The sequence below is a fragment of the Castor canadensis genome, chromosome 11 (assembly GCF_047511655.1).
Source record: "Castor canadensis chromosome 11, mCasCan1.hap1v2, whole genome shotgun sequence".
In the NCBI taxonomy this organism is placed as follows: domain Eukaryota; kingdom Metazoa; phylum Chordata; class Mammalia; order Rodentia; family Castoridae; genus Castor; species Castor canadensis.
In genome coordinates this window covers 23,028,991-23,173,169 of record NC_133396.1, presented here as the reverse complement: position 1 = coordinate 23,173,169, position 144,179 = coordinate 23,028,991, and the positions used below count along the sequence as shown (strand labels likewise).

The 144,179-nt window shown below is 40.2% G+C and overlaps 1 protein-coding gene, 1 non-coding gene and 2 pseudogenes across 2 annotated transcripts; 1 reads left to right on the top strand and 3 right to left on the bottom strand.

The window, feature by feature from the left end:
- Window positions 1-10,910: 10,910 nt before the first annotated feature.
- Window positions 10,911-22,156, bottom strand: LOC141413618 (RAD52 motif-containing protein 1-like; annotated as a pseudogene).
- A 3,060-nt stretch (window positions 22,157-25,216) lies between these two features.
- LOC109693879 (uncharacterized) lies at window positions 25,217-67,395 on the bottom strand. Its single transcript, XM_074045856.1, has 14 exons — window positions 59,276-67,395; window positions 56,273-56,344; window positions 55,321-55,392; window positions 51,554-51,625; window positions 50,901-50,981; window positions 46,186-46,257; window positions 45,611-45,685; window positions 33,505-33,620; window positions 29,842-31,622; window positions 29,414-29,518; window positions 27,156-27,205; window positions 25,771-25,822; window positions 25,548-25,690; window positions 25,217-25,448 (listed from the first exon to the last, which is right to left on the bottom strand). Exons 1-14 carry the CDS (start codon window positions 67,300-67,302, stop codon window positions 25,304-25,306), a joined length of 10,863 nt encoding a protein of 3,620 aa, XP_073901957.1. The 5' UTR covers window positions 67,303-67,395; the 3' UTR covers window positions 25,217-25,303.
- Window positions 51,701-51,834, top strand: LOC141414447 (small nucleolar RNA SNORA42/SNORA80 family). Its single transcript, XR_012439476.1, has one exon. It is a non-coding gene; the product is annotated as a small nucleolar RNA SNORA42/SNORA80 family (small nucleolar RNA).
- Window positions 67,396-69,976: 2,581 nt separating the features above from the next.
- On the bottom strand, window positions 69,977-140,187 carry LOC109693880 (RAD52 motif-containing protein 1-like; annotated as a pseudogene).
- Between the last annotated feature and the right edge of the window lie 3,992 nt (window positions 140,188-144,179).

Genomic DNA, 144,179 nt, shown 5'->3' with positions numbered 1-144,179 from the left:
GCCATTTTAACCTCTGGGGCGAGGTGACCATTCTCTGGTCTCACTCCCCCAAATAACATTCCTCAATTTCATTTTTTTCTGTTTTACTGTTGCACTCATTATCTCGCATTATCTCCCTTCCCCCTCCTGCCTTCCTCCCACAGTCCCTTCTTTGATGCTTGGACCCACTTCTGGGTCAAAGAGCATCATCTTGATTTAGAGGTTTATATTTTCACAGTATTATTACATGGCCAACAGTTGTCTTCCTGGCACATATACTTATCATTTGACATATAAGTTTTTTCCCAGGACAGGCCTCTGCAGGTATTTCCAATACACTGAAGTTGATAGGCAGAGTTTTTATAATTTTCTTTATTTATTTTTATTTTTTCTTTTATTCATATTAGGCAGAGTTTTTAGCTATTACAGTGTACACATAAAAGTATATAGAAATTGGCTTTTTGAGGTTGTAAACCTATGCCCGGCTAATACACACCCCAATGCTGGTGAAGCTTTGGACCTCTAACCATTGCTCTCAAGGGTGATAGATGGGGTTAAAACAAGTATACTGACCATCAAAAGAGCACACTGGTATGGTGTATGGTTGTGGTATGGTTGTGGGTGCATGACCCAACAACTGTGCCTGCACAATAATAATAAGGATGGAAAACCAGAGTTTTGGTAACAACACTTCCTGCTCGGGTAGTATGCATACGTGAGTCACAGTCCAAGGCCTGGGGGTCCCCAGGTAGAGAGCTGACCAAGATTAGCAAGAAGAAAACACAGAAGGGATTCATCCTCAAAGGTGAAATGGGTGGCTCTTCAAGCTTCCATTATGCATAGACTAGTCAGCTTCTGGAGTGACTAGGGCAGGGCTGACATCTTGTCATTTGTGGCATTTTGTTGTCTCCTGGTAAGCAGGGTCCTTCTGGGGAAGGGTGCAGGCATTCCAGAGGGTGATCTTGCATGGTGAGGGTGAGTCAGGAATGCACTCCCACTTGAGGGAAGCCAGCTTCACTTGGCTGTGGCAGATCTAGGGAATGATCTCTGCTACCTTGACTGTGGTGGGGATGGATAAAACAAGAACAAAGGGGCCCCTTCAGTGGGGCTTTAGTGGTTAAACATTCCATAAGAGTCAAAACAGGGTGGGGAACTTGGACTGTGAGTTTTTGTCTCAAAGTAAGTTTATCTGCTTCAGCTACCAAGATGGCTGTGGCCTCCAGGGTGCACAGTCAGGGCAGTCAGCCTCGGAAAGTGCATCAAGTTGCTTTGATAAATAGGTCACTGGGTGGTGCCAAGAACCTAGCAGCTGGGACAAGACTCCTACAGTTGTCCCCATCTCTCATGTATATGTAGGTAGAAGAGCTTCATCACATCTGGCAAGCCCAAAGCAGGGGTATTTGTGAGTACCCTCTTAATTTATTTAAGGTCCTTTTCTTGCTCTTTTCTGCATACCATGAGTTCCTGTTATCCCCCCTTTGTGGCTTCATAAGGGGGTTTTGCCAAGAGAGAGTACTTGGGGAGCCAGATCTGGCAGAAACCTGCAGCCCTAGAAATTCTCTAATCTGTTGATGGGTCTTGGGGACTGGAATGGAACAGATGGTCTGTTTTCTCTCAGGGTCCAGTCTACATTGTCCTTGAGACAGGTGAAACCTGAGGTATTTGACAGTATCTTGGCAAATCTGAACTTTCTTTCAGGAAATCTTATATCCTGCCTTCCACAAAAGGGAGAGGAGGTGAATTCCTTCCATACAATCCTCCTGAGTTGGTCCAGCCAACAGAAGGTCATCTAGATACTGGAGGAATATGCAGCCATGTTGGTCAGCCAAGAAAGCCTTTAGGTTGGACATCAAGGCAGTTCCAAAGATACTGGGAGAGTTTTTGAAGCCCTGTGGCAACTGAGTCCAAGTCAATTGTCCCTTTCTCTCCAGTACTAGAACTTTTCCATTGGAAGGCAAAGATGGGTTGGCTCTGTGGGGCCAGGCAGATGCAGGAAAATGTGCCCTTAAAGTCCAGGCAGGTAAAGAGCTTTGCCTCAGCTGGGATAAAAAGATACAAAAGAGTGTATGGGTTTGGTACCACAGGGTGTAGAGTAACAGTTGCTGAGTTGACTGCATGGAGGTCCTGAACTGGCCTTAAGTCTTCAGTCCCTGGTTTTTGAACGGGAGTAAGGGAGTATGGGCTGAAGGAATCCATACTTTAGGAGTCTGTCAAGATGTTTTTGGATCCCAATTTGGGTCTTGTGAGGAAGTAGTATTGCCTCTGGCTAACAGGAATGGCTCCCAGCTTTAATTCTACCACCACAAGAGGTATTTTCTGAGCCACTCTGGGGGGTTGTCCTCAGCCGATACTCCTGAAATATTAAAGGGAAGCTCAGGCATCTCAGGAACCTCTTTCTTAAAGGCACAGATTTGCCATTCCTCCTCCTGTGCAACCGTGAGAGTTAGAATCTTGGCTTCAGACACTCTCAGCTTTAAGCCTGCCATGCCATCAGTCAAAAGTTATCTGTGCCTTTAGTTTGCACAGGGCAATCAGGAAAGGTGGAAGAACTCATGCCTTACTTCATGCTTTCCAAGATTGTATCTGGAGTCAGAAGAAGCTGTTGGCAGTCTGTTTGGGGGGGGGCTTATGAGTTTGGATGATGGAGTGCATTAGATCAATCAAACCTGAGCCTTTTCTGTGAAGGAGGGGGTACAGTGGCACATAAGGGGGCATGGTCTCTGGTTTTTTACATTTTTCCCTGCACTTGGAATCTGCTGACACCCTGGCTACCAAGACCCTACATGCTTCCTCTAGGTGGGGCTTTAGCCACATGGGCCAACTGAAGACTGCATCCTGCCAGCAATCAATATGAGGAAACTGATCTGGGTGTCCGACTCCACTACACCATTTCAAAAACTCTACTGACTATGAGCTTATCTAATGACAACCTCCAAGGGCCACCGTACACCAAAATCGGCCAGTCTATTTCACAGAAGTTCCTAAGCTTCTCAGAGTCAGCTTGACTCTGTAATCTCCATTAAATCCCTTTTTAAAGTTCTTAAGCATGCAACCCAGGGAGGTGTTCTTACTTTGACCTCCTCTCATTCCTCCCATTTACCAGATGTCAAGACAGAGACAGAAAGGGAAGGGATGAGGGTTGTGGAGAGGAAGAAAGGGGTCCTCCTTTGCAACACACAGTTGAAAACAAGTAACACCTCTTGCGTCATCTGTCTCCTGCTGCCCCTAAATCCTGCAGGGATTTAGGTTTCTCTTAGCTGTAGTGAGTTCATATAAGCCCCGGACCAAAGACCCTGTTAGGGCTCAACCTACACGATAAGAATTCATCACAGACCCGTGGGCTGGAACTCCATACTTGCTTTGTAGCTGGGCCATGTCTCAGGCTTGCACTTTCACACCCTCTCACACAGCACAGTACTTTCACTCCACTCCCTGAACCTTAGAGACACTGTTTCACCCCAAAAGGGGGTTACTCAGGTGTCTCTGCTGGGAATTGATCAGATTCTCCTTCTGCCTCCTAAGGCAGGCCTAAATTCAAACCTAGGTTCTTACTAGTCTGATGAGTGGGGCTCCCAAGTTAGTTCCTAAGCCTTTCTGAGTTCCTTTCTGTGACCAAAACTCGCCTCCTCAGTTTGCCAGGAGGGAGGATATGTCCCCTCAGATCAACACATTTGGTGGTGCCTGGCAGGGACAGCCCTCCTGGCAGGCTGGGGATACTGAGCTAGTGACAAGGAGGTGAACACACTGCTTCAAATCCCAGATGAGCCCCATAAATATTGTAGGAAGGCTCAGACAGAGAGATGGGGCACCAAAGTTTTTGGGAAGCAAGTTTATTAAGCAGGTTGGCAGTGACTCAGCAGATTTGCATCCAAAGGCTGAGCCCCAGAGATTCCAAGATGGTGGCTAGAGTGATTTCCTACAGTGAAATCTTGGAGAAATGCTGGAGACACACCTTGCAGGCAAGGCCACTGAGAAGAGGCAAAACTTTGACCCCTCCACACCTCCAGCCTGCACAGAGCATCTCCACTTCATGTTGAACAGAGAAACCAGGAGGGACCCCAGGCCACCAGTCGCCCACACTCAGACAGCTTGGGAAGATGCAGACAAGGTGAGCTAAGCAGTATGCAGTACTCTCACAGACAATCCACAGATCAGCATAGCCCCTTGGACAGACCGACCCCCACCCAGGGAAAACAGAGAGACTGAGTAATAAGCAATAAAAACAATAAAGACACATTGCAAAGAGGTGGGGCGCACTGAGCGCCAAAGTGGGGGGAGGGGAACCCTTCCTGGAACTGTAAATTTTTAAACAAGCTGAGCCTGGCTGGAGAGGCTCCAGCAGGAGTGGGCGCGTGCCCAGCAACCAGGAGCGGGAAAGCTTCGGAGAGTGGCAGAGGGAAGAAAACTCCACAGGAGAAGGGGGAAGACCCACCTCCCACGTGAGCTGTAAACAAACATGCTGGCCAGCAGGAGCAGGAGCAGCACTGCCCAGCAATCAGGAGCAGGAAAGCTTGTAAAAGTGGTTGTGGGAGGAAAACTACACAGGAGAGGGGGAAGACCCACTTTCCACATGAGCTGTAAATAAACACGCAGGCCTGAGAAAGTGGGTGCAGTGTCACCTCCCCCAGTGTGCTTGGAAAGGGGAAAGCTTGTAGCAGTGGCTCACACACAGGAGAACTCTGAGTAAACAAAGCCAGTGGGGCCAGGTGAGTGTTAAGCTCACCCCTGAGATCTGCATAAATAACGCCTCCAGCTACAGCAGGCTGACAGCAGCGGGCAGGCAAGCCACAGCCACAGATACCATTCACAGACCTGTCTCCAGACTCTTTTTTTCTCTCTCCCTACCTTTGATGAGAAAACAACCGAACTACACCTGCATGCTGAAAAACTTACTGAAACTGAATTGCATTTGAACTTGTGACACTTGGTGGGCTTTTTTTTTTTTTTTGTGCAATTTTGTTCTACTTTATGTCTCCCCTTTGATGAGACAACTACAGAACAACATCTGAGGCACCATCTCCAAGACTGCAGGGTGAGGGACAAACACCAAAATTATTAAGACTGAAATGTCATTGCATTTGAACTTGGAGCTTTTTGTTTTATTTTATTATATATTATATATATTATATGTAATATATATATTTCTTTCATTTACTTATTCTTTAAGTTTTATTCTAATCGCTACACTTTTTATTTTTTATTTTCAAACCTCTCTCTGTCTCTCTAATGCCTTTTCAGCTTACGGTTGATTAGTACACTGTCTCTCCCTGTTTATATCTTTGAAACTTTTTTTGTTTCTTTGTTTTGTTTTCTTTTCTACTTGATTATTTGTTTTTCCCATTTCCTTTAACTTCTTTGCTTTCCATTCCCTCTCACCTTTCCATTCTAGATATCACTACTGCTATTATTACAAGCCAGAAAATACTTAATTGCACACAGTACAGGGACAAAAACAACGTCAAGGGCAATGATGGGAAGACAGAAAAAACAGGGAAACCAGTTTCCCAACAGCAAAAAATTAGTACAGGAACCAGAGGGAAATGAAGAAAACAGACACTCAGGTCCAGACTCCAACAAAATGAAGATAAACTATGCCAAAGAACCCAATGAAGCCCACAAGAATAATTTCAAAGAAGACATACTACAGGTACTCAATGAGAATTTTATAGAGATGATACTGGATATGGTCAACCAAAATGTACAGGAGACACTCAAGAAATTCCAAGACAACAGAAATAGAGAATTTGAAAAAGCAAAAGAAGAAATAAAGGGAACCAAAGAAGCACTGAATAAACACCAAAGTGAAACAGAGAACATGATTAATAAACAGATAAATGAACTCAGGAAAAAATAGACAACATTAAAGAGGAAAGGACCCAGGATATGGAAAACATCAGAAAAAAGAATGAAACAGAATTGCAAAACAAAACAGAAGGCCAATCCAGCAGAATAGAACAAACAGAAGACAGAATCTCAGAACTTGAAGATGAAATGGTAATTAAAGGAAAAACTGAAGAACTATTAATTAAACAACTCAAGACTGTGAAAAGAAAATGCAAGAACTCATCAACTCCATCAAAAGACCAAACTTGAGAATCATGGGCATCGAAGAAGGAGAAGAGGTGCAAGCAAAGGGAATGCACAATATATTCAACAAAATAATAACAGAAAAATTCCCAAATCTATAGTAACATATTCCCATACAGATGCAAGAGGCCTCCAGGACACCAAACAGACCATATCAAAATAGAACTATCCCACGGCATATCATCATTAAAACAACAAGTTCAGAAAGTAGGGAAAGAATATTGAAGGCTGTAAGACAGAAAAAACAAATAACTACAAAGGTAAACCAATCAAAATCACAGCAGACTTCTCAACAGAAACATTAAAAGCAAGAAGAGCCTGGGGTGAGATCTTCCGGGCAATGAATGAAAATAATTTCAACTCCAGGATACTCTACCCAGCAAAACTATCATTCAAAATAGATGGAGCAATAAAAGTCTTCCATGATAAGCAGAAACTAAAACAATATGTGACCACAAGGCCACCACTACAAAAGATTCTTCAAGGGATTTTGCACACAGAAAGTGAAACCCAACATAACCATGAAAGGACAGGCAGCACCAAACTACAGGAAAAGAAAAAGCAAGAAAGTAGAGAGTAACCTCAACTTAGGTACACACAATCAAACCTCCAAACAACTAAGACAACTAAATGACAGGAATCACCACATACCTATCAGTATTAACACTTAATGTTAACGGATTTAATTCACCCATCAAAAGGCACTGCTTGATGAAATGCATTAGAAAGGAAGATCCAACAATTTGTTGCTTACAGGAGACCCATCTCACCGAGAGAAATAAGCATAGGCTTAGGATGAAAGGTTGGAAGAAGATTTACCAAGACAATGGCCCCCCAAAACAGGCAGGAGTAGCAATACTTATCTCTGACAAAGTAGACTTCAAACCTACATTGATCAAACAAGATAAAGAAGGACATTCCATACTAATAAAAGGGGAAATAGACCAAAAGGAAATAATAATTATCAACCTATATGCACCCAATGTCAATGCACCCAATTTCATCAAACATACCCTGAAAGACCTAAAAGCATACATTAACTCCAACAGTGGTTGTGGAAGACATTAACACCCCATTATCATTAATAGATAGGTAATTCAAACAAAAAATCAATAAAGAAATCCAAGATCTAAAATATACAATAGATCAAATGGGCCTACTTGAGGTCTACAGAACATTTCATCCTACTTCTACACAATATACATTCTTCTCAGCAGCCCATGGAACCTTCTCCAATATAGATCATATCCTAGCACACAAAGCAAGCCTCAGCAAATATAAGAAAATAGAAATTATACTGTGCCTACTATCTGATCACAATGCAATAAAACTAGAACTCAACAACAAAAGTAAAGACAAAAAACTTGCAAACAGCTGGAAACTAAATAACTCATTACTTAATGAACAATGGGTCATTGATGAAATAAAAGAGGAAATTAAAAAGTTCCTGGAAGTCAATGAAAATAAAAACACAACCTACCGGAACCTATGGGACACAGCAAAGGCTGTCCTGAGGAAAGTTTATAGCCATGAGTGCATATATTAAAAAGACTGAAAGATCCCAAATCGATGACCTAATGATACATCTCAAACTCCTAGAAAAACAAGAACAAGCAAATCCCAAAACAAATAGAAGGAGAGAAATTATAAAAATAAGAGCTGAAATCAACGAAATAGAAACCAAAAAAAAAAAAACCACACAAAGAATTAATGAAACAAAAAGCTGGTTCTTTGGAAAAATAAACAAGATCGAGAGACCTCTGGCAAACTTGACTAAAATGAGGAGAGAAAAAACCCAATTAAGTAGAATCAGGAATGCAAAAGGGGAGATAACAACAAACACCATGGAAGTCCAGGAAATCATCAGAGACTACATTGAGAACATATATTCAAATAAATTTGAAAATCTTGAAGAAATGGACAAATTTCTAGATACTTATGATCATCCAAAACTGAACCAAGATGACATTAAACACCTGAATAGATCTATAACACAAATGAAATTGAAGCAGCAATCAAGAGTCTTCCCAAAAAGAAAAGTTCAGGACCTGACGGATTCTCTGCTGAATTTTATCAGACCTTTAAAGAAGAACTGATACTAACCCTCCTTAAACTGTTACACGAACTAGAAAGGGAAGGAAAACTGCCTAACACATTTTATGAAGCCAGTATTATACTTATCCCCAAACCAGGCAAAGACACCTCCAAAAAGGAGAACTATAGGCCAATCTCCTTAATGAACATTGATGCAAAAATCCTCAATAAAATAATGGCAAACCGAATTCAACAACACATCAAAAAGATCATTCACCATGACCAAGTAGGCTTCATCCCAGGAATGCAGGGGTGGTTCATCATATGAAAATCAATAAAAGTAATAAACAACATTAACAGAAGTAAAGACAAAAACCACTTGATCATCTCAATAGATGCAGAAAAAGCCTTTAATAAGATCCAACACCATTTCATGATAAAAGCTCTAAGAAAACTAGGAATAGAAGGAAAGTACCTCAACATTATAAAAGTTATATATGACAAACCTACAGCCAGCATTATACTTAAGGGAGAAAACCTGAAACCATTCCCTCTAAAATCAGGAACTAGACAAGGATGCCCACTATCTCCACCCCTATTCAACATAGTACTGGAATTCCTATCCAGAGCAATTAGGCAAGAAGAAGGAATAAAAGGAATACAAATAGGTACAGAAACTGTCCAAAATATCCCTATTTGCAGATGTCATGATCCTATACCTTAAAGACCCAAAAAACTCTACTCAAAAGCTCCTAGACACCATCAATAGCCATAGCAAGGTAGCAGGATATAAAATCAACACAGAAAAATCATTAGCATTTCTATACACTAATAATGAACAAAGTGAAAAAGAATACATGAAAACAATTCCATTTACAATAGCCTCAAAAAAAGAATCAAATACCTATGTATAAACCTAACAAAGGATGTGAATGACCTCTACAAGGAAAACTATAAACTTCTGAAGAAAGAGATTGAGGAAGACTATAGAAAGTGGAGAGATCTCCCATTCTCATGGACTGGTAGAATCAACACAGTAAAAATGTCTATACCCCCAGAAGTAATCTATATGTTTAATGCTATTCCTGTGAAAATTCCAATGACATTCATTAAAGAGATTGAAAAATCTACCGTTAAATTTATATGGAAACACAAGAGGCCACAAATAGCCAATGAAATACTCAGTCAAAAGAACAATGCTGGAGGTATCATGATACCCGACTTCAAACTATATTATGAAGTAATAACAATAAAAACAGCATGGTACTGGCACAAAAACAGACATGAAGACCAGTGGAACAGAATAGAGGACCCAGATATGAAGCCACACAACTATAACCAACTTGTCTTTGACAAAGGCGCTAAAAAATATACGATGGAGAAATAGCAGCCTCTTCAACAAAAACTGCTGGGAAAATTGGTTAGCAGTCTGCAAAAAAAATGAAACTAGAACCATGTATACCACCCTATACCAATATAAACTCAAAATGGATCAAGGATCTTAATATCAGACTCCAAACTCTAAAGTTGGTACAGGAAAGAGTAGGAAATACTCTGGAATTAATAGCTATAGGTAAGTACTTTCTCAAAGGAACCCCAGCTACACAGCAACTAAGAGATAGCATAGATAAATGGGACTTCATAAAACTAAAAAGCTTCTGCTCATCAAAAGAAATGGTCTCTAAACTGAAGAAAACACCCATAGAGTGGGTGAAAATATTTGCCAGCTACACATCAGACAAAGGACTGATTTAGTTAAAAAAACTAAATTCTCCTAAAATTAATGAACCAATAAATGGGCAAGTGAACTAACAGAACTTTCTCAAAAGAAGAAATTTAAATGGCCAAAAAACACATGAAAAAATTCTCATCATCTCTAGCAATAAAGAAAATGCAAACCACACTAAGATTCCACCTCACCCCTGTTAGAATAGCCATCTTTAGCAACACCACCAACAACAGGTGTTGGCGAGGATGAGGGGAAAAAGGAACCCTCTTACACTGTTGGTGGGAATGTAAACTAGTACAACCACTCTGGAAAAAAATTTGGAGGCTACTTAAAAAGCTAAACATTGATCTACCATATGATCCAGCAATACCACTCTTGGGGATATACCCAAAAGACTGTGACACAGGTTACTCCAGAGGCACCTGCACACCCCTGTTTATTGCAGCACTATTCACAATAGCCAAGTTATGGAAACAGCCAAGATGCCCCACTACTGACGAATGGATTAAGAAAATGTGGTATTTATACACAATGGAATTTTATGCAGCCATGAAGAAGAATGAAATGTTATCATTCGCTGGTAAATGGATGGAATTGGAGAACATCATTCTGAGCGAGGTTAGCCTGGCCCAAAAGACCAAAAATCATATGTTCTCCGTCACATGCGGATATTAGATCAAGGGCAAACACAACAAGGGGATTGGATTTTGAGCACATGATAAAAGCGAGAGCACACTTGGGAGGTATGAGGATAGGTAAGACACTCAAAAAACTAGATAGCATTTGTTGCCCTCAATGCAGAGAAACTAATGCAGATACTTTAAAGTGACAGAAGCCAATAGGAGAAGGGGACCAGGACCTACAGGAAAGGTAAGTTCGAGATGAATTAATTTAGAAGGTAACACACATGCACAGGAAAGCAATGAGAGTCAACTCCCTGTATAGCTATCCTTATCTCAACTAGCAAAAACCCTTGGTCCTTCCTATTATTGCTTATACTCTCTCTTCAACAAAATTAGAGATAAGGGCAAAATAGTTTCTGCTGGGTAGCAAGGGGGTGGGGGGAAAGGGGGGGGGTAAGGGAGGGGGTGGGGGATGGAGGGAGAAATGACCCAAACAGTGTATGCACATATGAATTAAAAAAAAAGAAACTGCTTAAGTGCTTCAAGGACAATTAAGAAAGTCTTATCTAAAACTACAATAGTGAGTTTCTAGAAGGCATCTGACAAGCCCTCTGAATAGCCACCTTCTGTGCTTTCCTTTTCCTAAGGAATGATGAGGATCCTATATTTAATCAAACAGACGATATAAAATATCTGAGTGATAACTGACCTATATAAAAAAATAATACACCCACAATTCTCAGATGATTAGTTCGTAATTGTAAGTAGATAGGGCAGGGTTTAGCTGTATGGCTGTGCTGTAGGTACATCCTTAAGGGTCTATTTTCAGTGCCTCAATCTATTCTAGAAGGTCCTGATGTACCAAAAGGGGGATTTAACCCGGGAACTTGGCACAAGTTTCACACCATCCACAGATTTCAAATTGACAAGTGGAGTTCTTCCTCCTACAGACCCTTGCCTTCTTCCATCACATACACTGAGAAAGATTTGGTAGTAGAACAGATGCTCTGGCTCCTACCTGTGCATTAGCCACAAAAGCCTGCTTAACTGCATTCGCTAACACAGTGCCTTTAACTTAAACCCCTAAAGTTCAAGGGCCATGGGTTGCAGAAAAAAGTCATATCATTTAGAGAACCATTTCTAGGTATCCATGCTTGATTCTTTTTCTGCTCAAGCCCTTTCATGAGTAGGCAAAGAACTGAACATTTACAACAAGAGTTTATGGAAATCATTAGATGGTAAATTTCCTGAGATAACTGAAGACTACAGAGAGATCTGTATTTGAACGATGATTGTAGCATGAAGCAAATGCATAACCAAAAGCTGCAGAAACATTACTTCCTTTGTCCTCCTAAGCTTCATGGTAGGAAGCTTGTTAGCAAATGTTACGTTGAAACACTCTGTGAGATGTTGCCTAAAGTGAAAATCTATGATGTAAGGCCAGAACTCTAGCAGCTTAGCCAAGAGAAGGGCCTGAGAGGTAGCTAAAAAGTAAGTTTTAGAAAGAGGAAAAAAACAGAGCTCCTTCTCTTTTTCACCAAGAACAGACCTTCCTCCAGCTCATCCAGAGGCTCCTCCATGATGCCAGCTCCAAGACTCCTGCAGTCATAGGGTGGCAGTACCACCTCCATAGTGCAGAAGAACTTCAGGCTTGGCTTCTCAAGTAGTGCCCCAAGATCTTCATTTTCCCATTCCTCAATTCAGAAATCTCCAGAAGCTGTTAGAATTTTGAATCAAAGATCCTTCCTAGGATTTTGTTTTGTTTTTATGGTGCTGGGGATCAAACCCAGGGTCTCACACATGCTAGGCAAGCACACTACCACTGAGCCACATCCCTGCCCTCCTTTAGAATTTTAGTGTAGAGAAATGAAAACTAAACTCCAGAAATCCCAACAAACGGTTGCGGTGTCCTATAGTTTCAATATCAAGAATGAGTTGAGACCACTCTGGAAAAAAATTTGGAGGCTACTTAAAACCTGGACATCGATCTACCATTTGATCCAGCAATACCACTCTTGGGGATATACCCAAAAGACTGTTACTCCAGAGGCACCTGCACATCCATGTTTATTGCGGCACTATTCACAATAGCCAAGTTATGGAAACAGCCAAGATGCCCCAGCACTGACGAATGGATTAAGAAAATGTGGTATCTATACACAATGGAATTTTATGCAGCCATGAAGAAGAACGAAATGTTATCATTCGCTGGTAAATGGATGGAATTGGAGAACATCATTCTGAATGAGGTTAGCCTGGCTCAAAAGACCAAAAATCGTATGTTCTCCCTCATATGTGGACATTAGATCAAGGGCAAACACAACAAGGGGATTGGACTATGAGCACATGATAAAAGCGAGAGCACACAAGGGAGGGGTGAGGATAGGTAAGACACCTAAAAAACTAGCTAGCATTTGTTGCCCTTAACGCAGAGAAACTAAAGCAGATACCTTAAAGCAACTGAGGCCAATAGGAAAAGGGGACCAGGAACTAGAGAAAAGGTTAGATCAAAAAGAATTAACCTAGAAGGTAACACCCACGCACAGGAAATCAATGTGAGTCAATGCCCTGTATAGCTATCCTTATCTCAACCAGCAAAACCCCTTGTTCCTTCCTATTATTGCTTATACTCTCTCTACAACAAAATTAGAGATAAGGGCAAAATAGTTTCTGCTGGGTATTGAGGGGGGGAGCGGGAGGGGGTGGAGTGGGTGGTAAGGGAGGGGGTGGAGTGGGTGGTAAGAGAGGGGGTGGGGGCAGGGGGGAGAAATAAACCAAGCCTTGTATGCACATATGAATAATAAAAGAAAAATGAAAAAAAAAAAAAAGAATGAGTTGAGAATAAATTACTAAGTATAGTTAACTTTTTTTTTATTATACTCATGAACACTGGAGAAAATTATGGGCTCCACCATCCAAGTGAGTGAAATGATTATTATTCATTCTAGGTGGTGTGCCAATTCAGATATATCCACTCACCCTCAGCAGTAGGTGGGCTCTTACATGTACTCCTCACAACCCAGTTCAATCCTGTCTAAAGTCCAGGATTATAATGTTGAAAGGAGAGTGTGGTTAGTCAAATTAATTCTAATTTACCATAACGATCCTTTTTACCATCCATTGAAACCAAAGTAGTAATTTGCCAGTTATTGGCATTGTGAGCTGTATAGGGGCAGGGCCTGATGCTGAATTGCCTTATGTCTCTTACAAAGACAAACCTAAAGTCAGAAGAGATACAGCCAAAAAAACCACAACATGCAAGAGAATTTATTTTGGATACACTTGATATTTATCAATACTCATTTCATAGAGAGTTTGTGAACATTACATGGATAGGAAGGAATATTTTAAGTACTGTAGTCATAGTGAGCCCAAATAAATGTTATTTATTATTCCTAAGTCATAGTACTTTCCTGCATCATTTTTTGGGTCCCTGATTACTTGGAAGGCTTTTATGACCTCTGGTGGTAAGTAATGATGATGAAAGTAAAAAAATATAGGGCTGTGAGTGAGCAAAGAATTGTTTCTGTCTTCCCATCCACTAGCTCCTGCTTGAGAATCTGATCTAAAGAGCAGATGTACCTGCCACTCACTCCACTCCAAGCTACTAATCCCTGTTAGATGAAGATATACACATATTTCCATGAATTTTACAAGCAACTAAAACTGTTAGTGGCTCATCTGTACTAACAAGCTTCTGTGAGAATGCAAATTTCTGTAAGTGCTAACTCTATTTTATACATCACTTCTTTCTCTACTACTAGTTCAGAACCTCCTGAACTACGTGAGGGATTCATAGCTTATTCTTTTCTCATTCCCAGAACCAAGCATAGTTCTTAGCATCTAATAGAGGACTGGTGATTTCTGTTCCTCAACTAAAGCTTCCTGTTGGGAAAGAGAAATGATGGCTGATTTTAAAGTGTCCAGTGCTACAGGGGAGGTAGTCTTTACCATGAGTAATAGTGGAGCTTTTCCGGACAACCAGGAAGCTTCAGAGGGGCTTTGAGTCCCAGGTTATTACAAGTAAGTTGTTACCTTGGGTAACCTGGCCAAAGTTCTTGCTAGCAACCATTTTCCTTCATGCTGGGGGGTCTCTCAAAGTGTCTAGGCCTTTCCTTGATTTGATTTTAAAAGATTATTTTCATTTCTGTCTTTATAAAAAAGGAGAGGAGTGGAGAGAGGGAAAGAAGGAGAGAGAGAGAGAGGGAAAGAAGGAGCAAGAGAGGGAGAGAGGGAGGGATGGAGAGAGAACGAGAGAAAGAGAGAGAGACTGGCTATGTGTATTTGCCAAAGCATAAAAGAACACTCAAACTAGATGACAATGGGTGGATGGGGGTAACACAAGGCAATCAGTGATGGACTTTACATTGCGTATTTCTCAAAAGATAAGCTTATGCAATGACCTCAAAGAGCTCTAAAAATGCATTACTGTTTAAACTGTTTTGTTATCTTTCTGGTAAAATCTATCCATCTAACTATGAGATATGGTCACAGGATAGAAACAGTACATAAATTAAGATGTTGACAGTTAATCATTTCAATCACAGGAAGTGGACCCAGGATGGAAGAGGGTGTTGAACACTGCAGAGAAGTGGATGGAGTATATGTGGAATCACTACTGAGTAGAGTTCTTAAACTCAGTCAAGATTAAACCAATAAGGAAAGTGATATGGACAAGAACAGGCAGCAAGGTCAGTAGTAAGGAGCCAACTGGGAATAAAAGCAGCCCTTGGAAAAGGAAAGGGGATTGCATTGAGGCACACAGAGAGATGCTGTCCTGGAACTCCAGGAAAGTAAAATTGGTTGGCATGTTAACATGGATTTCTACAGTGCAGTAAAGGATGTTTTGCCTATCTTCTAGGAAGTGAGGAAAGTTCTGATATGTAGTTAGAGAACAATGAAGACAAAACATCCTTTATGTTTGAATTGGCAACAAAGTTTGACAAGCTCACACATTTTACATCCACACAAAAGTAAATAAAAGCAGAAACTGGTGGAGAATTTTTTTTTTCGGTACTAGGTTTTGAACTCAAGGCCTACACCTTGAGCCACTCCACCAGCCCTTCTGTGATGGCTTAATGGAGATAGGGTCTCAAGAACTATTCGCCTAGGCTGGCCTCAAACCTCGATCCTCCTGATCTCTGCCTCCTCATTAGCTAGGATTACAGATGTGTGCCACAGGTGCCTGGCTGTGGAGAAGATTTCTTAAAGAAAAAGCAACATAAAATGACATGGATTTTTGCATTCAGGTTGAACTCCAAGCTTCCACACTTATTATCATGAATCTTAAGCAAGTCTTAACCATCCTGAGTTTGAGTTTCTTCATCTAAGAAAACCTGGCACCTCTCAGTGGGGCAATGCACGTGGAAAGCAGGCTCTGCCCCCCAAATGCTCTTCTATTACTGAATTCAGCACTTCATTCCAGTGAACTAGAATTCCTTACTTCAACCCGCCTCGGCCTGGGGGTGCAGCTCAAGTGGTGCAGTGCTTGCCTAGCAAGCAGGAGGCCCTGGGTTCAAATCCCAGTGCGCGCGCACACGCACACACACACACACACACGCACACAGACGCGCGCGCGCACACTAGCTACGTGAGCCCACCTTCACCGGGGCGGTCTGAAACAGCTGCTGCCCTCGCACGCCCTTGGGGCTCCTTGGGCATCCCGTGCTGAGTAAAACTTGATGGCGTAGATCCCAGGCCCGGCCACAGCAGCGTTTGGGAAGACCCGGACTGAATAGCGAGGCCAACTGGGAGAATGCTGTGCACAGGGAACGCGGCGGGGTGACCCACGACAGGTGAGTGCACGCCGGGGACAAAACTGCACCTCCGCTCCTGTTCCCCAGGCCCCCACCACCGGGCAACTCAGAGCCTTCTCACTACGTCAGCGAGTTTTCCTTGCTGACAGGCACCCCTCGGGGTCTCCGTAACGTCTGCGGGGCTGGCCGGCTGCTGGGGACCCTCTAGAGCTCAGAGTCCCCTCAGCGGAGGCTCGGGGGTGACTTGCTAAGACAGGACCCCAGACCTCCCAGTCAGCGGGTGAGCGGCTTCCTCCACTCCTCCCCCACCCTGGCCCCGACTCACACGCAAGGCCTGGGCCGTGGGTCCGGGGCTCAGCTCCCACACCAGCAAGGTTTTGTGACTCCCGGTGGGAACCGCAAACCGCACCAACGCTGCCAGGCGACAGCCACAGCACCGGCACCACTGAGGCACAAGCAGTACTGCGCCTGCGCAAAGCGCGCCTGCGACTATTTAACTAGAGCGCGGGAGGCGGGGCCGGTAGCGTCAGAGGGCGGGGACAGGATGACGGACGGGGGCGGGGCGACCTCGGACTCCCCCCTCCCCCCATCTCGGAATTTCATTCCTTTACCCAGTCACCACAGCACTCCAATGCCATAGACTCTGGTACTTCAATTCAACCATATTCTTAGAGTCGTCCTAAGGGTGGGTTTACCAGATTGAGAGTATGGACATCTTTACAGCTGCTGGCTTCATCTTCACCTCCAGAGACTTAGGTATTAGTAGTTAACACTACCTATTCTCCTTGTGGGAAATGACCTTTAAAGATGCACTCCTCTGAGTTAAAGAATGTTTTCCAGAGTTTTGAATATAGAAGTCAAAGTAGAAATCAGCCAATAGCAGTCCAGCATGAACACTTATCATGAAAGAGAATTCCCTGGTTGTCCTGGTGATTCTAGTGGCTTATGTGCGCTTGTGGGGATCATATGATATGGGAAGGTGGACACAGGGCAGGAAGGAGAGATCGATTTGGAAAGGAATCAGACTAGGTCCAAACGGGGCACCTATACTGGAGCTGATGGTGCCTGAGAAGGAATGTGCCTGGTGTCATAACCAGCTGCTTGTTTGAGTAACACTGAGAGGAAAAGTGAGTCTTCTGGATATTTATTTAATATTTATTTATGGGGATCCTGGGGCTTGAACCTATGCCTTGTGCTTGCTAGGTAAACACCTACCACTTGAGCCTCACCCCTAGTCCTAATCCGGTTATTTGAATACTAGGATGTCAGAGCCAGAAGGGACCCTGCAGAATAGGTCTCCTGGGGTTTCTAAGTAACAGGATTGAGAGCTGACAGAGTGGCTCAAGAGGTAAAGTGCCTGCCTAGCAAGCATGAAGTTCACAAGTCTCTTCTGCTGAAAAAAATCAGTAGGGTCAGATCTGTGTGTATCTATGAACAAGTCTTTACCATCCTCAGCAAAATGAGAGAAGTGCAATGTTTTAAATTTCATCAATAAAATGTATTCTATTCCACTCACTCTCTTACGTGTAAGACTTCCCTACATTTTTGATGCTTAAAAATGTTTCATGAAGTGATGTAGAAATTGAGGATAATTGTTGTAACACTTTTACTTAAAATTAAAAATTGGAACTTTTTTTGGCATTTTACTGATCTGTGAAATACAAAAATTTGGAAACCACTGAGTCATCAAATCTCTTGCCTTTATAGCTGATGCAGTTAAGGCACAGAGGTAGAGGGATATGTGGCTCCAGACAACATGCCAGTTTGGTCAGACACTACTAACAGTGGCTATGTGCAGGACATTCCTCCAGCTGTCCCTTTTCTACCTTTGCCTTGTCCTTAAGCATGTTCTGTTCCACATCAGCACCCTCTAACCCAGTTGGATCCTATTCAGTGAAGCCTGTTTTTAATCATCTACATTCTGGGGCTGGGAGAATGACTTAAGTGGTAGAGAGGTCTTGGGATGGACCTCTAGTACTGCAAAAAAAAAAAAAAAAAAAAAGAAGAAAAAAGTAATAAAAAAACCATATAAAATAAAACTACTTTTCCCAAAGCAAAAGCAACCAAAATTAATTGGCACCTTGTACCATTTCTCTATCCCACAGCACTGCTTTCTCCATTTCAGTTCCAGACCCTGAGCCCCATCCACTGCTTTTTTTAAAAAACAGTTCACAGGCCTTGGGCGTGCTAGGCAAGCACACTATCACCTACCTACATCAACAACTGCATTATCTACTGCTCAGATTTTTCCTTTACTTCGAAAATAGTTGTCTCTAGGGGAATTACTAGCTCTTACACTGTTTCTAACCAATAATCTTTTTTTTTTTTTTTTGGCAGTGCTGGAGTTTGAACTGAGGGCCTCATGCTTGCTAAGCAGGCACTTTGCCACTTGAGCCGCTGCACCAGCCCTTTTTTATGTTGTGTATTTTCAAGATAGGTTCTCTCGAACGATTTGCCTGGGGCTGGCTTTGAACCTCAATCTTTGTAATCTCTGCCTCCTGAGTAGCTAGGATTACAGGGGTAAGCCATCAGCTCCCGGCAATAATTGTAGCTTTTATTATACCTTTCATTATCTATTGTAATGTTTGTTGGTTATCTCTTCTCTACCTTGGTTATGAACATCTGAAGAGCAATAGTATATTTTGTCTTCCTTCTACTACCTTACACACACCTACTCAAGTGGGTACTCAAATTTATGTGGAATTTATATTAACTAAATTAATATATTCTTTGCCCAAGGAATGCTTTAATAAATCATAAAAACATATATGTTTTTATATGTCTATTTATTGTGGTTCTCTTCTTTTGCTACTGACAGTTAGGAATGAGGTAATTGTCAGATAGTGAGGCTTGCTTGTTTGTTGAGATGGGGCCTTGTTAACTTTTTGCTCTGACTGCCGTTGAACTACAGTTCTACTGATCTCTATATGCTGAGTAGCAAGGATTACAGGTATAACCACCACACTAAGCTCTGTAACCCATTTCTTTTAGTAGGTTGTAAGTTCAGCTGTTGCAAGACAGACCCAACACACAGTGGGTTAGAAAGAAAGCAGTTTATTGAGTTGTAATAATCCAATTAAGAATCCCAGGGTCCACACTGTCAGGAGCCCAGGCTCTGCCTACTTATTGCTCCACCTCATGTAGATAAGGGCGTGACCCTCAAGAAGAGGAAAGGGGAATGGGGTGCAACTTAGTAGTAGATGCTTACCTAGCAGTGTAAGGCCCTAGCTTTCCACGCTAGTGCCCTCAAAAGAACAGCAACAAGCAAAACAAAACAGGAGGAAGTGTCTTGAGGCCCAAACAGAAGTGCCAAGAGCAGCTCAAGTTGGTGGCTTTCTGTGTTATAATGTTGGAAGGAGGGTTTGGTGCCACACCGTGGAGGGCTTGGGCTTGCAGGGCTGAAGGACTTTGAGACTTTGACCTCTGAATACTATGGAGGCTTCATGTAAATGATTGCTATACCCTCATCTTGTTATGACATACTATGTCAGACAAACTAGAAGCCATTCTGGATGTTTCAAGAGGATACTGTAGTAGTTAAGGCAGCACAGATAGCTTTGTCTCTAGGATTGACACAGGAGGGCAGGTTTGTGGGGTGGAAGGGAAGTACTAATGGCCTAGACAGTCTTTTGGCTTAAAATATCCAGAATGCCTTGTAGTTTCTTGTCTGGGTTATATGACAGAGTAAGAAATAATATATATTTGGTTTCTGGCCCTTATTCCTGATACAGAGCTCCTAAATCCATTGAAAAACTTAGGGTGATAGGAGAATCTTTTGTCCTAATGAAGCAACTTTTGGTGGACTCCTGGATAGAGGTTAGTCACCAGAAAGACCAAATCATAACTGCATGTTTGAAACTTTAAGCCCCAACATTCAGCCTCTGGGAGAGATTAGGTGGTGGAGATTAATGGTCAATCATGTCTACATGATGTATCCTCCCTAAAAAATCCCTAATAGATGGGATTCAGAGTGCTTCTGGGTTGAGTACATCCACATGCCGGGAGGGTGGTGTATCCCAAATCCATGCTCCAAGGGAACTTTTCCCAGCCATATCTTACCCTATGTATCTCTTCATATGGCTGTTCATTTGTATCCTTTAAAATACCCTTTTTAGGGCTAGAGGCATGGGTCAAGTGGTAGAGCACTTGCCTAGCAAGCATGAGGCCCTGGGTACACTGCCCGGTACAATAACAAAAAATAAATAAAATACCCTTTACGAAGTACAGTGTAGGAGCCATTCTGTCAAATGATCAAACGTGAGGTCAATGGTTAGTCAGAAGCATGGGTGACAACCTGGATTTGAGCTTGGTATCTGAAGTAGAGGCAGTCTTGTAGGACTGAGGCCTATAAGCCTTAATCTGAAGAGTCTGGCACTAACTCCAGTTAGCAGCAAAATTAAGTCAAATTATAGGATTCCCAGCTGGTGTCCACAGATAAATTGGAAAATTCCTTGGTATGCGACAACCCTCCCCCCAATCTGATGTCAGAAGTAGAGAAAAGGATTTTTTTTCCTAATGCAGGTAGTATTAAAATATGTCCACAAATTCTTTGAGTCTTCTTTCTTCAAAAGGCAGAGTCTAAATCCTCTCTCCTTGAGTGTAGGTTGGATTTAGTGATGTTTCTGTTCATGTCGTGTGGCACAAGGGATGCTGTGTGCTATCTGAGGCTTGGTCATTAAAATAAAAAGTGTTTCTGTTTCTGGAGGAAGCCCAGCCATCATGATGTGAGGACATTCAGTCAAGTAGCATGTGGACAGGGCCATACAGGAAGGACTGGAGCTTCCATCTGACAACTGGCACAATTTGCCAGCATGAGGGAACGAGCCACCTTAGAGGTGGATCCTCCAGCCTCAGTCAAGCCTTCAGATGGCCACAGCCTTGACCAAAGTCTTGAGAATCTCATGAAAGACTCAGAGCTGGAACTGCTATAGCTACTCCTCAGTTGTTGACTTGCAAACACTGTGAGGAATAGGAGCTTATTGTCATTTTAAGTCACAGTCTGGGGGTGATCTGGTACCCAGCATTAGGTACGTGATTCTCTGATGCATGGATTGAGTCAGACAGACTGGAGACCCTCTGAGCTGGTGTATTAGTGGTGCCCTTGCAATGGTTGGGGATTTTTACCCCAGGCTACAAGTCTTCCTCTCCATACCAACTGCTCATTGATTTTCCTGGGCACAAAATTCCTTGCCCACTGTCACATAAAGGGGAAGGTAGCACCAAATGCTGCAAATGTAAATTAGGGTGATTTTTTTTTTGGTGGGGAGGAGAGGTATTTACAAGCAGAATGATAACAGTACACTCTGTCTCCCAAGCTTTTAGAGAAGGAAATCAGGCCAGGTTTAGCAGGACTGTGAGTACCAAGGCTGGAGTTTGTGTATGGAAGGAGCCTGTCTTGGCATGTATTGTATGTTTATAGGACTAGGGAAGCAGGGAACATATATGCTACCTTTGTGGATGCTGCCTGATGGAAAGATGACCTCATTAACCTAATTTTTCCAATTGAGCTTGCTGGTTCCTATTGAGCTAGAAAAGCTCCTGCTGAATCAAACCCCTTATCTGGAGCTCCATTTTTCTCCCAGTTCCTGCTTAGTCCAGACCCCCAGTTATCTCCTGCTCTCCCTCTACTTTAGGCCACCATCAAAGGACTAAATTCCAAACTTGATCATGTCTTCTCACTGTGCAACCCATCAGTAGTTCAACCTCTGGTTCCTGTGCCTTTGGGATCAGTGTTCCTGGCCCCTATGCAGTGTGTAGCATTTATGCCTTTTACTCCTTGCACACTTACATGTCATGCTCCAGAACATCAGACTGCCCACATGCAGGCATACCTCAAGGATGTGCACTTCCTTGCTGTTGTACTGTCCACTGTCTAGATGCCTGTCCTTCCTGTTGTCAGGAAGGAAATCTTTATTGTCAGGAATCACCTTTGTTCCATTTCTCTTCATCCTTTATACCTGCTCCTTTCCAGCAAGCCCAGAGCTGGACCACTTCTTGATACTCAACCACCCTCTCATCCAATACACTGTCTTCTCAGTGTGGATTGAGATATCTGTACATCCTCCCAGCCTAGGAGCCCCCTGAGCAAAGGGACTCTGTCCTTAGTCAATTCCTTCTCCAGCACCAGGCACAGCATCTCACTTGTAACCCATACCCAGCTTAAGTCCCATCCTTTTATGGACTCTTCCTAGGCCACCTCTTTTCCTTAATTGAACTGACACATCCCGGGTCTACAGCATTTTTGCCCTAATTGTATTTTGCCTCATTTCATCATCTTGTTAAAAATGTCTCATTTCTCTTACAGGTTTCACTGGTATCAGTGAGAGTTTTCATGTAGTGGCATTGGTCTGGTGTCCAGCTCCATCACTCAGGTCCGAGCTAAGAACTGGTCTTCTGAGCTGTACCTTGCCCATCCGTAAGATGGAGACACTCAAGACACCATTCCTCTTACAGATTACAGCCAGGGGTGGGTGCCTGGCTTGAGGACAGACAGCTGGCCACAGGCTGGCCAGGAAGAAAATCAGGATTTGGGCAGAGATTCTGCCCCAGGTGGACAGTGTATGATCTAATGCTTGTGAGTTTTAATTAATTGTACAATTTAATTGTACAAATTTGAGATAGTGTTACATAAAAAATAACTTCACTTTTTGTGTCAAATTTAAAACAATGCAAATATGCCAAAATAAAGCTTCTTGGAATCCTGTTCACACTTTGGGAAGCCCAGAGGAGCTTTCTTGTTAGCTCCAGTCTTTTTGTCCGCTCATGCCTGTAATCCTAGCTACTTGGGAGGCTAAGATTGGGAGGATCATGGATTGGGAGATCCCATCTCCAAAATAACAATAGCAAAATGGACTGGAGGTGTGGTTCAAGCAGTCAGGTGCCTGCTCTGCAAGCACGAAGCCCTGAGTTCAAACTCCAGCCAGTCCCAAAAAAAAAAAAAAAAAAAAGAAAAGAAATACCTGCCCCCCCTCATTATTGAGAGCTGGCCTAGAGAGTTTCTGTCCTTGTGACAACATTGTAACCAAAGTGCGAGTATTGTACCTGGCCTGTAGTTGGGTGCGCAACAAAAAGTAACGGCCATTATCCTCTTCATCAGTATTATGATTGTCTAACTGACCACCATTTTTTTCTTACAACTATTATTTTTGCTTGCAGCATGGTTTGTACTTCTTCATAACCCTGTACTCTAAAGCAGGGCAGTGTAATGGTTAAGTGGCTTTGGAGTCTTATGGTCCTGGTATAAAAACCTAACTCCTTAGTTTGGATGTGTGGCCTTGGGCACCTGGGTAGGTTATCTACATTCTTTGAACCTTACTTCCTTATATATCAAATGATGATAAAAATAAAAACAAACAATAACAACAACATAAACCCAAAAAATTTATGCTTCCACGATTGTAGGGCTAAATGATGAAAGACTGTGAAATGCCTAACTCAGCGCCTGGCACCAGTAAGCTGATTGTAAGTGGTAGTTGTTGCTGCTTCCTGTTATGATTACTATTTAGTCTTGTGCTTTAAATTCAGTAAATATTTTTTTGGCTCACTTGTCACCACACAAGGAGAAACACTGGCTTTCATTTTCAGGAAGGAAATTTGGGCAGCATCAAGAGAATAGGGTCTCTTGCCCAGAATTAGCTAGCTCATCAGCCAGATGAGGAATTGACAGGTGGACTGGAGGTGTGGCTCAAGCAGTAGAGTGCCTACTTTGAAATTACTCACTCACAGCTTGGAACCCTAACTAGCAAAACCCACTGAGCTGCTTTCCAGGCACACTGCTTCTCCAGGAGACCTGGGGCTGTTCATCCATTTGTGGCTGGCACCATTCTTCATCTCATATTACTAGAATGCCAGCATTTTCTTGTGGTCAGTAGATGGATTATTCTTATTTATTCCGATTTTCTTCTACTCAGAAATGTGTTTAACACTTACATTCTAAACATGATTTATTAAATAACTGTTTTTGAGCATGGAGTGAAGGAACTCTTGCATCCTCTGCAAATGGCCACTGGCAGTCATGTAGCTATGGATGCCCATTGTACAAGGCAGAAAGAAGATAGATTTGGAGCAAGGCAGAGCTGGAAGGAGCTGAGCAGCACATGTGGGATCCTCAGTGAGGTTAGGAGAGGCTGGGGCAGTCCATGTGAATGGAGAGTAGCCCCACCACTTTATTTTTGGAAATAAAGGCTAGGGAGGACAATATTGGGAAGTTATGGCCCTTGTACATTCTTACACTATCCCTCTGGTACCTCCCTAGTAGTTGTCCAAGGGTCAATTTTTTTTGTGTGTGAGTGCACTACTGGGGTTTGAACTCAGGGCCTACAACTTGAGCCATTCCAACAGCTCTTTGTTTTGTGAAAGGATTCTTTGAGATAGGGTCTCTTGAACTATTTCCGTGGGCTGACTTCAAACTGAGATCCTCCTGATCTCTGCCTCCTGAGTAGCTAGGATTACAGGAGTGAGCCTGTACTGGTGACTGGCAGGGTCAAGATTTTTAAAAGAAAAACAAACTAATGTCAATTTTCTATCCACCTGTCAAAGTGGAGAACCCTTCCAAGACAGGACACATACTCATGTAATAGTTTGAGGCATGGGAAAAAAAGACAAGCCCTGAACTCACAGTGAAGTAGGCTCACTGATCTAGATATTCTAGTGACCCCAACACCAAGTGAGAAGTTCTACAAGGTGTATGGTCCCCTGGGGGCAGGAGGTCAAACACCTTGGAAATGACTGGTTCTTGATGAACCAGAGGAAATGGCAAGAGAACAACTGGGATTTGACTTAAAAATCTGCACCCATTGAAGATGTGTTTTCTGATTCCCAGAGGATGATCACACTGGGGGAGCTAAGGCAGGAAGCTCTCTTCTCTGCCTACACTGCTTCTTTCAGAAGCATGACTGCCACAAAGGAGCCCAGCATCAATTCTGCTTTTCCTGCCTGTGTCCTTGTTATTTGCACATACATTATTTAACTCTTTAGGTTTTAATTGCTTACTACATGGATACAATTGGTTAGAAATTTTACACATTTTAATGAGAATAGTAAGCAGTGCTATATGGGAAAACAAAAATTTGCCAGTTTCTGAGGCGGGATGGGCATCACTGTACGGGCTGAGTGGAGAGCACCTCAACCAGTTCCCTCTTCTCATTTGTTAAGACGACTTTGCTGAGCTCCCTGGGAGAATAATTCAAGCCTTTTTTCTTTGACGTTCCAGAAGTGTGTACGATGACTTCCCTGAGCTCCCTAGGAGAAAAGCAATGCAAGGCTTTTACTCTTGAAAGTCCCAACTTTTCCTTACTCCCATGTTAGCTAGGATTCTTAAATCACCCCTCAGTCATTTACCCTGCATCTTTATTGAAAATCTCATCCTTATCAGAAGAGTCCTTGTCATGTAGCTTCTGGGCCATATTTTTCTTGCGTGTGGCATTGAGAGATATGTACATATTCCTAAGCCAAAGTGGCCACCTTAACCAGACAAAGCTCTCCTAGGAAAGAGAAGAGGTGATATTAATTCTGCTTTCCCCTCCCTTTTCCAACCACAGCACCAAGTCCTCTTCAAACTTGCCTGATTCTCACTTTTCTTTGGGCATCTCCTGCGCAGAAATCCGAAAAGGCCTCTTGGAGGAAAACAAATGCACAAGACAATTAGTGAGTCATGCAATTTTACAAGTCTCTTACGATGTACATCTCAGGTCTTATTAAGACAAAAACTTGTGCTTTGGTCCATAATCACAATGAGCAAATTCACCCCAGACCTGGGGGCTTGAAAACAATTCCATGCATGCAGGGCTTCCAGGAGCTGTCCATGCCTGTCCCAAAGAACCCCACAATGTCTGGGGAGGCCTTTGTATGTGGCTTGGCATGGAACATAGGCAGGATCGTCAGCTCCACTTATCCCCTCTGCTAAGTATCCTTGTGCAGTGAACAAACTGCACAACCATAGTGGGAAGAAGCATTTCACACTCTCCAGAGCCTTTCATATCAGTCCCCTTCAGACATAGTCTCTCGTGCATCATTCGCTCACTAGGTTGGGGTGGGGGGTGAGTGAGAAGGTGTTTTCCTAGCTGCTTTACCCATAAGTTGAGTCACACCAAGCCCAAGCAAATGTCTGAGTCCAACTAATGAAGCTGTCTAGCTCATAGATTTTCCTACTGCAGTCAGTCACTAATAAACAAGGCATGAAATCAGTTTAAAGGCTATGACTAGTACTAAAACACAAAGTATGTTTTCTAAATACAAACAGAATAGGAAAAGTCAGAGTATTTGTTCCAGAGACTATGGTTGTCTGCATGGCACATGAGTACTGACTCGTGATATAAAATGTAATCACAGACAAACAACAGTGTAATTAATGGAGAAGTGTCAGGCTTGAAAGGAGCCACCTTCCTGATATTCACTAGCAGTGTGATCCCAGGACAAGATATTTCCCCTTTCTCCTTCCCCATTTCCTTATATAAAAGGAAGAGACAAACTACTATTTAAGGTCTCTTCCAGCTAAAATTCTATGAGGTTTGGGTATAAAAGAGAGAATAGAGATGAGAATGTAACCAGTAGGATTGAGAAGGTAAGTTTTACTACCACTTTAGAGGAAGGACTCAGATGCTCCATCTTTCACCAGCCCTATATTCTAACATCCTGGAGCTTCCTAACCCAGACTCCTAGAAGACCTCTCTTGGACCTGATGCCCACCACCAGCAGGAGCAGGCACACTCAAACCTCTTACTCTTCACCCTCTATACTTGAAGGACTGGTGACAGCAAAGTCCTGGCTACCTCTGCATTGGCTAGGAAACTACTTTTGCTGGAGCCAGTCAAAACCCTATGTGAAATGAGTATTCTTCCCACCTCTGGCAGTTTCCTCACAGTTAGACCAGGGGATCTGAAGAGATGAGTTCTAAGTTCTCCCCTTGTTCTCAGACCCTCACTAAAACACTTCCAGACCTATATTTACCTTGAGGAGCCTTCTCTATCATCCTCTGTTGCTATTCTGTGGGAATAAATCTGTTTTGGAAGAAAGCACAATCATGATTATCCACCACAACGACCACTATCTCCAAATCTGTATCCATTCCTTTCATTTATTTTAAGTCTTATCTACCCAGTGAGGTATGTTTTCTGAACACAGGAATTCTATTCTGTTAATAGTTCTTTTTCTCTTCCACAGTACCTTGGAATCTTGCATGCAGCTGGCACTTAATACATTATATTGACTGTTTTGGATAAAATTCAGTGGATAATTCCTAATAAAAACCCTTCAAATAGAAAACATTCTTAACTTGATTTAAAAAAAAGGTTCTACCAGAAACCAGAACAATGGTGTTCTTTTAAAATCAAAAACAAGGGTAAAATGTTTCTTATTACTGCTTGGAGACATTCCTGTTGAGGAGGTCCGAATCAATGCAATAAGAAAAATAAATGGGGTATAAGTGTTAGAAAGGAAGGGACAAAATATTATTATTTGTATATGAAATGATGGACAACCCAAAAAGCCCAAGAGAATCAACTAAACTTTTGTTAGAAGTAATAGGAGAATTCACAAATGTGGCTAGATACCAAATAAAGAGATCAGGCCACATAGCTTTCCTATGTACCACCAGTATGAACTGGAAAAATGGAAGAAAGATCCCATTTACACTAGCAATAAAGATGTAGAAAGTCCCACAGAATAAACTTAACCAAAAATGTATAAGATTTATGTGACAAAAATTCTAAAACTCAGGGCAGGGCATGACGAGTCATGCCTGTAATCCCAGCTACTTGGAGGGATTGGAGGCTCATGGTCTCAGGCCAACCCAGGCAAAAACCTGAGACCCTATCTCAAATAGTAAGCATGTGCAAGACCCTGAATTCAAACCCCAGTACAAAAACAAATAAGCAAAAACCAATAAACCCTCTCCTGGAGGATTTTAAGAAGAATGAATTCATGGTAATAAAGCAGTACAGGCTTTATGGTCAGGGAAACTGGAGGGTTTTTTTTTTTTTTTTTTTTTTTTGCCTTTAGTTTTGCTACTGAACCTTTAAATGATCTCCTTCATTTGTAAAGCAGGATCAATGAGATCTTCCTCACAGGATTTTTGTGAGGATTAGATCAGATGATCTGTGGAAAACTCTTTGCCCTATGCCTAGCATCCATAAATGCTAAGATTGCTATGGCATCAGAGGCAACGTGGTCAAATCTACCAAAGGTTCCTGCCCATGGCATCAGGCTTAGAAAGCTCTTTCCACCACAAAACTATAAAAGTACTGCCTGTGTTTTTTCCTAATACTTTTATACTTAGTTTCTCTCCCTCTCAGAAAGCTCTCTCCCTCCTACCTTGTCCCTCTCGCCCTCTCTGTCATTACATTTACCGAAATATGTTTGTTTAAGGTGAAATGTAGGAATGTTTTGTTACTTGCTCCAAATAGTTAGGGCAGCTTTTCTGTCACCATTTGCTCATTTTCTCCCACTGACTAGAATATTAGAAGATGACATTTCAAAAGTCTTAGGCTAGGAGTGTAGCTCAGTGGTAGAGCACATGCTTAGGACATGCAAGGCCTGGGGTTTAATTCCCAGTGCGTGCGCACACACTCATGCACACACAGACACACACACACACTCCTTGGGAATACCTAGTCTGTCTGTTGCTGGACTCTGTATGCTACTTTAAATAAATATTGCATTGTGTTATTCCTCATTGTGGAGTTGACATAATGCTTATCTCTTCCTTTGACTGCCATTACTTTCTACTGCAGGTAAAACACTGCAGGCTTCCTGTCCTTTCAGAGCTTATTATTTAAGCAGGCAAAGGAAATAATGAAAACACAAATAAATACAAATACAGGTTGAACTGTACATAAAAATTAAAAGCAGTACAGGAGTTTATAGAATTTTCAAGAAAGGCCATAGCCACTGGGAAATGCAGAGGGTACTGCCTGTGCAGTGGCCAGTGATCATCTTCCCAGAGGTCTTCACAAACTAACCCCATGCTGGTCTCTGACTCCTAGATACAAATTAGACTCTGTCATCTTTGGATTGACCCAAATTCAGAATGCCACGTAATGGCTTGACAGTGAGAAATACTATTCCACAGCCAGAACACCATGTACACCATCAAGGAATTACCTTTCTCTAGAGAGTGAGAAAATCCCTTTGGTTTTCAGTTTGTGGGTTTGGAATCTATTACAAAGACAACACATATTCTGGAAACCTGAATGAATTGTGGTCCTTACCTCAATGACACAGAAAATTATAATTGAAATCATCACTACTATGGTCATAGATACTGCCAAGATGAGTTTGTTCTTATAACCATATCCTGGAACTTCTTCTGTAAGCTAAAAAAATAATAATTTTTGTTAAATAAGGAAGAGCTTGGAAGGATGAAAAGTATTTAAAACCCCATTCCTTCAGGTGAGTAGCTTGTGGTTTCTTAAAGAACACACCAAATGTAGTATGTTACATGCCTTATTAATTTGCTTTTTTTTCTACTAAATTTTATCTGTTTCAGGTCCACTTTACTCTCCAAAGGAGAAAAGTGGGGGACACTGTCTTGGCCTCATAACTTTGCACTGGACTAGAGCCCCTGTTCTTCCTGCTGCAGTTGGCATATCCTAAACAATGGGAAAATCGGAGTCTTATGTTTTATAGATTTGCTCACCTCACTTGATTCCTGCCCCTTCTTTTCACTCTGAACTTCTTTGTTGTCACTGATGTAGTCCTCTGTTTTCCGCTGGTCCATATCCCAGTCAGTTCTGGACACACTGGGTTCTTGCTGCTTACTAAGAATCTTCATCAGGTAGCCTGTTCTGAGCATGAGCTTAGAACAGGCCCTTGAAAATTCGGCTTCAGAGCAGTCAATTCTCATGTTCTGTATCATGCGAGAAAGAAGTGTTTTCACATTATAGTTGGGGATGAGGAACTGAAGCTGCTGGATTAGCTTTGATTCGAGATGGTCAATCGGGGGTAGCAATGTGCTAAGGAGATTTTTGGGCTTGGTGGGGGAGTCAGTGCCCATGCTGGGGTATTCCCATTGTATCTCACTGGTTTGTTTCACAGTTGGTATTTCATCAAATGCACCCACACTGGAATCTGCATCAGCAGCATCTTCCTGGTTTGTGGCATCAGAGAGAGTTTCTTCTGGCTCATCAGTGTTTGCCACAAGAGCATTTCCTTCAAAAGCACTTCCTTCAGTCTGTTTTTGCATAGGACTGTCCTCTGTAACGGGTTCTGCAAGAGCATATACATCTGAAAAAGGGTTGTTCTGAGAACTCAGGTCTTGCAAAGATGAAAAGGACCTTCGTGAAGGGAAATTTATGAGGCTCCTCACTGCAGAGAATTGAGGGCCATGTGCAAGCAGCATGTTCGAGCGTGACTTTTTCTTTCTGAACTTGGGTATTCTATGGACCACATGAGAGCCTGTTTGATGGTAATTTTTTTGATCATATGTGATTGGTTTAGAAGCCTCCATGTTTCTAACTCTAGCACTTGCCTCTTCTAAAACAAACATGGTGTAGGTGAAGTCTTCTGCTTTATTTCTGACCCTAGGTAGTGGTTTTGCAATGGTGGGCATGAAAGCCCTGTCCACCGAGTATGGACTTAGGAAAGAAGAGACAGTTGCCTTCTGTTCTTTTGTGAGTGAGGGCTCTGTTTGGAAGGTGAACTCCTCTGATATCCTGGGCTCCTGTACCATGTGAAGCTGCTCCAGCTCCCTTAGGGGTGGTCTCTTATCCCTTCTTTCTGCAGCAATAGCCTCCACAAGAGGGGGGGCACTCTGCTTCTCCCAGGTGCTCTGTTTCCTCACTTCCTTGAAGGGCCTTTTCTGTTTGCCTTTTGGCCCCTTGAGGACTCTGTTCACCCTCTGCAGCCTTTTCTCCACAGACTCTGCCAGGCTGTTTTCTTGTGGTTGGGCAGTGTCCATTTTCCTTTGAAAGATTTGGCGTTTAGATTTGGGACCTAAAAGGCTGGGCTGCATAAACATGGCTGTTTTTTCTTTCTTTTTAACCTCATCAATTTTTTCCTGAATTTCTGCATCTAACAAATTTTCCAGAAAATAGAGCTTGTTCAGTTTATTTTTGTAAGCTGAGTTGTTTGAAGAAGGTTTAAGAGTGGGTCTCTTTATATCATTTTTTAAATTACCAGGGGAATTATTTCCATTTTGCCCATTGGAAAAAAGCAGTTTAATGAATGGTAACAATTTTGATTTTACATCTTCTAGATTGCCCTGTGAGAAAAATGGCAATATGTAATTTAGTGCACTATTGAGATCACTTTCATCATTAAAGTCTGGCTGCTCATTTATGAAGCCAGAAAAGCTGACACCATTTTGGTCCTCATATTCACTTTCTGGTTCAATAATCAGCTCGGTGCTTGTCCTCTTCTTCCGGGTCTGTAACACCTTCATGAATTTTCCTTCTGTGTTCCCTATAGATGCTTCTTCAACTGTCAAAAAAAAAAAAAGACTGCTGATGATAAGGGAAGACTGGTGACAGTTTTTTTAAAATCATTTCATTGCCACATATAGTAGGGGTAGGCAAATATTTGAGTGACATTTAAGGGGAGAAAAATAAGCCTGAACTTAAATCTATGAAATGGCAACAAAAAGAGAAAAGACATCTTTGACAAAGTAGCTACCTACTCAGAACATTCCATAATGTGGAATACAGGAACTCTATTTAGGACAGCCAATTACCCAATACTCAATAAAATACCAAGACTGGAAGACAAATATTTGTCTGCTCAGTAAACCTCTCTTCACATTCACAATCACCACACTGTCCTGTCTCAGACCCAGAAGGATAACAAAACTTCTCTCAATCCCCCTTCCCCATACTGTGTTCTTGCTACCATCACAGAGAGCCATTATGAAGGACAGTCCTATGAGGGGAGCATTCTTTTTGCTAAGAAGTCCTCAGCTGGCCCTGTCCGCCTCCACCTACCCATCCTTTGGTTGGTCTCTGATCCCATATAGCCTAACCCACATGAAAGAAGGCGCTACACCAAACAAAAACAAAAACACTATATCATTCCTGGCTCTTTCCTTAAATTTGGGGAGCGAGCTAGAATGTAGGTTAGGAAATTTTTAGTTTTCCTGGCTGTATGTCTATGTGAAATGTGCAACAGATCTGTAGAGTAACAGCAATTTCTGGGGAAACGTGTCTTGAGATCCTAAGTGTGTAGGGAAAAGCTACTTTTTCCCAGTGTCTGCACTGCTTTCATTTCATTTCTATCACTTCCAGTTTGGGAGCCATCCAAGCTTCTGACTGTATGAGGGTCAAGTGGGCCATGGTGTAGTTAGGCTTTTTTCCAGGACAATTGAGAGTATTTGTGGTGGTAACGAGGGTCAGAGGAGGAGGGGAGGATGATGACAAAGGAAGAATATGGGCCATGGAGAGCCAAGAACTGGGGACAGAAGACTTGGGTATGGGGCTAATGCACTTGACACCTGGGATCTTATTTTCCTCACTGTAAAAGGAGACAAAAAAGTATATTTTGCCACCTCTGGGGGAGAAGGGAATAATGTTATTGGTGAAAATTGTTTTGAAAAATAAGCAACACTGGGCTTATGTCAGTCACAAAGTGCTATTATTTATTTGCACCACTTCACCAGTAGGGTTGTGTTTTCAAGCTGTCAGGGTATCAAAGCAATGATATTTGGAAGCTATGAAGTTAGTACTAATATTAAGAACCAAGACACAGAGAATAGATAGAAAAGCCTGAGATTGAGAGTGAGTTCAGAGTTGGACAGTCTAAGCATGAAGAGCCCTCACTCCATTAGGAGTGAGGCAGCAATTACTAGTTAAAGAATTAGAAACTCCCAGTCTCCACTTAAAAGAGCATCACTTATAATCTTTTTATAAAATTGCAAAAACAAACAAGCAAAACCCACATACACCTGCCCTAGAGGTCAGAGAGCACCCGAGACATAATACGTAAAAAAGCGACTTAAAAACTGCATGACACTATATGAATAGGTGATCACTGGATGTCAGAGCACCAAGCAGAGAGCACAGTACAGTGTGTGACCATTAATATCATTCTCTGCCTCTTCTAGATCCCTGCCCAAATGGAAGAGTTATATTATAAATTATGTGACAACTAAGAACCTGACATTGAGCATGGCAGCAGTTCAGAAATTTATGGAGTTTAACTCTGGGTGAATCAATAAAAGTAAAGCAATTTTACATTATTAGTTTAAAAATGTGTAATCATTACTTAAAAACTGAACATTAAAAGCTAAAACATTTTAGGGGGGAGAAATGGCCCAAACAATGTATGCACAAGTGAATAAATTAAAACATTTTTCATAAGAGAACAGACTCACAACAATGTATGGTGTTTGTCAGACATTCATTGTCACAATGCAGCTTGACTGTCTTGCAGACAATTTCAATATATTTAAATTGGCAGAGGCAGCAGGTCATATGCCTAGGTAAGATCCTATAAATGGAAACAGAGATAATTAAGTTAATGGAAAAGGGCTTATTGAGGGGTAGAAGTGGACAACCAAGGCTACCACAGGGCTGTGCATAAAGAACTCTTGAGGCAGCACATGACCTGAACAGGTAGGTAGGAACCCAAATGTAAATTTCTGCTCTTGAATATTGAAAATAAACAGAAAAGAAGGCAAGTGCCCAAATGAAGGACCAGTATGGCAGTGGGTGTCATATGCCTAAAACTGTGCTAAGGATTAGAATTGGGTGGCATTGATCTGTAGTATCAATCAGAAGCATCTATTCTCAACTCAACTTTCACTCTGGGTTGGGAGTGCACAGGAAGGAGGCAGACTTCGATGATAAACTCCCAACTTATGGAGTCACTTTCTCAATTCCCATTGGGAGTAGCAAATACTAGAAATTGTTCTGGGCATTATAAACAGCATAGCTTAATCTATATTGTGTGGTTAGAAAATAACAGATCACATTGTGCAAATCTAGGCAATTTGAGTACACAAAACAATAAAGAGGGCTAGGGGTGGAGCTCAGAGGTATAGGGCTTTTCCAGTATGTATGAGACCCTGGCTTTACCCACACAAGAACTGTAAAGATGATAATAAGGTACAACATAAATAAGAAGAATCCTGTACCCATAGTGGTACTCAAAAAAAAAAAAACCAAGTGTGTGGGGGGGAGCTGTTCATTAACAGAATAATAATAAATGTAGATTAGAAAAGCATCATTTTGTGAGCTGTGGGGAGTGGATTAAAGCCTATGAGAACTGGACACAAGCAAGGCGAGATGCAGTTAATTGCTTTTACCTGTAGGCTGAGATAGGCACAGCCCTTGGCCATGAAACAGAGAAAGGCAGAACAGCTGCTTCTCCTAAACTGTTCAGAGAATAGGTACCCTCCCCATGGCTCTACCCTGTTGCTGCTATAAAAGTCCCCTGAAGGAGGAAGAGGGGCTTTTGTGTCTTTACTTTGGGCATTTTGGTGTGGGAAGCTTTTGGAAGGGAAAAGAATTGTTGAAGGGAAAACGCTAAAGAGAAAGGGGAAAAATTGCTGAAGGGAAAAGAATTATTGAAGGGAAAATGCCAAAGGGAAAGGGAACAATTGCTGAAGGGAAAATGCTAAAAAGGAGTTGATAGAAAGTCTGCACCGAGAACTTTAACATAGGCTTCACAAAGCAAATCTGAGAAAGAACTTCATACATAGGACTTAGGAAAGCTAAAACTAAAGAAAAGCCAAAGAGAACATGGGGCAGTGCACAGTGTAAGTGTAAGGACTGAGACCTTAAGAGTTATGCACATGCAGGTTGTAGGCCTGGCTGTTTGCAATTTTGTGCACCCAGGCTTTCAGAGAGCTAAAGAGAGATGAGAGTGCAAGCCTGGGGGCAAAAGACTTTAAGAGCAATTAAGCTAAAGATAAACTGAGGGCAAGTATGGGACAGGGCAAGCCTAAGGAAAGAGGTCTTAAGCAAGGTTTTAAAGAACTACAAAGAGCAGGCCTTAAAGAATCAAGATAAAGAAAAGAAGCAATGAGGGTTGTGCATCTCCAGCCAAGCTTACAACACACCTGACCCCAAATTTCATTCCGTCTGTCTGTCTATCCTATATCTTCTCTAAAATCTCCAGTCGCCCCCAGTTAAGCCCAGTTAGGTCCAGTAATAACGAAGGAGCAAGAGAGAAAACCTCATTCCAGCAAGGGAGGGAGTGCGAGAAACAGTGCCCCCTTCAGTGAGCACCAAGTAATAACTGGTTTGAACAGGATTCTCATTGATGCACAGTTGGGTGAAAAGATGTTTGAGGGTAGCATCTTCACTGATCTCAAATTGCTACTCCACTGGTTATTTAGTAATTATCAAGCAATAACTTGAAGATCTTGAAGATGCCACTTTAATCACGTGATTAACCATGGGTCACCTGAAAGCATGTGGTATATCAAAGGTTTCACCTGAATTTAGTCCTGAGGAAAAGACAAATCCAGATTGTGGGACAGTTCACAAGACAACTGTCTCAGACTGTTTAAATGTTCTGATGTCATGAAAGGCAAAAGGAAAAAAAGTGGTCAAGTGTTTTAGACCAAAGGAAATAACAACTGGTTTATAACTGTCCCTGAATAAAAACAAAACAGACTTAAGGAATATTATTGGCTTATGGCCAAGATGGAGTGACAGGAACCAATTTAACCTTCTATCCGAAACAACCAAAACAACAATAATAAAATATATGAACGAATAGTTTTCAAGACATTGGATGTCAGACAATCAAGAAATGAGAAATGAAGGAAGTCAGCCCTGTGATTTCTTTACCTGTTATAGTTTGCTTATGAGGAATAATCCATAGAGTGGTATTGAAGGGTGTTAACCTCAGTAATGGATTAATCCATTTATAAGTGCATAGCTGAAAAAAAGTAAATAAAAAAGGAAATGGAACTGAGAGTCTAGGTGAACCAATTATAGGTGACTATAATTCAGAGCACAGTACCAGAGGAGAAAGAGTCACACAGAGAAAGAACTCTGGAGCCATGTCGAAGGATGGTTGAATATACAGCAAAGTACTAATCAGAGCATGTGTGTGAGGAAACTACTCAAGGCCAGGAAAAGAACCACCAACAGATTAGAGGATATGGCACAGGGCTAGCAATACTGCCTGTTCCCACAGGGCAGACTGGAAAGCCTCATGATCATGGTGCTGGGTACTCAAAGGTCTTGCCTTAGTACTTGTCAATAATGAACACTGGATTAAGGGTTACTTTGTAGTCCCCCTTTACAAATCATCCAAGTTAGAACCCAAATGGTGAAATTGTTTTGAGTAATATAACCTCACCTGAAATATGATCAAGCATACTTATAGGAATATGGAATACATAATACACAACAAACTCAAATTCATAAGGTGTGGAATCCAAAAATTACTATGGATGCAAAGAAGCAAGAAAATATGACCCATATTGAGGGGGAAAATCAGTCAATCATAACCAATTCAAGACTTGCATGTATGTTAGAATGAGCACACAAAAACATGAAAACACTTCTTATAAATGGGCATGAGGTATGTAAAAACTTAAAGAGTGAAAATGGCCACAGAGAATAATAGTGTTTTTTCTATCCAAAAAAAAAAGGCATCAAAGCATCAGGGCAGGATGCCCTCCTGTAATCTCAGCACTCAGGAGACAGAGGTAGGAGGATTACAAATTTAAGGGCAGCCTGCGGGGAGGAGGAGATAAAGGAGAAGGGTGGAGGGGGTGAATTAAAGTATGATATATTTGATACATTGTAAGAACTTTTGTAAATTCCACAATGTACCTGCACCCAGCACAACAATAATAATAACAATAATAATAAAGGCAGCCTGGGTTACATAGCAAGACCCTGTTTCAAAAAAAAGAAGAAAAAAAGAAATAGGAAGGAAGGAAGGCAGGAGGAAGGGAAAGGAAGGGAACACAGGGAGGAAGGACAAGGGAGAACACCACTACCTTGTGTAACTAAGAAGCCTGGTTAGTGATGAGGACTCTGCTATCCAAAGGAAGGCATCTCCCTGACAGTGGGGGATCAACTACAGATGCTATGGGAGGTTGAGGATGATGAGACTGGAGCAGAAACCAGCAGATTTGACATCATGGGGATTTTAGTCAGGAGGTGTCCTCATAAAAATGATCACAGCAGAGGGCTAAATGAAGGGCCTTTTCCATACTAACCTTGAGCATATAAATTTCTACTTAGCTTGCCATATTGGAAGGAAGGTGTCACAATTTAAGCTGTTGTAAGTGGTATGATAAACTGTCGTGATAGACCCTACAGAAATATTTTTCAAAACCTAAGAAAAAAAAATACCTCACACTATACATTAAAATTAACTCAAAATGGATCATAGACCTAAATGTAACTGTAATTTCTGAGAGGAAACATAGGAGAACATCTTTATGATTGGCTTAGACAATGATTTTTTGGTTGCTACTGTGGTTTTTTTAATTTAATTTTTACTAGCATAAGTTAATTGTACAAAGGACTTTCGTTGTGATATTTACAACAGGCATATAAAGTTCTTTGATTATCTATTTTACTCTTTCTTAGCCCCCTTCCCTCTCATTTTTAACAGTTTTTCAGGTACTATGGGTTTTGTTTTAACTTTGTTTTCATTTTGTTTTTGGGTCGGACTGGGGTTTGCACTTAGAAGCAGGTGATCTAACACTTGAGCTGCACCTCTGCTTACTAGGCAAGCGCTCTACCACTTGAGCCATGCCCCCAGCCCTTTGTGTGTGTGTGTGTGTGTGTGTGTGTGTGTGTGTGTGTGTGTGTGTGGTGTGTATGGTTGGGGTTTGAACTCAGGGCTTCACACTTACAAAGCAGGCACTCTACTGCTTGGACCTCCACTCCATTTTGCTCCAGTTGTTTTGGAGATAGAGGTCTCATTAACTGTTTGCCCAGGGTGGCCTTGAGCCACGATCTTCCCAAATTCAGACTCTCAAGTGTGAGAATCAGATTAGGTTGGGTCTTTTCTGTCAAAGGATTTAAGTAGTAACTCCCGCTGTTACAAATGTTAGTCTCACTAACTTGCTTCCCATACACTTGCTTCATGGACTCTACTTAATGTGACAAAAGTTTCTATTAAGAACACAGGGTTGGAGGAGATCAAGATGGCAGCTAGGGTGTGGAAGCAGAAAGCCTAAGCTCTGTGACTCCAGAAACCAACTTGAGACGTCAGAGCTACATTTGGGTAATTCTGATTGCTTCTAGCCAAAATAATAACCACCATCACATTAGGTGCAGAAGAAATTCAAAGACTGACCCTTAAATCAGCCTTTAATTGCACCTAACATCTGTGATCATGGCACAGCCAGCAAGGCAGATCTGGCCCTGGAAAAACCACCCCCCCCAGCCCCAGGCCATTTCTCTCTCACTCGCTCTTTTTTCTTTCCTTCTCTTCTCCTTCCATCAAGCAGAAGACAGAGTACCAATCAGAATCCAACTCTGCAACATCCTGAACACCTAGCCCATGGAAAGCCTCCCCAAGCTGCACTGCACAGAGAAAAGCTGGGACCATTTCTTCCTGCCATGTCAGACTCCAAACCTGCTTGTGCATGAATTGGCAGAACAAACAGGTGAGTACCACGTACCACACATGACTCCCCTACCCACCCCCCTGGGCACACTGAAGTCCCTCAACAAAACTGAAATACATAAATAGTGAACTGTAATCTAACACCAACAGTGGAGATGTAGATGGAATGCTGAAACCACCCTGAGAATGGGGGAAGGGCAAGGAGCTAAACTCGCAGCACCAAACTCTGTGGAAGAACCTGCAGGAAAGGCAGCAAAGGCTGAGAGCAGAGGTGGGGTGACAAGCTACCTCCCAAAGTAGGGCAGGAAGTGGATCACAGACCTGATCTTCCTGGGCCAGAGGGCAGCATTCAAAACTGAATGGCCCACCTTGCTGGAGGAGGAGCTCACCAAACAGAGCTGCAGTTGAATGACAACACAGCTGCCAGCTGGTGAAAACAACAGCTCTGACCACCCTGCACAAACTGGCAGATTTAACCTCACCTCACAATTTCAATTAAAGTGGTGGACATAAGAACCAAACACTACTCACAAGCCAGTCACATAGTAAGATCACATCAGAGCTTCTGCTTATATGCCAATACTAGGACTGGATGCTGGAGGAAGAACAATAGAACTTAAACCAAAGACTGAAATTCTACTGTTCCTGAACCAAGGAATTCTGCACACAGAAGATGAAAGCAAACAAAACCATGAGAGGACATGAAGTATCAAAACACAGGAGAAAAACAAGGAATCAGAGAGTAGTATTGATTTAGCTGCACACAATTAAATCCTTAAACAGCAAAAACAACTAAATGGCAGGAATCACCACATACCTATCAATATTAACATTGAATGTCAACAGACTTAACTCCCCCCTCAAAACACACCATTTGGCAGACCAGATTAAAACAGAAGATCTGACAATCTGTTGTTTACAAGAGACCCATCTCATTGACAGAAACAAACACTGTCTTAGGGTGAAAGGCTGGAAGAAGAATTACCAAGCCAATGGCCCTGAAAAGAGGCAGGAGTACCAATACTTATATCAGACAAAGCAGACTTCAAACATACATTGATCAAACAAGATAAAGAAGGACATGTCATACTAATAAAAAGGGAAATACACCAAAAGGAGATAACAACTATCAATCTATATGCACCCAATGTCAGTGCACCCAATTTCATCAACATACTTTAAAGGACTTAAAAAAAAGCACATATAGATGCAAATACAGTGGTAGTGAGACACTTTAATACCCTTCTAGCATCAATAGACAGATCATCCACACAAAAAAATCAATAAAGAAATTCTAGAACTAAATCACACCATAGATCAAAAGGACCTAACTGATGTCTACAGATCATTTCATTCAACAACAACAACACAATATACATTCTTCTAAGCAGCCCATAGAACTTTCTCCAAAATTGATCATCCCTTAGGTCACAAAGCAAGTCTCAGTAAATATAAAAAAACAGAAATAATCACCTGCATCCTATCTGATCACAATGCATTAAAACTAGAACTTAACAACAAAAACAGCAGCAGAAAATACACAAACAATTGGAAAACACATTGCTCAATGATCAGTGGATCATAGAAGAAATAAGGAGGAAATTACAAGGTTCCTGGAAGTTACTGAAAATGAAAACACCACCTACCAGAACCAACGGAACACACCAAAGGCAGTCCTCAGAGCAAAGCTTATAGCCTTGAGTGCATATATTAAAAGGACAGAAAGATCTCAAATAAATGACTTAATACTACATCTCAAACTCCTAGAAAAACAAGAACAAGCAAAATCCAAAACAAGCAGAAGGAGAGAAATAATAAAAATAAGGGCCAAAATTAATGAAATAGAGACCCAAAAAGCCATATAAAGAATGAATGAAACAAAACGCTGGTTCTTTGAAAAAATAAGATTGACAAGCCTCTGGAAAATCTAACTAAAATGTGGAGGGAAAAGACCCAAATCAGTAAAATCAGAAATGAAAAAAGGGAGAGAATAAAAAACACCACGGAAATCCAGGGAATCATCAGAGACTACTTTGAGAACCTATATTCAAATAAATTTGAAAATCTTAAAGAAATGGACAAATTTCTAGATACTTATGATCATCCAAAACTGAACCAAGATGACATTAAACACCTGAATAGATCTATAACACAAATGAAATTGAAGCAGCAATCAAGAGTCTCCCCCCCCAAAAAAAGTCCAGGACCTGATGGATTCTCTGCTGAATTTTATCAGACCTTTAAAGAAGAACTGATACCAACCCTCCTTAAACTGTTCCACGAAATAGAAAGGGAAGGAAAACTGCCTGACACATTTTATGAAGCCAGTATTACACTTATCTCAAAACCAGGCAAAGACACCTCCAAAAAGGAGAACTATAGGCCAATCTCCTTAATGAACATTGATGCAAAAATCCTCAATAAAATAATGGCAAACCGAATTCAACAACACATCAAAAAGATCATTCACCATGACCAAGTAGGCTTCATCCCAGGAATGCAGGGGTGGTTCAGCATACAAAAATCAATGAATGTAATACACCACATTAACAGAAGCAAAGACAAAAACCACTTGATCATCTCAATAGATGCAGAAAAAGCCTTTGATAAGATCCAACACCATTTCATGACAAAAGCTCTAAGAAAACTAGGAATAGAAGGAAAGTACCTCAACATTATTAAAGCCATATATGACAAACCTACAGCCAGCATTATACTTAATGGAGAAAACCTGAAACCATTCCCTCTAAAATCAGGAACCAGACAAGGATGCCCACTATCTCCACCCCTATTCAACATAGTACTGGAATTCCTACCCAGAGCAATTAGGCAGGAAGAAGGAATAAAAGGAATACAAATAGGTAAAGAAACTGTAAAAATATCCCGATTTGCAGATGATATGATCCTATACCTTAAAGACCCAAAAAACTCTACTCAAAAGCTCCTAGACACCATCAATAGCTATAACAAGGTAGCAGGATATAAAATCAACATAGAAAAATCATTAGCGTTTCTATACATTAATAATGAACAAACTGAGAAAGAATATATGAAAACAATACCATTTATAATAGCCTCAAAAAAAAATCAAATACCTAGGTGGAAACTTAACAAAGGATGTGAATGACCTCTACAAGGAAAACTATAAACTTCTGAAGAAAGAGATTGAAGAAGACCATAGAAAGTGGAGAGATCTCCCATGCTCATGGATTGGTAGAATCAACATAGTAAAAATGTCTATACTCTCAAAAGCAATCTACATGTTTAATGCAATTCCCATCAAAATCCCAATGACATTCATCAAAGAGATTGAAAAATCTACCCTAATGTTCATTTGGAAACACCAAGACCGTGACTAGCCAAGGCAATACTCAGCAAAAAAAGCAATGCTGGAGGTATCACAATACCCAACTTCAAACTATACTACAGAGCTATAGCAATAAAAACAGCATGGCACTGGCACAAAAACAAATATGAAGACCAATGTAACAGAATATAGGACCTGGATATGAATTCACACAGCTATGCACATCTTATTTTTGACAAAGGTGCCAAAAACATGTGATGGAGAATAGACAGCCTCTTCAACAGATGTTGCTGGGAAAGGTGGTTATCTGCCTGCAGAAAACTGAAACTAGATCCATGCCTATCACCCTGTACTAGTATCAACTCAAAGTGGATTAATGAACTTAATATCAGACCTGAAATATTGAAGTTAGTACAGGAAACAGCAGGGAATACTTTGGAAGCAATAGATACAGGCAAGGACTTCCCCAATAGAACTCTAGCAGCCCAGCAACTAAGAGAAAATATGGACAAATGGGACTACCTGAAATTTAAAAGCTTCTGCACAACAAAAGAAATGGTCTCTAAACTGAAGAGACCACTCACAGAGTGGGAGAAGATATTTTCTGGCTATTACATTTATTCACATGTGTATACATTGTTTGGGGCACCTCTTCCCGCCCCCCCACACCCCGCCCCTTGCTTCCAGGTAGAGCCCGTTCTGCCCTCTTGTTCTCAGTTTTGTTGAAGAGAAAACCTAAGAGACAATAAGAAAAACAAAGGACTGATAAGCAGAATATACAGAGAACTCAAAAAACTAAACTCCCCCAAAATCAATGAACCAATATAGAATTGGGCAATTGAACTAAACAGAACTTTTTCAAAGGAAGAAGTCCAAATGGCCAAAAAAACACATGAAAAAATGCTCACCATCCCTGGCCATAAAGGAAATGCAAATCAAAACCACACTAAGATTCCACCTCACTCACGTAGAATAGCTATCATCAAGAACACCACCAATAACAAATGTTAGCGAGGCTGCAGGGAAAAAGAAACCCTCATATACTGCTGGTGGGAATGCAAGCTAGTGCAACCACTCTGGAAAACAATATGGAGGCAGATCTAACATAGATCTGCCATATGATCCAGCCATACCACTTCTAGGGATATACCTGAAGAAATGAGACTCAGGTTACTCCAAAGGCACCTGCACTCCCATGTTTATTGCAGCACTATTCACAATAGCCAAGCTATGGAAACATTCAAGATGCCCCACTACCAACAAATGGATTAAGAAATTGTGGTATTTATAAACAATGGAATTTTATTCACCCACAAAGAATAATGAAATCTTGTCATTCGCAAGTTAATGGATGGAACTGGAGAACATCATCTTAAGCAAAGTTAGCCAGGCTCAGAAGGCCAAAAATCTTATGTTCTCCCTCATATGCAGACTATAGCCCTAAAACAAATGCAGTAATATTATTCAACATGGGTCACATGCAAAGGGGAGAACGTATACAGGAGAAATAGGGAAAGGGAAGAAAACCTAAAACTTGAAAGTGTTTGATGTGCCCACTGCAGAGGAGTGAATAAAGTAATCTTAAACTGGCAGAGGCCACTATGGGAAGGTAACCAGGAAGTAGTGAAGAGGTATGGTAGAGATGAACCACTGTGGGTTGTAATACATATGTACATGGAAGCAATGCTAGGAATCTCTGTATAGCTATCTTTATTTCAAACTAGCAAAAATTCTTTGTCTTTCTTATCTCTTAGGTTTTCTCTTCAACAAAACTGGAGAACAAGAGGGCAGAACAGACTCTGCCTGGAAGCAAGGGAGGGAGGGGAAGAAGGGGGAAGAGGTGCCCCAAACAATGTATACACATGAATAAATATAAGAACAATAAAAAAAGAACAAAGGGTGGTTATCCTCAGCTGGACAAAATTCCACTACATGCCCTGATTCCAGAGCTGATAACCTAAAACAGTTACTGCTTCCTTAAACTTTTAAACTTCTTTGTCTTCAAAGCCCCTTCCCAATGTCCTCTTTCCAATTAGCCAACTATGTAGACTATGACCCCAAAACCTGCCCAATTCAGGGGAGGGGCAGCATTGCATTAGACATAAAATCCAGCTAGCTTTTTGTCTATGGTTCACCCTTCTGCAGAAGTAAATTTTGCCTTGCCTGTTGACTTCTGAGTTGTGTCCTCTGTCTCCTGACATCCCAATACCTTAAAGATATTTCTAACATCAAGTAACTAGTATTACACGTATGAGCCACCACACCTGGCCTTGCTGTAGTTATTTTTCTGATAGAGTCTCATGTTTTAGCCTGGGGCCAGCCTGAGGTCTTGATCCTTCTACATACAGCCTCTGGTATAGCTAGGATTGCAGAAATGTATCACCATACCTGGCTTACTCATTGGGATGTGTTCTCACTAAATTTTTGCCCAGACTGGCTTTGAACCTTCATCCTCCTATTCTCAGCCTCCCAAGTATGTTGGATTACAGGTGTGAGCCACCTTGTCCAGTGACAACAAGTTCTTAGACAAAGATTTCTTGGGTAAGACACACATACACACATAAATACAAACCATACAAGAAAAACTTCCTACATTAGAGTTCATCAAAATTTAAATATTTAAAACATCTGCTCTTCAGAAGACAGTGGCATGAAAAGACAAGCCACAACCAGAGAGAAGATACTTACTAAGCACATATCTGAGAGAAAGGACCTGGATCTAGAGTATGTAAAGCACTCTTAAAGCTCAGAAAGAAGGAGATAAATATCCAACTAAAACTTGAGAGCAGATTTGAGCAGACACTACAGTAAAGCAGACACTTGCACATAAATGCACTCACTGTCATCAGCTATTAAAGAAATGGAAATGAAGACAACAATGAAACACCTCTGCACACCTACTAGTAAAAAAGGCTAAAATTTAAAAAAGAAACTGAAATACAAAGATCAGGTGAAAATGTAACTCTTTTACACTGCCAGTGGGATGTGCTAAGTAAAAGAGGCCAAACACAAAGTACCATATGATTCCATTTATAAAATGCTCAAAAAGTCAGGTGCTGGTTGCTCATGCCTGTAATCCTAGCTACTCAGGAGGCAGAGGTCAGGAGGATCTCAGTTTGAGGCCAGCCCAGACAAGTAGTTTGAGAGACCCTATCTCAAAAAAAAAAAAAAAAATCATGAAAAAGGGCTGGTGGAGTGGCTCCATGCCTGCTTAGCAAGCACAGGGCCCCAAGTTCAAACCCCAGTGCCACCAAAAAAAAAAAAAGTTTGATAGTTGCAAGGGACTAGCAGTGGGAGAAGTAGACTGACTCCAAAAGGCCATGAGGGGTTTTGGGGATGACAAGATCATTCCATAATAGGAATGGGGTCGTGATTACAAAGCTATGCAAACCCATCAAACTGTAGTCTTATAAAGTGTGAATTCGGGAGGTTTGGCTCAAGTGGTAGAGCCTAGCACTTGCCTAGCAAGTGCAAAGCCCTGAGTTCAAACTCCAATCCCTCAAAAAAAAAAGTATGAATTTTATTGCATGGAAATGGAATCTCAATAAACCTGACTTAAGAAATTACTCAAGCAAAGCAAAGAAAAGTAAGTGATACATAAGTCTAAGAAAAACTAACTTACAGCTTTTCCAACTTAAGAGTCATCAGGAGGATGTTCTCAAGTGTTGCAAGTCGCACTTGTGTTTTTCCCAGGTCCCTGAGAGAGAAAGCACACATTCATGATGAACCCCAACACAGACAGTGTGTACTTAAAAAGACCTTTCAAGGAAATGTTATTAGTTCAGGTTTGACTTCCCCATGAAACAAGCCATTTCACGACCTTGTCACATAAGATAATTACTCTTATTGAAGAAATTTAAGTTTACTGTTTGCATCATCAAATTAATGACTTTGGCACTGACTAGAGCCTAAGTCTTTTTTCTAACCATTATCTTCCTTCTCATTTTCATGTTGCTTTCACTCCTATCCTTTACTCTTTGCTTTGAGGAATAAATGATATTTCTACCTGTGTTTACATGTTGAGTATCTCTATGTGTTCTTCCCTGGCTGGCTGTCTTGTTCATTTTAATCCTTTCCTTTGCCAATAACATTTTTTTCAATTACCTAGTTAAAACTAAAATGATGACTTAACCTTTGATGAAAGCAAACAAGAACAGAAATCATCTCATGACTCATAAAAATTATTGCAATACTTACAGATATTTTAATGCTGGCAATTTAAAAAGATGTGAATCTTCGACAGTTGTCAGAGGATTACGACTGAGAATTCTGAAAAATGCAATGGAACTAAAGTGGTCATTTTCAATATGTATGAGACAACATGAAAAGTTTGTATTCATTTTTGTATGAAAATTATGGGTTAAAAATCATTTTCTGTCTTTACCTACAAATCACTTTTAGAACCCATAAACATTCTTCCTTTGGGACTACCCAGGTCTCCAAAAAATAAAGTGGAGAAAAGAAAGAGGAGGAAAAGTAGAAAAAAAAATATGCCAAAGAACTTTCAGGTCAGAAACTCTTGAAGTGACCACACTGGTAGGGAGCCCTGCCCTATAGGAAACAGTATATTTAGGTCCTCCATAATTCACGAGGTTGCTTGTCTTTCAATTTAGAATGTAAAACAACTCATGATCTAATTCACTCAGTTAAGGAAGAACTAGGACCAATTCCTTGATTTGAACTGGTTAAAGCCATGCTCCCATCCCATACTCTCACTTGTATTCTTCAGTCACATCACAGCCTTTGTTACACTGCAGGTAATCAATCATTTGTCTACTTGTCAGTCACCCAAACTATCAGCAGGTTAAGTTAGGGACCACACCTTATTGTTATTATCATCCCTGTGCCTGGCATAGAGCCTGAAATTTACTAGGTATTTAACAAGTGTTTATTGCATAAATAAGTAACATTCTGTTTGCATATCAATGAGATGAATAAACTTATTCTCTCTCTTTCCCTTCCTCCCCCTCTCCCTGCCTCTCTCCTTTGATATAGGGCCTTGCTATGTAGCCTAGGCTGGCCTTGAACTCCTGGGCTCTAACAGTCCTCTTACATCAGCCTCTCATTAACTGATTACAGGCACATGTCACTGTGCCTGGCATAAATTCATTTTTGATATAAATTTTTACTTCAAAAGGCTGGCTAGGTTTTCTTTTCAATTCTTTAAGTCAAGCAAACAAAAACAGAACATAAAGAAAGAAATAGGAAGAAAAGAAAACCTGCCTTTAGATTAACTCTAACCAAGAATCATTAGTGTAACTTCTGTGGAGCACACAAATGACTATTACAGCTAGTTTCCATTGGGCTGCCAGGTATCTGTTATCATCATTTCACACTTAATCATCACAATAATCTTGTGAGGTAGATGTTATCATTACCCCATTTACAAAAGGAAACTGAGGCACAGAGAGGTTATATGACTTGTCTTAGGTCACCAAGCAGGTAATAGGCAAAGCTGGAATTTGAACTCAGTTCTGACTCCAAAGCCTGTGCTTAACCTGTATGAAGAAAAGGGGCTCAAGATAGCTGTACCTTAAACTTAATTTTGAGAGGACTTAATATAGAAATAACTTTTTTTAAGCAATCTTTCCTTTATTAGAGTATATTACTTACACAAAAATTGGTTACAAGTAACTTCATAAACCTCATATGCTTATCTGGGAAAGCCTCTATGAGAATTATAATTCCTTTTTTTATTTCCTTTTTCATGTGGTCATGAGAATTTAGAGATTTAAAATCATGGCACATGGTGACATCAGTGAAATGATGAAGAAAGAACATAACAAAACCTCATAAATGTAGGTATAAAAGAAATGTTATAAGCAGAGGAAGAATCACTAAACTTCTAAAAGAATAGAAGATGGATTGCTGCACAGGTGTGAAGAATAAGATGCAGCTGGAAGAAGGAAGAGAGGTCAAAATTGTTCAAAACTTTTGAACTTTTACAAATTAAGCAGCCAACCTAAATCATCCTTAAGGACATACTTGACTGTTATTTTCATCTTTAATGATTTGGCCTCTCTCAACCTGAGAAGCTGCCAGGATTCCAGTACAAATCAAAAGTGAAGACCACACCCTGAAGCGTGCCAATTTTTAGGCAAATACAGCTATCTATAGGAACCAATGCTAGCGGTCTGGGAGAAAGCAACAGGGTGTTTCTGAGACTGCAGCTCAGTTTGTCTTCATAGAGTGGCCACTCCTGCTTCATGGATATTCTCAATAGTAGAACAAGCAATTTAATAGGGACAAAGCCTGGATTTTCCTCTTTGTCTCTCTTAGTGCTTTGTGTTCTTGGCACAATCCTGAAGAGGCAGACAAGCCCTGTGAAAATGCTCTATCCAAATAAGGTATATCCTTTCTACATGATAGAATCCTTCAGTTTCTAAAATCGTGTAGTTTGTGTTGTTAGAACCAATGAAGCAACTAAAAGAACTTTAAAAACTAACACATCATGCTGAGCAAGGTTAGCCAGGCTCAGAATACCAAAAATTGTATGTTCTCCCTCATATGCAGACTTTAGATCTAAGGCAAATGCAGCAATGTTGTTGGACTTGGGTCACACTCTAAGGGGAAAGCACATAGAGGAGGTATGGGGATAGGTAGGAAACCCAAAACTTGAAAGTGTCTGATGTCCCCACTGCAGAGGAACTAATACAGTAACATTAAAGCAACAGAGGTCAATATGGGAAGGTGATCGGGAACTAGTGAAAAGATTAGGTAGAGATGAATCAATTCAGGTTTTAATACACTTGTGCATGGAAGCAATGTTAGGAATCTCTCTGTATAGCTATCCTTATCTCAACTAGCAAAAACGTTTTGTCTTTCTTATTATTTGCTTATATCTTCTTGTCAACAGAATTGGAGAAAAGGCCAGAACCGGTTCTGCCTGGAAGCAAGGGGAGGGCAGGAGAGAGAAAAGGCCCAAACAGTGTATGCACATATGAATAAATGAATAAAAACAAAACAAACAAACAAAAACTAAGACATCAGTCTGGACCTGTGTAGGAGAATGAAGGAGAAACACTTTAAAGTTGAGGGAAAGTACACTTAACATTTAGGATTATCAACCACTACTGGTTTTCCATAATGTGTTTCTTTCTTGATTTCATCTGAAACAGAGATATGATTACTATGACTATTCAAAGTGTGGTGCTTTGCTAATGAGCTTTTGGCAAAATCCCCTTTGTGGTGGATTTGGGCCTTAACATGCTGCTAACTTGTTGGGTCAGTGTTTTTCAATAATAGAGAGTCCTTACTCAAGAGATTTACTGGAACTCAGGGGTGAATCTAGTAATAGGCTGTACTGGGATTTGAACTCAGGGTCATGTGCTTGCTAGATAGGTGCTGTACTATCTGAGGTATGCCACATTTCTTCTGATTTTCTCATCATCAAGAAGCAAATGCCTTTTCCTCTGAAGATTAACACAGAAACTAGAGATAACAAGTTGGTGCATGAAGGAGGATGCACTACCCCATCCATACTTTGAATGGACAGCAAAGACCCCTAGGGTTCTTTTTCCAAGTTAGGCATCAGCAAATTGGTGAAGGGATAAAGGAGGCTGCTGCACAGAAGCATCTGCAAGAACAGTTAATCCACCTCCAGGCACATCTCAACCCTCCCTCCAACCAGAAGGGAACTTGGGAACCTGGATTTCTGATGCACAAGGCAGGTGGACGACCTTTCCCAAAGTCAGGTTTGGAGACTCAAGGTGAAATTTGTCCTTCTCGAGTCTCAGATGACCTTCAGGCTCTTCAACGTCATAGATTTTTTTTTTTGAGACAGGGTCTTCCTGTAGTCCAGGTTAGCCTTGAACTTAAGATCCTTCTGTTTCTGCCTCCTAAGAGCTGGGATTATAGATGTGTACCACAATGCCTGGTGAATAGCATAGAATTTTTAAACTTTTACTGTTATTATTTTTTTGGTAGTGGGGATTGAACTCAGGGCCTTGTGCTTGCTAGGCAGGTGCTCTATGACTTGAGCTACATCCTCAACCCTTTTTATGTTAGATATTTTTCCATTAAGATCTCATGTTTATGTCCAAGTATAAACTGTACTGTGATCATCCCATTTATGCTTGTGAGTATCTAGGATTACAGGCATGAGTTATGGCACCCAGCACATTACAGAATTTTTAGCTGAAAAGGTATTAATCCCCACATTTCTTGTTGAAGATAGTAAGGAAAAAAAAGTATATGGAGACAGGCTAGAGCAATGTGTTTCCTTTATGAATATTTTTCACCATATAGCTTAAGATAAACAGCATCTTTTTCTTTCTTTTTTGGTGGGACTGGGGTTTGAACTCAGGGCCTCACACTTGCTAAGAAGGTGTTCATACCGTATGAGGCACTCTGCCAGCATAATCTTTTTCTTCAAAAATAATATTCTGAGGGGAGAGGTGTCCTGTGGCAGGTTTTTAGGAATTCTTTTGATTTGTCATTTGGAAGAAACTGACATTGAGAAAGCACCACCCATTTGTTTCCTGGAGAATTCTGTATTAAATTTGGCTCTTTGAAAGCAGGTATATATTGCAAACATTTAAGCAGTTAGGAACTCTGCATGTGAGAAGGAATTAGTGTTCAGCTTGTGAGTGGAACTTCAAGGACCATTCACGTATCAGAGCGGCACCATTGGGGGACCATGACTGTGCCAATTTGAGTGTTACTTGCATGGTGTCTCCAGTGCCCCTGCCAAAGATCAGTACTAGGGAAAGCAGAGAATGTCATATATAAATCACACAAGGCTCTTGACCTCTTGTACCTTAGTTTCCTTATTTGAAGAAACAAAATGGATCAAGACATACTATTCACAGAAATCATACAGGGTTTATATGCAGCTAACAGTAATGTTATGAGGTTTTCTTTTTAAAGACATAAATAAGTTTTGAAACATGTTTCTCTTCTATTCCACTTACACTTGGTGTAAAAACTGCATTCCATGCCATGCCTGGAATGTTCCAAAGTTCAATTCTGCAATTAAATTGCAACCAAGGTTTCTACAAAAAAAAAAAAAAAAAAGCCAGAGAAGGAGAGGAAAAAGACATTCTTTTAGAACACTCATCATTTGGCAGTGATTCTAACTTACAATGAATTATAATATCAACACTTTCTCCATACGTTAAAGAAATCTTGCTGTGGATGATAATGGCTTATGATTTAAACTTTCATATTTACAAATCCAATGCATTAGATACAAAACAGTGAATGCTTGGTGATTCCCTGGGTCAAGTGATCTTTATTTCTCTACAACAGGGTTTCACAACTTCAGTGCTATTGACATTTTGGCTGGACAATTCTTTGTCTACTGTAGGATGTTTAACAGCATCCCTATCGTCTGCCCACTAGGTGACAATAGCATATCTCCAGCCACCAGGTGTCACCTGGGTGTAAAGTCACACTGATGGAGAAGCACTGCTGTGGAATGATTCACTCTGACTTGTATTCTCACAGTCATCTTTGCTGTAGACTAAAAGAACCTGCTATATAATTTTAGTAACTTTCTACTAGCAAAATTTTAATTATCTTTCAAAATGAATAGCAAGAGTTCAGGCATAATGAAGTAACTTACACAAACTTCAAAAAAGGTAGTGACTCAAATGTCCCTCTTTCAATATACTGTATCTTATTGCAGGATAAATCTCTAGGAAAAATAAAGGAAAAATTGCAATGATTAGCTATTAGATATCTAATTACCATAAACAGATTGAATTCTGGTGCATGGGTTTGGATTTATGGCAGGCCTGTCCCCCTGGGCCTCATAGCGTCCCATGCCAAAGCAAACTGTAGCCCTGAACCATTGCCTGGCCTCTCTTTCCATAGGCTGCTGGCACTGAAGTGGGTTGTACAGTGGAAAAATAAATAAATAAAAAATAAAAAAGATTGAATTCTGACTATAATACTGAAAATATAATTTTTTCTAAACTCTAAACCTTTGGATTTGGATTTGAACTTTCTAGAGCCCCAATCCTGCTCCCACCTAAGAATCCCATCTTGTGATTTTCATAAATAAAACACACAACTGTAGATCTTGAGAGATTTCAGAGATAATCTTTCCTGATAGCAGGAGGATTATGTGACCTTTTGTATTCTCATCAAATTCCTTATTTTGAGTGAAAGGTTTTAAATTGTATGTAATGGTAATATTAAAAGAAGTATTTTCATTCTTTCTTTCTCTGTCTCACACACACATCACACACACACATACATGTATATATACTTTACTGATTTAATTCTGTTATTGTTAATCAGTTCAATAACAGAAAAAAGATACCCTTTCATATCATTTGAAAGGCAGTTACTCCTTTAATGCATGACTTTGAACTGATTCAAAATTATCCTATAATGTTAATACAAATTCATTTTTTGTTTCATATTGACTTAATATTCCAATAGGGACAACAAAAAAGCAACATGAACCTGGATACTTATTTGAAAACACCCAGCTTTACTACAGCTAATTCTCCTTCTTCCTCCATTCTAGCTTGTCCCTCACTGTTCATCTGTTCCCCTGGATGGGTTTAATTGTCCTCACTGGTATCTCTACCTCTACTCTCTCCCTTTCTAATCATTTCTGAATAGTTATCAGATAGACTCTCCAGAAGTGGTTCTCAAAGACCAGCATTACTGGGAAATTTTTGTTTTGTTTTTTAGAGAGAGTCTCAGTATGTAGTCCAGGCTGACTTGAACTCTTGATCCTCCTGCCCCAGCCTCCCCAGTGTTGGGATCACAGGGGTATACTACCATGCCTGACTTGTTTATGTTTTTTGTGACAAGGTTTCACTATATAGCTCAGTGGTCTGGAACTTTCTCCTTAGCCTAGGTTGGGCTTGAACTTGAGATCCTCCTGCCTCAGAATCCTGTGTGCTGGGATCACAGGCATTTACCACCACACCCTCCATCTGGGAACTTTCAAGGATGCAAATTCTCAGGCTCCTACAGACTTACTGAATTAGCAACTGTGAGGGTGGTGTCCAGAATCAAGTTGTAACAAGCCCTCAGGAAATTCTGAAGCAGGCTCAAGGTTGTCTTAGAGCATGGCTCTGATAATGTGGTTCCCCATCTCCACTCCTTTGCTTGGCATTCACAGTCCTAGATGGTCTGCATGCAATCTCCTACTCTCCCTCTCTTCTACTCTGCAGGTGCTCATGGCATTCCTCAAGCACTTTCTTACCTTTTGCCTTTCTCCCACTCTCCTTTTTGCAAACTGCGTATTCTCCCCAAGCTGCCTTTCTGATGAGTCCCAGTGGCCCTTTAAGGTCCTGTTCAAGCAGTATTGCTCTGGGAACAACTTTCCTGACCCAGTTTGAGGGATTTTTCTTCTCTTTTGTGCTCTAGACACAATTTTTACCTCTTAATGTTTCTGTGGTTTATGGTTTAATGGTTATTTTTGCATCCCATTTCTCCTTGAAAGCATGAACTAGGTCTTGTTTGCTCCTCCTTGCCCAGCATGTTTGAGAATGACACAAATATTTGAGTAAAGCCAAATGTTTGTAAAGTCAATGATTAGCTGGGGAGTGAGTAGGAGAAGAAAAATGACTACTTAGAAGGAATGCAGTTTATTTCTTCCTGACCAATCTCTTCTGCACCTCTGCTGTATTATGGTTTGAGGTTATGTATTTGTTTCCCCTGGGAGCCCATGAGTTCTTAAAGGGGAGGAATCCTGTCTTACTCATCTTTGTGTCTCCCATACCAGGAACCACAGTGCATGGCATGTTCTATTTTAGCTCTTTTTTATTGGTACAATTTAAAACGACGAAGCAGAATACACATGATAATGTGATATAATTAGCTTACAAGGTACTTCAAAGCAGAACTAGCAAAGGCCAACTCCATTGAGCAGTGATTTCATTTGGTTTTCTCCAAACTGTGTTAGCAAGATTTGGGAGTCCAGATGGCAGGGGAGCCCCGATAGACCAATACAAAAGTGGTTGGTCCCTTGGAGCCTAGAAGGGTTAATAATTCAAAGGACTACATTTTGTACCATGTAAGGCTCCTTACGCCTGCTTCCAAAAGTCATCTTTTGAAAGGAGAATTCTTTGAAAAAAGCTCCTTAGATTAGTAAGCTAATTAATATAAGCATTTATAAGCTTAATGAAGTACACATGACTGCACCCCATGGACAAAGGACAAAAATCAAGCTTTCAAGGCAGAGAACATAGTACCTTGTTATCTCTGAAGATAGAAATACTAAAAGCTGGTGAGATTTTTATTTTGTAATTAGTGAAGAGTTAGGGGAAGCCAGGGGTGGTAGTAATGCTATATTTCCAGCTACTCAGGGTTTAGAGGCAAGAGGATCTCAAGTTTGAGGCCATCCCAGGCAAAGGTAGTAAGACAAGTACCACAAAAAAGAAAAGAAAAAGTTAAGGACGGTTCTGGTAGGCTTACTTAAGTGTAAATGTTTCTAGGTAACCACTTAAGCATCATTTTAAATGTTACTTTGTTTTTAAGACAGGTCTTGCTGTGTGGCACAGGCTGGCCTCTAACTCGAGATTCTTCTGCTTCCACCTGCCAAGTGCAGGGATTACCAGAGTGCACCACCACACCCAGCTTCAATTATCTATTTTTATCATGGGTATAACAAGGACTAGAGGCATGCTCAAGTGGTAGGCACCTAGGCCCTTAGTAAAAACCCTAGTACTGCAAAAGCAAAACAAAACAAAACAAAATCAACCAATGGGGATAACAATTTTTGGATTGTAATCATTAATACTAGTCTGTTCTCCTGGTAGCCTAATCATTTTGTTAATATAAGGTTAGCAGTCTTGTCCATGATGTACAGCCTCACAGAGACCCAGAAACAATGGAGACTGCAGGTATGGAGCTAAATCTCTGAACTGAGCCAAAATATATCTTTTCTCCTTAAAGTTTTTCCCATGCATTTTGTTGCAGTGACAAAAAAGTGACTGACATAAGCTCTTTAAAAATGTAAAAAAAAAAAATTCTTAACTTATAAGCTATACAAAAACATGTGGATTAGATTTGACCCATGGGTTATAGACTAAATATAAAAACAAGAAGTATATGAACACTTACAAAACAAGGTTCATATGAGTACCATAATCACTTGGGCCTTAATACCAGTTTTCTGCTGTAAGTGCAGTTTCTTTCTTTCTTTCTTTTTTTTTTTTTTACATTTGTATCTTGTCTATATAACTTTTAGCAATCTGAAAATGCATAAGAAGTATTTAGTGCCAGGGATGGACTGAGACCCACTCAGACTTACATAAGTGTAGAATTTTTTTGCTGGAGGAGATTTCAGAAATTATCTCATTTGAACCCTTTATACATTTCATAGATAGTAACTCACAAATAAATGTGATCAACTGACTAACTTACAAATACTCGAGGGACAGCAGGCCTTCAAATGAATCCTTACGTAATTCAGTTAGGCGATTTTCACTGAGAATTCTGGAAGAAGGAAGGTTACATCTGGATCAGAATTCATCAAAAAGATGGAGAGTATCAAGTGGTGAAAGGTATGGGGAAATGAGTACTGTCATATTCTGTTGCCTGGAGTGTAAGTTGGCGCCACTTTTTGAAGGGCAATTAAAATTCCCTATCTATAATAGTCTTCACCTTAACCATCGCATTCCTAAACCCCTATTGTACAGGAATACTTGTCCATGCTCACAAGTGCAACAAGAAAACTTGACATGCTCTAAAAAGAATAAGGAATTGTGAAATCAACCATGATGTGTCCATACTATGGAATATTAAGCAGGAGTTTAATTGAATAGGGAAAGTTCTATGCACAGGGAAGGAAAGAAACATGACATAGTGAAGAGAAAGACTCAAGAGGCAGGATGTTACCATTTATGTAAAAAAAAAGATATGAAAATCATTCAATAAAACTATTTACTGTATATAAATGTGCATGTAGGCAAATACACAGGAAAAGATCTGGAAGGATAGATACGAGACTCAGAATACTGGTTACCTCAATGGTGGGGAATTATGACAAGGAGAGCGTTCACTGTACCTGTTATTTCACTTGAAAACAGAAAATCAATCTAAATTGCCTCTTATTATCTTCAAAGAGGAACCATGAAAGTTTATTTTTCATTTTGGCTACAGGGCGTCACGCATGCAAGACCTCTATCACTGAGCTATAACCCCCAGTCCCTATGAAATTTAATGTTCAAAATAACCACAGAATTTCAATCAATAGAGGTCAATCCAGGATGTGGAGGGGAAATACTTTTTCTCAGAGATACTGACCTCAAAATTCTGGACCAAGGAGGCTCTTACAATGCAGTTTTGTATTCATATTTGGAAAGAAAATACTCACAATTTCTCAGTCCAACGATATGCTTTCCATGCATTGTTATCAATGTAATCAATATCATTTCCATGGAAATTTCTGTGAAGAAATAGTTTATATCCTTGAATAAGTAGGAAAATAATGAGCAGAATAAGTGAAAGAATCTCTGCAACCTGGGGGATGGGATATTCAAATACAGGAAAAGCCACCAGTTTTCTAACTTTCAGAACTCCCAGTTTTTCAGTTTGCACAATTAATAAAGAAATAATGTGGGACCAGTGACACAAATGGTGAAACATCTCATCAGAAGCTTAACTCCCACCTGTCCAATCTCTTGGATATATAATGCCAGTCAATTACTTTGAATGCAAGTATTTTTCCCGAAATCATTTGTGTTTAAACTGACTCCTACAAATCAATGAGAAAAAAATTAAAAATTCACAGGAAAATTGGGAAATTTTTATCATTATTAGCAAATAAGAATAAAGAAACTCTGAAAGTTAACACCAGAGCTTTACCTAAGTGATCTTAGGAAGGATGAGCACGTAGAAAGAAGGAAGTGCATCCCTGAAGGGTGAGGACAGTTAGAAATGAGGGGAACTCATGTGATGATGTGGAAAGGTCTCTGTTGCAGAGGGGAAAGCACAAATCTGAGGAGTGAAGTATTACCTCATCAGGGAGAAACTGCAAAGGAGAGAAAGTGGAAGGAAGGACACACGGGGTATGTAACAGGGGTTATCTTATGGGTGGTAGGCATGGAAGAGTGGGTGATAAAGGATATGAGGGGGACTGCATACTTTCACATTTTTCCTATATACTTCTGTGATCTTTTGAGTGCTGGGGATTGAACCTAGGCAACATGAAAATGCTAGACAAATGCCCTATCACAGAACTACATCCCCAACCATTTGTTTTTTGAGATAGAGTCTTGCTATGTATTGAAGACTGGCCTTGAAGTTCAGGCTTTCCTGTTTCAGCCTCTGGAGTGGCGGGATTAAACATGTGAGCCACCACACTCAGCTTTTGAGACTCTTTTAAAAAGTGGGAATGTATCCTCGGGTAACACATGATTAAAAGAAGCTGTTAAACCAGGTTCCAGTGGCTCATGCCTTTAATCCTAGCTACTTGGGAAACTGAAATCAGGAGGATCATGGTTTCAAAGCCAACCCAGGCAAATAGTTCATGAGACCCCATCACCAAAACAACAACAGCACAATGGACTGGAGTTTTGGCTCAAGCAGTAGAGCGCCTGCTTTGCACACATGAAGCCCTGAGTTCAAACCCCAGCTCCTGCCAAAAAGAAGCTATTAAATACCTTATGTTCAGTTTTACTCTGGATACCTCTGAACATTTACCTTTAATTCTGTCCTTACCCCTCAGCAACACTCTCCTGTTCAGTTTACATACACTTTTTCTGGAGGTGGAGTGGAGAAGAAGCCGGTTCACCTGCCTAGTGGACATTTCCACTCAACCACAACCTTTCTAATTTCTTTCCAATAAAAGGGCCTAAAACTGAACTCAATTCCCTCCAACTGGCTCTTCTTCCTGCCGCTGTTTTTCCACATGGTACCCATATCCTAACAGGACAGAAACTATGGAGCCATGTTTGATTTTTCTCAACTCTTTAGTCTTAGTCCCAACTCTTTCATCAGTCACTAAATCCTCTGTGTACTTTATATGTAGGGAATTCCAGGATTTTCTGTCTATTCTCATCACAAACTCTGACTCACTCCTTCTTACTTAACCTCTACACTCTGCTAGAGCTTTGTAGGTGGTCTCTTTGAATTAAACTTTCCCCTCTAGATCATGCTATATAGGGATTCTAAAATAATTCTCCAGAATCATGGTTGGTTCCCTGTGCTTGGGAGGCTGAGGAAGGAGGAGAGTGAGTTCAAGGCCAGCCTTGGCTATATATAGCAAGACCTTGTCTCCAAAATCAAACCAAACAACAACAAATCCTCCTGCTTTAATCATTTGTCTCCTTCCTTGGAAATAGTTAGTGACTCTCCACATCTCACTGTAACTTTCAAACTCCTTTACTTCATATTCAAGGTCTTTCATAATAATATCATTCATTGCTTACTAACCCAATTCTTTGCAGGCAGCCTTGTCTACTAAAGCCTGACTATTGCTGCAGCCACCCCTTTGCCTAGTCTGTTTTAACAATTACAGTCACTCTCTAAGCTCCAGTAAAGTTTCAGCTTATCCTACAGTTTTCCATAACCTCCACAATTCAGTGATTACAGATTCTGAAGAATTAGAGCTCCCAGAGTCTGATTCTCTTTTAGCATTTCATTATATATCATCTCCCCTTTTTATGCCTTTTTCTTTTCTTTGCATCTATCATTTTCGTGTTCTGGAGGCAATGCCATAATTCTGTGGCTCCCACAGAACTTAGCCCTGGATTGGTCACAAAATGGATGGAATATATAGAAAATCAAAGGACAAAGATGAATTCTGGACATAACTGAGGGACTGAATAATATTATTAATAGTTAACATTCATGTATATGCTAAGTATTCAGATGACTATTACATGTATTCACTCATCTAAATCATACAACAATCCTATGAAATGGAAACTATCATAATTCCCATTTCACAGATGAGGAAATGGAGATACAGGGTTAAATAATTTGCTCAGGTGTACAAAGTTAATAAATGAAAGACCTAGATTCAAACCTAGGAAGTCAGGTTCCAGAATCAACTCTTCACAACTCCTTACTCCTCACTAATGAAATGAGTTGTAAAGAGGGTGGACCAAAACCGGGAGAGCAAAGTTTAAGCAATGATATGAAGCAGCTGAATAAAAATGGATATGGAAAAAGAGAAAGGGCAAATGTGAATTAAAGAACAGAGAAGGGAACCATAGTAATAAGGAGAATGCCGACAAGGAAAAGTTGATATGCAAAAGGTAAAAGCAGACAGTCTGTGTGGGTTGGGGAGATGAGGAAGGCCCAGGAAGACCTTGAGGAAAAGGCTGCCATGCAGGCAGAGTGCAGAGCACAAGGGAGGAAAGGTGGATCTTACAGGGTGGTGAGGACCTTCTTGTAGGTGTTGGGCTTCGGCACAGGCACTCGGCGGAGCTTCTGCGTTGGGCTGAGACCAACACACAACAGTGACTCATCTCGACAGGTACAGAGCTCACATATGTTGGTGTACGGGGTGGCATTCGGTTCCGTTTGCACAGTTAGCGCACTTTCTGTGGTGGGATTTACAGAATGTGCAATAGTGGTACGTTCCAGACCAGACTGAAGCTGTTCTGAATGTGGAGGTGTCACCTCAGGGTGCTGTGGAGGAGGAGTTGTGGTGTTATTTGCCTCTGTAACTGCCAACGTTGGATGCTGAGCCTGATCTTGACCTGATGTTGAAGGCTGAATTTTAGTCTCTGCAGCTGGCTTTGGAGGCTGAGTTGAGGTTTCCTGCATAGATGAACGTTTAACCTCTGTGGTAGGTTGTGAAGATTTGGTAATCTCCAGCTTTAAAGTCTTAACCGTGACTTGTGGAAGTGTCACCTCCACCTTTGGGGGAGGAGCTGTTGTCTTCTTCAGAGTAGTAGACTGTTTGGACTCTGAAGTTAAGGCAACTCCTAGAGCTAAAGGTTGAACTGTGACTTCATTCAGGTTGGGATGCTGAGCCTGATTCTGGACTGGATGTGGAAGTGTCACCTCAGGGTGCTTTGGAGGAGGAGCTGTTGTCGTCTTCACAATGGTAGAATATTCAGCCTCCATACTGGGTTCTGGAGTTGGGGTAAGTTCTACATCAAAAGGTCGAACTGTGACTTGGGACAGATTTGGATGCTGAGCCTGATTCTGGTCAGGATGCTTTAGGGTTGCTGTAGGCTTTGCTGGGGCTGTAGTAAGGTTAGCCCCTGTAGTGGGTTCTGGATTTACGGTAAGTTCCAGGCCCAAAGTTTCAAATGAGGTGCTGTGTGGTATTGGATGCTGAACTTGATCCTGATCTGGGGTTGGAGCTGTTACCTCCTGATATACTGGGGGTTGAACTTCAACATCTTCTCTAGGTGGCTCTGGAGGCTGAGTTGGTGTCTCCTGCACGATGGGAGAAAGGTCAGGTCCTGTAGTGGTTTCTGTAGTTATGGTTAATTCCAAGTCCAAAGGTTGAAATGTGACACTGGGTGATGTTGGGTACTGAACTTCATCCTGGCCTGGTACTGAAATTGTCATCTCCTGTTGTACTGGGGATTGAGGTACAACCTCCATAGGGGGCTCTGTAAGCTGAACTGGGGTCTCTTGCATGGCTGGAGAAAGCTCATCTTCAGTAATAGGTTGTACAGTTATGCTAAATTGGAGATCCACAGGTTGAATTGTGCCTTCAGTCAGACTTGGATGCTGATCCTGAATCTGGACTGGATGTGGAAGTGTCACTTGAGGGGGCTTTGGAGGAGGAGTTCTAGTCTTCTTCACAGGTGGAGAATTTTTAACCTTTGTAGTGGGTTTGGAGGTTATGGGGAGCTCCAGATCCAAAGGTTGAATTGTGACTCTGGACATTGAATACTGAGCTTCATCCTGACCTAGTATTGGAACTGTCATCTCATAATGCACTGGAGCTTGAGCCGTGGGCTCTGGCTGGGCTGGAAAAGGCTGAGCCGTGGACAACAGCTGGGTTGGAGAAGGCAGAACTATGGACTCTGGCTGGGCTGGAGAAAGCTGAGTTGTGGATTCTGGCAGGGATGGAGAAGGCAGAGCCATGGGCTGTGGCTGGGCTGGAGAAGGCTGAGCTGTGGGCTCTGGCTGGGCTGGAGAAGGCAGAATAATGGGCTCTGGCTGGGCTGGAAAAGGTTGAGCTATGGGCTCTGATTGGGCTGGAGAAGGCTGAGCTGTGGGCTCTGGCTGGGCTGGAGAAGGTTGAGCTGTGGGCTCTGGCTGGGCTGGAGAAGGCAGAATAATGGGCTCTGGCTGGGCTGGAAAAGGTTGAGCTGTGGGCTCTGGCTGGGCTGGAGGTTGAGCTGTGGGCTCTGGCTGGGCTGGAGAAGGCAGAATAATGGGCTCTGGCTGGGCTGGAAAAGGTTGAGCTATGGGCTCTGATTGAGCTGGAGAAGGCTGAGCTGTGGGCTCTGGCTGGACTGGTGAAGAGTCAACATTTTCAGGGAATTGTGGAGTCTGGGAAGGGGAACCAGACTGGGTCAGAAAAAGTTCAAGTTGCTTAGTGGCATCTGTAAAGTTTTGAGTGTCCTGCTGGACTGGAATGGGTTCAAACTCCACAGTGGTCTGTGGAGTCATGGTAATCTCCATATCCACATGTTTATCTGTGGTTTCTTGCAAATTTGGATGCTGCTTTCTAAACATTATTTCTAGATCTTGAGGTGAAAATGATATGCTATCTCCCAATGGAGGAAGATCACTAATCTCAGAGGATTCTGGAGACTGAGTTGGGAGTTGTGGCTGAATTGGTGAAAGTTCAGTATTCACAGAGGGCATTACAGGAGGAACTGAGCTCTCCTGCTGGCTTGGAGAAGGTTCCTCAGGAAGCTCTTCTGGCTGAGCTGTAGCCCCTTGATTGATTGGAGAAAGTTCATCCTTCTCCCAGGGTTCTGGCTTCTGAGTTGTAGTCTCATGCTGGGTTATCAAAGCTTCAGACTGTTCGGAGGACACTGAGGACTGAGCCTGTTGTTCCTGCTGGGGTGGAGGAGGTTCAGACTCCTCAGCACTCTCTGAGGCCTGGGCTGGAGCAGTCATGTGAATTCCAGAAGGCTGAGCCTCCCCAGGAGACACAGACGGCTCAACTGCTTGTTCCTTCTCACTGGGAGAAGGTTCTGCCCCTTCAGCAAACTCTGAAGGCTGAGTTGGAGAAGATGCAGCCTCCTGGGTAGGCTCTGGAGTTATGGTGATTTCCACATCCACAGGCTTACCCGTAACACTGGGCGAGGTATCCTGTTGACCTTGATCCTGAGCTGGAGGTGGAACTGGAGCCTCTTGCTCAACTGAAGGCTTGACTTCCTCAGATGGCTTTGCAGGCTGAATTGGAGCTTCTGCCAGGCTTCCAGAAGGTTCCAATTCCTTAGGAGGCTCAGAAGGTTGAGCTGGCTGTTCTTGCTCACTGAGAGAAGTTTCAGTCTCTGAAAGAGGGCCTGAAGGCTGAGGTGGGACCACTTTCTGGGTTGGAGAAGGTTGAAGCTCCTCACCATACTCTGGAGGCTGAACTGGGGACTGCAGATGGGTTCCTGAAGTTTCAGCCTCCCCAAGTGATTCAGAAGGCTGAGCTGGGGCCTCTGCCTGGGCTAGAGAAGATGTAGCCTCCTTGGTAGGCTCTGAAGTTGTGGTGATTTCCACATCCACAGGCTTACCCGTAACACTGGGCAAGATACTCTCTTCAGCTTGATTCTGAGCTGGAGGTGGAACTGCAGCCTCTTGCTCAACTGAAGGCTTGACTTCCTCAGATGGCTTTGCAGGCTGAATTGGAGCTTCTGCCAGGCTTCCAGAAGGTTCCAATTCCTTAGGAGGCTCAGAAGGTTGAGCTGGCTGTTCTTGCTCACTGAGAGAAGTTTCAGTCTCTGAAAGAGGGCCTGAAGGCTGAGGTGGGACCACTTTCTGGGTTGGAGAAGGTTGAAGCTCCTCACCATACTCTGGAGGCTGAACTGGGGACTGCAGATGGGTTCCTGAAGTTTCAGCCTCCCCAAGTGATTCAGAAGGCTGAGCTGGGGCCTCTGCCTGGGCTAGAGAAGATGTAGCCTCCTTGGTAGGCTCTGAAGTTGTGGTGATTTCCACATCCACAGGCTTACCCGTAACACTGGGCAAGATACTCTCTTCAGCTTGATTCTGAGCTGGAGGTGGAACTGCAGCCTCTTGCTCAACTGAAGGCTTGACTTCCTCAGATGGCTTTGCAGGCTGAATTGGAGCTTCTGCCAGGCTTCCAGAAGGTTCCAATTCCTTAGGAGGCTCAGAAGGTTGAGCTGGCTGTTCTTGCTCACTGAGAGAAGTTTCAGTCTCTGAAAGAGGGCCTGAAGGCTGAGGTGGGACCACTTTCTGGGTTGGAGAAGGTTGAAGCTCCTCACCATACTCTGGAGGCTGAACTGGGGACTGCAGATGGGTTCCTGAAGTTTCAGCCTCCCCAAGTGATTCAGAAGGCTGAGCTGGGGCCTCTGCCTGGGCTAGAGAAGATGTAGCCTCCTTGGTAGGCTCTGAAGTTGTGGTGATTTCCACATCCACAGGCTTACCCGTAACACTGGGCAAGATACTCTCTTCAGCTTGATTCTGAGCTGGAGGTGGAACTGCAGCCTCTTGCTCAACTGAAGGCTTGACTTCCTCAGATGGCTTTGCAGGCTGAATTGGAGCTTCTGCCAGGCTTCCAGAAGGTTCCAATTCCTTAGGAGGCTCAGAAGGTTGAGCTGGCTGTTCTTGCTCACTGAGAGAAGTTTCAGTCTCTGAAAGAGGGCCTGAAGGCTGAGGTGGGACCACTTTCTGGGTTGGAGAAGGTTGAAGCTCCTCACCATACTCTGGAGGCTGAACTGGGGACTGCAGATGGGTTCCTGAAGTTTCAGCCTCCCCAAGTGATTCAGAAGGCTGAGCTGGGGCCTCTGCCTGGGCTAGAGAAGATGTAGCCTCCTTGGTAGGCTCTGAAGTTGTGGTGATTTCCACATCCACAGGCTTACCCGTAACACTGGGCAAGATACTCTCTTCAGCTTGATTCTGAGCTGGAGGTGGAACTGCAGCCTCTTGCTCAACTGAAGGCTTGACTTCCTCAGATGGCTTTGCAGGCTGAATTGGAGCTTCTGCCAGGCTTCCAGAAGGTTCCAATTCCTTAGGAGGCTCAGAAGGTTGAGCTGGCTGTTCTTGCTCACTGAGAGAAGTTTCAGTCTCTGAAAGAGGGCCTGAAGGCTGAGGTGGGACCACTTTCTGGGTTGGAGAAGGTTGAAGCTCCTCACCATACTCTGGAGGCTGAACTGGGGACTGCAGATGGGTTCCTGAAGTTTCAGCCTCCCCAAGGGATTCAGAAGGCTGAGCTGGGGCCTCTGCCTGGGCTAGAGAAGATGTAGCCTCCTTGGTAGGCTCTGAAGTTGTGGTGATTTCCACATCCACAGGCTTACCCGTAACACTGGGCAAGATACTCTCTTCAGCTTGATTCTGAGCTGGAGGTGGAACTGCAGCCTCTTGCTCAACTGAAGGCTTGACTTCCTCAGATGGCTTTGCAGGCTGAATTGGAGCTTCTGCCAGGCTTCCAGAAGGTTCCAATTCCTTAGGAGGCTCAGAAGGTTGAGCTGGCTGTTCTTGCTCACTGAGAGAAGTTTCAGTCTCTGAAAGAGGGCCTGAAGGCTGAGGTGGGACCACTTGCTGGGTTGGAAAAGGTTGAAGCTCCTCACCATACTGTGGAGGCTGAATTGGGGACTGCACCTGGGTTTCAGAAGTTTCAGCCTCCCCAGGGGATTCAGAAGGCTGAGCTGGGGCCTCTGCCTGGGCTAGAGAAGATGTAGCCTCCTTGGTAGGCTCTGAAGTTGTGGTGATTTCCACATCCACAGGCTTACCCGTAACACTGGGCAAGATACTCTCTTCAGCTTGATTCTGAGCTGGAGGTGGAACTGGAGCCTCTTGCTCAACTGAAGGCTTGACTTCCTCAGATGGCTTTGCAGGCTGAATTGGAGCTTCTGCCAGGCTTCCAGAAGGTTCCAATTCCTTAGGAGGCTCAGAAGGTTGAGCTGGCTGTTCTTGCTCACTGAGAGAAGTTTCAGTCTCTGAAAGAGGGCCTGAAGGCTGAGGTGGGACCACTTGCTGGGTTGGAAAAGGTTGAAGCTCCTCACCATACTGTGGAGGCTGAATTGGGGACTGCACCTGGGTTTCAGAAGTTTCAGCCTCCCCAGGGGATTCAGAAGGCTGAGCTGGGGCCTCTGCCTGGGCTAGAGAAGATGTAGCCTCCTTGGTAGGCTCTGAAGTTGTGGTGATTTCCACATCCACAGGCTTACCCGTAACACTGGGCAAGATACTCTCTTCAGCTTGATTCTGAGCTGGAGGTGGAACTGGAGCCTCTTGCTCAACTGAAGGCTTGACTTCCTCAGATGGCTTTGCAGGCTGAATTGGAGCTTCTGCCAGGCTTCCAGAAGGTTCCAATTCCTTAGGAGGCTCAGAAGGTTGAGCTGGCTGTTCTTGCTCACTGAGAGAAGTTTCAGTCTCTGAAAGAGGGCCTGAAGGCTGAGGTGGGACCACTTTCTGGGTTGGAGAAGGTTGAAGCTCCTCACCATACTCTGGAGGCTGAACTGGGGACTGCAGATGGGTTCCTAAAGTTTCAGCCTCCCCAAGTGATTCAGAAGGCTGAGCTGGGGCCTCTGCCTGGGCTAGAGAAGATGTAGCCTCCTTGGTAGGCTCTGAAGTTGTGGTGATTTCCACATCCACAGGCTTACCCGTAACACTGGGCAAGATACTCTCTTCAGCTTGATTCTGAGCTGGAGGTGGAACTGCAGCCTCTTGCTCAACTGAAGGCTTGACTTCCTCAGATGGCTTTGCAGGCTGAACTGGAGCTTCTGCCAGGCTTCCAGAAGGTTCTGATTCCTCAGGAGGCTCAGAAGGTTGAGCTGGCTGTTCTTGCTCAATGAGAGAAGTTTCAGTCTCTGAAAGAGGGCCTGAAGGCTGAGGTAGGACCACTTTCTGGGTTGGAGAAGGTTGAAGCTCCTCACCATACTCTGGAGGCTGAACTGGGGACTGCAGATGGGTTCCTGAAGTTTCAGCCTCCCCAAGGGATTCAGAAGGCTGATCTGGGGCCTCTGCCTGGGCTAGAGAAGATGTAGCCTCCTTGGTAGGCTCTGAAGTTGTGGTGATTTCCACATCCACGGGCTTACCCGTAACACTGGGCAAGATATTCTCTTCAGGTTGATCCTGAGCTGGAGGTTGAACTGTCACCTCCTGACTTGGAGCTGTACTCTCCATAGGGGACTCTGGAGCTTCAGTGGTAGCCTCTTGATCAACAGGAGGTTTGACTTCTTCAGGACGCTCTGTAGGCTGAACTGGGGCTTCCATCTGGCCTCCAGAAGGTTCGGTGTCTTCAGGGAGCTCTGAAGTCTGAGCTGGAGCCACTTGTTGGGTGGATAAGGGTGTTATGTCCTTAGTATTCTCTGAGGCCTGCTGGTGGCTTGGAGAAGGCCCTGTAGTTAGTGTAACCTCCAGATCAACATGTTTCATGGTGACTTTTGGCACGTTTGAAGGCTGAGCTTCATTCACATTTGGAGATGGAGCATTTACCTTGTGGTGTACTGATTGCTCTACCTCCTCACTACTAAATTGTTGAACTGGGGCTTCTTGCTGGACTGAAGAAGGTTCAACTTGTTCAAGGGGTTCTGGAGGCTCATCTGTGCTCTCCTGGAGTTTTAGAGGAGGGCTGTCAGAATCAGCTGTGCTCATTCCTGGATCTATGTAGTCATCCTGCAAGGGTTGTGTCTGAAGCTTAAGGTTTGCAAATTGGTATGGAGTTCCAGCCACAGTCTCATCAAGTCCCTGATGTCGAGCAGCATCCTTCTTCAGTTTCCAGCGTGAAACAATAAACTTTGCTAGTTTTGAAATCTGACGATCAAGAGGTGGAACAAGAATATCAAATGCTTGGCCATCCGAAGCTTGATCAACACTGACAGTCTGAGTCTTACTTTTGAGTAGAGGAGGCAGAGCTGGGGCCTGATTCTGGTCTCCATTGGGCATCGGCACCGCTTCTGGGGGTCTCTCAGGCAGATTTAGCTTGTCATTCAGCTCCTGCTGTGCAACAGCAAATGGATCTGGCTCTGGAGATGGCTGCCTAGTAGAATCCCGATCCAGGAACGGAAGCAAACTGTCAGTCAATAAATGAGGTGGGGCGAGCACCTGCGAGGCAGCAGATGCCCCCAGATAATCAAAGTCCCCCCGGTCTGCCCGGGGTGTGAGCATCTGGGGCGAGTCGGGAAGGAGGTCCAAGGAGTGTGAGGACCAGGGCTCCATTGGCCCCCGCACTTTGGAGGTCAGCTGGACCGAGTCCTGGGCCTTCCTCGGAATGGGAAAACCCTGGACCAAAAGCCACAATTCTAAAGACATAAAAAGGAGCCTTGGGGCCCAAATCGTTAGAGGGGACATGACACGCAACACGGACATGTCGTAGACTAAGCGAGAGTCAAGGGAGTAAAGCCTCCGGCAGCTTCTTCCCTAGCTCACCTTGGCACAGCGCCTACCCCGCCCCACCCTTTCTTTATGACATCATTGTTTAGGGAACAGAAACTTTTTAAAGGCTCAGCCCAGTTGGGCTCCACGCCCTGCAGTAAGGACCCAAACTCCTTTCCCCTAGAGGAGGCGCAAAGCCTTGTACAGGGCCCCTCCCCGACAGCGAGGAGGGGATGGAACTCAGACCTGGGCACAGCAGCCCACTGTGGGGGGTTCGGCAGGGCGGGGCTCCGGGGATGTTCCCAGGGCTCATCTGGTTCTGGCAGCCTGAGCTCCTCCTCTTCCGAGCTGACACCCAGAGATACTCTTCCACCCCTTGGCTGAACCTAAGAGAAGCAACTCACCTGCGAAACCAGGGCCAGTTAGGGTGCAGGCAAGAGAACGCACATTAAGGTTATTTATTCCACAACGCTGCCATTTCCTCTAAACTCCCAGTGCCATGGTTCATGATCCACCACTCCCTTAGTTGGGGCTACCAGAGAATCAGGGATGACTCCAAAAGCTCTGCAGGAGGGGTCTTGGGCCGTGGGCAATTCAGCCTGACACAGAGGGTTAGAATCTGAGATAGCCCTTACATCGGCTTGGGAAAGCATCCCCCCCTCTGCCTTGGCTCAACGCAGTGAGAATCTAGCTGTGACACCACCACGTTTCAGAGGTCTACCCCATGTGCATATGTGGACAAGACATTGGCTTCGTTCAGAACCCTTCTTACAATGATCTATTTTACTGTATGTTTATTGTCCACCACCACCTAGCATGTAAAGTGCCAGAACAGGCTTCATCCTGTTTATTCCCCTCGCCTTGCACAGGGCTGGACACATGCTGATGGTTTTAAAATGAAACAGATTCCAAAAGTCACCTCATTTAAGGATGGATCTGTTATAATCAGATTTCTACAATCAATGCTGACTTCTTTCTCATTTCACAGAAATCCTCCTAAAGTGTGAAGTGTCTTTAACTGGTTTCATTTAAACTGAACTAAACTAATTATTTTAAATTGAAAAAGCTTCAAATGCTTTTTCAGCTTTCTCTCTACCGTTTGAAAACAAAACATTTCACAGCTTCAGGGTAAGATAAATGATCAAAAATCCCCAAATTAAGTTCCCACTGACATGAAACACACCTTTTGCTCCTCCCCTTTGAACACATCTTATACATAGTAAGTAATGTCTATTTCTTTCTAGAAATTACCTTGGCAACTTAAGGACTTTCATACAATTGATTTATAGAAAGGTTCTTTGGAAGGCAAAATATTCTCCTCGAGACATGGGGAGATGCTGAGATTTAGGCAGTACTACATATTTGAAAGGCATAATGGTTTTCACAGCTGCAACATAATGGCATAAGGCTGAAGTTGTTACTTTGTTCCCAATATCTGGGATCCTGTTTGGGAAGAGTTCTAAAAAGATTTTATGTTCCAGCATCCTGGCCTCTCAAAGCCCTGAGGGAGCCTAGCCCTCTACTGGATCCACAACTGTACTAGTACTTAGAGGCCTCATTCCTGCTCTCTGTACTTCAAACAAGAGCTCAGAGTCAAGACTGGGAGTTTACGACAAGCCCCAGAAATTCCCTGTATTCAATTCAGTTCCAGAGTTTCCCATTTTGCTAAGAATGATACATGCCCAAGTCCTCTAAATCCTGTTGGCTATTTTCAGTCATGTTACACTGGCTAAGGAGCTTTCCTCTCCACGTACTTGAATTAACTCATGTAGTTATTCTTCACTTCGAGCATTACTGTCTTTTCAATGGGTCTATATTCTTTAGCTCTTTTACTACTATTGAAATAAAGTTAATAAGGATGAATTGAGAATTTTTTCTTGTTCTAAACACCCTGCATATAATGGTAGCACCCAATAATATGAGTCATTCTTTTCAATTTTTAAATTTTTCTAGTTTTCTTCCTTTGGAAACAAAGTCTCATTGTGTAGCTCAGGCTGGTCTTGAACTCACAGTGCTCTTGCCTCAGCCTCCCCATGCTGAGATTACAGCATGCCTGGCATGAGATGGTCCTTGAACTTCAAAAAGCAGAAAGGGAAAAGATTTTCCTAAAAATGTCCTCATTTTACACTACAATTTCTAACATAAACACTTGTTTGAAAACACATATTGAAATAGCAACTGTGTTTGCTTCAAAGAACTTTGTAATTTTAGGGACAGACACTAAGAATAATGAGGAATTTGGATTCACAAATGTTCAAAGATTAAATAGTAAGACACGGGGTGGGGGCAAAGTGAGTTCAAAACTGTTAGAGAGACCACTGGACTAGTAGACAGCTCACATTAGAAGCAAGGGGCAATTCTGTACTTCCTACCAACCAAAAATCCACTGGATACAATGTGCACAGCTCTAGAGAAAGCATTAGAAACTTTTATTGGCAGACACTGCACCATGTATCTTATACACAATACAACTTTCCTCAAAGCAAACTAAGAGCCATTAGGCTTTTGGTCTACAGAGACAATATTTGCAGTCATTTTTCTCACAAATGTCACAAGGAATGAATGAGACCATTGTTACTGAAAGAATTTAGTGAATGAAAGCATAATATGGAGTGTTTTAGATATCCACATTTTCACCCATTTACCTTTTCACAGTGAGTTTATTTTCTCATTGAAACTGAAGTCCTTCAAGGACAATCAAGAAAGTCTTACCTAAAACTCCAACAGTCAGTTTCTGGAAGGCATCTGACAAAGCCCTCTGAATAGCCACCTTCTGTGCTGTTTTCCTTTTCATAAGGAATGATGAGGGTCCTATATCCAACCAGACAGATTTTAAATATTTGTATGAGTAATAACTGTTTTATGTTTAAAAATAAAAATACACACACGATTCTCAGATGATTCTCCTTGTGATTATAAGTAGACAGCACAGGGTTTAGCTGCATGGCTCTGCTGCAGGTACATCCTGTTAGGGTCTATTTTCACTGCCTCAATCTATTCTAGAAGGTCCTGATGTACCAGAAGGTGGATTTAACCTGAGAACTTGGCACAAGTCTCATATCATCCACAGATTTCAAATTGACAAGTGGATTCTCTACCCCCTACAGACCCTTGCCTTCTTCCATCATATGCACTGAGAAAGGTTTGGTGGGAGAACAGATGCTTTGGCTCCTACCTGTGCATTAGCCATAGAAGCCTGCTCTACTGCATTAGCTAACAGCAGTGCCTCTGACTTAAACCCTAAATCTCAAGGGCATAGGTTCCAAAAAAAAAAAGGAAAAGAAAAACAACTCAGTATCAATCAGAGAGCCAATTCTAGGTATCTATTCTTGATCTTTTTCTGCTCAAGCCCTTTCACGAGTAGGCAAAGAATTAAACATTTATATAGGAGTCTATGGAAATCTTTAGATGGTGAGTTTGATGATGTAACTGAAGAGATCTGTATTTGAATAACTATTTTAGCATAAAGCAAATTTTTAACCAACAACTAGAGAAACATTATTTCCTATGCCCTCCTAAGCTTCTAGGCAGGAAGCCTGCTGTCAAATTTTAAATTGAAACATTCTGTTAGGTGTTTCCTAAAGGGAAAACCTGTGATGTAAGGCATAGAAACTCTGCTAGAACTAGTAGCTTAGCAAGAGAAGGCCCTGAGAGGTAGCTAAAAAGTAAGTTTAAGAAAGAAAGGCAAAAAGAGAGCTCCTTTTCCTTTGCACCAAGAACAGACCTTCCTTCAGTTCACCTAGAGGCTCCTCCCGATGCTAGCTCCAGGACTGCTGCAGTCAGAGCAGCAGTACCACCTCCACAGTGCAGAACTCCTTCAGGATTGGCTTCTCAAGTGGTGCCCCAAGATCTTCATTTTCCCATTCTTCAATGTCAGAAATCTCCTGAAGCTGTTAGGATTTTTTTTAATTTCTTTTATTCATATGTGCATACAATGTTTGGGTCATTTCTCCCCCCTTCCCCTCACCCCCTCCCTTCCCCTGTCCCTGTTCCTCTCCCCCACTACCCCCTCCCTACCAGGCAAAAACTATTTTGCCCTTATCTCTAATTTTGTTGAAGAGAGAGTGTAAGCAATAATAGGAAGGACCAAGGGTTTTTGCTAGTTGAGATAAGAATAGCTATACAAGGAGTTAACTTGCATTGCTTTCCTGTGGATGTGTGTTACCTTCTAAATTAATTCTTCTCAAACTAACCTTTTCTCTAGTTCCTGGTGTGCTTCTCCTATTGGCCTCTGTCACTTTAAAGTATCTGCATTAGTTTCTCTGCATTGAGGGCAACAAATGCTATCTAGATTTTTTTAGTGTCTTACCTATCCTCATACCTCCCAAGTGTGCTTTCTGTTTATCATGTGATCAAAGTCCAATCCCCTTGTTGTGTTTGCCCTTGATCTAATGTATGCATATGAGGGAGAACATATGATTTTTGGTCTTTTGGGCCAGGCTAACCTCACTCACAATGATGTTCTCCAGTTCCATCCATTTACTTGCAAGTGATAACAGTTCATTCTTCTTCATGGCTGCATAAAATTCCACGTATATAAATACCACATTTTCCTAATCCATTCATCAGTAGTAGGGCATCTTGGCTGTTTCCATAAATTGGCTATTATGAATAGTGTTGCAATAAACATGGGTGTGCAAGTGCCTCTGGAGTAACCTGTGTCACATTCTTTTGGATATATCCCCAAGAGTGGTATTGCTGGATCATATGGTAGATCTATGTTTAGATTTTTATGAAGCCTCCAAATTTTTTTCCAGAGTGGTTGTACTAGTTTACATTCCCACCAGCAGTGTAAAAGGGTTCTTTTTCCCCTGAATCCTTGCCAACACCGGTTGTTAGTGGTGTTGCTAATGATGGCTATTCTAACATGGGTGAGGTGGAATCTTAGTGTGGTTTTAATTTGCATTTCCTTTATTGCTAGAGATGGTGAGCATTTTTTCATGGTTTTTTTTTTTCTATTTGAATTTCTTCTTTTGAGAAAGTTCTGTTAGTTCAATTGCCCGTTTCTTTATTGGTTCATTAACTTTGGGAGAATTTAGTTTTTTGAGTTCCCTATATATTCTGGTTATCAGTCCTTTGTCTGATGTGTAGCTGGCAAATATTTTCTCCCACTCTGTGGGTGGTCTCTTCAGTTTAGAGCAGAAGCTTTTAGAGTTGTTGAGCAGAAGCTTTTTAGTTTTATGAAGTCCCCTTTATCTATGCTATCTCTTAGTTGCTGAGATGTTGGGGTTCAATTGAGAAAACACTTGCCTATACCTATTAGTTCCAAAGTACATCCTACTCTTTCCTGTATCAACTTTAGAGTTTGGGGTCTGATATTAAGATCTTTGATCCATTTTGAGTTAATATTGGATTAGGGTGATAAACATGGATCTAGTTTCAGTTTTATGCAGACTGCTAACCAGTTTTCCCAGCAGTTTTTGTTGAAGAGGCTGCTATTTCTCCATCATATATTTTTAGTGTCTTTGTCAAAGATAAGTTGGTTATAGTTGTGTGGCTTCATATCTGGGTCCTCTATTCTGTTCCACTGGTCTTCATGTCAGTTTTTGTGCCAGTACCATGCGTTTTTATTGTTATTGCTTTGTAATATAGTTTGAAGTTGGGTATCGAGATACCTCCAGCACTTTTCTTTTTACTGGGTATTGCCTTGGCTATTCGTGGCCTCTTGTGTTTCCAAATAAATTTAACGGTTGATCTTTCAATCTCTTTGATGAATGTCACTGGGATTTTGATGGGAATTGCATTAAACGTGTAGATTGCTTTTGAGAGTATAGACATTTTTACTATGTTGATTCTACCAATCCATGAGCATGGGAGGTCTCTCCACTTTCTATAGTCTTCCTCAATCTCATTCTTCAGAAGTTTATAGTTTTCCTTGTAGAGTTTTTTCACATCTTTTGTTAGGTTTACACCTAGGTATTTGATTTTTTTTTTGAGGCTATTGTAAATGGAATTGTTTTCATATGTTCTTTCTTAGTTTGTTCATTAGTAGTGTACAGAAATGCTAATGATTTTCTATGTTGATTTTATATCCTGCTACCTTGCTGTAGCTATTGATGGTGTCTAGGAGCTTTTGAGTAGAGTTTTTTGGATCTTTAAGGTATAGGATCATGTTGTCTGCAAATAGGGATATTTTGACAGTTTCTTTACCTATTTGTATTCCTTTTACTCCTTCTTCTTGCCAAATTGCTCTGGCTAGGAATTCCAGTACTATGTTGAATAGGAGTGGAGATAGTGGGCGTCCTTGTCTCATTCCTGATTTTAGAGGGAATGGTTTCAGGTTTTTCCATTAAGTATTTTGCTGGCTGTAGGTTTGTCATATATAGCTTTAATAATGTTGAGGTACTTTCCTTCTATTCCTAGTTTTCTTAGAGCTTTTAGCATGAAATGGTGTTGGATCTTATCAAAGGCTTTTTCTGCATCTCTTGAGATGATCAATTGGTTTTTGTCTTTGCTTCTGTTAATGTGGTGTATTACATTCATTGATTGTCGTATGTTGAACCACCCCTGCATTCCTGGGATGAAGCCTACTTGGTTGTGGTGAATGATTTTTTTGATGTGTTGTTGAATTCGGTTTGCCATTATTTTACTGAGGATTTTTGCATCAATGTTCATTAAGGAGACTGACCTATAGTTCTCTTGTTTGGAGGTGTCTTTGCCTGGTTTTGGGATAAGTGTAATACTGGCTTCATAAAATGTGTTAGGCAGTTTTCCTTCCCTTTCTATTTCATGAAACAGTTTAAGGAGGATTGGTATCAGTTCTTCTTTAAAGGTCTGATAGAATTCAGCAGAGAATCCATCAGGTCATGGACTTTTCTTTTTGGGGAGACCCTTGATTGCTGCTTCAATTTCATTTTGTGTTATAGATCTATTCAGGTGTTCAATGTCATCTTGGTTCAGTCTTGGATGATCATAAGTATCTAGAAATTTGTCCATTTCTTCAAGATTTTCAAATTTATTTGAATATAGGTTCTCAAAGTAGTCTCTGTTGATTTCCTGGACTTCCATGGTGCTTGTTGTTATCTCCCCTTTTGCATGTCTGATTTTACTGATTTGGGTTTTTTCTCTCCTCATTTTAGTCAGGTTTGCCAGGGGGTCTATCAATCTCATTTATTTTTTTCAAAAAAACAACTTTTTGTTTCATTACTTCTTTGTATGGTTCTTTTGGTTCCTATTTCATTGATTTCAGCTCTTATTTTTATTATTTCTCTCCTATTTGTTTTGGGATTTGCTTGTTCTTGTTTTTCTAGGAGTTTGAGATGTATCATTAGGTCATTGATTTGGGATCTTTCAGTCTTTTTAATATATGTACTCATGGCTATAAACTTTCCTCTCAGGACTGCCTTTGCTGTGTCCCATAGGTTCCAGTAGGTTGTGTCTTCATATTCATTGACTTCCAGGAACCTTTTAATTTCCTCTTTTATTTCATCAATGACCCATTGTTCATTAAGCAATGAGTTATTCAGTTTCCAGCTGTTTGCATGTTTTTTGTCTTTATTTTTGTTGTTGAGTTCTAGTCTTACTGCATTGTGATCAGATAGAATGCATGGTATAATTTCTATTTTCTTATATTTGCTGAGGCTTGCTTTGTGCCCTAGGATATGATCTATATTGGAGAAGGCTCCATGGGCTGCTGAGAAGAACATATATTTTGTAGAATTTAGATGAAATGTTCTGTAGACATCAACTAGGTCCATTTGGTCTAGGTATGTTTTAGATCTAGGATTTCTTTATAGATTTTTGTTTGGATGACCTATCTATTGATGATAGTGGGGTGTTAAAGTCTCCCGCGACCACTGTGTTGGAGTTAATATATGCTTTTAGGTCCTTCAGAGTATGTTTGATGTAATTGGGTGCATTGACATTGGGTGCATATAGGTTGATAATTGTTATTTCCTTTTGGTCTATTTCCCCTTTTATTAGTATGGAATGTCTTTCCTTATCTTGTTTGATCAATGTAGGTTTGAAGTCTACTTTGTCCAAGATAAGTATTGCTACTCCTGCCTGTTTTCGGGGGCCATTGGCTTGGTAAATCTTCTTCCAGCCTTTCATCCTAAGCCTATGCTTATTTCTTTCAGTGAGATGGGTCTCCTGTAAGCAACAAACTGTTGGATCTTCCTTTTTAATCCAGTTCATCAAATGGTGCCTTTTGATGGGGCAATTAAGTCCATTAACATTAAGTGTTAGTACTGATAGGTATGTGGTGATTCCTGTCATTTAGTTGCCTTAGTTGTTTGAGGGTTTGATTGTGTGTAGCTAAATTGATGTTACTCTCTACTTTCTTGCCTGCTCTTTTCCTATAGTTTGGTACTGCCTGCCCTTTCATGGTTATTTTGGGTTTCACTTTCTGTGTGCAGAATCCCTTGAAGAATCTTTTGTAGTGGTGGCTTGGTGGTCATATATTGTTTTAGTTTCTGCTTATCATGGAAGACTTTTATTGCTCCATCTATTTTGAATGATAATTTTGCTGGGTAGAGTATCCTAGGGTTGAAGTTATTTTCATTCAGTGCCCAGAAGACCTAACCCCAAGCTCTTCTTGCTTTTAATGTTTCTGTTGAGAAGTCTGCTGTGATTTTGATTAGTTTACCTTTGTATATTATTTGTTTTTTCTCTCTTACAGCCTTTGATATTCATTCTCTAGTCTCTGTACTTGTTGTTTTAATGATAATATGTTGGGGGTAGTTCTATTTTGTTCAGGTCTGTTTGGAGTTTTGGAGGTTTTCTGTACCTGTATGTGCATAGTTTTCTCTAGATTTGGGAAATTTTCTGTAATTATTTTGTTGAATATATTACATATTCCTTTTTCTTGTACCTCTTCTCCTTCTTCAATGCCCATGATTCTGAGGTTTGGTCTTTTGATAGTGTCAGTAATTTCTTGCATTTTCTTTCCACAGGTCTTGAGGTGTTGAACTAATAGTTCTTTGGTTTTTCCTTTAATTACCATTTCATCTTCAGGTTCTGAGATTCTGTCTTCTGCTTGTTCTAGTCTGCTGGATTTGTTTTCCATTTTGTTTTGCATTTCTGTTTCTTTCTTTTTTCTGAGGTTTTCCATATCTTGAGTCCCTTCTCTTTAATATTGTCTATTTTCATCCTGAGATCATTTATCTCTTTATTTATCATCTTCTTTGTTTTTCTTTGGTGTTTATACAGTGCTTCTATGGTTTCTTTACTTGTTCCTGTGATTTCTCAAATCTCTATTTTTGTTGTCTTGGAATTTTTTGAGTGTCTCCTGTATATTTTGGTTGACCATATCTAGTATCATCTCTATAAAATTCTCATTGATTATCTGTAGGATTTCTTCTTTTAGATTATTCTTGTGGGCTTCATTGGGTTCTTTGGCATATTTTATCTTTGTTTTGTTGGAGTCTGGTTCTGGGTATCTGATTTCTTCATTTCCCTCTGGTTCTTGTACTAATTTATTATTGGGAGGAAAATGGTTTCCCTCTTTTTTCTATCTTCCCATCATTGCCCTTGCTATTGTTACTGTTCCTGTACTGTGTATAATTCAGTACTGTCTAGCTTGTAATAATAACAATGGTAATATCTAGAATGGAAGGGTGAGAGGAGAGGGAAAGTAAAGAAGGTAAAGAAAATGGGAAAAACAAAACAAAACAAACAAACAAACAAAACCCAAACAAACAAACAAACAAAAAACAGAGCCAAAAAAATAAACAGGGAGAGATAGTGTGCTAATCAACAGTAAGCTAAACAGGCATTAAAGAGACAGAGAGAGGATTAAAAAAAAAAAAAAAGACAAAAACAAAAAAACCCCAAGTTCAAATGCAGTAAAGTTTCAGTTTTAATTATTTTGGTGTTAGTCCTTCAGCCTCCATTCGTGAAGACTTCTCAGTGTCTGTGAAGTAGTTCTGTCATTTTCTCATCAAAGGGGAAAAAACAAAAAACAAAACAAAAAATATATCCCAAATTCAAATGCTATACAGTTTCAGGTAGTCCTTCAGCATCTGGTGGTGTTGCCTCATCAAAGGAAGAGAAAAAAAAAGGGGGGAGTCTGGAGACAGTTTTGTGAATGTCTGTCTGAAGCTGTTTTCACCTGCCTCCTACTGTCAGCCATCTGCTGCTGCAGGCTTTGTTTATTTAGCGTTCTCCTGGATACATGTCCCTTTTGTTTTCTCCAGTATACAGCCCTACCCACCTTTTGCAATTGCTGTCTTGTTTTTAAATTTACAGTTCGTGTGGGGAGTGACCCTCCCCCACTCTCCAGTGGAGCTTTCCATAGACTGCCGACTGCCGCTGTTACAAGTCTTCCCCTCTCCAAGCACACTGGGGGAGGTGGCACCACACCTGTCTTCTCCAGCCCACTTGTTTATTTACAGTTTGCCTGAGGGATTGCCCTCCTCCACTCTCTGGAGCAGGGGCACCCTGCCCTCCTCCACTCTCTGGAGCAGGGCACCCTGCCCTCTTTGCTACATGTCTTTATTTTTTTCTCAGCTGCTTGTTTATTATTCAGTTTTTTTTCTCTTTTTTTTTACCCCCCTGGGTGGGGGTCCGTCTGTCCAGGGGGCTATGCTGATCTGACCCAGGGTTGTCTGTGGGAGTACCACCTGCTGCTTAGCTCACCTGGTGGTCTGCTTCTCCCAAGCAGGATAGGAGCTGGAGTCTGGTGGTGCGGGAGCCCCCCTGGTTTCTCCATTTAACGTGGAGTGGGGATGCTATGCACGGGCTGGAGGTGTGGAGGTGTCAGAGTTTTGCCTCTTCTTGATGGTTTTTCCTGCAAAGTTTATCTCCAGTGTCTCTCCAAGATTTTACATTAGGAAGCATGCTTTCTGCTTCCTCCCTCTAGTTGCCATCTTGGAATCTCCTCGCTATTAGGATTTTGAATCTAAGATCCTTCCTGGGATTTGGTTTTGGTTTGTTTTTGTAGTGCTGGAGATCAAACCCAGAGCCTCACACATGCTAGGCAAGCACACTACCACTGAGCCACATCCCTGCCCACCCACCCTTAGAATTTTAATGTAGAGAAATAAAAAATTGAAATCCAGAATCCCAACAGTAGAGGTGTCCTACAGTTCAAATACCAAGTAAGATTTGCAAATAAATCACTAATTATAGCTAACTTTTTAAAAATTACACTTCTCATAAACACTGGAGAAAATTATGGGCTCCACATCCAAGTGAATGAAATGATTTTTATTAATTCTAGGTGGTGTGCCATTTCAGATATATTCACTCACCCTCAACAGCAGGTGGGCTCTTACATGTACTCCCCACAACCCATCTCAATCTTGTCTAAAGTCTAGGATTATAATGAAAGGAGAGTGTGGTTAGTCAAATTAATTCTACAAGCTTTACCTTAATGATCCTTTTTACCATCCATTGAAACCAAAGTAGTAATTTGCCAGTTATTGGCATTGTGAGCTGTGTAGGGCCAAGGCCTGATGTTGAATTGCCTTATGTCTCTTACAAAGACAAACTTAAATTCAGAAGAGATACAGCCACAAATATCACATCCTGCCAGAGACTTTATTTTGGATACACCTGATATTTATCAATACTCATTTCATAGAGAGTTTGTGAAGATTACATGGATAGGAAGGAACATTTTAATACTATACTCATCGTGAGCCCAAATAGATGTTATTTATTATCCCTAAGTCACAGTACTTTCCTGCATCATCTTTTGGGCCCCTAATTATTTGGAAGGTTTTATGACCTCTGGTGATGAGTAGTGATGATGAAAGTAACTAAGGAACCCTGCAGCAAAAGTATAGGCTATGAGTAAGCAAAGAATTGTTTCCGTCTTCCCATCTACTAGCTCCTGCTTGAGAATCTGACCTAAAGAACAGGTGTAACTACCACTCACTCCATCTCCAAGCCACTAATCCCTGTTAGATGACAAAATGCACATACCTCTATGAATATTAGAAGCAACTAAAACTGTTAGAGGCTCATCTGTACTAACAAGATTCTTTGAGAATGTAAATTTCTCTAAGTGTTAACTCTATTTTACACTTCTTTCTCTACTAGTTCATAACCTCCTGAACTACATGAGGGACTCATAGCTTATTCTTTTCTCATTCTCAGAACCAAGCAGAGGACAGATGATTTCTGTCCCCCAACTAAATCTTTCTGTTGGGTAGAAAAATGATGGCTGATTTTTTTTTTCAGTGTCAACTCCACATTTATTTATTTATTTATTTATTTTTCCTTTTTCTTTTATTATTTATATGTGCATACAAGGCTTGGTTCATTTCTCCCCCCTGCCCCCACCCCCTCCCTTACCACCCACTCCGCCCCCCTCCCCCCCCAATACCCAGCAGAAACTATTTTGCCCTTATTTCTAATTTTGTTGTAGAGAGAATATAAGCAATAACAGGAAGGGACAAGGGTTTTTGCTGGTTGAGATAAGGATGGCTATACAGGGCATTGACTCACATTGATTTCCTGTGCGTGGGTATTACCTTCTAGGTTAATTATTTTTGATCTAACCTTTTCTCTAGTACCTGTTCCCCTTTTCCTATTGGCCTCAGTTGCTTTTAAGGTATCTGCTTTAGTTTCTCTGCGTTAAGGGCAACAAATGCTAGCTAGTTTTTAGGCGTCTTACCTATCCTCACCCCTTCCTTGTGTGCTCTCGCTTTTATCATGTGCTCATAGTCCAATCCCCTTGTTGTGTTTGCCCTTGATCTAATGTCCACATATGAGGGAGAACATACGATTTTTGGTCTTTTGGGCCAGGCTAACCTCACTCAGAATGATGTTCTCCAATTCCATCCATTTACCAGCGAATGATAACATTTCGTTCTTCTTCATGGCTGCATAAAATTCCATTGTGTATAGATACCACATTTTCTTAATCCATTCGTTGGTGGTGGGGCATCTTGGCTGTTTCCATAACTTGGCTATTGTGAATAGTGCTGCAATAAACATAGGTGTGCAGGTGCCTCTGGAGTAACCTGTGTCACAGTCTTTTGATGATGGCTGATTTTTAAGTGTCCAGTGCTACAGGGAGGCTAGTCTTTGCCATGAGTAATAATGGAGCTTTTCTGGACAATCAGGAAGCTTCAGAGAGGCTCTGAGTCCCAGGGTATTACAGGTAAGTTGTCACCTTGGATAACCTTGTCAAAGTTCTTGCTGGCAGCCATTTTCCTTCATGCTGTGGTGGGGGTCTCTCAAGGTGTCTAGGCCTTTCCTTGTTTTGACTTTAAAAGAAGAGGAGAGGAGAGGAGAAGAGAGGAGGAGGAGGAGACAGAGAGAAAGAGAGAGAGAAAGAGGGAGAGAGAGAGACTATGTATACTTGCCAAAGCATAAGAGAACACTAAAACTAAATGACAATGGGTGGGAGGGAGTAACCTAAGGCTGTGTGTTAAGTAAATAAATAAATATAATATGAACGCCTTCTCTCAATTATACATTGACAGTGTAGAACATTCCCTTCATTACTTTATCAGTGATGGGCTTTACATTGTGAATTTCTCAAAAGTTAAGCCTATGAAATGAACTCCAAGAGCTCTAAAAACTCACTACTGTTTTAGACTGTTTTGTTATCTTTCTGGTAACATCTCTACATCTAACTGACTATGAGATATGGTAACAGGATAGAAACAGTACATAAATTAAGATGTCTGATAGGTAATCACTTCAATTACAGGATTTAGACTCAGGATGGAAGAGGGGGTTGAACACTGTAGAGAAGTGGATGGAGTATACTTGGAATCACTACTGAGTAGAATTCTCAAACTCAGTCAAGGTTAAACCAATAAGGAAAGTGATATGGACAAGAATAGGCAGCAAGGAGACAATCAGGAATAAAGTGGCCCTTGTAAAAGGAAAGGGGGTTGCATTGAGGCACACAATGAGATGCTGTCCTAGAACTCTGGGAAAATAAACTTGGATGGCATGTTAACATGGATTTCTACAGTGCAGAAAAGGATGGTTTCCCCGTCTTCTAGGAAGATAGTTCTGATAGGTAGTTAGAAAGCAATGAAGACAAATATCCCTAAATGTAAAAATGATAAAAGAAAAGAAAGAAAAAAAGACAAACATCCTTTTTGTTGTTGAATTGCAACAAAGTTTGCCAACTTCACACATTTTACATCCACACAAAATTAAATAAAAGCAGAAACTGGTAGAGAATATTTCCTTCTTTCTTTCTTTTTTTTTTTTGTGGTACTAGGGTTTGAACTCAGGGCCTACACATTGAGCCACTCCACTGGCCCTTTTATGATGGTTTAATGGAGATAGGGTCTCAAGAACTATTTGCCTGGGTTGGCCTCAAACCTCCATGGGATGCCCCAGATCTCTGCTTCCTGAGTAGCTAGGATTACAAGTATAAGCCACAGGTGCCCAGCTGTGGAATAGATTTCTTAAATTAAAAAGCAACATAAAATGACATGGGATTTTGCAATCATGACCTCCAAGCTGCCACAGTTATTATCATGAACCTTAAGCAAGTCACCTAACCATCCTGAGTTTGAGTTTCTTCATCAAAGAAAACCTGGCACCTCTCAGTGTGGCAATGCATGTGGAAGCAGGCTGTACCCCCCAAATGCTCTCCTATTATTGAATTCAGCACTTCATTCCAGCAAGCTAGAATTCCTTACTTCAACCCGCCTTGGACTGGGGGTGAAGCTCAAGTGGTGCAGTGCTTGCCTAGCAAGTAGGAGGCCCTGGGTTCAAAACCCAGTGCACACACACACACAAGCTATTTGAACCTACCTTCACTGGGGAGGTCTGAAATAATAGTTTCCTGTCACATGCTCTTTGGACTGTTTGGGCATCCTGTGCTGAATAAAACTTGATGAAGTAGAGCCCAAGCCAGGCCACAACAGCATTTGGGAAGACCCGGACTGAACACAGAAGGCCAAATTGGGAGAATGCTATGAATAGAGAATGCTGTGGAGTGACCCATGACAAGTGCACGTCTGGAAATAAACCTGCATATCCCCTCCTATTCCCCAAACCCTTCTCCATGACAGGGCAGCTCAGAGTGCTTCACACTAATTGAGTTGAGTTTTCCTTGCTGACAGGCACCCCTCTGCATCTCTGTAACATCTGTAACATCTGTAGCACTGGCTGGCTGCTGGGGACCCCTCTAGAACTGAGAGTCCCCCTCAGTGGAGTCTCGGGGGTGACTTGCTAAGACAGGACCCCAGACCTCCCAATCATCAGATGAGAAGCTTCCTTCACTCCTCTCCCACCCTGGCCCTGACTCACATGCAAGGCCTCAGCTGAGAGTCCAGGGCTCAGCTCTCACACCAGCAAGATTTTGTCACTCTTGGTGAGAACCACAAACCACACCAACTCTTTCACCCTATAGTCAAAGCACATCCATTTTGCCCTGTGGAGAAAAAAGACATGGTTCTTGCTTTCACCTCAGAACTTTCTTCTCCATCCACCAGACCAGTTCCTGGGAGGTCTTCTCTGTGGACAATCCAAGAATCCCCTTCATCACTAGCTCTCTGGTCTGTCCTCTTGGCCCCTCTGGTTCTTTATGTTTCCCTCATTCCCACATTTTAAAATCCTTATCTCCCTCTGAAAGTATACAGCACTGTTTTACAGGACTGAAAGTAATTTTTAAAAAATCCCAGGGGCAACCACTGACTCTTCAGAAAGACCAGCCCTGATAATCGCCTTGTCCCTTCCCAGATGGTGTTTTGAGTCTACAAGGCACCCAGCTCCTTCCACACTCATAGCTGCCTGTAGAGGCAGTCATTTATATTACTTACAATTCTAATTGAAAGCACAGAAAAAGAAAGTGGCCATCTGAGCATCCACTATTGAGAAGTTGAAAGCTTTGACTGTGTCTGCCTGTTGAATGAGCATCACACTTTAAATTATGAGAGAGCCCTGGGGCAGCCATGAGTTCATTGCTTAACTTCTCCCACACCTACAGCTGATTGGATAGGGGGAAACATGGTCCAAACTGAACCAATCAGATTCTCTAGATCAGGATCTTGGACTAGGACTGAGCCTCCTCATTCTCTATGGTTGCTGAGGACTTTAGCTCATAAATCTGGGGCCTATAATCTGTCTTGTGAACTGGGGAGCAGAGGAAGCCGGTCTGCAGAGACCAGAGTGGCACGAATGCACCAACAGAATCAGGAACCTGCCAAAGAAAGCTTCCGAGAAATTCTGGCCTGGTTCCATGCTCTTGCTGAGGCCCAGCTGCATACCTTCAGTGGGCTGAGTGAAACACCTCCTCCTCCTCCAAAATAAAGTCCCCTCAGCTAGCTCAAGTTGTTTTCTGTTACTGCAACCAAAAAGAGTTTTGTTCAATACAATATCAGAGAAATAACCAAAGCTAGGCCTTCTAACTCAAGCCTTTCTGTGGCAGGGAGGCAGGGAGGGGGAAGAGAGATTAATGAATGCTACAGTAAAAGGAAAACCAGAGTTGGGGAATGTTACCTGGAGACCAGAGGAGGGTCACCTCACCCCAGAGGTTAAAACAGCCAATGAAATAACATATGATTATGTATGGGACAAGCTGTACCCCCTCAATTTCTGTAACCTCCTCTAAATTGTATATAAGGAAAGCCCCCTTAGTTCTGTGTGCTCATCCTTTGGACATGAGTCCACTGAGTTGATGCTGGCTTGCTTAATAAATTTTCTTCCCAAAAGCTTTGGTGCCCTCTCAGTCTCTGTCTGAGCCCTCCTGCAACATTTCTGGGGGCCCACCCAGTGTCACCAGCTCAATGTCCCCAGCCTACCAGGAGGGCTGTCCCTGCCAGGCGCTACCAGATCTTGTTGATCAGGTGGTGGAAGCCTCTCTCCCAATAAGCCAAGGAGGTGAGTTCCAGTTGCACAAAGGAACCCGGGAAGGCTCAGGAACCAACCTGGGAGCCCTGCTCATCAGACTGGTAAGAATCTGTGTTCAAATTCAGACCTGCCTCAGAAGGCAGAAGGGGAGTCTGATCCACTCTCAAAAGGCACCTAGTAACCACCCTTTTTGGGGGGTGAAACCATGTATTTCAGGTTCAGGGAGAGGGGTGGAAGTACTGTGCTAGGTGAGACTATGTGAAAGTGTAAGCCTGAGACATAGCCTGGTTATGAAGCAAGTGTGGAGTCCTAATCTGCAGGTCCATGGCGAACTCATATGGTCTAGGGTGAGCCCTAACAGGACCTCCAGTCCAGGGATTATAAGGTCTCATTATGGCCAAGAGATGCCTAAATCCCCATGAGGGGAGCAGCCAGAGATGGACAAAGCGAGTGGTGTTATTTATTTTCCCCTGTGTGCCAGAGAGGAGGACCCCTTACCTCCTCTCCACAGCCCTTGTCCCTCCTGTCTTTGTCTCTGTCTAGACATCTAACAAGTGGGAGGAATGGGAGGAGGTCAGAGTAAGAACAACCCCCTAGAATGCATGCTTAAGAACTTTAAAAAGGAATAGAGATTATAGAGTCAAACTTACTCCTGGCAAGCTTAGGACATTCTGTGAAATAGATTGACCTACTTTTGGTGTAGGATGGTCCTTAGAGGGGTCATTAGATAAGGTCATAGTCAATAGAGTTTTTTGAAGTGGTTGTAGGGAAGCCTGAAACACCCAGATGGTTCCTTTTATTGATGGTTGGCAGGATGCAGTCCTCAGTCAGCCCATATGGCTAAAGCCCCACCTAGAGAAAGCATGTAAGGTTATGGTAGCCAGGGTGGCAGCAGCTTCCAAGTATAGGAAGCAATGTAAAAAGCCAGAGAAATCCATACTAGTGGGGGACCCCAAGGAGTCCCCACCCCCTTATGTGCCACAATACAGATTAGAGAATTTCTAGGAGCTGCAGGTTTCTGCTGGATCTGGATCCCCAGTTACTGTCTCTTGGCAAACCCCTTTATGAAGCCACAAAGGAGGGAGAGCATGAATCCATGGTATGGGGAGAGAAACAAAGAAAAGGCCTCAAAAAAAATTAAGAGGGCAGTCACAAATACCCCTGTTCCAGGCCTGCCAGATAGTATAAAGCCCCTTTTCCTATATGTACATGAGAGACTAGGAGCTGTAGGAGTCTTGACCCAGTTGCTAAGTTCCTGGCACTGCCTGGTGGCCTATTTATCAAAGCAACTTGATTCAGTTTCCCCAGGCCAGCCTCCCTGTCTATCCAACCTGGCGGCTATTGCCATCTTGGTGGCTGAAGCAGACAAACTTACTTTGGGACAAGAACTCACAGTCCAAGCTCCCCACTCTGTTTTGACTCTCATGGAATATAAAGAAAATTATTGGTTAACAAACTCCCGAATGATCAAATATCAAAGCATGTTATGTAAAAACCTGCATGTCCAGCTAGAGGTTGTTAAGACTGTAAACCCAGCCACCCTACTACTGGTTGATTCAGGCCCACTGGAGAATGACTATTTAGAGGTTATGGATGATGTGTTCTCCAGCTGGCCAGACTTAACCAACCAGCCCATTAGTCATCCGGACATTGAGTTTTTCATGGATGGCAACAACTTTGTCTGAAAAGACACACGCTTTGCCGGACATGCAGTAGTGACTCTGGATACTGTCATTAACTCAGGAGAAAAAAGTGTTAAATATGGACAAAAAAATTCTAAAATTACTAAAAGCTGTATGGGCCCCTAAGCAAGTAGCAGTCATGCACTGCTGAGGGCACCAGAAGGGGAAGACAACAGCTGGTTGGGGAAATCAAAAAGCTAATAGGAAAGCCAAGCGAGGAGCCCTCATAGGAGGACAAACCTTGGCCTCACTGGCAGATACCTTGTTTCTGTGTCCTTTATCTGAATGGGATCCATGGCATACTTCACAAAAACAGGTTTGGTTTGAGACTGAAGGAGGAAATTTTCTACTGGACTGATGGTGGAAGTTTACTGATGGCCACACTGCCATACCTGAGTCACTGGCTCCCACATTTGTCAAGCAGTTCCATAAAGGAACTCACTTAGGGCAGACAGCTCTTGAGACCACCTTGGCCCAGCATTTTTATGTACCCAAGCTCTTCAACATAAATAAGACAGTATGAAAAAGGTACAGTCTGTGTGCCAGAAACAATCCCTGATACTTTCTGGTGTTTGTCTGTACCTTCTCAGGATGGATAAAAACCTTCCCAACTTAGACTGAGAAAGCCCACAAAGTGGCCAGGTGCCTGTTAAAGAAAATCATCTCTCAACTCAAAACACCTGTTGGGTCAGACAATGGGCCAGCCTTTGTGACTGAGGTGGTACAGTTGATGGCCAAAAAATTAAAAATAACTTAAAAGCTACACAAGGCCTACTGCCCCCAGAGTTCAGGAAAAATAAAACATATAAACATGACTCTAAAACTACAATTAAAAAAAAAACTATGCCAGGAGACCCACCTACTATGGGATCAATTACTGCCCATAGCCTTGCTCAGGATTAGGTCAAGACCCACCAGACACTTCACGTTAAACGGAGAACCGAGGAGGCCCCCGGGGCCGCCAGTGGCCGGCGCCCATACGGCTTGGGAAGACGCGGACCAGGTGAGCTTCGCGGTACCGCGGTTCCCCCACAGACAAGCCTGGGCCAGAGCAGCATAGCCCCCTGGACAGACTGACCTCCACCCGGGAAAAAAAGAGAAACTGAGTACTAAGCAATAAGAACAGTTAAGACACGCTGGAAAGAGGGTGGGGCGCCCTGAGCGCTGAAGATTGGGGGAAGGGAAGCCTTCCCGGGACTGTAAATAAACGAGCCGGGCGGGCCGGAGAGGCTCTGGCGGGAGCGGGGCGCGCCCAGCAACCAGGAGCGGGGACGCTTGTGAGAGGAGGGAAGACCCACTTCCCACGTGAACTGTAAATAAACACGCAGGCCTGACAACGCGGGGCAGTGTCGCCTTTCCCAGTGCTTGGAAAGGGAAAAGCCTGTAGCAGAGGCCCCCCTCTCCCGCACAGGAGAACTCTGAGCAAACAAAGCCTGTGGGACCAGGTGAGTGCTAAGCTCACCCCAGAGATCTGCATAAATAACGCCGCCAGCTACAGGCTGAGAGCAGCAGGCAGGCAAGCCACAGTTGCAGATACCACTCTCAGAACTGTCTCCAGACGCTTTTTTTTTCTTTTTCTCCCTACCTTTGATGAGAGAACAACCGAATTACACCTGCAAGCCGAAAAACTTACTGAAACTGTATTGCATTTGAACTGGGGACACTTGGTGGGGCATTTTTTTTTTCCTTCTGTGTGTGTGTGTGAGTGTAGTTTTGTTCTACTTTATGCATCCCCTTTGATGAGACAACTACAGAACAACATCTGAGGCACCAACTCCAGGACTGGAGATTGAGACGGACATCCAAATTATTAAGACTGAAATTGCATTGCATATAAACTTGGAAGTTTTTTGGTTTTTTTGTTTTTTTTGTTTTTTTAAATTTTCTATTTTCCATTTTATTTTAATTCATTTTTATAAATAGATATTACTTTCATATACTTATTTTTTATTTTTTTATCTTTGATTTTCAATCCTCTCTCTGTCACTCTATTGTCTGTTCAGCTTACTGTCGATTAGTACACTAACACTCCCTGTTTATACCTTTGAAACTCTCTTGTCTGATACCTTGTTCTGCTTTCTCCCTCTTGTCTGTATATTTGTTTTCCCCTTTTCTTTAACTTCTTGCTTTCCATCTCAGCTCACTCTTCCATTCTCAATATTACCATTGTTATTATTACAAGCTAGAAAATACTTAATTACACACAGTACAGGGACAGTAACAACACCAAGGACAATGACAGGAAGACAGAAAAAACAAGGAAACCAGTTTCCCCACAGCAAAAAATTAGTACAGGAACCAGAGGGGAATGAAGAGAACAGAAACTCAGAGCCAAACTCCAACAAAATGAAGATAAACTATGCCAAAGGACCCAATGAAGCCTACAAGAATAATTTAAAAGAAGACATACTACAAGTACTCAATGAGAATTTTATAGAGATGATACTGGATAGGGTCCACCAAAATGTACAGGAGACACTCAAGAAATTCCAAGACAATAAAAATAGAGAATTTGAAAAAGCAAAAGAAGAAATAAAGGAAACCATAGAAACACTGTATAAACACCAAAATGAAAGAGAGAACACAATGAATAAATGGATAAATGAACTCAGGACAAAAATAGACAACAATAAAGAAGAAAACAGCCAGGATATGGAAAACCTCAGAAAAAAGAACGAAACAGAACTGCAAAACAAAACGGAAGGCCAATCCAGCAGAATAGAACAAACAGAAGACAGAATCTCAGAACTTGAAGATGAAATGGTAATTAAAGGAAAAACTGAAGAACTACTAATTAAACAACTCCAGACCTGTGAAAAGAAAATGCAAGAACTCACCGACTCCATCAAAAGACCAAACTTGAGAATCATGGGCATCGAAGAAGGAGAAGAGGTGCAAGCGAAGGGAATGCGTAATATATTCAACAAAATAATAACGGAAAATTTCCCAAATCTAGAGAAAGATATTCCCATACAAATGCAAGAGGCCTCCAGGACACCAAACAGACCAGATCAAAATAGAACTACTCCACGACATATCATCATTAAAACAACAAGTTCAGAAACTAAGGAAAGAATATTGAAGGCTGCAAGAGAGAAAAAACAAGTAACATACAAAGGTAAACCCATCAAAATCACAGCAGACTTCTCAACAGAAACATTAAAAGCAAGAAGAGCGTGGGGTGAGATCTTCCGGGCACTGAATGAAAATAACTTCAACCCCAGGATACTCTACCCAGCAAAGCTATCATTCAAAATAGATGGAGCAATAAAAGTCTTCCATGATAAGCAGAAACTAAAACAATATGTGACCACAAAGCCACCATTACAAAAGATTCTGCAAGGGATCCTGCACACAGAAAGTGACACCCAACTTAACCATGAAAAGGCAGGCAGCACCAAACCACAGGATAAGAAAAAGCAAGACAGTAGAGAGTAACATCAAGTTAGGTACACACAATCAAACCTTCAAACAACTAAGATAACTAAATGGCAGGAATCACCACATACCTATCAGTACTAACACTTAATGTTAATGGACTTAATTCACCCATCAAAAGACACCGTTTGACAAAATGGATTAAAAAAGAAGATCCAACAATTTGTTGCTTACAGGAGACTCATCTCACCGACAGAAATAAGCATATGCTTAGGATGAAAGGCTGGAAGAAGATTTACCAAGCCAATGGCCCCCGAAAACAAGCAGGAGTAGCAATACTTATCTCTGACAAAGTAGACTTCAAACCTACATTGATCAAACGAGATAAAGAAGGACATTCCATACTAATAAAAGGGGAAATAGACCAAAAGGAAATAATAATCATCAATCTGTACGCACCCAATGTCAACGCACCCAATTTCATCAAACATACCCTGAAAGACCTAAAAGCATATATAAACGCCAACACAGTGGTTGTGGGAGACTTTAACACTCCATTATCATCAATAGATAGGTCATCCAAACAAAAACTCAATAAAGAAATCCAAGATCTAAAATATGCAATAGATCAAGTGGACCTAGTAGATGTCTACAGAACATTTCATCCAACCTCTACACAATATACATTCTTCTCAGCAGCCCATGGAACCTTCTCCAAAATAGATCATATCCTAGGGCACAAAGCAAGCCTCAGCAAATATAAGAAAATAGAAATAATACCATGCATACTATCTGACCACAATGCAGTAAAAGTAGAACTCAACAACAAAAGTAAAGACAAAAAACATGCAAACAGCTGGAAACTAAATAACTCATTACTTAATGAAGAATGGATCATCGATGCAATAAAAGAGGAAATTAAAAAGTTCCTAGAAGTCAATGAAAATGAAAACACAACCTACCAGAACCTATGGGACACAGCTAAGGCAGTCTTGAGAGGAAAGTTTATAGCCATGAGTGCATATATTAAAAAGATTGAAAGATCCCAAATCAATGACTTAATGATACATCTCAAACTCCTAGAAAAACAAGAACAAGCAAATCCCAAAACAAATAGAAGGAGAGAAATAATAAAAATAAGAGCTGAAATCAACGAAATAGAAACCAAAAAAACCATACAAAGAATTAATGAAACAAAAAGTTGGTTCTTTGAAAAAATAAACAAAATCGATAGACCCCTGGCAAACCTGACTAAAATGAGGAGAGAAAAAACCCAAATTAGTAGAATCAGGAATGCAAAAGGGGAGATAACAACAAACACCATGGAAGTCCAGGAAATCATCAGAGACTACTTTGAGAACCTATATTCAAATAAATTCGAAAATCTAAAAGAAATGGACAGATTTCTAGATACATATGATCATCCAAAACTGAACCAAGAGGAAATTAATCACCTGAATAGACCTATAACACAAAATGAAATTGAAGCAGCAATCAAGAGTCTCCCCAAAAAGAAAAGTCCAGGACCTGATGGATTCTCTGCTGAATTCTATCAGACCTTTAAAGAAGAACTGGTACCAACCCTCCTTAAACTGTTCCATGAAATAGAAAGGGAAGGAAAACTGCCAAACACATTTTATGAAGCCACTATTACACTTATCCCAAAACCAGGCAAAGACACCTCCAAAAAGGAGAACTATAGGCCAATCTCCTTAATGAACATTGATGCAAAAATCCTCAACAAAATAATGGCAAATCGAATTCAGCAACACATCAAAAAGATTATTCACCACGACCAGGTAGGCTTCATCCCAGGGATGCAAGGGTGGTTCAACATACGAAAATCAATAAACGTAATAAACCACATTAACAGAAGCAAAGACAAAAACCACTTGATCATCTCAATAGATGCAGAAAAAGCCTTTGATAAGATCCAACATCATTTCATGATAAAAGCTCTAAGAAAACTAGGAATAGAAGGAAAGTTCCTCAACATTATAAAAGCTATATATGACAAACCTACAGCCAGCATTATACTTAACAGAGAAAAATTAAAACCATTCCCTCTAAAATCAGGAACCAGACAAGGATGCCCACTGTCTCCACTCCTATTCAACATAGTACTGGAATTCCTAGCCAGAGCAATTAGGCAAGAAGAAGAAATAAAAGGAATACAAATAGGTAAAGAAACTGTCAAAATATCCCTATTTGCAGATGACATGATCCTATACCTTAAAGACCCAAAAAACTCTACTCAGAAGCTTCTAGACATCATCAATAGCTATAGCAAGGTAGCAGGATATAAAATCAACATAGAAAAATCATTAGCATTTCTATACACTAACAATGAGCAAACGGAAAAAGAATGTATGAAAACAATTCCATTTACAATAGCCTCCAAAAAAATCAAATACCTAGGTGTAAACCTAACAAAAGATGTGAAAGACCTCTACAAGGAAAACTATACACTTCTGAAGAAAGAGATTGAGGAAGACTATAGAAAGTGGAGAGATCTCCCATGCTCATGGATTGGTAGAATCAACATAGTAAAAATGTCTATACTCCCAAAAGTAATCTACATGTTTAATGCAATTCCCATCAAAATTCCAATGACATTCATCAAAGAGATTGAAAAATCTACTGTTAAATTTATATGGAAACACAAGAGGCCACGAATAGCCAAGGCAATACTCAGTCAAAAGAACAATGCAGGAGGTATCACAATACCTGACTTCAAACTATATTACAAAGCAATAATAATAAAAACAGCATGGTACTGGCACAAAAACAGACATGAAGACCAGTGGAACAGAATAGAGGATCCAGATATGAAGCCACACAACTATAAGCAACTTATCTTTGACAAAGGAGCTAAAAATATACGATGGAGAAATAGCAGCCTCTTCAACAAAAACTGCTGGGAAAACTGGTTAGCAGTCTGCAAAAAACTGAAACTAGATCCATGTATATCACCCTATACCAAGATTAACTCAAAATGGATCAAGGATCTTAATATCAGACCCCAAACTCTTAAGTTGATACAAGAAAGAGTAGGAAATACTCTGGAGTTAGTAGGTATAGGTAAGAACTTTCTCAATGAAACCCCAGCAGCACAGCAACTAAGAGATAGCATAGATAAATGGGACCTCATAAAACTAAAAAGCTTCTGTTCATCAAAAGAAATGGTCTCTAAACTGAAGAGAACACCCACAGAGTGGGAGAAAATATTTGCCAACTATACATCAGACAAAGGACTGATAGCCAGAATATACAGGGAACTTAAAAAACTAAATTCTCCCAAAACTAATGAACCAATAAAGAAATGGGCAGGTGAACTAAACAGAACTTTCTCAAAAGAAGAAATTCAAATGGCCAGAAAACACATGAAAAAATGCTCACCATCTCTAGCAATAAAGGAAATGCAAATTAAAACCACACTAAGATTCCACCTCACCCCTGTTAGAATAGCCATCATCAGCAACACCACCAACAACAGGTGTTGGCGAGGATGCGGGGAAAAAGGAACCCTCTTACACTGTTGGTGGGAATGTAGACTAGTACAACCACTCTGGAAAAAAATTTGGAGGCTACTTAAAAAGCTGGACATCGATCTACCATTTGATCCAGCAATACCACTCTTGGGGATATACCCAAAAGACTGTTACTCCAGAGGCACCTGCACATCCATGTTTATTGCGGCACTATTCACAATAGCCAAGTTATGGAAACAGCCAAGATGCCCCAGCACTGACGAATGGATTAAGAAAATGTGGTATCTATACACAATGGAATTTTATGCAGCCATGAAGAAGAACGAAATGTTATCATTCGCTGGTAAATGGATGGAATTGGAGAACATCATTCTGAGTGAGGTTAGCCTGGCTCAAAAGACCAAAAATCGTATGTTCTCCCTCATATGTGGACATTAGATCAAGGGCAAACACAACAAGGGGATTGGACTATGAGCACATGATAAAAGCGAGAGCACACAAGGGAGGGGTGAGGATAGGTAAGACACCTAAAAAACTAGCTAGCATTTGTTGCCCTTAATGCAGAGAAACTAAAGCAGATACCTTAAAGCAACTGAGGCCAATAGGAAAAGGAGACCAGGAACTAGAGAAAAGGTTAGATTAAAAAGAATTAACCTAGAAGGTAACACCCACGCACAGGAAATCAATGTGAGTCAATGCCCTGTATAGCTATCCTTATCTCAACCAGCAAAACCCCTTGTTCCTTCCTATTACTGCTTATACTCTCTCTACAACAAAATTAGAGATAAGGGCAAAATAGTTTCTGCTGGGTATTGAGGGGGGGAGCGGGAGGGGGTGGAGTGGGTGGTAAGGGAGTGGGTGGGGGCAGGGGGGAGAAATAAACCAAGCCTTGTATGCACATATGAATAATAAAAGAAAAATGAAAAAAAAAAAAAAAAAAAAAAAAAAAAAAGACCCACCAGACAGATGGGTCTCTCCCCTTTTAAAATGCTTTTTTGGCATCCACCCCCTTTAATTAAGTTGCCTGTGAGGGGAACTTAAGGAAATGGGTGACCTCACCCCAAGACAACAAATACAGGCCCTCCATTGATGCTCTCAAAAATCAATGGCTAGAGACTCCCCATTAGCCTGACAACTCCCACGTACCCTTAGAAACTGGGGGATGCTGTTTGGGTAAAGGAATGGAATTTTCAACCAATAAAGCCCCACTGGAAGGGCCTTTTGTTGTTGTTTTGTCCACCCCCACAGCAGTTAAGGTAGCAGAGATCATTCGCTGGATCCACCACAGCAGAGTAAAGCCAGCTTCCCTCAAATGGGAGTGCATCCTTGACCCAGTCTTACCATACAAGATCACCTTCAAAACACTAGCACTCTTCCCTAACAGGACCCTACTTCTCAGGAGACAACAGAAAACCATGAACAACAAGACATCAGCCCTGCTCTAGTCACTCTGGAAGCTGACTAATCAGCATGGCAGAAGCTTGAGGAGTTGCCCATCTCACCTTTGAGGATGAGTCCTTTCCGTGTACTCTTCTTGCTAATCTTGGTCAGCTCTCTACCTGGGGATCTCCAGGCTTTGGACTAAGAGCATGCCTGATATTACCCTGCCTAAGCCCCTGGTACTGCAGTCTTTATCAAGATGATGCTCTTTGACCCAGAAATAGGTCTGAGCATCAAGGGCGGGGAATGTGGCAGGAAGGCAGGGAGGGGGAAGAGAGATTAATGAGTGCTACAGTGAAACAAAAGACAAACTAAAGTTGGGGAAAGTTACCTGGAGAGCAGAGAAGGGCCACCTCGCCCCAGAGGTTAAAACAGCCAATGAAATAACATGCAATTATGTATGGGACAAGCTGTACCCCCTCCCCATTTCTGTAACCTTCTCTAAATGGTATATTGAAGCAAGAAAGGGGAGACCAGAAAAGAAACAGACAGACTGTGTTCTGATGAGAAGATGGGTGAGGGGATGGCAAAGCAGAGAGATAAACTTAAAGAATTGAAACATGAAGGTCACATAGCACTGGGGAAATGAAATAGCCAATGAAGTCACATGCAGTCATATGTGGGTTGAGCTTTGCTTTCTGCTTCTGTAACCTGCTTGCAAGTGTATATAAGGTGAGACCCCTTTGTTATTGAGGTTCAGCCTTTGGACACGAGTCCACTGGGTCTGTGCTGGCACAATAAATGTTGCTTCCTGCTAATCTGCCTCAGAGACTCATATCTCAGCTAGCAAACTCCTGCAACATTTCTTGGGAGCTCGACCAGGATTGCGGAGATGGTGAGTTATCTAAATAACAAATAATTCTAAATAATTTAAAAAAAGACTGCAATTGCAACAGGCAGGGAGGGCTGTATACTGGAGAAAAGAAAAGGGGCATGTAGCCAGGAGAACTCTAAACAAAGCCTGGAGGGCTAGGTGAGCATACAGCTCATTCCTGAGATCTGCATAAATAAAGCCTGCAGTAGCAGATGGCTGACAGTAGGTGGCAGGTGAGCCCCAGCCTCAGATAGACATTCACAAAGCTGTCTCCAGCTCTATTTTTTTTTCTTGTTTTTTTTTCATCTTTTGATGAGACAATGACAGAACTAGGACTGGATGCTGAAGGACTAACTGAAACTGTATTGCATTTGAACTTGGCATTTATTTATTTTGGTTTGGTTTCATTTGGGGTTTTTTTTTCCCCCCTTTGATGAGACAATGACAGAACTTATTCTCAGATGCCAACACCAGGACCTGAGGCTGAAGGACTAACACCAAAATTATTAAGACTGAAAGTTTATTGCATTTGAACTTGGGGATTTTTTTTCTTTATCTTCTGTTTTATTATCTTCTCTCTGTCTGTCTAATGCCTGTTTAGCCCACTGTTGATTAGTACACTATCTCTCCCTGTTTATTTCTTTGGCTCTGGTTTGTGTGTGTGTGTGTCTGTGTGTGTTTGTTTTGGGTTTTTTTTCCCTTTTTCTTTACCTTCTTTGCTTTCCCTCTCCTCTCACCCTTCCATTTTAGATATCACCACTGTTAGTATTACAAGCTAGACAATACTGAATTACACACAGTACAGGGACAGTAACAATAGGAAGGGCAATGATAGGAAGATGGAAAAAAGAGAGAAACCACTTTCCCACCCAATAATAAATTAGTACAGATACCAGAGGGAAATGAAGAAAACAGATACCCAGATCCAGACTCCAACAAAATGAAGAAAAACTATGCCAAAGAACCCAATGAAGCCCACAAGAACATTCTCAAAGAAGAAATCCTGCAAGTAATCAATGAGAATTTTATAGAGATGATACTGGGTCTGGTCAACTCAAATGCACAGGAGACACTCAAGAAATTCCAAGACAACAAAAATAGAGAATTTGAGAAAGCACATGAACAAATAAAAGAAACTATAGAAGCACTGTATAAACAACAAAGTGAAACAAAGAACATGATAAATAAACAGATAAATGAACTCAGAATGAAAATAGACAATATTAAAGAAGTGACTCAGGATATAGAAAACCTCAGAAAAAAGAATGAAACAAATGCAAAACAAAATGGAAGGCCAATCCAGCAGAATAGAACAAGCAGAAGACAGAATCTCAGAACTAGAAGATGAAATGGTAATTAAAGGAAAAAACCAAAGCAATATTAGTTAAACAACTCAAGACCTGTGAAAAGAAAATGCAAGAACTTACTGATTCTATCAAAAGACCAAACCTGAGATCATGGGCATTGAAGAAGAAGAGGTGCAAAAAAAGGAATGCATAATATATTCAACAAAATAATAACAGAAAATTTCCCAAATCTAGAGAAATCCATGCCCATACATGTGCAAGAAGACTGCAGAACACCAAACAGACCTGACCAAATTAGAACTACCGCACACATATTATCATTAAAACAAGTACAGAGACTAGAGAAAGAATATTGAAGCCTGTAAGAGAGAAAAAACAAATGACATACAAAGGTAAACCCATCAAAATCACAGCAGAATCCTCAAAAGAAACATTAAAAGCAAAAAGAGTTTGGGGAGAGATCTTCTGGGCACTGAATGAAAATAACTTCAACCCTAGGATACTCTACCCAGCAAAATTATCATTCAAAATAGATGGAGCAGTAAAAGTCTTCCACGATAAGCAGAAACTAAAACAATATATGACCACCAAGCCACCACTACAAAAGATTCTTCAAGGGATTCTGCACACAGAAAGTGAAACCCAAAATAACCATGAAAGGGCAGGCAGTACCAAACTATAGGAAAAGAAAAAGCAAGAAAGTAGAGAGTAACATCGATTTACGTACACACAATAAAACCTTCAAACAACTAAGACAACTAAATGACAGGAATCACCACATACCTATCAGTACTAACACTTAATGTTAATGGACTTAATTGCCCCATCAAAAGGCACCATTTGATGAACTGGATTAAAAAGGAAGATCCAACAGTTTGCTGCTTACAGGAGACCCACTTACCAATAGAAATAAGTATAGGCTTAGGATAAAAGGCTGGAAAAAGATTTACTAAGCCATTGGCCCCCGAAAACAGGCAGGAGTAGCAATACTTATCTTGGACAAAGTAGACTTCAAACCTACATTGATTAAACAAGATAAAGAAGGACATTCCATACTAATAAAAGGGGAAATAGACCAAAAGGAAATAACAATTATCAACCTATATGCACCCAATGTCAATGCACCCAATTACATCAAACATACTCTGAAGGACCTAAAAGCATATATTAACTCCAACACAGTGGTCGCGGGAGACTTTAACACCCCACTATCATCAATAGATAGGTCATCCAAACAAAAATCTATAAAGAAATCCTAGATCTAAAACATACCTAGACCAAATGGACCTAGTTGATGTCTACAGAACATTTCATCCAAATTCTACAAAATATATGTTCTTCTCAGCAGCCCATGGAGCCTTCTCCAATATAGAACATATCCTAGGGCACAAAGCAAGCCTCAGCAAATATAAGAAAATAGAAATTATACCATGCACTCTATGATCACAATGCAATAAGACCAGAACTCAACAACAAAAATAAAGACAAAAAACATGCAAACAGCTGGAAACTGAATAACTCATTGCTTAATGAACAATGGGTCATTGATGAAATAAAAGAGGAAATTAAAAGGTTCCTGGAAGTCAATGAATATGAAGACACAACCTACTGGAACCTATGGGACACAGCAAAGGCAGTCCTGAGAGGAAAGTTTATAGCCATGAGTACATATATTAAAAAGACTGAAAGATCCCAAATCAATGACCTAATGATACATCTCAAACTCCTAGAAAAACAAGAACAAGCAAATCCCAAAACAAATAGAAGGAGAGAAATAATAAAAATAAGAGCTGAAATCAATGAAATAGGAACCAAAAGAACCATACAAAGAAGTAATGAAACAAAAAGTTGTTTTTTTGAAAAAAATAAATGAGATTGATAGACCCCCTGGCAAACCTGACTAAAATGAGGAGAGAAAAAACCCAAATCAGTAAAATCAGACATGCAAAAGGGGAGATAACAACAAGCACCATGGAAGTCCAGGAAATCAACAGAGACTACTTTGAGAACCTATATTCAAATAAATTTGAAAATCTTGAAGAAATGGACAAATTTCTAGATACTTATGATCATCCAAGACTGAACCAAGATGACATTGAACACCTGAATAGATCTATAACACAAAATGAAATTGAAGCAGCAATCAAGAGTCTCCCAAAAAAGAAAGTCTAGGACCTGATGGATTTTCTGCTAATTCTTTAAAGAAGAACTAATACCAATCCTCCTTAAACTGTTCCACGAAATAGAAAGGGAAGGAAAACTGCCTAACACATTTTATGAAGCCAGTATTACACTTATCCCAAAACCAGGCAAAGACACCTCCAAACAAGAGAACTATAGGTCAGTCTCCTTAATGAACATTGATGCAAAAATCCTCAGTAAAATAATGGCAAACCGAATTCAACAACACATCAAAAAAATCATTCACCACAACCAAGTAGGCTTCATCCCAGGAATGCAGGGGTGGTTCAACATACGACAATCAATGAATGTAATACACCACATTAACAGAAGCAAAGACAAAAACCAATTGATCATCTCAAGAGATGCAGAAAAAGCCTTTGATAAGATCCAACACCATTTCATGCTAAAAGCTCTAAGAAAACTAGGAATAGAAGGAAAGTACCTCAACATTATTAAAGCTATATATGACAAACCTACAGCCAGCAAAATACTTAATGGAAAAACCTGAAACCATTCCCTCTAAAATCAGGAACGAGACAAGGACGCCCACTATCTCCACTGCTATTCAACATAGTACTGGAATTCCTAGCCAGAGCAATTTGGCAAGAAGAAGGAGTAAAAGGAATACAAATAGGTAAAGAAACTGTCAAAATATCCCTATTTGCAGACAACATGATCCTATACCTTAAAGATCCAAAAAACTCTACTCAAAAGCTCCTAGACACCATCAATAGCTACAGCAAGGTAGCAGGATATAAAATCAACATAGAAAATCATTAGCATTTCTGTACACTACTAATGAACAAACTGAGAAAGAATATATGAAAACAATTCCATTTACAATAGCCTCAAAAAAAATCAAATACCTAGGTGTAAACCTAACAAAAGATGTGAAAAACCTCTACAAGGAAAACTATAAACTTCTGAAGAAAGAGATTGAGGAAGACTATAGAAAGTGGAGAGACCTCCCATGCTCATGGATTGGTAGAATCAACATAGTAAAAATGTCTATACTCTCAAAAGCAATCTACACGTTTAATGCAATTCCCATCAAAATTCCAATGACATTCATTACAGAGATTGAAAAATCTACTGCTAAATTTATATGAAAACACAAGAGACCATGAACAGCCAAGGCAATACTCAGCCAAAAGAGCAATGCTGGAGGCATCACGATACCTGACTTCAAACTATATTACAAAGCAATAACAATAAAAACAGCATGGTACTGGCACAAAAACTGACATGAAGACCAGTGGAACAGAATAGAGGACCCAGATATGAAGCCACACAACTATAACCAAGTTGTTTTGACAAAGGCACTAAAAATATACAATGGAGAAAAAGCAGCCTCTTCAACAAAAACTGCTGGGAAAACTGGTTAGCAGTCTACAGAAAACTGAAACTAAATCCATGTATATCACCCTATACCAACATTAACTCAAAATGGTCAAGGATCTTAATATCAGACCCCAAACTCTAAAGTTGATACAGGAAAGAGTAGGAAATACTCTGGAGTTAGTAGGTATAGGTAAGAACTTTCTCAATGAAACCCCAGCAGCACAGCAACTAAGAGATAGCATAGATAAATGGGACCTCATAAAACTAAAAAGCTTCTGTTCATCAAAAGAAATGGTCTCTAAACTGAAGAGAACACTGCCAACTATACATCAGACAAAGGACTGATAACCAGAATATACAGGGAACTTAAAAAACTAAATTCTCCCAAAACTAATGAACCAATAAAGAAATGGGCAAGTGAGCTAAACAGAACTTTCTCAAAAGAAGAATTTCAAATGGCCAAAAATCACATGAAAAAATGCTCACCCTCTCTATCCATAAAGGAAATGCAAATTAAAATCACATTAAGATTCCATCTCACCCCTGTTAGAATAGCCATCATTAGCAACACCACTAACAACAGGTGTTGATGAGGATGTGGGGAAAAAGGAACCCTCTTACACCTCTGGTGGTAATGCAAATTAGTACAACCACTCTGGAAAAAAATTTGGAGGCTTCTTAAAAATCTAAACATAGATCTACCATATATATGATCCAGCAATCCCACTCCTGGAGATACACCCAAAGGAATGTGACACAGGTTACTCCAGAGGCACCTGCACAACATAACATAACATGTTTATTACAGCCCTGTTCACAATAGCCAAGTTATGGAAACAGCCAAGATGCCCCACCACTGATGAATGGATTAAGAAAATATGGTATTTATACACAATGGAATTTTATGCAGCCATGAAGAAGAATGAAATCTTATCATTTGCAAGTAAATGGATGGAACTGGAGAACATCATTCTGAGTGAGGTCAGCCTGGCCCAAAAGACCAAAAATCGTATGTTCTCCCTCATATGTGGACATTAGACCAAGGGTAAATACAACAAGGGGAGTGGACTTTGATCACATGATAAAGCAAGAGCACACCAGGGAGGTATGAGGATAGGCAAGACACCCAAAAAACTAGATAGCATTTGTTGCCCTCAATGCAGAGAAACTAATGCAGATACTTTAAAGTGACAGAGGCTAATAGGAGAAGGGGACGAGGAACTAGAGAAAAGGTTAGTTCAAGAAGAATTAATTTAGAAGGTAACACACAGGTACAGGAAAGCAATGAGAGTCAACTCCCTGTATAGCTATCCTTATCTCAACTAGCAAAAACCCTTGGTCCTTCCTATTATTGCTTATACTCTCTCTTCAACAAAATTAGAGATAAGGGCAAAATAGTTTCTGCCTGGTAGTGAGGGATTGGGGGGTAAGGGAAGGAGCAGGGGGAACGGGGGAGAAATGACCCCAACATTGTATGCACAAAAAAAAGAAATAAATACAAAAAAGGAAAGAAAGAAAGACTGCTTTTTCACTCCATATTTCTATTTTCTTACAATTATACTTTAGATTTCTCTCTCAGGTCAACCACAAACCTGTCTTAAGATCCTATAAACATATATATATACTATTAGTTTGGAGTAACAGCCTGTTCCAGTAACCCAGACAATGCTGCTTGCTTCTGATTAAAATATAATTAATGAGTATGAGATATCAAAACATCCATGTGCTTTATTTAAATTCCAGAATTCCAAGCAAAAATTCTGAGTCCTTTCTCTTCCAAAAAATTTACCCTACACCATGACTTAAGTGCACAACCTTCAAACAATAAAATTCTGAAAGCAGATATACATGGACTATATCATTTCTATGGTATTCTGGTGAAAAAATGAATAATGTGAATTTACACATGAATATAAGGAAAACCCAAAATAAGGGGCGTTAAACAAAATAGTCACTACTCCTCAAAAGTGTCAAGGTCATGAAAGATTAAGTAATTCTCCAAAATTGGCAGAGACAGAGAACACATGACAACTAAATGCAATGTGTGATCCTGGATCAGATTCTGCATCAGAAAAAGGAAATTATCAGTGTTAATTTCCTGGTTAAGATCATTATACTGCTATTATGGAAGATATTAACAATTGGGAAAGCTAGATGAAGAGCATGTTGTAGAAATGCTTTCACTATTTTTTAACTGTTAAAAATTTCATTTGAAAGGTTAGATTTTTTAAAATTTAAATCATGAGGCAGTCAAACTTCATGGATGCCCAATTACCATCAATTTTTTGGAGAAGTTATATAAAACAAACTATTTCATATTTCTCTATATACAGGATATAAGTATGGCAGTGGTGGATAACATAATTTGATTTTAGTGAAACCAGGGAGGTAGACATCACTTTCTTCTGAAAGCCTCTTCTATCCACTGACTAAATGTCTACTATACTATTACTTTGCTAACCCAGGGCTTTAATTCTTATTGAAACCCAAAGAACCATCAAAAATAGGAGGCACAGAATAATATCAGAGCATTAGTAATCAGAATGAACATTCCTCTCCCTCCTTAACAGATAATATTCTTTTTTCAACTGAGCTATTTGAATCATGCATTAGTATATCAATCACTAATATTTCACTAAGCACTCATTTTAACTGTAACATTCAATACCAAATGCAATTTTTAATAGTAAGTTTCTTTAAAGAGACTAGTATTTTAAGTAAATAGTAAGTTACTTAAATAACTTCAGCAGGAGACTAACAAAAGATGTGTTTGATTAGGTTCCATATATAGTAGTAGTACTTCTGTGTTGGAAGTGGCCTAGAAGGGGATATACATTCTTATTTGAGAACTCACTACTCATCTTTGAGGAAGACCATAAACCCTGGACACCTTAGATGTATAGTATTAATTATTTTTTCTTTATATTTTCCATCCATAAGAGAAAATATGTGAAGTATTGTGAATATTATATATTTAAAGCATGGACAAAAGTTTCACAGACTTTTTACAGACTTGTTTAAACAAGCTATGAAGTAAACATTCTCAAAGGAAAACAGGCCCTGTAAGTAAGGAACTTGAGTGGCTCAAATTAATCACTGAATAAGCTTCTCAAATTAAATTCCCCAAAGAGGGTGTCAGAAAGACATTACTATGAAAACCCCAGGATTATATCGATTGGCCTATACACCAAAAGTGGTGGTTACTTAGGGTATTGACAACTATCCAATGATTCACTTCTGTGATGCTCATTTCTGTAATGACAGAAGAACTCAAAGACCTAAATTCTGATTTATATGTAAGGTACTAACCCAGAGGATTAGTTGCAGTTTTTTCCTTAGATGAAACCTGTTTTAGGAGGGTGGAATGCTTTCTCATAACTGGCTTCTGAGGTTTGGGGATATTAGAAATATTACTTTTATCCAGAGACTTAGAAAGGTTTTTAATACTCTTGGAGCTCTGTGGTTTAGACTTTGATTCATGAATTTCATCCTCCTCTGAAAGTTTCTTGAAGTCTATTCCAGGCTTTGAATCTGGTTCCTGTAACTTGATTTCTGTCAACCCCACCTAAAGATTATCTTATTTGTCTAGATTTTGGTTGTTTAAATTCAGGGTCATACTCCCCCAAAATCTTATTATAACACTGGGGATTTCCTTATTCAACTTTTTTGATATTGAAGATTCAGACAGTGTAGAAAGTAACTGAATGTCTTATTTTGGGCTACATTTGACAACTTTCTGTTTCAAGTAGTTTCATTCAAGTGTGAACCTTCCATAATTGCTAAGAAAGAGAAACATATTCAATTATTTCATTTACTCGCACAACTTATGTAATAGTTCAAAAAATAAGTTCTCATAAGAGCTATATAATAAATTACAAATTGCTTAAGTATATAAAACAAAGTTTAATGTTTAACCAGTTGAAAAACTGGAAGGGCTGATGATCAAAAGATTAAACTATTAACTAGGATAAATATAATCTGATACTTTAACATATTTAAATACTTTTATCCAAAGCTATTTAAAGTTATACTGAAACTAATATGGTGATAGCCTACTGAAACACATGACTCACTCTGTCTTCCTTCCCAATTTCGAAAGATATTAGACTAATAAGTTAATACAGATAGAAATCCCTTAGTCAAAATGGTGCCAAACTATGGGGAAGTTGCAGAGGGGAAATCTGAAGTTAGAATCCAAATAATTATAAATATTCTCAGAATTTATAGAGGAAAATAACTTCATACATAAAATAACATCTTTAGAAAAATATGAATGCAATATCCCAAATTTCAGCTTCATTTACAAAATTTATCTGATGGTTCAGAATGATGTCTTATACATGAGGAACACATTTTAAAGTATTTCAAGTATTATAATATCCAGGTACAAGAAGGCCAAAAGTCTTCAGTAAGTAACAGTCAATCCAAATAAGACTACACCAAGACTTACTATAGTCAAATAGCAAAGACAAAAAGATGATTATGAAAACAAGAGAAAATGAGCAAATAATACATAAGGTAATTTCAATAAGGCTAACATCAGGTTTCTCAGCAGAGACTTTACAGGCAAGGAAGAACATAGGATACCAAGAACTGTAGGAAAACTTGCCAACCAAGAATACTTTGCTCAGCAATGTCCTTCAGAAATGAAGAACAGATAAAGAATTTCCAAACAAACAAAAATTAAGGGAGTTCATCACCACCAGTTCTGTCTTACTAGAAATGCCAAAGGAAGTTCTTCAAGTCAAAAGAAAAAGATACCAATTAGTAACACAGAAACATAAGAAAATATAAAACTCACTAGAAAAAGTAAGTGCACAGATTCAGAGTACTGTAATATAATGATGGTGTGTAACTCAATTATATCACCAGTAGGGAGGTTGAAAAGCAAAAAATAAAAGATAATTATAGCTACAATAATTTGTCAAAAGATGCATAATATAAAAGTCATAAATTATAACATGAAATGTTGGAGGAAGTGTGAAATAAAATTTAGTTTGCTTATGTGATCAAAATTGTTACGAGCATACAATAGCCTATTAGAAGATTTTTTTTTGGTAAACCTCTTGTTGCTCACAAAACTAGAACCTATAGTATATATACAAAAGATAAAAAGTAAGGAATCAGCTGTGTGTGGTAGGGCACACTTGTAACCCCAATTACTTGGGAGATTAAGAATGAATTATACACTTAAAAATAAATCAAAGTGTCTTTTATCACAATGGTATAACACTAGAAATCAATAACAAGAAGAATTTCAGAAAATTCACAAATACGTGGAAACTCAACAACGTGCTCATGAGCAAACAATGTGTCATTGATACTGAAATTGAAAGAGTAATTTTAAATTACTCTCTAGTTTTGTTCTAAGACAAAAAAGATGGAAACAAAGCATGCCAAAATTTATGGGTTGAAGCAAAAGCAGCTCTAAGAGGGAAAGCTTATAGCTACAAATGACTATTTAATTCAAAAGAGAGAGAGATTTCCAAATAAATGTCAAATGTTACACCTCAAAAAACTAGGAAAACAAGAATAAACTCAGCCCAACGTTATTTTAAAATATTATAAAGATCGAGGAAAAATAGAGACTAGAAAATCAATAGAAAAAAATCAACAAGACAGTTATTTTTCAAAAACAAAAACCAACAAACCAAGAATGAAGAAAAAAAAGAAGAGCCAAATAAAATCAGAAATAAAAAAGGAACAACCTCCTAACTGAATCATGAAGAAATAATAAGTAAGATGATTTAATCAGTAATATAAGTCTTCCATCAAAGAAAAGCCCAGAATCTGATGGTTTCACTACTAAGTACTACCAACATTAAAAGAGCTAATACTGAAGATGCGGGGTGAGAAGGCATATTAGGTGCTTAGGTGCTTCCTCCCTATGACTCTGAATGAGAAGATTCAGGGTAACAAAGGGAGAGAAACTATATTCTCTCTGTCTAAAGACAGAGAGGAAAAGCATCAGGAATTACAGGGCGGGGGGACAGCTGAAAAGCATAAATAAAGAGAAAGTCTACACAGAGAAAAACAGGAAAACAGTTAAAGGCTCCAACCTCTGCTTCCCAGGAACAGGGAGGGAAAGTCAAAGCCACAACCACAGGTAAGTTGGGCAAATATATTGACAACAGAATGGCAGACATAACAACAGGATAAGCCCACACTTTCTGCAAGCCTTAAATCCAGTACAGAGATTTGATATCACAGTGACTACTGCATGGCAGTCTAGCACTAAAGAAGAAATAAATTTCATTATTTCCATATCTCAGAGTGTTATAGCTGGGTGCCATCTTGAGAACAGGGCTATTATTTGAGTGCACATATTCTGAGGACCAAAACAAAGGAACAATTGCAAGTCAAAGAACCTAGGGACACCCTCCCAAAGAGTCTGGCTAGGAGACAACACAAGAGGTGAGCATGGAGAAAGAGAGGGTCTCACATAGACGCACTGAGAAGTTTAAGCAGTGGGGAACTTGGGCAGTGAAGAGTGTCATGGTTAGTAGCTCTATCACATGAGGATCACTGAGAAAACAGAGCTCTGAGTCTCTGGCTGGTGAATTGCTCAGTCTCTGAAATTGCTCAGAGTAAAGGAATAAATTCTGGTGTTTTGCAGCACAGTAGTGTGACTGTAGTTCACCATATGTTACTATATATTTTATGAAGATCTAAAAGAAAGAAACCTAAAGGATGCAAACATTAAAAAAATGAGAGGGAAATGCTAATTATCCTGACTTGGTCAGTACACACTGTATGTAAGTGCTGAAAAATCACACTGTATCCTATTAATATGTACAATTATTACATGCAATCAAAAAATAAAATTTAATTTTGAAAAGGTAAGCCAAGGTATGATATAATTGTGAAGAATATTAAAAGGAAATAAGTAGCATTTGTATACACTAATATTGAACTATCCAAAAATCAATAAAACAGTCCCATTTATAAAACTGCAATATAAAATACTTAGGAAACCATTTGTCCAAGTAAGTGAAAGACCTGTACACTGAAAACAACAAAACACTGACAAATAAGGTAAAAGAAGATGCGAGTAAATGGGGTAAGCTATGTATGTCAGGTACAGAACTTTAAATTGTTTCAAAGCAAGAATATACCAGAACCAATCAAAGAAGTACTAGACCAAATTGATGCTAATTGCCTTTTGATTAGGAATGGCTTCCTTCAGTCTGATCTCTTAGTTCCTTTCTTATTTCTATTATGTACTTATTTCATTCTGTTGTTGATTATGGTTCTCACATCTTCCATAGTATCCCCAGTGAATTCTTCATACTTGCTGTAGTGATTTCATATCAAGTTTTTAGATCATAGCTTAAATTTTAAGATAACTCAAGGTTTCAACCCTCAAAGCTCTTAAATTTGATCATTCAAACGTACTCGATTGGATCACAGATACATTAATCCAGTGGAGGAGGCCAAGTTGCTTTTATCTGCTCTTCATTCAGAAAACTCCCTTATGTGAACAGAGGTCCAGCAGCAACTAATGACAATGTATTAGTCAACTGCTTCCACAGATTCACCAGCTCTTGTTAAAATTTATTCCTTGCTTCTAAGTAATAATTGATATCTATCATGATGCTCTCAAACAAATATTACCACCTATTTAAATAGTTCCTGGTGACCAGAGAAACATTCCAGAATCTGAAATGACTGTTTGGGCCCCTATCTGGGTTACCAAAACCTTAAGGAATAAGTCCTAGTTGAGAATGAGGCAATATGGTCATAGGTACTATTTACTTTATACGGGAAGTTCAAACAGTCTCACACTCATATTCATACTTCTTGAGGAAATTCATCCTGGAAAATACCACTACCTAATGTGAGGAAAAAATGATCATGGTCATCAAGTCAAATATATGCAAGCCAACATTATTCTGAAGGTGCTGAGTAATCATTAACACTTTAGTTCTGTAATCTTCAAATAACCCCAAAATATCAAAAACTGCCTCTAACAGAAATTATGCTAGTTCAATTTTCAAGTGACTAACCTCCATGAGAGAAAAAAACTTCTACACGAAGACTCTAATTCAGAAACCAAAACACTCCAAAAACTGCCATCAACTGATTTTCTATATTTTCTAGCTATTTCTTAATGGAGCAAATCCTGCTGAATTTTTCTGAAAATTCCAGAGACATAATTCTTTCCTCTTCACTGTGAGCACTCATAAAGATGAACATATTCTCCACCTACTATCATTATTCCAACAATAAAGCAAATACAAAACAAGATGCCAGAACAGTACCTGCAGTGTTCTACCTTCTTTTAATAGAATAACTGAATTATATTATTCCTTCATCCAAAATTCTTCTACAGAAAAATATTCACATGTTTCTTATCTGGCTGACCCAAATCTTTTGGCATCCTGAATTTATCATTTCCTTTAATATTTAAATGAAACAGCTCAGACCCCAGATCATACACTAACATAAATCAATACGCTGTCCAAAATTTGAGGATTCCTGAGTAGGTCATACTCTTGCAGTTGACTTTTATTTTCTATCCACAGATTTTTTTTTTGTGATACTTATATTTGAACTCTGGGCCTCATGCTTGCTAGACAGACACTCCACCACTTGGGTCACTCCCCCAGTGCGTCCATGAATTCTTGATTTCACGTTATAACCTTCTACAGATACTTTCCACCCTAAGGAGACCCAACATAGAACCCAAAGGTCTTTCTCCTTTAAATCCCCCTACCAAAATACTAACACAGGCTATTGTATGTAACCAACTTTTACTAATAGTTTCCAAATTATTGAGAGTAAGGGAGTTCTTAATATAGTACAGCAAGCACTAACTACTATAGACCTAAAGTTTTATGGCTACTCTCTGCCAATTGGTAGACCATTTCCCCCACCTACTTTTAGGTTCTATCAATCTTCTTCCTTCCTACACTATTGAGCCATTACCATCTACCAAATTCCTATTGTTTTCTTATAGAGAGTATTTTACCTTACCTTTTACTCAATCTAGGTGTTTCCTAGTAGGTTTTAACACCATAATCAAACATATCTATTAAGATGATTTTCACAAAGACAAGAACATTCCTTATGAGGAATTTTGCCTCAAATAAAAGCCAACTTATTAATATAACAAAAGGAAGAACATCTTTCCAATTGGAGGAGGTAAGGAGAAGGATCAGAATTATTAACTCAACAAATATTTGTTAAGCAGTTACTATGTTCTAGGTATTGAGAATACAATATTGAGCAAAAGTAGACATGTTTAGTCTTATTTGAGATATAAATGTTAAGAAGACAATTCAAAATACAATTTGCAAATATAATGAATACTGTGAAGGTGTATAACATAAGAATATGATTAGTCAGAGAGGTCAGGAAAAAATTCTTTAAGAATAGACTGTTGAGTTTAGATCTAAAGTCTAAGTAGGAATTGATGATGAGAGGAATGTTCAAGGAAAACAAATATGCAATGACTATTTGGCAGCAAGGGGCATAGTATATAGTTTAAACTCTAAAAATGTACAGAGAGCAAGGGAGAATGTGATCTGAAAATCTGGGTAAAGGCAAAACCCTCTTTACCACTTTAAAAGGTTCTTTATCACAAGAGCTATTATTATTAGATTTTATGCTAGGAGGGTAACATGATCAGATCTTTGCATTGAGAAGAACATTCTTTTGCCAGGATCCAGTGGCTCACTCCTGTAATCCTAGCTGCTCAGGAGGCAGAGATCAGGAGGAGCGTGGTTCAAGGTCAGTTCTTTGTAGTATAAAAGGAATAAAAGTGGATATGGGTAGAATTATAAGGTTGAACTGCAATGGTCCCAAGGAAAAGTTATGTTAACTTAGACTAAGGTAGGAAGATAGAGAAAAACAGAAAGATTTAAGACATATCTAGGAATTTAAAATAAAAGAACTTTATAAATGGACTTGTTAAGAATGACTCAGGTTTCTGCCTCATCTTTCCTGAGCCTGTTCACAGGCTTATATCTAATTCCTACAATGATCCTATGAAATTAGTATCATTTGTCCAGTGCACCTCACCAAATTAAGCAGGAGACCTAGAGATTCACATTAAATTTCCTTAAGTCAAAAAGCAAGATGGTAACAGTTTTATCTATAATTTCTGTTATTCCTGGTAAGACATGCACCAAAGAATGCTTAATAATATGGCTTGGGATTAGACTTTAAAATCTCCACTTGCAGACATCTTCATACTCTAGTATATCCCTTCACTAATGTCTGCCACCCCAGAGCCTACCATAAATAACAGCCTAATAGAACTTTATGCACTCTGTTCCTCTCTCCACACCATATGTCAGGAATCAAAGGCCCACTCTGAAGTCACCACTAACAACTGACAAAAATATATAAATCACCTTCTCTGGTAATCTTACCTTGGTGTATTAGCAGCCTCTATATGCTCCTGCCACAGAGCACTCTAATTTTCAGTTTACCTGACTCTTTCTACACTAGAATGGGAGCTACCTCAAGGCAAGAACTGTGTTTTATTCATCTTTATTTCACCTGTCATAGTTCTAGTAGATATTAAATGATTGACTGTCTGACTCAATAAATAAATGAATCAATCACTTAGCCAGTCACTAATCAATCCATTATTACTGATTATTAGTAGGACATCCCTTGACCAAACGTAGACATGTAATACAAAACATCTGCTAAATATATTGATAGTGTTTTAAAGCAATCTACATTGTGCAGAGAGTAACTGAGCAGCATGGCAAAAAAAGAAAACTTTAAATCCAAACTACATAATAAACTTGGGAATTCAATAAATTTAGGTCTTCTGAATTGAAAAGCCAAAGCCCTTCCTTGATACTGAAAGAACTAACCTTCCACAGAGATAAGAAATGTGTCAATAACCTAACTGGAAAAGAGAGATATAGCTGAATTTTCTCTTTTGTGTCTTGTTTGGGACAGCACTGGTGTTTGAACTCAGGGCCTCATACTTACTAAGCAGGTATTCTACCACTTGAGCCATGCCCCACAGCCCTTTTTTGCCTTAGTTATTTTTTAAGAGTCTCATATTTTTGCCTGGGGCAGGCCTCAAACTAAGATCCTCTTAATGCCTCCCTCCTTGCAAGAATGACAGGCACATGCCACTTCACTAAGTGTATTGATTGAGATGGGACCTCGCTTAATTTTTGCCTAGGCTGACCTGAAATCATGAGGCACCCAATCTCTACCTCTGAAGTAGCTGGGATTATAGGTGTAAGACATCATGCCCAGCCTGAATTTTCTTTGAAATCCATTGTACTTTCAGACTTTTGCCAAACATACTAAAATGTAACAACTTTAGAAGCTTCTCATTTAAGTTTTCTAGACTACCTTCTATTATAGATACCAGTAAGCAGTGGCAGTGGCAATGGCAAAAGGTAAGAATCAAGAGAGAAAAAGATATAGAGGCAAAGGATCAATCACAAAATTGATATCCAAAATTCAAATAACTCACTGTCAGCATAAGTATATTTTATCACTTCCTGAAATGTTTCAGGGTTTACAGGGATATCCATGCTATCTAAAACAGCAACCACTTCATCAGTAGCAACTCGACCATCTTTTACCTACTAAAACTCTTCAAGGCATTTTGCAATGCTGCAAAAAAAAAAAAAAAAACAGGAAAGAAAAAGAAATTATTGTACTGCATTTCCTGGAGAAGTAGCTCATTTTCTGTCAATAATATAATCCAGGGGAAATAACCTTACATAGTCATGGGTTTTCTAAACATTTACCTATATGTACGCATTTGCCCAACTCTGGCCACATTTCTAACACAAATACTAATGTTTACTATTATTACTATTAAATTAGTAACATTAGTTGGTATGTATTGTGTATGGATTACTTGTTAGGCACTGTACTAAAAGCTATAAGTTATCTCATTCAATAATCACAATAGAACTATTAAATAGAAATTATTATCTCACTATAAATAGGAAACTATGACTTAGAAAGTCCCTTTGATTACACAACTAATAAATAGAAAAGACAGATTCCTAATCTATCTTAACCATAATGCTTGCCTGTAATCATTATACTATATTTACCTCTTATTTAAAATTTTTAATTAAGACAATTTCTAAGTGATATAATAATCACAATAAAAAGCATAATACAAAATCTGGGGAAGTTACTGTTTAAAAATAAAATTTAGAAAGTATAATATAACAAAAAAGGAAAATGATAAAGTTATAAAATTTCTTTTTTTGATGAAATGTTGAGAATTTATTCATTTTTTTCTTTAGTCGTTTATTCACATTCATATGTGCATACATTGTTTGGGCCATTTCTTCCCCCTGCTCCCCTACCCCTCCCTCTACCCCCCACCCCCCTCGCTTCCAGGCAGAACCTGTTCTGCCCTCTTCTCCAATTTTATTGAAGAGAAGACATAAGCAGTGATAAAGAAGACATAGCGTTTTTGCTAGTTTGAGATGAGGATAGCTATACAGAGAGATTCCTGGCATTGCTTCCATGCACATGTGTATTAAGAATTGATTCATCTCTACCAGACCTCTTCACTACTTCCTGGTCACCTTCCCATAGTGACTTCTGTCAGTTTAAGATTCCTGTATTAGCTCCTCTACAGAGGGCACATCAGACACTTTCAAGTTTTGGGTTTCCTCCCTTTCCCTATTCCTCCTGTATGTGTCCTCCCCTTAGCATGTGACTCATGTCTAATAATATTACTGCATTTGTTTAAGATCTAACGTCCACATAAGAGGAAAAACATACGATTTTTGACCTTCTGAGCCTGGCTAGCTAACTTCACTTAAGGTGATGTTCTCCAGATCCATCCTTGTACTTGCAAATGATAAGATTTCATTCTTCTTCATGGCTGAGTAAAATTCCAATGTGTATAAATACCACATTTTCTTAATCCATTCGTCAGTAGTGGGGCATCTTGACTGTTTCCATAACTTGGCTATTGTGAATAGTGCTGCAATAAACACGAGTGTGCAGCTGCCTCTGGAGTAACCTGAGTCGCATTACTTTGGGTATATCCCCAGGAGTGGTATTGCTGGATCATATGGCAGATCTATGTTCAGTTTTCTAAGAAGCCTCCATATTGTTTTCCAGAGTGGTTGTACTAGCGTGCATTCCCACCAGCCATGTATGAGGGTTCATTTTTCCCCATATCCTTGCCAACATTTGTTGTTGATGGTGTTTTTGATGATAGCTATTCTAACAGGGTTGAGATGGAATCTTAGTGTGGTTTTGATTTGCATTTCCTTTATGGCCAGAGATGGTGAGCATATTTTCATGTGTGTTTTTGGCCATTTGAATTTCTTCTTTTGAAAAAGTTCTATTTTAATTCAGTTGCCCATTTCTTTATTGGTTCATTGATTTTGGGAGAGTTTAGTTTTTTGAGCTCCCTATATATTCTGGTTATGAGTCCTTTGTCAAGTATAGCTGGCAAATATTTTCTCCTACTCTGTGAGTGGTCTCTTCAGTTTAGAGACCATTTCTTTTGTTGTGCATTTGCTTTTTAACTGCATGTAGTCCAATTTGTCCATACTTTCTCTTAGTTGCTAAGCTGCTGGGATTCTATTGAGGAAGTCCTTGCCTACACCTATTGCTTCCAGAGTATCCCCTGCTCTTTACTGTACTAACTTAAGAATTTTGGTCTGATATTAAGGTCCTTGATCAATTTTGAGTTGATACTAGCATAGGGTAATAAACATGGATCTAGTTTCAGTTTTCTGCAGGCAGATAATCACTTTTCCCAGCAACCTTTGTTGAAGAGGCTGTCTATTTTCCATTGTATGTTCTTGGCGCCTTTGTCAAAAATAAGGTGGGCATAGCTGTGTGGATTCATATCTGGTCCTCTATTCTGTTCCACTGGTCTTCGTATCTGTTTTTGTGCCAGTACCATGCTGTTTTATGGCTATTGTTTTGTAATATAGTTTGAAGTCGAGTATTGTGATACCTCCATCACTGCTCTTTTTGCTGAGTATCGCCTTGGCTATTCGCAGTCTCTTGTGTTTCCAAATGAACTTTAGATTATTCAATCTCTGTGATGAATGTCATTGGAATTTTGATGAGAATTGCATTGAACATGTAGATTGCTTCTGGTAGTATAACCATTTTTAGTATGTTGATTCTACCAATCCATGAGCATGAAGATCTTTCCACCTTCTGTAGTCTTCCTCAATTTCTTTCTTCAGAGGTTTGTACTTCTCCTTGTAGAGGTCATTCACATCCTTTGTTAAGTTTATTCCTAGGTATTTGATTTTTTTTGAGGCTCTTGTAAATGGAATTGTTTCCATATATTCTTTCTCAATTTGTTCGTTATTGATGTATAGAAAGCTAATGATTTTTCTAAGTTGATTTTGTATCCTGCCACCTTGCTGAAGCTGTTTATGGTGTCTAGGAGTTTTGGGGTAGTTTTGGGGGTCTTTGAGGTATAAGATCATGTCTTCTGCAAATAGGGATATTTAGTCAGTTTCTTTACCTACCTGCATTCCTTTTATTTCTTCTTCTTGCCTTATTGCTCTGGCTAGGAATTCCAGGACTATGTTGAATAGGAGTGGGGATAGTGGGCACTCTTGTCTCATTCCTGATGTTAGGGGAAATGGTTTCAGTTTTTCCCCATTAAGTAGGATGTTGGCTATAGGTTTATCATATATAGCCTTTACAATGTTGAGGTACATTCCTTCTGTTCCTCATTTTCTTAGAGTTTTATCATGAAAAAAAAGGATGTTGGATATTATCAAAGGCTTTTTCCACATCTATTGAGATGATCAAGTGACTTTTGTCTTCGCTGCTATTAATGTGCTGTAATGTAATACAGCACATTATATAGACTTGTGTATGTTGAACCACCCCTGCATCCCTGGGATGAAGGCAACTTGGTCATGATGAGAGATCCTTCTGATATGTTGTTGGATTCCGTTTGCCATTAATTTATTGAGGATTTTTTGCATTGATGTTCATTATGGAGATTGGCCTATAGTTCACCTTTTTAGGATATGTCTTTGTTTGGTTTTGGGGTGAAGGTAATACTGGCTTCATAGAATGAGTTAGGCAGTATTCCTTCCCTTTCTATTTCATGGAAAAGTTTAAGGAGAGTGGGTATTAGTTCTTCTTTAAAGATCTGATAGAATTCAGCAGAGAATACATCAGGTCCTGTACTTTTCTTTTTTGGTAGACTATTGCTGCTTCAATTTCATTTCGTGTTATAGATCTGTTTAGGTGGTTAATATCATCTTGATTTATTCGGATGGTCATACGTATCTAGGAATTTGTCCATTTCTTCAAGATTTTCAAATTTATTGGAATATAGATTCTCAAAATAGTCTCTGATGATTCCCTGGATTTCCATGGTGTTTGTTCTTATCTCCCCTTTTGCATTTCTGATTTTACTGATTTGGGTTTTTTTCTCTCCTCATTTTAGTCAGGTTTGCCAGGGACCTGTCAATCTTGTTTATTTTTTCAAAGAAGCAGTTTTTGTTTTATTGATTCTTTGTATTTTTTTTTGTCTCTAGTTCATTAATTTCAGCCTTTATTTTTATTATTTCTTTCCTTCTGCTTGTTTTCAGTTTTTCTAGCTCTTGTTTTCCTAAGAGTTTGAGATGTAGCATTGGGTCATTGATTTGAGATCTTTCTGTCCTTTTTATATATGCAGTCATGGCAATAAAGTCTCCTCTTAGGACTGCCTTTGCTGTGTCTTATAGGTTCTGGTAGGTAGTGTTTTCATTTTCATTAACTTCTAGGAACCTTTTAATTTCCTCTTTTATTTCATTGATGACAGTGATCATTGAAAAATGTGTTGTTCAGCTTCCAATTGTTTGTGTATTTTCTGCTGTTGTTTTTGTTGTTGAGTTCTAGTTTTTAATGCATTATGATCAGATAGAATGCATGGGAATATTTCTATTTTCTCATATTTTCTGAGGTTTGCTTTGTGCCCTAAGATATGATCAATTTTGGATAAATTTCCTTGGGCTGCTGAGAAGAATGTATATTGTGCAGAAGTTGGATGAAATTCTACATAGCACCAGCTAGGTCCATTTGAACTATGGGGTGATTTAGTTCTACAATTTCTTTATTGATTTTTTATTTGGATGACCTATTTATTGTTGATAGGGGATATCAAATTCTCCTACTACCACTGTGTTGGAGTCCATATGTGCTTTTAAGTCCTTCATAGTATGTTTAATGAAATTGGGTGCACTGACATTGGGTGCATATAGGTTGATAATTGTTACTTCCTTTTGGTGTATTTCTCCTTTTATTAGTATTGAGTGTCCTTCTTTATCTCATTTGATCAATGTAAGTTTGAAGTCTACTTTGTCTGAGATAAGTATTGCTACTCCTGCCTGTTTGGGGGGGCCATTGGCTTGGTAAATCTTCTTCCAGCCTTTCACCCTAAGTCAGTGTTTATTTCTGTCAATGAGGTAGGTTTCCTGTACACAACAGATTGTTGGATCTTCCTTTTTAATTCAGTTTGCCATACTGTGTCTTTTGATGGGGGAGTTGAGTCTGTTGATGTCCAGTGTTAATATTGATAAGTATGTGGTAATTCCTGTCATTTAGCTGTTTTTGTTGTTTAATGGTTTGATTGTGTGCAACTGAATCAGTGTTACACTCTGATTCCTTGTCTTTTCTTCTCCTGTGGTTTGATACTGCCTGTCCTCTTGTGGTTTTGTTTGCTTTCATTTTCTGTGTGCAGAATTCCTTGGAGAATCTTTTGTTATCTTGATTTGGTGGTCATATATTGTTTTAGTTTCTGCCTATCATGGAAGACTTTTATTGCTCCATCTATTTTGAATGATAGTTTTGCTGGGTAGAGTATCCTAGGGTTGAAGTTATTTTCATTCAGTGCCCAGAATTCCTCACTCTATGCTCTTCTTGCTTTTAAGGTTTCTGTTGAGAAATCTGCTGTGATTTTGATGGGTTTACCATCAAATCACATGTTACCATCAAATAACATGTATGTTATTTGTTTTTTCTCTCTTACAGCCTTCAATATTCTTTCTCTAGTCTCTGTGCTTATTGTTTTAATGGCAATATGTCATGAGGAAGTTATATTTTGATCAACTCTATTTGGTGTCCTGGAGGCTTCCTGTACCTGAATGAGCATAACTTTTCCTAGATTGGGGAGATTTTCTGTCATTATTTTATTGAATATATTACAAGCCCCTTTTGCTTGGACTTCTTCTCCTTCATCAGTGCCCATGATTCTCAGGTTTGATCTTTTGATGGAGTTGGTGAGTCCTTGCATATTCCTTTCACAGGTGTTTGACTAACACTTCTTCAGTTTTTCCCTTAATTTTCATTTTATCTTCAAGTTCTGAGATTCTGTCTTCTGCTTGTTCTAGTCTCCTGGAGTGGACTTTCACTGTGTTTTATGTTTGTTTCATTTTTTTTCCTGAGGTCTTCCATATCATGGGACACTTCCTCTTTAATAATGTCTATTTTCATCTTTAATTCATTTATCTATTTATAGTGTTCTTTGTTACACTTTGGTGTTTATTTAGGGTTTGTATGAGTTCGTTTATTTATTTCTGTGTCTTCTCGTATTCTTTATTTTTGGTGCCTTGAAATTTCTTGAGTGTCTATTGTGTGTTTTGGTTAACCATGTCTAGTATCATCTCCCTGAAATTCTCAGTAATTACTTGCAGGATTTCTTCTTTGAGGATGCTTTTGTAGACATCGTTGGGTTCAGTGATGTAATTTATCTTTTTTTTTGTTGGAGCCCTGAACTGGGTATCCATTGTCTTTTCCCTCTGAATCATGTATTAAATTATTTTTGGTGGGAGAATGTTTTCCATCCCTTTTTCCTTCTTCCCATCACTCCACTTGGTACTATGGAACTATGTTCTTGATAGGGTAGTTGGTGGTTTCAGTCACCTGTTTTCTTTCCCTTGATTTAATTTTTGTTTTGTGGCTTGCTTGGGTTTTTAGCTAAGGTGGTGTGCTATTTCTGTCCATGGTCTGGGTGTAATTTAGTATTAACTAATTCAGAGGTTTAATATCCAACCAGTAACTTATGAGTTATGTAGAAGATCCCTTTGGGTAATATCTATAAGCAGTGGGAGGTTATCAATTGTAATGCTAGCTATAGAAATTTGGGGAGTTGGATAGGGTGACACTAAAGAGGGAGGTGGAAAGTGGGGTGTGTGAGTGGGGAAAGCAGTATGGAGGATGCTGTTTTGTGGTCCTTGTGTGTGTTTGGGTATATTGTTGTAGAAGAGGGTGTTTGTGTTAGGGATTGCAGAGGTTTGGGGTTGTGTAAAGTTGGTATAGTAGTTTGCTCAGTGGGTGATAAGTGTGAAGGAGGGAGGGGTAGTCTGGTGATTGGTTGAGAGAGAATAGGAAGGGAAGGTGAGGGCTGGGGGAAGAGAGTGGGTGAGAGGGGGCAGACCTAGTTGTTGGAGAGGGGAGCAGTAAATTTTAGCACAGGAGAGGGAGGGAGAGTTAAGGGGGTGAGAGTAGGGATAAGAGGATGATGATGGTAAAGTTGATAGTATAGAAAGAGAAAAAAAAGATAATAGGAGTAAAAGTAAAGATACAAACCCACAAAAACAAAACTAACAAAAAATTGAAATCCATGTGGAGAGATGAACAAACAAAAAAACAAAACAAAACAAAACAAAAAACTCCAGGTTCAGGAACAATAGAATTTTAGTCTTAGTTTAAGTTCCGGTGTTACTCCAGCATCCAGTCCTAATGTTGGTATTTAACCAGAAGCTTTGTTGTAGTCTCACCAGGTGGTTGGCTTGTGGGTAGTATTTTTTTCTTCTGTCTTTCAGCAGCAGCTGCTTGGTCAGGTCCTCCCTCAGTGAGGTGTGGCAGTTTAAGTTTGCATGTTGTCCTCAGGAGATCAGCTCTGTAGCCCACCAGCTGTCCTACTTTGGAATTGGGCTTTCACTGTCCTTGATTACTAGGGGCTTGTTTCTTTGCCCTGCCCCTTTTCTCTGGGGCAGGGTCAGTGTTCCATCAGCCCTGCCCCCTGCTGTCAGTGTGTTATGATGATTCGCTGTTTGTTTTTCAATTTTGCAGGGCAGTTTGAATTTAGGTGCTGCTCACAGACTCAGGAGATGAGTTTTGTGTTCTGCTACCTGCCCTACTTCAGGGAATGGCCTATCACCCACCTGCTGTCCACCTTCCTTCCTTTCCAACATTTGTTTACTAATAGTTCTGCTGAGATTAGCTCCTTGCCCCTCCCTTTTCTCCAGTGCACTTTCAGCAATCCCGCCCCTCCGCTGTGTGCTAGATTTCAGTTCACTGTTTATTGGTCAGTATTTTTGAGGGGGAGGTCAGTCTGCCCAGGGGGCTGTGCTGGTTTATCCCAGGGGTGGCTGGGGGAATTTGACATGTTTGGCCACCTGTTTGGTCTGCCAAATGTCTGGCAGGCAGGTTTGGAGCCGGTGGTGGCAGCTTTAACAGCCCACCTGTTTTCTCAGTGTAATGTAGCATGGAGAAGCTTTCCACAGGATAGGGGTTCAGGATGTCAAAGTTTTGATTCTTATTGGTGCTTTATTTCCACCAAGTGTGACTCCAGCATCTCAGCAAGGTTTTGGAGTCACAGAGCTCATGCTGTCTGCTTCCATACCCAAGTTGCCATCTTGGATCAAAAACTGAAATTTCTTTTTAGATGTTTTGCCATCTAAAGTTTGGTGATGACCAGGCACCAGTGACTCATGCCTGTAATCCCAGCTATTTGGGAGGTATAAATAGGATTGCAGTCCAGGCTTCTAGGCATAAATACAAGAACCTATTCCAAAAATAACTAAAGGAAAAACCTGGCAGCATTATTCAAGAAGTAGAGTACCTGTCTAGCAAGTACAGGGCCTTGAATTCAACCCCCAGTACCACCAAGAAAAAAAATTGGCAATGCTTTTTACCACTACTGTAAAGTTTTTATTTCTCCATACAAATTGAATATTCTTATGCTAACAATTCTTAGCTTCAAAAATGAACTGGAAACATGATTAGAAGAAAATACTCATATTATTTATGAGAATTTTCCACAGAAAAGCCATCCTTATTTAATTTTTGCAGACCTAGGGTTTGAATTCAGGGCCTCACATTTGGTAGGCAGGCACCCTACCATTTGAGACACTGGGCTAGTCCCAGAAAAGCCTTCCTTAAAACTTGAACAGATTGAAAGCTGTGTCCAACTGCTAAATTTAAGTTCTCCTCTGACTACTACATTCCTTAATTTACCATGATAAAAACACAATTCCCATAATCAATTTCAGAGAGAAAATCACTTTATAGTCCAACCAGATGGTCTTGGAATTGAGGCTGCAATAAGCATAATGAACTGTAAGCCCCTAGATAAGCACAACCAAAGAAGAAAAAGTTGGCATTATTTATTCACTCAACTAGTAGTTACTCATCAAGTGAGCAAAAATGGCAAAGGAAGGAATTCTGAAAATCCTCTCCAAAAAAGCAATGAGAACACTGGCAAAAGTCGTCAGTATGGAAAACCAGAGTTTTGGTAACACTTCCTGCTCAGGCAGTGCACATACATGAGTCACAGTGCAAGGCCTGGGGTTCCCCAGGTAGAGAGCTAACCAAGATTAGCAAGAAGAAAACACGGAAAGGACTCATCCTCAAAGGTGAGATGGGCGACTCCTCAGTTTCTTTCAGGAAACCTTATATTCTGCCTTCCACAAAAGGGAGAAAAGGAGGCAAGTTCCTTCCACACAATCCTCCTGAGTTGGTCCAGCCAACAGAAGGTCATCTGCATACTGGAGGAGTGTGCAGACATGCTAGTCAACTGAGAAAGCCTTTAGATTGGATGCCAAAGCAGTCCCAAAGACAGTGGAAGAGTTTTTGAAGCATTGTAGCAACCAAATCCCAGTCAATTGTCCCTTCTCTCCAGTACTAGGACTTTCCCATTGGAAGGCAAAGATGGGTTGGCTCTGTGGGGCCAGGTGGATGCAGAAAAATGTGTCCTTAATATCCAGGCAGATAAAGAACTTTGCCTCAGCTGGGATAAGGCCCAAAAGCATGTATGGGTTTGGGACCACAAGGTGTAAACTAACAGTAGTTGAGTTGACTGCACAGAGGTAGTCTGTCTAGGTGAGCTTATGAGTTTAGATGATGGACTGCATTACATCAATCATAGCCTGAGACTTTTCCAAGAAGGAGGGGGTACAGTGGCACATAAGGGGGCGGGTCTCTTTGTGGTCCCCCACTAATATGGGTTTCTCTGGCTTTTTACATTTTCCCTGCACTTGGAAGCTGCGGCCACCATGACCCTACATGCTTCCTCTAGGTGGGGCTTTAGCCATGTGGACCAACTGAGGACTGCATTCTGACAGCAATCAATAAAAGGAAACTAATCTGGGTGTCCAGGATCCCCTACAACCACTTCAAAAACTACTGACTATAAGCCTATCTAATGACCCCTCCAAGGGTCATCCTACACCAAAAGCAGGCCAGTCTATTTCACAGAAGGTCCTAAATTTGCCAGGAGTCAATTTGACTCCGTGATCTCTATTAAATTCCTTTTTAAAGTTCTTAAGCATGCACTCTAGAGGGGTGTTCTGACTCTGACCTCCTCCCATTCCTCCACTTACCAGACATCAAGACAGAGACAGAGACAGACAGAGACAAAAGGAACGAGGACCGTGGAGAGGAGATAAGGGGTCCTCCTCTCTGGCACACAGGGGAAAACAAATAACACCACTCACTTCATCAGTCTCCAGCTGCTCCCCTCACAGGGATTTAGGCATCACTTAGCCGTAGTGAGTCCTTATAAGCCCTGGACCAGTTCTCCCCACTTTGAACCTGTTAGGGCTCACCCTGGACCACATGAGCTTACCACAGACCCTGGTGATCAGGACTCTGCATTCACTTTACAGCTGGGCTGCATCTCAGGCTTGCACTTTCACCCTGTTCCCTGAACCCAAGAGACACAGTTTCACCCCAAAAGGCAGTTACTAGGGTGTCTCTGTTGGGAGTTGATCAGACTCCCCTTCTTCCTCCAGAGGCAGGCCTGAATTCAAACCCAGGTTCTTACCACTCTGATAAGTGGGACACCCAAGTTGGTTCCTGAGCCTTTCCAGGTTCCTTTATGTGACCAAAACTCGCCTCCTCAGTTCACCAGGAGAGAGGCTCCCTCCCCTTAGATCAACACAGTCTGGTGACACCTGCAAGGGCCCCAGCAAGGCCAGGGACACTGAGTCAGCAACAAGGAGGTGAAAACACCACCCTCTGAATCCTCCCAGACAAGCCCCCAGAAAATCTTTCAAAAAGCAAATTTATTAAGCATGCCAGCAGCAACTCAGCAGACTCAAGTCCAAAAGGCTGATCCCCAAGAACAAAGTGGGCTTTCCCTATGTACCATTTAGAGGAGCTTGCAGAAATGGGGGATACAGCTCATCCCATACATGGACACATTATTTCACTGGCTATTTTAACTGCTGGGGCAAGGTGTCCCTTCTCTGGTCTCACCCCAGGTACTACTTGACAGTCCTCAAATCTGGTTTTGTTCGTTTGTTTCACTGTTGCACTCATTATCTCTCATTATTGTACTCATTATCTCCCTCATTGCCTCTCATTATCTCCCTTCCCCTCTCTGCCTTCCTGCCACAAAAGTATAAGACTATAAGGGCTGGTGGAATGGCTCAAGTAGTAGAGTGTCTGCCTAGCAAGCCTGAAGCCCTGGATTCAAAGCTTGGTTCTGCCACAAAAGAAAAGAAAGAGATGGGGACTACCATTTTGAGTCTTTACTCTCATTTCCTGCATGGGAAGCAGGAAAAATTTCTCTCTCTCTCTCTTTTTTTTTTCATTTCTCTCCACTTTTATCCTGTTATACTAAATTCCTGTCCTAAAATTTTTCTCTATTGCTTTTACTACATTTTTGTATCTTGCCTGAATTTGTCTCTTTCTGAATGCAAGAACCATGGTATACAATGCTGCTAAAATTTCTGGTAACACTAAGAAGGAAGTAAGGAACTAAAAAGCAAAAGCAAATCAAGCATGATATCTGGTTTTTTTTATTGCTGCATATGGCAGGCATTTAATAACATTTATTACATGAATAAATAAAAAACTAAGGAGTTTTTCTTGTCTTCTGCTTGCTTTTTCAGGAATAAGAAGACTTTCACATTCACATAGCCTTGATTCTAAGAAAATACAGTCCAATCAATTATAAATACATACAATCCCAAGTACTGAGCATTGGAACTTGGTTTTGCCTATAGTAGATAAAAGGAACTTCTAAAATTATAAGAGGCACTCAAATTGCTTTTGCTGAAGAGCACTGACTCTTTACTTGGGTACATGAATTAACTAAAAACAGAAGCTTGGCATCCCTGCTCCATTTTGTATCTTTGCTCTGATCCATTCTCTTTGCAGTCATTTTTCAATCACCTTGGATTCCAGAAAGGACAGAACTAATAACATCTTTATGACAAGGGATGGAAACTTTTCATAAGGAACAGTGGAGTCTTGCAGAACAGATCACCCCTCCAAATAAGAACAATTACCTATAATGATGAGGATGCACCCTGCCACAAGAGTAATCATTTCATGGGAATTAGATTGCTCCCCTCAAGTGCTAACATTTTCTCTGGAACCCCTCTGGGAACCCTTGGACTGAGATAATAGTCAACTGGAACACACCGGTGACTAGGACTGTTTAACTATGAATACCTTTGTCCCCTGCCTCCAGTTCTTTTGTCTACTTAAACCTATAGCTCATGTCAGTACCCCAGAAGATGGCTGAAAATAGGCTGAGTGCTTACTCTGCCTCTTCCCACAACATGTCCCAAGTAGTATAATGAATCTCCTTTCTCTGCCTTCACCATGCTTCTTTATTTGGCATTTTGAGGAGGGTGGATGGAGCTGGCATAAGGAATCTCAAGAGTTTGAGCCCTTGGTACAAAACTTCAGTTTCAAAATCAGATCATGAACACTAGTGGTCCCAAATTTTTGGAGGCACTATTTCTATAATTAATTCTACTCCTTCCAATCACTTTATTTATAATTTATTTGTAATGTGAGTAAATTATTAGAAGACCCATAAGTACCTGAAATTTTTAGGAGAAATACAAGTGAGGAAAGTTCTGTCAAGGGTAAAAAATAAAAGAAATTTAACACCAACAGAAAATGCACACACACACACACACACACACACAGGCATGAAATTAACATATATAGAGCTATGATTAACTGAAGTACAGAGCACTTACCCAGGAAAGATTTTTTGGAGAAAGGAGGGGTGACAAGCAAAATTATAATGAAGTGAGGAAGTTTAGCATAAAAATTTGGAGTAGACTCATTTGCTAATAGAACAAGCATCTAAATTCTTGAGCAAGAGAATAGCATGACAATAACAGTACTTAAGAGAGTTACTATAACAGTTATATGCAGAGAAAACTGGAGGTGGAGATTGAAAATTAGGATGTGGTAGTGATCCAGATTTTTAATGCCTTTTGTATACCTTTATGATTGTGCTATGTAGGGATACATTGTGGCAATGTATCCCTACATAACGTAAGAACCTTTACAAAGGTTCTTACAATGTATCAACTATATCATACTTGAATTCACTCCCTCTACCATTCCCCTTCATCCTCCCTCCCCCATTCATTGAATAGTTACAACAGGTATCATTATTGAATTTACATGCATTTGTACACATTTTTTGCACTGTACTCACCTTCCTACCCCCTTTCCCACCACCTTCCCCCACACTGGTGCCAACCCACCCACTGGGCAGGACCTGTTCTGCCCTTCTGTTCTCCGATTTTGCAGAAGAGAAAGGATAAAAAGAAAAATATGACATTTTTGTTTGTTTGAGATAAAGGAGTTTCCTTGTGGTATTTCCATGTATATAGATATATGTTATACCCCCAACTCATTTATCTTCCCTAATTATCTACATTCTACTTTAGTCCCTTTCTTATGGTGGTTTCAGCCAGTTCAAGATTTCTATATTCATTCTTGTATAGAGAGTGTATCACCTATATTCAAGTTTGTAGTTTCCTTCTTTTACCCTACCCCTCCTGTGCATGACCTCCCCTTAGTGTGACCAGTGTTTCATTATATTGCTGCATTTGTATTAGGTCAATATTCCACATATGAGAGAAAACATGCAGCTTCAAGCCTTCTGAGTCTGGTTAACTTCACTTAAGATGATGTTCTCCAGTTCCAACTATTTACCCGCAAATGCCTTTTGTAAATTAAAAAAGAACTTCATATCTATACTATTGAGGAAAGGAAAAGATTCTGAAAAGACATAAATTCATATACACACCCCACCCTAAAATCAGTTAATATCAAAATCTTCTCTTCTATTTTTTGGAAGAATATTCTTTTTACCTGGGTCCTGAGAAGCTGAATAGGTAACATCATTCACAGTCTTAAGGAAATTTGAAAAATCCAGTATTCCATTAGCTACAGAAATGGTCCAGAAAGAGAAAGAAAAAAAAAAAACTCCATCAGCAAACAACACCCTAAACTTACTAAGAACATAAGATAAAAATGCAAAGCAAAAATGTGAACATAATTAACTGATACTAAAACAGCATTGCCTGTTCACAAGAGCAATATTATCACTCTATATAGATAATGTAAAAGAGAAAATTTACCTGAAAAAAACCTTACATATTATAATTAAATAATAAAGAGTGTTCTGTGGACTAAGATTGTAGATACTGCAGTACTTTTTACACAAGACTAGTTTTTATATTTATAATTAGGTGCAAAAAACTATGTGCAACATGCTAATTTTGCCTGCAAAGTGCTTAAACATAATAAGTTTTATTTTAAGAGGATAAAGTGATTTCACTGTGTTCTAGAAAAGCCCTATCTACCAGTGCTTCTAAATCTTTTGAAAAGCTTATGGATCTAACAAATTCAACAATAGTAAGGATGAATAGCAACTGAAATGTACATATTGTTTTGGAAAAGTAAAATGGCTCAAACACTTTACAAACACAATTTAGAAATTTCTTAAAAACTTAAATACACACCTACAATATTACCCAAACATTCTACTCCAGAGTATTTACTGAAGACAAATGAAAGCATATACCTGAAGACATACACATGAAATGTTTATACCAACTTTATTTGTAATACCCCAAACTGGAAACCAAATGGTTATCAATTAATGAATGGTTAAGAGAGAATCCAAGTGGTGACTGGGACACAGCCAAGCCTGCATGAGCTCCATGAACTAGGGACTTTCCTGAGATGCTGGAGACACACTTGGCTGAGGTAAACTACAAGGGAGGGCTGAAAGTATGGCACTCTAAACCCCTAGATCGTGGAAGGCTTCTCCATGCCACAATTTACTAAAAGAACACCTGGCCCACCAAGTCTCTGCCCCATAGGCCCATGGAGCCACTGCTCTACTCTGCTGGGCTCCCTGCCCCTCCAGCCCTGCCAGGACCCAACTGCGCATAGGACTGTACAGATCCACACCCTGACGGGACCCCCTGTCCCTTGGGCCTTGCCAGGCACCAGCTCCACATGAGACTGTGCAGATCCAATCCCCAGTGGGTTCCCTGCCCCTCGGGCACCCCACCCCTCGAGCCCCACCAGACCTCAGCTCTGCGTGGGACTGCTGGATACACACCCTGCCAGGATCCCTGCTCTTCAGGCCCTGCCAGGCCACAGCAACATGTGGGACTGCCAGGTTTCCCATCAGGAAACCCACCCCTCAGGCCCCTGCCCCTCAAACCCTGCCAGGCACCTGCCCACGTGAGACAGCTGGATCCCCACCCTGCTGGGATCCAGGCACCTTGAGACATGCCAGGCAACAGCTCTACAGCCTTGCCAGATAGCCACTCCACCAGGCTCCAGCTTGTCAGGCCACCACAGGTTGGCTCCAAACCTGCCTGAGGGACACAGACAGGACTGGATGCTAAAGGATTAACATCATCTCTCCCATTTTTTCACTTTTTTTTTTCTTTCTTTCTTTTATCTTTCCTTCTCTTTCTCTTTCTCTCTTGGTTTTATTAGTATTAATATTGTAACCCAGCTAATACTAAATTACATATTGTCCAGGGATGGAAATGGTACCTAGTGGAATTATAGGTAGACAAAAAAGGGATGGAAACCATTCTCCCCCTAAAAATGAACTGGTACAGGATTTAGAGCAAAATAAAGAAAATGGATACCCAGACCCAGACTCTAACAAAAAAAATAAACTATACCAATGAACACAACAAAGACCACAAAAACACTCTGAAAGAAGAAATCCTGCAAGTAATTAATGAGAATTTCATAGAGATGTTACTAGACATGGTCAACCAAAATGTACAGGAGGCACTCAAGAAATTCCAAGACAACAAAAATAAAGAATATGAGAAAACACAGACACAAATAAATGAAATCATAGGTGCCCTAAATAAACACCAAACTGAAATAGAGAACACCCTAAACAGAGAGATAAATGAATTAAGGTTGAAAATTGACAATATTAAAAAAGAAGTAACCCACTATATGGAAAACCTCAGAAAAAAGAATGAAACAGAAATACAAAACAAAATGGAAGCCCATTCCAGCAGAATAGAACAAACAGAAGACAGAATCCCAGAACTTGAAAATGAAATGGCAATTAAGGAAAAACTGAAGAACTATGAATTAAACAACTCAAGACTTTTGAAAAGAAAATGCAAGAACTCACTGACTCCATAAAAAGACAAAACCTGAGAATCATGGGCATTGAAGAAGGAGAAGTTGTGAAAGTAAAAAGAATGTGTAATATATTCAATAAAATAATAACAGAAAATCTAGAGAAAACTATGCCCATTCAGGTACAGGAAGCCTCCAGAACACTGAACATACCTGACCAAAATAGAACTATCCCATGACATATTATCATTAAAACAACAAGCACAGAGACTAGAGAAAGAATATTGAAGGCTGTAAGAGAGAAAAAAATAACATACAAAGGCAAACCCATCAAAATCACAGCAGAATTCTCAAAAGAAATATTAAAAGCAAGAAGAGTTTGGGGAGAGATCTTCCGGGCACTGAATGAAAATAACTTCAACCCTAGGATACTCTACCCAGCAAAATTATCATTCAAAATAGATGGAACAATAAAAGTCTTCCATGGTAAGCAGAAACTAAAACAATATATGACACCAAGCCACCACTACAAAAGATTCTCCAAGGAATTCTGTGCACAGATAATGAAAGCAAACAAAACCATGAAAGAGCAGGCAATACAAACCACAGGAGAAGAAAAGGCAAGAAAGTAGAGAGTAACATTGATTCAGCTACACACAATCAATCCCTTAATCAACAAAGACAACTACATGAAAGGGATCATGACATACCTATCAATACTAACACTAAATGTTAATGGACTAAATTCCCTCATCAAAAGACACTGATTGGCAAACTGGATAAAAAAGGAAGATCCAACAATCTGCTGCCTACAGGAGACCCACCTCATCGATGGAAATAAGCACTGGCTGAAAGTGAAAGGCTAGAAGAAGATTTATCAAGCCAATGCCCCCCAAAACAGGCAGGGGTAGCAGTACTTCTCAGACAAAGTAGACTTCAAACTTACATTGATCAAACAAGATAAAGAAGGACACTCCATACTAAAAAAAGGGGAAATACACCAAAAGGAAATAACAATTATCAACCTATATGCACTCAACATGAATACACCCAATTTCATCAAACATACTCTGAAGGACCTAAAAACATATATAAACTCCAACACAGTGGTAGTGGGAGACCTTAATACCCCCTTATCACCAATATATAGGTCATCCAAACAAAAAATCAATACAGAAATCCTAGAACTAAATCACACCATAGATCAAATGGATCTAGCTGATGTCTACAGAATATTTCATCCAACATCTGCACAATATACATTCTTCTCAGCAGCCCATGGAACCTTCTCCAAAATTGATCATATCTAGGGCACAAAGCTAGCCTCAGCAAATATAAGAAAACAGAAATAATCCCATGCATTCTCAACAATAAAAACAGCAGTAAAAAACATGCAAACAATTGGAAGCTAGACAACACATTGCTCAATGATCAATGGGTCACTGATGAAATAAAAGAGGAAATTAAAAGGTTCCTGGAAGTTAATGAAGATGAAAACACAACCTACCAGAAACTATGGGACACAGCAAAGGTAGTCCTAAGAGGAAAGTTTATAGCCATGAGTGCATATATTAAAAGGACAGAAAGATCTCAAGTCAATGACCTAATACTACAGCTCAAACTCTTAGAAAAACAAGAACAAGCAAATCACAAAACAAGCAGAGAGAAAGAAATAATTAAAATAAGGGTTGAAATCAATGAAATAGAAACCAAAAAAATCATATAAAGAATCAATGAAACAAAAAGATGGTTCTTTGAAAAAATAAATAAGATTGACAGACCCCTGGCAAACCTGACTAAAATGAGGACAGAAAAAACCCAAATCAGTAAAATTAGAAATGCGAAAGGGGAGATAACAACAAACACCATGGAACTCCAGGAAATCATCAGACTACTTTGAGAGCCTATATGCTAATAAATTTGAAAATTTTGAAGAAATGGACAGATTTCTAGAAACTTACAACCATGCAGAACTGAACCAAGAGGATATTAATCACCTGAATAGATCTATAACACAAAAAGAAATTGAAGCAGCAATCAAGAGTCTCTCAAAAAAGAAAAGTCCAGGACCTGATGGATTCACTGCTGAATTCTATCAGATGTTTAAAGAAGAACTAATACCAACCTTCCTTAAACTCTTCCATGAAATAGAATGGGAAGGAACACTGCCTAACTCATTTTATGAAGCCAATATTACTCTCATCCCAAAACCAGACAAAGACACCTCCAAAAAGGAGAACTACAGGCCAATTTCCTTAATGAATATTGATGCAAAACTTCTCAATAAAATAATGGCAAACCAAATCCAATAACACATCAGAAAGATCATACACCATAACTAAGTCAGCTACATCCCAGGGATGCAGGGGTGGATCAACATATGCAAATCTATAAATGTAATACAGAACATCAATAGGAGCAAAGACAAAAACCACTTGATCATCTCAATAGATGCAGAAAAAGCCTTCGACAAGACCCAACACCACTTCATCATAAAAGCTCTAAGAAAACTAGGAATAGAAGGAATGTACCTCAACATTGTAAAGGCTATATATGATAAGACTACAGCCAACATCATACTTAATGGTGAAAAACTGAAGCCATTCCCCCTAAAATCAGGAATGAGATAAGGGTGCCTACTATCCCCACTCCTATTCAATGTAGTACTGGAATTTCTAGTCAGAACAATTACACAAGAAGAAGAAATAAATGGAATACAAATAGGTAAAGAAACTGTCAAAATATCCTTATTTGCAGACAATATGATCCTATACTTTAAAGACCCAAAAAACTCTACCCAAAAACTCTTAGACACCATAAACAGCTATAGCAAGGTGGCAGGATACAAAATCAACTTACAAAAATCATTAGCTTTTCTATACACCAACAACAAACAAACTGAGAAAGAATATATGGAAACAATAACATTCACAACAGCCTCAAAAAAATCAAATACCTAGGAGTAAATGTAACAAAGGATGTGAATGACCTCTACAAAGAGAATTACAAACTCCTGAAGAAAGTGATCGAGGAAGACTACAGAAGATGGAAAGATCTTCGTGCTCATAGATCAGTAGAATCAACATAGTAAAAATGGCTATACTACCGAAAGCAATCTATGTGTTTAATGCAATTCCCATCAAAATCCCAATGATATTCATCACAGAAATTGAAAAATCTACCCTAAAGTTCATTTGGAAACACAAGAGACCGCAAATAGCCAAGGCAATACTGAGCAAAAAGAGCAATGCTGGAGGGATCACAATAACTGACTTCAAACTATGTTACAAAACAATAGCAATAAAAAACAGCATGGTACTGGCACAAAAACAGATATGAAAACCAGTGGAACAGAATAGAGGACCCGGATATGAATCCACACAACTATACCCACCTCATTTTCGACAAAGGTGCCAAAAATATATGTTGGAGAAAAGACAGCCACTTCAAGAAATGTTTCTGGGAAAAGTGGTTACCCATCTGCAAGAAACTGAAACTAGATCCATGTCTATCACTTTCTACTAGTTTCAACTCAAAATGGGTCAAGGACCTTAATATCAGACCTGAAACTCTGAATGTACTACAGGAAAGAGCAGGAAACACTCTGGAACTAATAGGTATAGGCAAGGACTTCCTGAATAGAGCCCCAGCAACCCAGCAACTAAGAGAACAGATGGACAAATGGGACTTCATAAAATTAAAAAGCTTCTGCACAACAAAAGAAATGGTCTCTAAACTGAAGAGACCACCCATAGAGTGGGAGAAAATATTCACCAGCTGTACATCAGACAAGGGACTGATAACCAGAACACACAGAGAACTTAAGAAACTAAAGTCTCCTAAAATCAATGAACCAATTAAGAAATGGGCAACTGAACTTAACAGAACTTTCTCAAAAGAAGAAATTCAAATGGCCAAAAAACACATGAAAAAATGCTCACCATCTCTAGCCATAAAGGAAATGCAAATCAAAACCACACTAAGATTCCACCTCACCCCTGTTAGAATAGCCATCATCAAAAACACCAACAACAACATATGTTGGCAAGGATGTGGGAAAAAGGAACCCTCATACTCTGCTGGTGGGAATGCAAGCTTGTGCAACCACTCTGGAAAAAAATTTGTAGGCTTCTTAAAAATCTAAACATAGTCTTGCCATATGATCCAGCAATCCCACTACTGGGGATATACCCAAAGGAATGCAACACAGGTTACTCCAGAGGCACCTGCACACCCATGTTTATTGCAGTGCTATTCACAACAGCCAAGTTATGGAAACAACCAAGATGCCCCACTATTGATGAATGGATCAAGAAAATGTGGTACTAGTACACAATGGAATTTTACTCAGCCATGAGGAAGAATGAAATCTTATCATTCGCAGGTAAATGGATGGAACTGGAAGAACATCATTCTGAGCAAGGTTAGCCAGGCTCAGAAGACCAAAAATTGTATGTTCTCCCTCATATGCGGACTTTAGATCTAGGGCAAATGCCGCAATGTTGTTGGCCTGGGATCACGTGGCAAGGGGAGAGCACATACAGGAGATATAGGAATAGATAGAAAACCCAAAACATGATAGTGTTTGATGTCCCCACTCCAGAGGAACTAATACAGAAACCTTAAAGCGACAGAGTTAACACGAGAAGGGGATCAGGAACCAGTGTAAAGACAAGTTAGAGATGAATCAACATGGGTTGTAATACATTTGTACATGAAAGCAATGCTAGGAATCTTTCTATATAGCTATCCTTAACTCAACTAGCAAAAATGCTTTGTCTTCCTTATTATGCTTATGTCTTTTCTTCAACAAAATTAGAGATAAGGGCAGAACAGGTTCTGCCTGGAAGTGAGGCGGGGAGGGGGAGAGTTGGTGGGGGACGGTGGGCAGGGGGGAGAAACGACCCAAACAATGTATGCACATGTGAATAAATGAATAATAATAATAATAATAAAAGAATGGTTAAAGAAATTATTGTATATCCATATAGATGGATATAAAAAGGAATAAATTATTGGCACACATAAATTATATTGGATAAATCTTAATATAACTTGAGTGAAAGAAACAAGACCAAAAACATGAGTAAATAATGCATACTCCATTTATATAAAATTCTAGAAAATACAAGATAATCTATGGTGACAGTAGCAGATTGGTGTTTACCTGGAGATGGGGTGGACTGAAAAAGCAAGTGAAGGCTTAAAAGAGATATCACAAAACTGGGGATGGTGGATGTACTCATTATATTGAATTTAAGGCTTGTTTCAGAGGTGTACACTTTAAATACATACATCTTATATGTCAATGATACTTCAATGAAGCTATATGCAAACTATTTAAAAATATAGTACAAGAGAGGACTTCATATTTTTCTTCAATTTCTTAACAAAAACTCTTGAGAAGGCAATGACACAGATTCTGACGCAGAAGAAAATGACAACTTTAGCAGCTAGCTACAAATGTCAGGAATTTTGTTAAAATCAATGTGGAAGCAATGAATTATGGTATGTGAAGATTATTTCTTTTTAAAAAGTTTTTATTAGACTATGATAGTTATACCGGGGGTTTCATTCTGACATTTCCATATATATGGAATTTTTTGGCTCATTCCCTCCTTTAATCTCCCTCTTCTCCCACTCCCCTTCTTGAAATGACTTTGGCAGATTTCAGTTTCCGTATTCTACATGTATAGAAATAACCTCGATCATATTCACCCTCTTTTACCTTCTTCATTTACCCTCTTTCTCCCACTATTACCCTCCCCTTAATATAACCTGTATTACATCCTTGTCCTTCATTGTTTTAGTGTCTCTTCATTATTTAGAGGGGTTTTGCCTTGGTATCTTACCTGTAAATATACTGTACTTTAGTCAGTCAAACCCCCTCTATTACTCTTCCTTATCCTTTACCCCTACCTCATATTGTTCAACAGTTTTCAGTGTGTTTCACTGTGCCTTGTTCATACTTAGTTGTGATATATTTCAGTATTATTCACTGCCTATCAGTCTTTTCTCCTTTTCCTCTTCTAACAGTCTTAGTCTCCTCTAAGTCCCACTTTTGGATATATGATGTTTGCTATATATGATAATGCTTATATCTGCATTTGGATCTATCTTCTACATGAGAGAAAACATGTGAACTTTGTCTTTCTGAACCTGGCTTGCATTACTTAACACAATGTTCTCCAGTTCCATCCATTTACCTGCAAACAACAAAATTTCATTCTTCTTTAAGTCTGAAAATATTCCACTGTATACAAATATCACATTTTCTTTTTTTATTCTTTTTATTTTATTCATATGTGCATACAATGTGTTTGGGTCATTTCTCCCCCCTTCCCCCAACCCCCTCCCTTACTCTCCCCCCCCCCAGCTCCCTCCCTTACCCACCCTTACCCCTTGCTACCTGGCAGAAACTATTTTGCCCTTATCTCTAATTTTATTGAAGACAGAGTATAAGCAATAATAGGAAGGACCAAGGGTTTTTGCTAGTTGAGATAAGGATAGCTATACAGGAAGTTGACTTTCATTGATTTCCTGTACTATATTCTAAGTTGATTCTTATCGAACTAACCTTTTCTCTAGTTCCTGGTCCCCTTCTACTATTGGCCACAGTTGCTTTAAAGTATCTGCTTTAGTTTCTCCACGTTGAGGGCAATAAATGCTATCTAGTTTTTTAGGTGTCTTACCTATCCTCATACCTCCCTTGTGTGCTCTCGCTTTATCATGTGATCAAAGTCCAATCCCCTTGTTGTGTTTGCTCTTGATCTAATGTCCACATATGAGGGAGAACATACAATTTTTGGTCTTTTGAGCCAGGCTAACCTCACTCAGAATGACATTCTCCAATTCCATCCATTTACCTGCGAATGATAACATTTCATTCTTCTTCATGGCTGCATAAAATTGCATTGTGTATAAATACCACATTCTCTTAATTCACTCGTCAGTGGTGGGGCATCTTGGCTGTTTCCATAACTTGGCTATTATGAATAGTGCCGCAATAAACATGCGTGTGCAGGTGCCTCTGGAGTAACTTGACTCACATTCTTTTAGTTACATCCCCAAGAGTGGTATTGCTGGATCATATGGTAGATCAATATTTAGATTTTTAAGTAGCTTCCAAATTTCATTCCCGAGTGGTTGTACTAGCTTACATTCCCACCAGCAGTGTAAGAGGGCTCCTTTTTCGCTGCATCCTCACCAACACCTGTTGGTGGTGGTGTTTTTGATGATGGCTATTCTAACAGGGGTGAGGTGGAATCTTAGTGTGGTTTTAATTTGCATTTCCTTTATCACTAGAGATGGTGAGCATTTTTTCACGTGTTTTTTTGGCCATATAAACTTCTTCTTTTGAGAAAGTTCTGTTAGTTCACTTGCCCATTTCTTTATTGGTTCATTAATTTTGGGAGAATTTAGTTTTTTGAGTTCCCTATATATTCTGGTTATCAGTCCTCTGTATGATGTGTAGCTGGCAAATATTTTCTCCCACTCTGTGGGTGGTCTCTTCAGTTTAGAGACCATTTCTTTTGTTGAGCAGAAGCTTTTTAGTTTTATGAAGTCCCCTTTATGCTGTCTCTTAGTTGCTGAGCTCCTGGGGTTCCATTAAGAAAGTTCTTGCGTATACCTATTAATTCCAGAGTATTTCCTACTCTTTCCTGTACCAACTTTAGAGTTTGGGGTCTGATATTAAGATACTTGATCCATTTTGAGTTAATATTCGTATAGGGTGATATACATGGAACTAGCTTCAGTTTTTTGCAGACAGCTAACCAGTTTTCCCAGCAGTTTTTGTTGAAGAGACTGCTTTTTCTCCATTGTATACTTTTAGCACTTTGTCAAAGACAAGTTGGTTAGAGCTGTGTGGCTTCATATCTGGGTCCTCTATTCTGTTCCACTGGATTCATGTTTGTTTTTGTGCCAGTACCATGCTGTTTTTATTGTTATTGCTTTGTAATATAGTTTGAAGTCAGGTATCGTGATACCTCCAGCATTGTTCTTTTGACTGAGTATTGACTTGGCTATTCGTGGCCTCTGGTGTTTCCATATAAATTTAACGGTAGATTTTTCAATCTCTTTAATGAATGTCATTGGAATTTTGATGGGAATTGCATTAAACATGTAGCTTACTTTTGGGAGTATAGACATTTTTACTATGTTGAGTCTACCAATCCATGAGCATGGGAGATCTCTCCACTTTCTATAGTCTTCCTCAATCTCTTTCTTCAGAAGTTTATAGTTTCCCTTGTAGAGGTCGTTCACATCCTTTGTTAAGTTTACACCTAGGTATTTGATTTTTTTTGAGGCTACTGTGAATGGAATTGTTATCATATATTCTTTCTCAGTTTGTTCGTTATTAGTGTATAGAAATGCTAATGATTTTTCTATGTTGGTTTTATATCCTGCTACCTTGCTATAGCTATTGATGGTGTCTAGGAGCTTCTGAGTAGAGTTTTTTGGGTCTTTAAGGTATAGGACCATATCATCTGCAAATAGGGATATTTTGGCAGTTTCTTTACCTATTTTTATTTCTTTTATTCCTTCTTCTTGCCTAATTGCTCTGGCTAGGAATTCCAGTACTATGTTGAATAGGAGTGGAGATAGTGGGCATCCTTGTCTCATTCCTGATTTTAGAGGGAATGGTTTCAGTTTTTTCGGTTAAGTATAATGCTGGCTGTAGGTTTGTCATATATAGCTTTTATGATGTTGAGGTACTTTCCTTCTAGTCCTAATTTTCTTAGAGCTTTTAGCATGAAATGGTGTTGGATCTTATCAAAGGCTTTTTCCGCATCTATTGAGATGATTAAGTGGTTTTTGTCTTTGCTTCTGTAATGTGGCTTATTACGTTTATTGACTTTTGTACGTTGAACCACCCCTGCATTCCTGGGATGAAGCCTACTTGGTCGTGGTGAACGATCTCTTTGCTGTGTTGTTGAATTCGGTTTGCCATTATTTTATTGAGGATTTTTGCATCAATGTTCATTAAGGAGATTGGCCTATAGTTCTCCTTTTTGGAGGTGTCTTTGCCTGGTTTGGGGATAAGTGTAATACTGGCTTCATAAAATGTGTTAGGCAGTTTTCTTTCCCTTTCTATTTCATGGAACAGTCTAAGGAGGGTTGGTATCAGTTCTTCTTTAAAGGTCTGATAGAATTCAGCAGAGAATCCATCAGGATCTGGACTTTTTTTTGGGGGGAGACTCTTGATTGCTGCTTCCATTTCATTTTGTGTTATAGATCTATTCAGGTGATTAATATCCTATTGGTCCAGTTTTGGATGATCATATGTATCTAGAAATCTGTCCATGTCTTTAAGATTTTTGAATTTATTTGAATATATGTTCTCAACGTAGTCTCTGATGATTTCCTGGACTTCATGGTGTTTGTTGTTATCTCCCCTTTTGCATTCCTGATTCTACTAATTTGGGTTTTTTCTCTCCTCATTTTAGTCAGGTTTGCCAGGGGTCTGTCGATCTTGTTTATTTTTTCAAAGAATCAACTTTTTGTTTCATTAATTCTTTGTATGGTTCTTTTGGTTCCTATTTCATTGATTTCAGCTCTTATTTTCATTATTTCTCTCTATTTGTTTTGGGATTTGCTTGTTCTTGCTTTTCTAGGAGTTTGAGATGTATCATTAGGTCATTGATTTGGGATCTTTCAGTCTTTTTAATATATACACTCATGGCTATAAACTTTCCTCTCAGGACTGCCTTTGCTGTGTCCCATAGGTTCTAGTAGGTTGTATTTTCATTTTCATTGACTTCCAGGAACCTTTTAATTTCCTCTTTTATTTCATCAATGACCCATTGTTCATTAAGCAGTGAGTTATTCAGTTTCCAGCTGTTTGCATGTTTTTTGTCTTTATTTTTGTTGTTGAGTTCTAGTTTTATTGCATTGTGATCACATAGAATGCATGGTATAATTACTATTTTCTTATATTTGCTGAGGCTTGCTTTGTGCCCTAGGATATGATCTATTTTGGAGAAGGTTCCGTGAGCTGCTGAGAAGAATGTATATTGTGTAGAAGTTGGATGAAATGTTCTGTAGACATCAACTAGGTCCATTTGATCAATGGTATATTTTAGATCTAGGATTTCTTTATTGATTTTTTAGTTGGATGACCTATGTATTGATGATAATGGGATGTTAAAGTCTCCTACTACCACTGTGTTGGAGTTAATATGTGCTTTTAGGTCTTTCAGGGTATGTTTGATGAAATTGGGTGCATTGACATTGGGTGCATATAGGCTTATGATTGTTATTTCCTTTTGGTCTATTTCCTCTTTTATTAGTATGGAATGTCCTTCTTTATCTCATTTGATCAATGTAGGTTTGAAGTCTACTTTGTCCAAGATAAGTATTGCTACTCCTGTCCATTTTTGGGGGCCATTGTCTTGGTAAATCTTCCAGCCTTTCATCCTAAGCCTATTCTTACTTCTGTCGGTGAGATGGGTCTCCTGTAAGCAACAAATTGTTGGATCTTCCTTTTTAATCCAGTTTGTCAAACAGTGCCTTTTGATGGGGGAATTAAGTCCATTAACATTAAGTGTTAGTACTTATAAGTATGTGGTTATTACTGTCATTTGGTTGTCTTAGTTGTTTGAAGGTTTGATTGTGTGTACCTAAGTTGAGGCTACTCTCTACTTGCTTGCTTTTTCTTTTCCTGTAGTTTGGTGCTGCCTGCCCTTTCATGGTTATGTTGGGTTTCACTTTCTGTGTGCAGAATCCCTTGAGGAATCTTTTGTAGTGGTGGCTTGGTGGTCACATATTATTTTAGTTTCTATATATCATGGAAGACTTTTATTGCTCCATCTATTTTGAATGATAGTTTTGCTGGGTAGAGTATCCTAGGGTTGAAGTTTTCATTCATTGCCCAGATCTCACCCCAAGCTCTTCTTGCTTTTAATGTTTCTGTTGAGAAGTCTACTGTGATTTTGATGCATTTACCTTTGTATGTTATTTGTTTTTTCTCTCTTATAGCCTTCAATATTCTTTCCCTAGTTTCTGAACTTGTTGTTTTAATGATGATATGTTGTGGGGTAGTTCTATTTTGATCTGGTCCATTTGGTGTTCTGGAGGCCTCTTGCATCTGTATGGGAACAGATTTCTCTAGATTTGGGAAATTTTCTGCTATTATTTTGTTGAATATATTACACATTCCCTTTTCTTGTACCTCTTCTCCTTCTTCAATGCCCATGATTCTCAGGTTTGGTCTTTTGATGGGGTCAGTGAGTTCTTGCATTTTCTTTTCACAGGTCTTGAGTTGTTTAACTAATAGTTTTTGGTTTTGCCTTTAATTACCATTTCATCTTCAAGTTCTGAGATTCTGTCTTCTGTTTATTCTATTCTGCTGGATTGGCCTTCCATTTTGTTTTGTATTTCTGTTTCATTCTTTTTTTCTGAGGTTTTCTGTATCCTGAGTCCTTTCCTCTTTAATGTTGTCTATTTTCATCCTGAGTTCATTTATCTCCTTATTTATTGTGTTGTTTCGCTTTGGTGTTTATACAGTACTTCTATGCTTTATTTTATTTCTTCTTGTGCTTTCTCAAATTCTCTATTTTTATTGTTTTTGAATTTCTTGAGTGTCTCCTGTACATTTTGGTTAACCATATCCAGTATCATCTCTAAAATAGTCATTGATTACCTGTGGGATTTCTTCTTTTAGATTATTCTTGTGGGCTTCATTGGGTTCTTTGGCATAGTTTATCTTTGTTTTGTTGGAGTCTTGATCTGAGTATCTGTTTTCTTCATTTCCCTCTGGTTCCTGTAGTAATTTTTTGCTGTGGGGAAACTGGTTTCCCTGTTTTTTCTGTCTTCCCATCATTGTCCTTGGTATTGTTATTGTCCCTGTACTGTGTGCAATTAAGTATTTTCTAGCTTAATAATAACGATGGTGATATTTAGAATGGAAGAGTGAGAGGAGAGGGAAGGCAAAGAAGGTAAAGAAAAAGGGAAAAACAAATAAATAGACAAGTAAAAAAAAAACAAAAAGTTTCAAAGATATAAACAGGGAGAGATAGTGTACTAATCAACAGTAAGCTCAACAGGCATTAGAGAAAGAGGATTGAAAAAAAATAAAATAAAGTAATAAGAAATAAAAAAATCTCCACGTTAAAATGCAATAAAGTTTCAGTATTAATAATTTTGGTGTTAGTCCCTCAGCCTCCAATCCTGGAGATGGTGTCTCACAAGTAGTTCTGTCGTTGTCTCATCAAAGGGGAGAAAAACAAAAAAAACCCAAAAAACAAACAAAAAAAAACACCACAAAGTGTCCCAAGTTCAAATGCAATACAGTTTCAGTAAGTTTTCAGCATGCAGCTGTAGTTCAGTTGTTGTCTCATCAAAGAAGAGAGAAAAAAAAAAAGAGTCTGCCCGCTGCTGGCAGCCTGTTGTTGCTGGAGGCTTTATTTATGCAGATATCAGGGATGAGCTTAACACTCACCTAGCCCCACAGGCTTTGTTTACTTAGAGTTCTCCTGGGCGCAACCGCCACTGTTACATGCTTTCCCCTTTCCAAGCACACTGGGGGAGGTGACGCTACACTCGCTTTCTCATGCCAGCTTGTTTATTTACAGTTCACATGGGAAGTGGGCCTTCCCCACCTCCTGTGGAGTTTTCCTCCCACCACTTTTACAAGCTTTCCCTCTCCTGGTTGCTAGGCAGGTGCCACCACTGCTCCTGCCTTCTTCAACAGGTTTGTTTATTTACAGTTCCATGGGGGATTGCCTCTCCCTGCCTCTTCGGCACTCAGGGCACCCTGTCCTCTTTACTATGTGTCTTTTTTGTTGTTGTTGCTTATTATTCAGTTTTTTTTTTCTATTTTCCCTGGGTGGGGGTCAGTCTGACCAGGGAGCTATGCTGATCTGGCCCAGGGTTGTCTGTGGGAGTACCGCGTGCCACTTAGCTCACCTTGTGGTCTGCATCTTCCCCAGCAGTCTGGGTGCTGGCGTCTGGCTGCACGAGAGCCCTCCTGGTTTCTCCATTTAACATGGAGTGGGAATGCTATGCGCTGGGTGGGGGTGTAGAGGAGTCAAAGTTTCACCTGTTCTTGGTGGTTTTTCCTATAAGTTGTATCTCCAGCATCTCTCCAATATATTACTTTAGGAGGCATGCTTTCTGCTTCCTCCCTCTAGTCACCATCTTGGAATGCCTTCCAGTCAATTGATTTTTGACAAAGGTACCTAGAACACACAATGGGAAAATGACAGTCTCTTCAATAAATGTTAGTGGGACAACTGGATATCCACATGCAGAAGAATGAAATTGGACTCTTGTCTCATACCATTTACAAAAATTAACTCAAAATAGACTTTAAAAAACTGTAAAACTACTGCAAGAAAACTCAGATGGAATGTTTTATGACATTGACTAGGCAATGATTTTTTAATGACCCTGAAAGTGCGAACCATAAAAGCAAAAATAAACTATTAGGATTTCATCAAACTAAAAAGATTCTGCAGCGCAAAGATAACAATTAACATAGTGAAGACACAACCCACAGGGTAGGAGAAAATATTTCCAAATCATACATCTAATAAAGGGTTATTTTCCAAAATATAAAAGGAACCCCAAAAGAAAGAAAATAATACAATTTTAAAATGAGCAAAAAAAATCTGTAGAGACAGTTCTCAAAAGAATATATATAAATGGTCAACCAGTTTGTATGAAAATGTTCAGACTGGTTCTAGTGGCTCACACTTGTAATCCTAACTACTCAGGAGGCAGAGATCAGGAAGATCACAATTCAAAGCCAGCCCTGGCAAATAGTTCATGAGATCTTATCTTGAAAATACTCAACATAAAAAAGGGCTGGTGCAGTGGCTCAAGTGGTAGAGTGTCTGCTTAGCAAAAATGAGATCCAGTTCCAACCCCAGTATTGCCAAAAAGAAAATAAAAAGTTCAACATCTCTAATTCTTAGGGAAATACAAATTAAAACTGCAATGAAGTATCACCTCATATTCATTCAAATAGCTATTATGAAAAGGATGAAAGATAACAAATGTTGGCAAGAATGTGGAATAAAGGAAACCCTGAACAATGTTGTGTTGATAACATAAATTAGTATAGCCATTTTGGAAAAAGAGTATGGAAAAAACTCTTTCCATGCATTTCTAGGTGTATATACAGAGTAAGTAAAATCAGTATGTTGAAGAGTTATCTGTACTCCCATGTTTATTCACAATAGCCAAGATATAGAACCAACCTAAGTATCCACAGAGATAAAGAAAGAAAGAAAATGTGATATGCGGACACAAAGGAATAATATACTGATTTAAAAGGAAGGAAATTCTGCTATTCACAACAACATGGATGGAACTGAAGGGTATTTATGCTACATGAAATAAGCCAGTCACTGTATGATCTTAACTTATATTTGGAATCTAAAAATGTTGATCTCTTAGAAACATAGTAGAAAAGTGCTTAGTAGAGGCTAGAAAGGAAGAGGAAGGTTAAAGAAAGGGAAGGTGTTGATCAAAGGGTTAAAGATTCAGTTAAACTGAAGGAGTAAGTTTTAGTGATATAATGTACTATATGGTGATTACAGTTTTTAATATTTTGTGCATCTCAAAATTGCTAAAACAATAAAACTTTAATGTTCATATAGAAAAAAATGCTAAGTTGCTGAGGTGATGGAAATGTTAATTAGCTTCACTGAATCAATCAATAATGCATACATAGCCAAAAATAAATGGTAATTAGCTTGATTGAATCAGGCAGTAATGTAGACATATATGAAAATATTACAATGTATCTTACAAATATATATTACATTAGTCATTATTAGACAATTTTTATTTGCCCATTTAAAAAATAATTTCATAAATTCAACAATGCTGGCAATGATGTGGATCAAAAGGAACTCTTTCACTGTTGGTGGGGATACAAAATGTTAAAGCACTTTTTAAACAGTTTAAATCCTTTGATCTCCTGAAAAATTATCCCCCAAAGTATTCCCATCATAAACCACAGAAGCTCTTTTAATATACAATTACATGGGTTGCTGTATGACAGTCCAAGATATGTCTCTCCAACTAAAATAGCTCAAGTCACCTCCATTATTAGACAAATGAGCAATAATACAAAAGAACTTCCTGTCGGAAAAAGAAAAATATAGAGAAAAAATCACATACCTGTTTAGGAGACTTAAGTAATTATATTTATACTTGAAGTTCTCTCTTTAATGTAACATTCAGAGTATAATACCTAAGGGGTGGCTGAGTGGCTCACATGGTAGAGTGCCTGTCTAGCAAGTGTGAGGCCCTGAGTTTAAACCCCAGTACTGCAAAATATGTATCTTCAGAGAATAATACCTAATAAACATCACCAACATAGATAGATAAAGGCTAGAAAAAGCAATTAGTAGATCATAAATCACAGGAGATTATCCATTCCCTTTAGTTTATCTTTTGTGATATAAGAAGTAGAGAAATGCATGAAGAGCAAAGAAATACAATTTTATTTATATATTCAAATAAGCCCTAAGAAGCAAAAGTGCTGAAATGGCAATTCCCATGTTACTGAATGTTTACTATGTGCTAGACATTATGATAAACTCTTTAACATGAATTATTTCATTATGCCTCACAACTACCCTTTATGGAATTGTCATTATTCCCATTTTACAAATAAGAAAAACTAAAACTTGGAGATATGAAGTTTCCCTAGATCACATAGCCAGCAAACAGTGGAATCACAATCTGAATTGAGGCAATCTAATTCCAAAGCTCAGTCTTCAGCGCCATACAACACTGCCTCTCAAAATAATACTATGCAAATAAAAGATGCTTCAATCTGCCCTTAAACCAAACACTTTCACTTTTTGCAAATGCAATAACCAACACTTTTAGAAATTCCCAAAATTTTCATGATGTTTTACTCACATTTTAGCCACATTTAATGAGCTGTTTATTATATTGCTAGTAATGTTACATTATAACTCTAATTGCAACTATCATTGTGAAGTATGTATGTGAAATATAAATATTCTGTTTAACAGAGAGATGGTACTTCCATACTGTTTGTATTTATTTCTGAGATAGGATATAGCAATTACTCTTAAGTGTGGTATGTCTACCATTCCCAGAATCTAAAATATATTTAAAAACGAAACATTAGCTATGCTCATCCCAAGAAGACATTAGGAATCTGCATAGGCCTCCTCCCCAGCAACATACTCTATGCAACCTCTAGATCTTCCTTATTCATTTAATCTTTACCGTTAACCTACTTGGCACAGCACTGTCTTCACTGTTCTTTCTACCCCCACTATTCAGCCCACACTAAAAATTTGTGTTTTTATTTAACTTTCACATGTACAACTCATAAACTAACCGTAGCCTAAATTTCTAAAGAACTTGGACTGGCGTTGGGGATTTGGCTCAGTGGAGGAGCACTTGCACAGCAAGTGCAAAGCCATGAGTTTGGTCCCCAGCGCCAAAAAAAAAAAAAGAAAGAAAGAAAGAAAGAAAAAGAACTGGGACTGGTAACATCACTCACCGAATTATTTTTTCAGAATATCAAGCCCAATATTTTAAAGACATAATGAAGAAAGCTAGGAAAGGAGGGAGAGAGATGAAAGGAGTCAACGATTGCGAGTTCAGTCTATTCATTTCTCTCTTCATCCGTGACTCCAGCATGGATTTGCGGCACGCGTGCCGTATGCTAGGCTCTCTGCCCGGCTCTGGAGACGCGGCAGTGAACATTAACCCCTCCCCTCCCTTCCGCTTTTTGCCTGACAGACGAGCGGCCCTTCACCTCAGGCAAGAGCCTACGCCGAGGTTCCATGGGTTCCAATAGCTGTTTGGGGAGGCAAGCAACTTCTTCGGGAAGAAAACAGACATGCATACAAACCATCTGCAAGATGAAAATAAGAGCTGTAATAGGCCACATGCTAAAAGCTCAGGGAAGTTTCCAGAACACCGGGTCCCCTGCCCTTCTAGAACCCCGTTCTAGGGCCGTTGTGCAGTCCGAGTC

Bases quoted from the DNA above. Each gene is read 5' to 3' on its own strand.
- LOC109693879 (XM_074045856.1), bottom strand. From the start codon at position 67,302: ATGTCCGTGTTGCGTGTCATGTCCCCTCTAACGATTTGGGCCCCAAGG. The intron at 55,393-56,272 runs GTGAGTATTTTC...TCCTTCTTCCAG, and splicing joins TATCGTTGGACTGAGAAATT to AATTCTCAGTGAAAATCGCC. The intron at 50,982-51,553 runs GTAAGTTACTTC...TTTTTTTTGTAG, and splicing joins CTACCTTTTTTGAAGTTTGT to AAACCTTGGTTGCAATTTAA.